Genomic DNA, 135,701 nt, shown 5'->3' with positions numbered 1-135,701 from the left:
CAGAGGGGCCAATGGGGCAGAAGCCCTGCACCCTCCTCTGCAGTCAGGCCCTCAGCACCTGGGAACACCCAGGGGCACTGCGAGGGGAGAGGAGGAGGGGTCCAGGGGTCCTGAGCTTTGCCCTAAGTGTCTCAGCCTGGCTCCTGAATAGGGCTGTCTCTCCAGCAACTGGATGGGACTGACGCTGACCTATGTAGCCTGGACTCATCCCTGGGCCCAGGTCCAGGATGACAGAAGTGGGGTTCGCAGGTGCAAGGATGGGGCGCCAGCCCTGGGTGGGGCTCCAGGGAGGTCCCTGAGGCTGGACAAGTGCCCTGGGCAGTCAGGACAGGGGGAAGGAAGGGGAGAAGCTGGGGCTTCCCTGGGGTGGGGGGCGGTGCCTCAGCCCAGGCCGGTACACCACTGAGCCCTGGGGGAGGTCTGAGGAGCCCACCAAGGCCAGGACCTCCTCTCCCCGGCTGTCCCCGTCCCCACAATCGCCCTGGCGCGCGTTGAGCCGGCCCCATACCCGCCGTGGCGCGCGTTGAGCCGCTCCATGTACTGAGCCGCCACGTCCACGGCCTCCGCCTCCGGCAGCTGAAGGTTCCCCGAAACGTTGCACCGCAGGTCGTTCCAGTCCGAGCGCAGCAGCTCGAAGTCCACGGCGCCCACGCTGAACGTGCGCTGCCAGTCGATGGCGTCCTCACGCCAGCGTCCGAGCGCCGGGCCCGCGGCCTCCTCGCTGTCCTCGGACGCAGCCTCGTCGCCCGGGGCCCCATCGTCCTCCCCTTCCTCCTCCTCTTCGCCCTCCCCGGGCAGCTGCGGCCCGGACACCTGGGACAAGCTCAGGAAGGAGGTCACGGGCCGCGCTTCGGAGGACAAGTTTGAGTCCACTGTGGGCACCGCAGGTCCCAGCGTGCGCGCCTGGCCCTCCTGGCCCCCTTGGGTGGTCTGCGCCCTGGCTGGGGGCTTCGGCTGTGTGGCCTGGGGGCCGCCGGTCCTGCGGCCCTGGGGCCGGGGTGGGCGTGGGGGCGCCCGCAGCTGCACTCTGGGCAGAGGCCTGGGGTGCAGGAAGACGCCGGGAAAGGGCGGCCAGGGCGTGCGCGGCGCTGGGGCCCGGGGGGATGCCCGCTGTCCGGGCCGCACCCTGGTCACGTACACCTTTGGGGGCTGCTGCTCCGCTGCAGGGCGCGGGGGCGGAGCTCGGCCCAAGAAGAGCGGCAAGGGGCGGGCGGCCCGGGAGGCCCAGCTCAGGGCCCGGGAGTGCCTGGGGGTCCCCTCGTCCCGGGGGCGGGGAGGGGTTGGCGGAGCAGGGGTGGCTCCGGGCTCCGCGTGGGCCGCTGGGGCGGGGGACGGGGGGCTGCTCCTGGACGGAGCCGCCTCTGTGGGCTCCAGGCTGTCGAGCAGCTCCCCCTCGTCCTCGTCGTCCAGGAAGTCTGCGGGAAACGCGGGTCAGAAGCTCCCTGCGCAGGTGGGTAAGGGCTGGGGGCGCTGCGGACACTCACCGTCCGGGTTGAGGAAGAGGAAGGCTCGGCGCTGCACCTCCTCTTCTTCATCCTCGTCCCCCTCCTCCTTGTCCATCTTCATGTACTTATAGAACCCAAACCTGGGGCGGAGCGGAAGCATCAGAGCCAAGTCCCGCCCTGCCCGCCCCGCCCCGCATTTTCCAGCCGGGCTGCGAGCCCACCTCTCCAGGTACAGCGGAGACTCGCGGTAGAAGCACTTGTTGTCCGTCTCCATGTGGGTGAGGCGGGTGTAGTCGTTGGGATAAACGAAGGACAGGTACACCTGGGGGGCGGGGAGTAGGCGGGCTCAGGGCTCAGGGCGGGGACCTCCCGGGGTGGCCTCCCAAGGGGCTGGAGAAGGCTCCGCGGAGTCCCCGACGGGAGACAGGGTAACAGCCGCACTCACAAATTGCAGTCCCTGGTATCTGGCGATGGGGAAGTCCTTGACCACGTAGGTGGGGGCGTAGGCACAGGGCTCCAGCACGTTCTCCAGGCTCGAGGATTCCATGCGCGGAGCTGCAGGAGGGGCGGTCATAGGGCGGCTGGGGCAGGCACCCCCGCCCTCGCCCCCGCGCGGGCCCCCTCTCACTGAGGAAAAAGGTATCCCTGGGATCTGGCCGCAGCATGTCTGCGCTGGTGTCCTCCTGCGGCAGACGCCCCCCCACGTGGCTGGCTGGAGACTGGGGGACGTGGGCCACGTGGTCCATCTTCAGGGCTGACTCATCTGGGGGAAGAGGGGTTCCAGGGAGTGCTCAGACTCCTCCATTCTTCCCGCTCACACCCAGAGCCCATCCCAAGGAGCCCCACATCCCCAGAGGCGCCCGCGCACCTGTGTACAGGGAGATGTGAGCAGAGCTGATGACCTCGAACTTCAGGCCGGGCAGGAAAGCTCGCCACTGCGGGGCAGAGAGGGTGGGTGTCAGGGGCAGGGCCATGGCTGCGTCCAGGGAAGAAAGGGTCTACCCTGGCTCAGGGTGGGGGGCACTAGGAGGACCAATCCCTGAAAGGATGCAGGAGGGGAGATGGTAGAGGGGTCCGGGAGTTCCAAGAAGGGGCAGCAGGGAAGCTGGCGAAGGAAGCCCAGAAAGCTGAGGGGCCCTAGGAGCAGGGCCAGACCTCCCCATGCTCTCTTCCTCATCTTTCCTACTCCCTCCCTTCCTCCCTCCCTCCCTGAGGCCCCCCTCCTTTCGTCCTTCCCTCCCTCCCTCCCTCCCTGAGGGCCCCCTCCCCTCCTCCCTCCCTCCCTGAGGCCCGCCTCAGGTTATGACTTCCAACCCTGCCCATTCCCAGTGAGGTCACTGCTGGCCCCCTAAGGGCCAGGCTGGATGCCCCTCCACTCTACCCCCAGCACCAAGTTGGGGTTCCAGGGGTTGTCTCAGGCCCTTCTGTTCCCACCTCATCCTGGGGCCTCCACAGACCACTTCAAACCCCTGTCTCCAGCCTGGGCCCTCTGCCCAGCTGAGCTGGGGTGAAACGCAGCCTCCACACACCAGACACAGGCACCATGGAGCAGCCCGCAACACCCACCAGGCTCCAGGCCCTCTGCCTTGCTGTGTAACCCCTTTCCGCTTCCCCCATCCATCCCCACAGCCACCTCCCTAGGTTCAAGGACCAAAGGCCACAGTAAAACCCTTCCCCCAGGCTCTCTCCACTCTGTGGCCAGGGGTTTTTTCCTGGAATGCAAATCCCATGGCCTCATTCTCAGGACAAAGCCCTATCTGTCCAGAGTGGTGCTCAGGCTCCGCCTGATCTGGCCACCAGACCCTTCCTAGTCTCGAAGACCCGCTTCCTCTGCTGGGTCTGTTCCTTCGCTGCAGTCGTGGTCTAGAATTCACCCACCATACGCCCCACCCCAAATTATCTGCCCCCCATATCTCCCTACTGAATGTCTCCATTCTCTCAAGACTCTACTCAAAGGCGACTCCTAGTGAAGCCTCACCGAGCCCCGCAGGAGGGCAGAGCAGACCCTCCTGACCTCAGGCTCATGGCCCTGACCAACTGCTTTGTCAGCTTTGGGACGGGGACCCCACTGCAGTTGTCCTGAAGGGAGGCAGTGGAAGTGGAGTCTCCAGAAACCCCCCGGGGGCGGGGGGCACTCACACCCACTTCCACGTGGTCCGAGCCGCGGTCGTCCTGCTTGTGCAGCAACTCAAAATAGTACCTCCGGGAGGCCATGAGCCTGGGGACACGAGGAGCAAGGGTTGGGCCCCGCCATGCGCAGTGGAGCCAGGGAAGGGGGCAGGTGGTGTCCACACCCCTCAGGGCTGGCCCTCAGGAGGATGGCAGCTGGGCTGGGCGGGTGCTTGTGCAGAGTGTGTGCAAGTGTGCACAGGGTAAGGAAACAGCACGTAGCCCCCTCCCACGAATACACAAGTGCATGCACATGCACCCCACAGTCACTCACCGCCTGGGCTTGGACACCTGGGAGCTGAACTTAGTGAATTCTCCAGGCGCTGTCCACTCGGAGCCAGTCTGGGGGGTGATAGAGCAGGGGCAGTGGGGGGGGGGGGTCACTGTCTCCCTGGGGACACCAAAGCCATTGGGTCCTCATTCCCAAGAGGCTGGTGGGGACAGGTGACTGAGCTGCAGGAGGCCTGGGAAGACACCAGGGCTGGGGTGGGGGGTACCTTGCCCACGAAGGCCACAAGCTGAGCAGCAGCGGGGCTCTCGTCCAGACTCAGCCAGAACTCCGAGTTGTCGTCTGAGGCCACAGAAAACTGGACGTCTCCTAGTCCACAAGACTAGGCTCAGGGGAGTGGAGCCTCACGACACCCCTCCCCCAGGGCACCCTCACCCCCGTACCGTCCCTCGCTGGGTGGATGAAACCAAAAATACGGAGTCCATAGTTCTTCCACTTGGGGGACACAGCCAACTTCTTCACGGTGGTGCGAGTCTGAGGGGGCAGTGACTGTTGCTGTCGAAGCCCCCTGCGTGCCCTGCCCGCCCTGCACCCCCCAACCCTGGCACTCACATGAGGGAACAGCGGGAAGTGCAGGTTCCTCCTCAGGTGGCCCACGGCGCCCCCACACCAGTCCTCAAACACGTGCAGGTTCACCTGCCCCTTGTACTGGGGATGGGGGGGTCTTACCTTCTGCACGGCCTGCCGTCCCCCCAGCCCCGCCCTGCCTCCCAGCCCGTTACAGGCCGAGCCAGCTCACCTCCTCCCGCCATGGGGGTGTCTGATGGGTGAAGTTCAGTGGCAGCTTCCCAGCCCCCACAGGAAACAACATATCTAGATCCCGACCTTCAGGCTGCAGGAGAGAAAAGGCAGCGGGGTCAGGGCTGGAAGGGCAGGGAGGAGGTCACACACACCTAGACAGACCTTCACAAAGACCCCTTCCAACATGTAGCCACGCAGCCCTAAATGTCTGCGAGCCCACAGCCACGCAAACCCTGACCCATGGCCTCGGCACATACACTCAGACCCTCTGGTCACTCTCGCCCAAGCAGATGCCCGGCCACCCCACATACTGACCGGCTGGTGCATACATGCACCTGCTGCAGCCCCCAGACAGAGCTCCAGACAGGATGCCTGGTGCTGCAGCTCACACTGACAAGCCATGCCGTGCTCCCCACCCACATGTCCTGTGTCTCATGCCCCCCTGCTGTGTCCTCCAGAAGGGACAGATTCTCAAGACACCAACGCACAAGTGGCTTCGGGGCTTTGGGGTCTCGTCTTGTGCACACGCATTCTCCCCAAGGCCCTGCTCACCGCCTGCTCCTCTTCACGGCTCTCACTGGAGTCCTCAGCCCTCTGTGTGGATGGCGCAGCATGGACCCCCCGGCCGTCGGTCACACTGGTCAGCTTCTCACCATCTGCAGGTGGCACGTGAGGCCTGTCTCGGGCCCAGGCTGTCTCCAAGGCCATTCTGCCTGCTGCTGGGGTCAGCTGGGCTAGGGACCCACACGGCCAGAGCAGGGCAAGGAGGCTGTGGTGTCTCTTGCTAAAGCCAAAACTCTCCTTCTCATCTGCTTCTTCTACCACCAGATGCCCCACCCCACAGCGAGGCAACTTCTTCCACACTCCACCTCTGGTGGGGCAGCCCAGGCTGAGCCTTCCAGCAGGCTATTCCCAACCTCCAGCAGGTGTGAGGGAGGAAAGCCAGGTGTGCCAGCTGGTGTGTGTAGGCACCCACATGCACCCCCATCTAGGCATTCTTGTTAAGTGGCTCTGCCTCCAGGAAGACCCCAGGACTGCCCTGTGCCCTCAGCACTTTCTCTGTGTGCTGGTGTGTTCCATGTCTGCCTCCCTTACCAGAACTGAGAACTCAGGGTTAGTGCCAGGGACTGTAGTCAGGAAAGCCGGCACTGCCTCTCCTGAAGGATTTGAGCCCTCAAAGTCTGGACTGAGGGACAGGCATGGATGCTGAAGCCCAGGTGTGGCCCTGGAGCAGAGGGTGGCCCTGGATTGAGTGTCCCTGGGTAGGAGGACCAGGAGGGGCAGAACTGGGGTGAAGTGAAGCATCCCTTCAGATGCCCAGGTCCCAGGGTGTGGAACCCCCTGGGGCTGCAGTGAAGATGTCTAGGTCCTCAGCTTAGGGAGGTCCAGGAAGTGGAGAGGGCTGGGGCGCAGAGCTGGCCTGCCCAGGCTTGTGGGGAGGCAGTAGAGATGTCCACAGGCAGACCTGGGAAGGCTCCCCCGACGGAACAGTCTGCTCACTCCCCATCTCCCTGGGCAGCTGTTGAGCTCCTCTTGTCCTGGCCCTGGCCTCAAAGGTAGCAAGTGGTACAGGTGCCCTGGGGCGGAGCTCGCTTAGCCTCAAGGGGTCCTTGGAAGGGGATTCTTATGCCTCCGCCCGCTCCAGGTTGGGCTTAGATCCCTCCGCTGCTCAGAAAACTACAGAGGCTCCTGCGGAGGGGGCTGGTTTTGTTCTGTGTCATTGGGTCCCTGTGGATCCTGCCCTGTCTGCTAGGAGCTGGGGTGGAGCTTCTTTTAGGGATTCAGCAGTATCAGGGGTCTCCTGAGGGTGTGGCAGCTGCGAGGTATGTGGGTTGGGACAAGCCCCAGACCGTTGGCCTGTGTGGGTCCCGGCCTCCCAGCGCACGAAGAGAAGACAGAGGAGCTTTGGCAGGTGGAGTGGCCCAGGTGTCCCCCGCCAGTATCATTGTTCTGTCTCCTCGGGACACCCGGCTCCCTGCAGAAGGCTCAGAGGCAGCCAGCTGGGGTCTCTCCTGGTCTGGGCATGGCACTAACCTCCCTCCTCCTCAGGAGGGGGCATTTTGCCCCTCCTTCTCCCCCCACCTCCCCAGGCTTTCATCTGCACCTTCCTGTCTGGAATGCTCTTTGCACAAAAGGTGTGTGTCAAAGATCACCATCTCCAGGAGGCCCTACCCCGGCTGGCTCACCGTGACCCGATCTGCTTTGTTTGTGGGTTGGGAGAGTTTACGCCAGGCTTCCCAAGCTGGGCCCCATCCCCACGCATGGACCCCCACAACACTGGCACAGTTCACCGAGGGCGCCCCCGCTGGGAAGCGTCCCAGCTGCACCGGCCACTTCGCCAAGCCCGGGCCCGGGTCCCCAGCACACGGGGAAACTGAGGCCCTGCTAAGCGGGCAGGGGATGGAGGCGAGGCCTGACAAGGCCTCTTGGAAGGCTCAGCAGGGTCTGGGGCGGAGAATTCCCCGGGAGCCCACCGTCAGCCTCTCACTACCAGATCCAGGCCAGATCCCAGAGTCAGGGACCCTCCCAGAGAGGGTCGCGCGTCACTGCCGACGTCATCGAGCGTCTGGGCCGAGCCGAACCGCGCCCCCTCCTCACAAATCGCAGAGCGGGGAACAGCGGGCGGGGTCTCCGGGCGGGTCGGGCCCAGCCGAGACCCCTGTGTGGTGGGAGGCTCCGCCCGCGCCCCAGGGCCCCCGCCGCCCGCGCCCCTCGCGCCGTACCTCGCCCGTAGCCCAGGCGCTGGCGCAGCGCTCGGCCCTGGCGCACCAGGCCCAGGTGCACGTAGGTGAGCCACGCGGCGCAGCTCAGCAGCAGCAGCAGCAGCAGCAGCTTCATCTGCTTGCGGATCTTCTTCACCGGGAGCCGCGGCATCGCGGCCGCCGCGCCCGCCCCAGGCCACGCTCAGCGGCGCCGCTGCAGCCCCCGGCCCCCGCCCGCCCCGCGCCGCATCCCCGGCCCGCCCCGCCGCGCTCAGCGCCCGCGGCCCCGCATGGTCCTTTGTCCGCCGCGTGCGGCCACCGGGTGCGGCCGCGACCCCCCCAGGCCGCCCTCGGCCGCGGGCCCGGGGTGGGCGGCGGGGGCGGCTCCTCGCGGTGCCCCCCGCCCGGCCGCTCCCGGCTCCGCGCTCCTGGGGCGGCGGCGGGACCGAGCAGCATCCACGCCGCGGAGCTGCCACCGCGGATCAGGCCCCGGCCGCGCGCGGAGCCAATCGGGCCGAGCCAGGCCGCGGGGAGCCAATGGCGGCGAGCGGGCGGGGTAGGGGCGCGGGGAGGCGGGGCGCGGGGTGCGGGGCGCGGGGTGTGGGGTGGGCAGGGATGCGGGGCAGGGGGCGCGGGGTGCGGGGCTGGCAGGGGTGCGGGGCGGGGGTGCGGGGTGCGGGGCTGGCAGGGGTGCGGGGCGCACGTCCACCTGGGCCACGGAGCGCGGCTCGGGGACCGTGGAGGGCGGCGGGGGATGGGCACAGCCCGACCAGGAGCCGGGGCAGCCTCCTGAGAACAGTGACCCGAAGGACTGGAGCCCGACAACGAGGAGGGAAGGGAGGGACCCGGGGAGCTGGGGGGCGGGGAATGAGGGTGGGGATGGGGGCGGGCGAGAGAGGCGGGAGGAGGGTGGGCAAGCACCGACTTCAGCCCAGGGGTGGTAGTCGCTGCGGGATCTCGCCTGTCTGGGAAGCAGGAGCGGCCCCAGCTGGTGGCCCTCGCCCCATCTAGCGCGGCCTGAGGCGGGTGACCATGCCGGGCCTCTCACCGGGACCTTGTCCCCCTTTGTGCCTTTCTCGCCTGGTCTGCACCAACCCCGCCAATTCCTTTGTCCCCCAAGTACTTCCCTTATCCAGCTGGCAGCTTGACCCTACTCTTCTCCGTCTGTTCAGCTGTCTCTGGGTGTGTAACAAACCACCCAACCTCAGTGCTGTCCAACAACAGCGTTCATGTGTTCCGCAGAGGAGCAGACCTGTTTGGGACACTTGATGGGTCCACAGCCGGATGGTGTCCTCCTTGGATCAGGAACTCAGGGCACTGGGGAACGGCTCTTCTCTGCTTCTCTAGGTGCTGGCCTCCGGTGGGAAGACGTGAGTGGTGGAGCCAGCTCTGCGGGACAGGCTGGAGCCATCCAGAGGCTTCTGCCCTGAGCCAGTGCACCCTCCGCGTGAATGGCTGGGCTCACCCTGGGTGGTTGGCCAGAGCACCTGTACACCCAGCTCCCAGAGGCGGCCTGCCGATCCAGCACACAGAGTGAAGCCTGTTGGGATCACCTGCCAGGTTTGCCACACACCGCCATGGCCACCCAAGTTTGTGGGTTGTGGGGATGTGGACCCCACCTCACAATGGAAGATTGCCCAGAAGTTGCCTCCATCCCTCCTTCCCCTCTCTCCTCCCCTAACTTCCAAGTAAGAAGCAAGCGGGTTGCATCCTGCTGTTCATACCAGCCCTTAAACAACACCGGATCTCTCAAACCTCCCCCACCCCATCAGCTCCTCCTCTCCTACCTCCTGCAGTCCACTTTCCATATTTCTGTTATCTGCATATTCATTAAAATATAGTGCCCCACCCCTTTTTGAGACAGAGTCTAACTGTGTCTCTGAGGCTAGAGTGCAGTGGTGCAATCTTAGCTCACAGCAGCCTTGACCTCCTGGGCTCAAGGGATCCTCCCACTTCAGCTTCTTGAGGAACTGGGACTACAGGCAGGCGTCACCATGCCAGGCTAATTTTTTGTATTTTTTTTTAATAGACTCAGGGTCTCACCATGTGGCCCAGACTGGCGTCAAACTCCTGGGTTCAAGTGATCCTCCCGCCTTGGCCTCCCAAAGTGCTGGGATTCTAGGCATGAGCCACTGTACCCGGCCAATAGTGCTCTCTTTTGTGTGTCATTCTGTTTCTCCAAGGCCTCCATAATTTTTATGTGTATCTGTCTTGCTGTGCATCTAATGCTTTCCATCTTTTCACGGCATGGCACCCCATCCTCAGCACATTCGTCCAGCCAGTGCACGTTGCCTAATGTTCTAGTGTCCTGACGAGCTGGGGACTTACGGGACACAGCAGTGAGCAAGACAGAAAAGGGCCCCCTTTCATGGAGTTTGCATGTTACTAGGCAGGGACAGGGACAAACCAGTGACCACATAGTAACTTTGCTGATGGTGAGTGACGTGAAGGAGATGAGATGGGGGAAGGAGGGAGGCTGGCTTCAGCTCCACAGTCTCTCTCTGGGGAGGCAACAGCTGGCCTGATCCAGAAACAGGGTTCTTAGAAGGCAAGTGTTGGCAATGTTGGGAGAGACGCGTTTGGGACACTTGATGGGTTCACAGCCAGATGGTGTCCTCTGTGGATCCAATTGAGGGACCGGCTCAATTGTGCAATTGAGGCGCAGGCTGGGATCTGCCAGACGCAGATGCTCCATATGCTACCACATCCATCTCGGCCCCTTCCAGAGAAGAATAGCCACTGCCTCACTTCTGTGTGACCCAACCACAGAGGCAAAGGTTCTGGGAAACGGGTCTCCAGCTTAGAATAAGGGAACAACCTGGCAGGGCACTCCTCTGGACAACTCAGCACACACGCACACGTCTTTTAAAAACCACATTTAACTTCCCAATAAAGCAAAAAACAAAATCATGCTTCTACGTAATATGATGCAAATATTCCAACCAGAAGGGAGTGAACAAAAGGTTCGTGTCATTTTATCCACATTTCAGAAGATGATCCTCGTTCTTCCACTGAGTTTCTCTAAGAGCATTTAACACTTGACACTCCAAAGAGCATGTTTTGGGGTTGGATGACACAAATACTGAGATGAAATGTGAAGTTAACTATCGTTAACACATTTTATGCAGATAGCAGGGCAATGGAAGAGGGGAAAAGCAGGAAGAATGATTGGATAATGTGAGTACAAATATGACTTGTGTGAGGATAAGAGGTACTCATTTCTACAGTCACATGGTCGTGGCTGGTGCCATCTTTACGGCCACGCTCTTCCGTCACTCCTGTGTGGGCCCTTTGCCCTCTGCAAGCACCACTGCTGGCCATGGTTCATTGCCTGGTGGGGTGACCCAAACGTTCCTTCCCAAAAGGCCTATGCCGTTAGCACTTCTGCCTTATGGGGTGGTTCTGGTTTTCCAATGGCGTTTTATACAAGGCTTAGGGGAGCTACACGATATTACAGATGATCTCCTGTCCCCCAAATTTCTCCTCCTTAGCCCTGTTCTGTAATCGAGTTCCAGGTTCCCCTTGTTGGGCTTAGTCAGCCCGGCCAGCACAGAGACCCTCTTCTTTGTCAACCCCCTGGTGTGAGGAACCCGCGTCCAGGTGGGCAGTCTCAACTTCCTGCGTAACGTGTCCCCTGGTGGAAGCACTCCAGGGCTTTCCCAGGACCAGGGGATTCCTAGGACATGGGACTTTCCGTTTTAAACCTGGCAAAGTCTTTTTTTTTTTTTTTTTTTTTTTTGAGACGGAGTCTCGCTCTGTCGCCCGGGCTGGAGCGCAGTGGCCGGATCTCAGCTCACTGCAAGCTCCGCCTCCCGGGTTCACGCCATTCTCCTGCCTCAGCCTCTGGAGTAGCTGGGACTACAGGCGCCCGCCACCTCGCCCGGCTAGATTTTTGTATTTTTTTAGTAGAGACGGGGTTTCACCGTGTTAGCCAGGATGGTCTCGATCTCCTGACCTTGTGATCCGCCCATCTCGGCCTCCCAAAGTGCTGGGATTACAGGCTTGAGCCACCGCGCCCGGCCGAACCTGGCAAAGTCTTAAGCCAATCAGGATGAGTTGGTCCCTGGGAATCTGAGGCCTCTAGACCAACAGCGTGCAACATTGCGGGGGACAGAACTTTCACACGTGGCTCGCTGGGGATGAACGACAATGGGAAAAGGTTGCGGTTTCCACTCCTCCACACCTGGACCAGTGAGCCCCAGCTTTGGGAAAAGCCAGAGATCAGGTGCTGATTCAGTGCCTGATTCGGGGTCCGCTGCATCCGGAGGACCCCGAATCCACAGCATTGTCACTCAGCTGGTGCCAAAACTGAGCCTCCCAAAGGCCAATTCCATTAGGAACATGGCGAGATCCGTGGGTTCCAGGAGCACCGGCCCATTGCTGTCCCCAGGACAATGGCAGTGCCGCCGTGTGGAGCACCCCTGGGTGGGTGAGGTGCTCCGAATGTGCAGGGTGGTGGTTTGGGCAGAGGCATTGAGGGCACTGAGCATTCCACAGCCGGGGTGGGAGCCCATCCTGCTGGGACAAGTGTCCTCCATGGTGGAGGAAGGGGCCAGTGTTGGTCTCTGCTGTTGGCTGCGGGGCACCCAGGGTAATCCGCTGCCCACTGCCACAGCCACTTGGCCCTGACTCAGGACAAGGGGAGCTGGGGAAAGAGGCTGGCTTATGTGCACGAATGGGTAATTTTTTCCATCTGACTATTAGGGTCCTCCTCTGCTGAGGCAGGTCTTTGCACACAAATTCTTCACACTCTGCCCACCCCAAGAGGTCTGTCTACACACTGTCACCCAGACCTTTTCATCTCTAACTTTGTAGTAGTACCCAAGTGCCTGGCCGGAAGCTAGACGGTCGGCCATGGCGGGGCGTCCACGGAGCTCTGCCTCCTCCTTCATCCTGCTTGCTGCTCTACCCGGCGAGGACCTGCCTTTGCGTCTGTCGTGCAGGCCTGGCCCCACACCCAGGTGGCGCTGCCATGCTGGGGTGCCCACTTCGGGGTGGTGCCAGCTTATCATGCAGAGCCATCTGTGACCAGGGCTGCATTTGTGCTTTCTTAGTCATCGGGTCCCAGGGAACTCCTCACGACCCAGTGGTGTATTTCAGAGAGACGAGGCAGAGTGAGGGGAGCTGCCTGTTCATGCCTGTTCAGGACCCCGGGGCCCCCAGGACCTTTTTGAGCTGATCAGGCATAGACCACTTCTGTCAGTGGCATCTGCTGTGCACACCCAGCCCTGAGGCTGGTGGGTCCGACCACACCCAGGGCACTACGGCAGCCCAGGCGTTAGAATGTGGCCCTTGGGGCTGGGCACGGCAGCTTATGCCTGTAATCTCAACACTTTGGGAGGTGGAGGTGGGAGGATCACTTGAGCACGGGCGTTTGAGACCAGCCTTGGCAACACAGGGAGACCCTATCTCTACAAAACATACAAACATTTGCCAGGTGTGGTCAAACCTGTAGTCTCAGCTACTTGAGAGGCTGGGGTGGAAGGATTGCTGAGGCCTGGGAGATCGAGGCTGCAGACCTGTGATTATACCACTGCACTCCAGACTGAGCGACAAAGCAAGACCCTATCCAAAAAAAAAGAATGTGGCCCTTGTCCCTGCTCGGTATCTGGAGCGTGGTTGAAGCCAGACAGCTCTCCCCAGATGGTGGGGGCCGGGATACCTCTCTCCGGATGGTGGGTCTGGCTTAGCTATCTCTAGATGGTGGGAACCAGGACACTTGTCTTCAGATGGTGGGTGCCAGGACACCTATCTCCAGATGACATGGGCTGCACCAGCTATGTCCAGATGGTGGACCCTGGGACACCTATCTCCAGATGGTGGCAATGCTTTGCTGAAGGTCAGTGCAGGGGCCAACTAGAGGTCCAGCCAGAAGCTCCACACAGTTCAAGCACCATTGTGTCTGCTCGGCCATGGGGTCCAAGTGGCAGAGCAGCCCACATGGTGTGTGGCCCCTAGCAGGCCACCTCCTGTCTTGGGTTAAGGCGTTGGAGCAGCACTTCCAAATAAGGCAAAAGTTGCTTCCCAAATAACATGAGACCTACAGCACTAGGCATCGTGCCTCTTTCTTCGTGGTGGAAGGGACTGAGGTAGCCACTTGCCTTGTGCTTGGAAAGGGATGGACCACTGGGTCCCTAGACGTGCTGGAGGTGTGGGCCCCAGGCATGTGGCTCGCAGATGCTCTAGGGCGGTGTTGAGGGCAGCGGCTACTTTCTGCTCACCGAGTCCAGTCCACACGATGGCCTCCCTGGAAGGGGCAGTGTGTGATTCCCTGCAAGCGAGGGCAGCGAGGGCGATGTGGGTTCCCGTCACCAGAGGACGACTCCGAGCTGGGCACTGGCGTCCCTGGAGGGAGGGAAGTGAAGATGAACTGCTGGCCTTGCCTGTTGAAAGCAAAGTCTTACGATGGTCTTCACCCACAGGCGCGGAGACAAAGGCCTTCCCTGATGAATACGCTGCCCATGAGGCCGCAAGGGATGTGTAGATTTGCTTTATCGATGAACGCATGTCAGCAACCGTAGTTACACTAATCACCATCTGATTATTTGTACAGCAATTCCCTGTCCTTCTTCAAGATCCACCTGCCTTCTGCACAGGCCAAATAAGGGAGGCAAACTGGGCTGTGGTGGAATCTCCAGCCCTGCATCTTCAGGTCCTCGATGGTGGCACTGTTCTCTGCTGTTCCTCCCGGAGGCAGGACTGACTTCGATGAACTATTTTCCTGGGTAGAGGCAGCTCTATGGCCTCCTTCTGGCCTTTTCCAACACGAGACACCTCATCCCATGGTCCAGGGACCAATGTAGGATTCTGAGGATGTCTGTGCCAATGATGCATTCCGAAACCAGAGAGCGGGTCACTGCCCTCGCCGAGAGACAGATCTCAGCTAGAACTCATGGATCACCAGATGGCCACAAGCCCCTGCTGTGCTGAGCAGACCACTGTGGAATCAACGTCCATGCATAGCCAGGTCCCTGAAAAGACTGTATTTCTCTCCTTCCCTTCATAGCCATCTGGCACGTGGTTCTTAGGGGCCTATGGGAAGTCCAGGAAGGAAATTTACAGTAAAATCCTTGGCAGTGTCGGCCAGGCGCAGTGACTCACGCCTGTAATCCCAGCACTCTGGGAGGCTGAGGCGGGCGGATCACAAGGTCAGGAGATTGAGACCATCCTGGCTAATGCGGTGAAACCCCGTCTCTACTAAAAATATAAACAATTAGCTGGGTGAGGTGGCGGGCGCCTGTAGTGCCAGCTACTTGGGAGGCTGAGGCAGGAGAATGGCATGAACCCGGGAGGAGGAGCTTGCAGTGAGCTGAGATCGTGCCCCTGCACTCCAGCCTGGGCGACAGAGTGAGACTGTCTCAAAAAAAAAAAAAAAAAAAAAACCCTCGGCAGTGTCATTAGGTCCTTCCTCAGGGCCTGGCTCTGTGGACTGGCTTGGAATGGAAGTTGGCAGAGGGGCCACAGCTCTGTTGTGAGGAACCCAGGCTTCTTGCTGTGGACTGAACAAATCCATATGTTGAAGCCCTAAGCCTATGTGACGGCATTTGGAGGGGGCCCTTGGGAGGTGATTAGGGTCAGATGAAGTCTTGAGTCTGGGCTCACAGGACAGGGTTGGTGCCCTGTTAACAGGGGAAGCCCAGAGCTCATGCACTCTCTCCCCGCAAATTCTCTCTGTCTCCATGTCTCTCTCTCCCTCTCTCCTCCATCTATCTCCCTGTCTCTGTCTCTCCCCATCTGTCTCTCCTCTGTCTCTCCCCATCTCTCTCTGTCTCTCTCTCTCTCCCTCATCTCTCTCTCCCTCTCTGTCTTTGTCTCTCCCTTTCTGCTGTCTCTCCCCCACCTCTCTCTCCCTCTCTGTCTCTCCCCCACCTCTCTCTCCTCTCTGTCTCTCCCCCACCTCTCTCTCCCTCTCTGTCTCTCCCCCACCTCTCTCTCCCTCTCTGTCTCTCCCCCACCTCTCTCTCCCTCTCTGTCTCTCCCCTCCCCTCGACATGCATATGCTGAGGAAAGGCCCTGGAGGACACAGAGATGGAGCCAGAGCCTCTGAACCTGACTGCGCTGGCACCCTGATCTCAGGCTTCCAGCAGCCAGAAAGGGCAGAAAATACATTTCTGTTCTGCGGTATTTTGTAACGGCAGACTGAGCTGACTGACACACTTCTATCCACCACACCAAGAGTTTTTCTGATTACACAAACCAAGTGAGGCTTCAGCGGGCAGCCCCAAGCCAAGGGGTGCCAAGATGGGTCAGCCAGCTCCGAGGGCTTCTGCAGGTGGAGCCATGGTGACCCTGCTTGGGCCGCACTGCCCATTTCTGTGGCCACATCCTCCTGTCTGTAGACATGAGGTACCATCCCCGTCCTACCGTGCTGGGGCCGGCAGAGACCCCATTTCCAGGGCCCACTGCAACACCTAATTGTGCCTTTCATAATTAGGGAGGAGCGGGGCTGACAACATAGTCAGTTTTGCTTTTTTTTTTTGAGACAGAATCTCGCTCTGTCGCCAAGGCTGGAGTGCAGTGGTGTGATCTTGGCTCACTGCAACCTCCGCCTCCCGGGTTCAAGCGATTCTCCTGCCTCAGCCTCCCTAGTAGCTGGGACTACAGGCATCCCCCACCATGCCTGGCTAATTGGTGTGTTTTTAGTACAGACAGGATTTCGCCACATTGGTCAGGATGGTCTCAAACTCTTTTTTTTTTTTTTTTTTTTTTTTTTTTTTTTGAGGCGGAGTCTCACTCTGTCGCCCGGACCGGAGTGCAGTGGCCAGATCTCAGCTCACTGCAAGCTCCGCCTCCCAGGTTCACGCCATTCTCCTGCCTCAGCCTCCGGAGTAGCTGGGACTACAGGCGCCCGCCACCTCGCCCGGCTAGTTTTTGTATTTTTAGTAGAGACGGGGTTTCACTGTGTTAGCCAGGATGGTCTCGATCTCCTGACCTCGTGATCCGCCCGTCTCGGCCTCCCAAAGTGCTGGGATGACAGGCTTGAGCCACCGCGCCCGGCTAGGTCTCAAACTCTTGACTTCAGATGATCCACCCGCCTTGGCCTCCCAAAGTGCTGGGATTACAGGCATGAGCCACTGTGCCTGGCCCCAGTTTAGCATTTTTAAAAAACGAATGGACTTTATTTTTCGGAAGGGTTTGAGATTTACAGAAATCATACAGAGAGCTTCCCTGCCCCCCAACCCCACCCACAGTTCGCCTCGTTATTCCCGTCTTGCCTTAGTTTGGTATATTTGTTATAATGAATGAACCAGTATCAATGCATCATTGACCAAATAAAGTCACGGTTCAGATTCCCTCATTTGTTTTCCCTGACATCCTTTCTGCGTTCCAGGACCACATTCCTCAGCGTCTGTCTCCCAGGGCCCCTGGGCTGGGCCATTTCTCAGACTCCTTGTTTTTGACGACCTGGACAGCTCCAAAGAGGCCGGGTGGGTGGCGGGATGTCCCTGCTAAGATTCGCCTGCTCTTGTTCTCATGATGAGCTGGAGTTACAGGTTTTTTGGAAGAAGATGCCAGAGGTGGAGCAGCGTCTTCATCCATCCTATCAGGGGCAACTGCATCGGTGGACTCATGACTTGGCGCCGGCCTTGTCGTCTGCAGAGGCAGAGCCCTCAGGCTCCTCTGCTAGCCACGACGGGTCAGCCAGCTCCGAGGGTTTCTGCAGGTGGAGCCGCACCCTTCCCACCCGGCACTCTCCGGAAGGGCGGCACTGTACCAGCCCATGTTGCGGGGCTGGGTGGGGGGCTTTGCTCCTCCTTAGGGGCAATGTCTACGTCATTGGTTTAGAATTCTTCTGCAGAGGACATTGGTCTCTTCTCCCCCATTTATGAATTTATTTGATCACTTATTTATATCGCGATGGACTTGTGGATATTTACAGCACACTTTGGGTTAGGGATGTACCATTCCTAATGAATGAGGTGCTATTCATTCATTGTGTTGCTCAAACTCTGGGAGTTCACTCCGTTGGACCCTGGGTCCACTCGCATATTTACATCGAGTGTGTGTGTGTATCTTTGTGTTTGGTGTGTATGTGTGTGCATGTGTATGTGTATCCATGTGTATGTGCACATGTGTGCATGTGTATGTGTGTGTGGTGTGTGCGTATGTATGTGTTTAGTGTATGTGTGTATGTGCGTGTGTATGTGTATGTGGTGTATATGTGGGTATATGTGTATATGCATGGTGTGTGTATGTGCATGGTGCCTGTGTGTATGTTGTGTGTGTATTTGTGGGCATGGTGCATATTTGTGGTGTGTATGTGTATGTTGTGTGTATGTGTGTGCATAGTGCATGCGTATGTGTGTAGTGTATGTGTATATGTGTGGTGTGTGTATGTATGTGTGCATGGGGTGTGTATGTGTTTGTGGTGTGTGTATGTTGTATGTGTGTGGTGTGTGTGCATGTATGTATGGTGTGTGTGTAAAAGTGTATGTATGTATGCCTGTTTGTGGTGTGTGCATGGTGTGTGTGTGAGTTTGGGTGTGTATGTGTGTGACTGTATGTGTGTATGTATGTGGTGTGTATGTGCATGGTGCCTGTGTGTGTGGTATGTGTGTATATGTGTGTGCATGGTGCGTGTGTGTGAGTGTATGTGTGTGTGCTGTGTATGTGTGTGATGTGTGTGTGGTGTGTTTGTATGTGTGTGTGGTGTATGTGTGTATGACATATGTATGCAGGTGGTGTGGATATATGTGTGTGCATGGTGTGTGTGTGTGGTGTGTATGTGCATGGTGCATGTGTGTATGCTTGTGGGGTGTGTCTGTGCATGGTGCATGTATGTGTCTGGTGTGTGTATATGTGTGCATTGTGCATGTGTGTGAGTGTATGTATGTTTGTGGTGTGTACGTGTGTGTGCATGGTGTGTGTGTTTGTGGTGTGTGTATGTGCATGGTGCATGTATGTCTATGTGTGTTTGTGGTGTGTGCGTGTGTGCATGGTGTGTGTGGTGTGTGTGTGCATGGTCTGTGTGTGTTTGTGGTATGTGTATGTATGCGTGTTTGTGGTGTGTGTGTGTGCATGGTGTGTGTGTGTGAGTGTATGTGTGTATGTATGTTTGTGGAGTGTGTGTGTGTGCATGGTGCCTGGTGTGTGTGTGCATGGTGCCTTTGTGTGTATGTATGTGTGTGTGTTTGTGGTGTATGTGTGTTTGTAGTGTGTGTGTGCATGGTGCGTGTGTGTGAGTGTATGTGTGTATGTATGTGTGTGTGTTTGTGGTGTGTATGTGTGTGTGTGCACAGTGCCTGTGTGTGAGTGCATGGTGTGTGTGTGTGAGTGTATGTGTGTATGTATGTTTGTGGAGTGTGTGTGTGTGCATGGTGCCTGGTGTGTGTGTGCATGGTGCCTTTGTGTGTATGTATGTGTGTGTGTTTGTGGTGTATGTGTGTTTGTAGTGTGTGTGTGCATGGTGCGTGTGTGTGAGTGTATGTGTGTATGTATGTTTGTGGTGTGTATGTGTGTGTGTGCACAGTGCCTGTGTGTGAGTGCATGGTGTGTGTGATGTGTGTGTATATGTGTGTGCATAGTGCATGTGTATGTGTTTGTAGTGTGTGTATGTGTGTTTGTGGTGTGTGTGTGCATGGTGTGTGTGAGTGTATGTTTGTGGTGTGTATGTGTGTGTGTGCATGGTGCCTTTGTGTATGTGTGTGTGTGTGTGCATGGTGCATATGTGTGTTTGTGAAGTGTGTGTGAGTGTATGTGTGTATGTTTGTGGTGTGTATGTGTTTGTGGTGTGTATGTGTGTGCATGGTGCCTTTGTATGTGTGTGTGTGTCCATTGTGCATGTGTATGTGTTTGTGGTGTGTGTATGTGAGTTTGTGGTGTGTGTGTGTGCATGGTGTGTGTGTGTGCGTGTGTGTGGTCTGTAGTTGTTTGTTTTTCTGAGCACTTCCTTCCTTTCTGGCACTGCAGGATGCTCCAGACCCACCTTGTATTTTTCCTGTCCCAGTCCTAGAATCAGCCACTTCCCCATGGAGCGCTGGTTCCTTTCGGGCAGAACGGGACTAGGAAACCAAGATCCAGGTGCCAGGTGTGCTCACTGCTGCTGGAGTGTTATTTCCTTTATGTTCTCTTGCAGACAGAAGCAATAAATATGTGTGTGTGCTAACATGTATGTGCACTCACCTGTACATAGTTTTGTCTGTAGCCATCTGTGCCTATGTTAAGTTAAACCGGAACCCTCGCAGATGCTTCCGGTCCCGCCTGTCACCACCAGGATCATTCAGCTGCCTCCCCTTCATGATCTTTAAACTCGCCTCTGTGAGCGAGGGACGGAGCTCCACCATCTGCTCTCTACTTATTTAGCTGCTCAACCCCAGTACGGATGTGCCCTGATATCAGAATTGCCAACCTGTATCCCTGTGGGAAGCAACTGTACCAGCAAAAGCACACTGCAGATGCGAGTCCCTTTTGCCTTTAGTCTTACAGACCCCACTCATTTCCAGAGCCACTTAGGTCAGCTCCTCTCCCCTGCCCGCTGCAGCGAGGTCCTTCATACCTTTGTAACACAATCGCATTCTTCTGTCACATTCTACATCTTTCTTGGGATCCTCTGCCCTCCTAAATTATTATTTAAATATTTTGAGGCTGGGTATGTAATCCCAGCACTTTGGGAGGTGAGGCTGGAGAATCGCTTGAGCCGGGAGTTCAAGACCAGCCTGGGCATCATGATGAGATCCTACAAAAATTAGCCAGGTGTGGTGGCACACACCTGCAGTCTCTGCTACTGGGGAGTCTGAGGTGGGGGATCGCTTGAGCCCAGGAGGTTAAGGCTGCAGTGAGCCGTGATCATACCTCCACACTCCAGCCCGGGAGAGAGAGCAAGACCTTGTCTCGGCCGGGCGCGGTGGCTCAAGCCTGTAATCCCAGCACTTTGGGAGGCCGAGACGGGCGGATCACGAGGTCAGGAGATCGAGACCATCCTGGCTAACACGGTGAAACCCCGTCTCTACTAAAAATACAAAAAACTAGCCGGGCGAGGTGGCGGGCGCCTGTAGTCCCAGCTACTCCGGAGGCTGAGGCAGGAGAATGGCGTAAAACCCGGGAGGCGGAGCTTGCAGTGAGCTGAGATCCGGCCACTGCACTCCAGCCCGGGCGAAAGAGCAAGACTCCGTCTCAAAAAAAAAAAAAAAAAAAAAAAAAAAAAAAAAAAAAAAGACCTTGTCTCAAAAATAAAACAAATTTTCATTCATGAAGCTTCACTCTGTGTTGTCCAGTTTTTTGTTTTTTGTTATTTTTTTTTTGAGACGGAGTCTCGCTCTGTCACCCAGGCTGGAGTGCAGTGGCCGGATCTCAGCTCACTGCAAGCTCCGCCTCCCGGGTTCCCGCCATTCTCCTGCCTCAGCCTCCTGAGTAGCTGGGACTACAGGCGCCCGCCACCTCGCCCGGCTAGTTTTTTGTATTTTTTAGTAGAGACGGGGTTTCATTGTGTTCGCCAGGATGGTCTCAATCTCCTGACCTCGTGATCCGCCCGTCTCGGCCTCCCAAAGTGCTGGGATGACAGGCTTGAGCCACCGCGCCCGGCCTTGTGTTGTCCAGTTTTAAGGTTTTGATTGTCATGTATCAACCATTACAGTATCATACACAATAGTTTTACCATTCTAAGAAATTCCTCTGCCCTTCCCCTATTCATTTCATCCCCAGGCCCCTGTGCCTCTGGTCTCTGTAGTTTTACTTTCTCCAGAATGTGATACTATTGGAATTGTAGAGCGTGCAGGCTCTTCAGACTAGCTTCTTTCTCTTAGCCGTATGCACATATGGGTCAGCCATGTTTCTCTGTAACTTGATAGCTCTTATTTATTGCTGAGCAATATTTCATTATATGAATGTACTAAACAGTTTATCCATTCACTGTTTCTTTTTCTTTTTTCTTTTCTTTCCTTTTCTTTTTGACAGAGTTTCGCGCTTGTTGCCCAGGCTGGAGCGTAGTGGTGTGATCTCGGCTCACTGCCTCCTGGGTTCAAGCGATTCTCCTGCCTCAGCCTCCCAAGTAGCTGGGATTACAGGCATGTGCCACCATACCCGACTAATTTTGTATTTTTAGTAGAGACGGGGTTTCTCCATGTTGGGCAGACTGGTCTCGAACTCCTGACCTCAGGCAATCCGCCCACCTTGGCCTCCCAAAGTGCTGAGATTACAGGCGTGAGCCACTGCACCCGGCCCCATTCACTATTGAAGGCCATCTTGATTGCTTCCAATTTTGGCAATTACAAATAAAACCATTATAGGGCCGGGGCGCGGTGGCTCAAGCCTGTAATCCCAGCACTTTGGGAGGCCGAGACGGGCGGATCACGAGGTCAGGAGATCGAGACCATCCTGGCTAACACAGTGAAACCCCGTCTCTACTAAAAAATGCAAAAAAACTAGCCGGGCGAGGTGGCGGGCGCCTGTAGTCCCAGCTACTCCGGAGGCTGAGGCAGGAGAATGGCGTAAAACCGGGAGGCGGAGCTTGCAGTGAGCTGAGATCCGGCCACTGCACTCCAGCCCGGGCGAAAGAGCAAGACTCCGTCTCAAAAAAAAAAAAAAAAAAAAAAAAAAAAAAAAAAAAAAAAAAAAAGACCTTGTCTCAAAAATAAAACAAATTTTCATTCATGAAGCTTCACTCTGTGTTGTCCAGTTTTTGTTTTTTGTTATTTTTTTTTGAGACGGAGTCTCGCTCTGTCACCCAGGCTGGAGTGCAGTGGCGGATCTCAGCTCACTGCAAGCTCCGCCTCCCGGGTTCCCGCCATTCTCCTGCCTCAGCCTCCTGAGTAGCTGGGACTACAGGCGCCCGCCACCTCGCCCGGCTAGTTTTTTGTATTTTTAGTAGAGACGGGGTTTCATTGTGTTCGCCAGGATGGTCTCAATCTCCTGACCTCGTGATCCGCCGTCTCGGCCTCCCAAAGTGCTGGGATGACAGGCTTGAGCCACCGCGCCCGGCCTTGTGTTGTCCAGTTTTAAGGTTTTGATTGTCATGTATCAACCATTACAGTATCATACACAATAGTTTTACCATTCTAAGAAATTCCTCTGCCCTTCCCCTATTCATTTCATCCCCAGGCCCCTGTGCCTCTGGTCTCTGTAGTTTTACTTTCTCCAGAATGTGATACTATTGGAATTGTAGAGCGTGCAGGCTCTTCAGACTAGCTTCTTTCTCTTAGCCGTATGCACATATGGGTCAGCCATGTTTCTCTGTAACTTGATAGCTCTTATTTATTGCTGAGCAATATTTCATTATATGAATGTACTAAACAGTTTATCCATTCACTGTTTCTTTTTCTTTTTTCTTTTCTTTCCTTTTCTTTTTGACAGAGTTCGCGCTTGTTGCCCAGGCTGGAGCGTAGTGGTGTGATCTCGGCTCACTGCCTCCTGGGTTCAAGCGATTCTCCTGCCTCAGCCTCCCAAGTAGCTGGGATTACAGGCATGTGCCACCATACCCGACTAATTTTGTATTTTTAGTAGAGACGGGGTTTCTCCATGTTGGGCAGACTGGTCTCGAACTCCTGACCTCAGGCAATCGCCCACCTTGGCCTCCCAAAGTGCTGAGATTACAGGCGTGAGCCACTGCACCCGGCCCCATTCACTATTGAAGGCCATCTTGATTGCTTCCAATTTTGGCAATTACAAATAAAACCATTATAGGGCCGGGGCGCGGTGGCTCAAGCCTGTAATCCCAGCACTTTGGGAGGCCGAGACGGGCGGATCACGAGGTCAGGAGATCGAGACCATCCTGGCTAACACAGTGAAACCCCGTCTCTACTAAAAAATGCAAAAAAACTAGCCGGGCGACGAGGCGGGCGCCTGTAGTCCCAGCTACTCGGGAGGTTGAGACAGGAGAATGGCGTGAACCGGGAGGCGGAGCTTGCAGTGAGCTGAGAGCCAGCCACTGCACTCCAGCCTGGGCGGCAGAGCAAGACTCCGTCTCAAAAAAAAAAAAAAAAAAAAAAAAAAAAAAAAATAAAACCATTATAAACGTGCGTGCAGGCTTTTGTGTGGACGTAGATTTTCAACTCAATTGAATAAACGCCTGGGAGTTGAATTGTTGGATTACATGGTGAACCTATGTTTAGTTGTGTAAGGAACTGCCAAATGTCTTCCAAAGTGACTGTGTCATTTTGCATTTCCGTTGGCCATAAATGCAAATAAATGAGTTCTTGCTGTTTCATGTCCTTGTCGGCATTTGGGATTGTCAGTTTTTTACTTACAGGGTTTTGTTAAAAAATATTTATTTATTTATTTTTGAGACAGAGTCTCTCACTCACTGTGTTGCCCAGGCTGGAGCACCTCACTGCAACCTCCGCCTCCCAGGTTCCAGCGATTCTCTTGCCTCAGACTCCTGAATAGCTGGGATTACAGGCATGTACCACCTTGCCTGGCCAACTTTTGTACTTTTAGTAGAGACGAGGCTTCACCACGTTGGTCAGACTGGTCCTGAACTCCTGACCTCAAGTGATCCGCCTGCCCTGGCCTCCCAAAATGCTGGGATTATAGGCGTGAGCCACCACACCCGGCCTGCCCATTTTAAAATTAGGTGGTTTGTTTCCTTATTGTTGAGTTTTAGGCATTCTTTCTGTATTTTTCATGCAATCCTGTATCAAATATGTGTTTTGCAAATATTTTCTCCCAGTGTATGGCTTATCTTTTTATTGTCTTTCCCCGCTCCCCCCTCGGATCTGTCACCCAGGCTGGAGTGCAGTGATTCAGTCTTGGCTACTGCCACCTCTGCCTCCCAGGCTCAAGCCATCCTCCTGCCTCACCTCCTGAGTAGCTGGGACTACAGACACGTGCCACCATGCCTGGCTAATTTTTTAAATTATCATTATTTGTAGAGATGAGGTCTCCCCATGTTGCCCAGGCTGGTCTCGAACTCCTGGGCTTGAGTGATCTGCCTGCCTCAGCCTCCAAAAGTGCTGGGATTACAGGCATGAGTCACCATGCCCGGCCATCTTTTTATGGTCTTAACAGTGTGCTTCACAGAACCAATTTTTTAATTTTTTTTTTGAGATGGAGTTTTGCTCTTGTTGCCCAGGCTGGAATGCCATGGCAGGATCTCGGCTCACCACAACCTCTGCCTCCCGGGTTCAAGCGATTCTCCTGCCTCAGCCTACCGAGTAGCTGGGATTACAGGCATGCACCACCATGCCTGGCTAATTTTGTATTTTTAGTAGAGATGGGGTTTTTCCATGTTGGTTAGGCTGGTCTCGAACTCCTGAACTCAGGTGATCCACCTACCTCGGCCTCCCAAAGTGCTGGGGTTACAGGCGTGAGCCCCTGCGCCCAGCCCAGAACCAAATTTTTAATTTTAATAAAGTCCAACTAATTTTCTTTCATGGATGCTCATGATATATCTAAAAAACTCATTGCTAAATCCAAGCTCACCTAAATTATCTCCTATGTTATCATCTAGTTTTATAGTTTTGCATTTTACATTTAGATCTGTGATCCATTTTGAGTTAATTTTTGTGATAAGTGTAAGGTCTGTGTCTAGATTCATCTTTCTGTATATGGATGTCCAATTGTTCCACCACAATTTGTTGAAAAGATTATCATTCTTTATTGAATTTCCTTTGTTCCTTTCTCAAAAATCAGTTGACTATATTTGTATGGACCTATTTCTGGGCTCCCAATTCTGTTCCATTGATCTATTTGTCTGTTCTTTTGCTGATACCAGGCTGTTTTGATGACTATAGCTTTACAGTAAGTCATGCAGTGTCAGTTCTCTAACTTTATTTTTTTTTTAGTATGGTATTGGCTATTCTGAGTGTTTGAGTTTCCATAGAAACTTTGGAATCAGTTTGTCAGTAGCCGCAAAACAACTTGCTGGAATTTTGATTGGGATTGTATTGAATCTATGATCGAATTGGGAAGAACTGATATCCCAACAATATTAAATTCCTATCAATCAACACAAACTATCTCACCATTTATTTAGATCTTAGATTTCTTTCATCAAAGTTTTGTAGCTGTTCTCATGTGGTTCCTGTACATATTTTGTTACATTTATACCTAGATATTTCATTTTTGTGGTGCTAACGTAACTGTATTGAGTTTTAAATGCTGAATCCCCATTGTTCGTTGCTAGTAAGTAGGAAGCAACTGACTCTTGTGTATTACTTTGTATCCTACAGTCTTGCTATAATCACTTATCAGTTCCAGGAGTTTTATAGTTAATTATTTGGGAGTTCCTACACAGATAGTCATGTCATCTGTGAACAAAGACAGTTTTACTTCTTCCTTCCCAACCTATACACATTGTATTCCTTTTCCTGTATTATTTCATCAACCTGGGTTTCCAGTGCAATGCTGAACAGTAACGGTGAGAGCAGATGGCCTAGTCTTGCTCTTTCTCCTAGGGCACAGTATCTACAGTCTCACCAGTAAGTGTGATGTTAGTTGCACATTTTTGGGTAGATGAATTTTATCAAGTTGAAGTAATTTTCTTGTCTTCTCTTTCTTTTTTTTCCTTTTTCTTTTTCTTTCTTTTTTTTTTTTTTTTGAGACGGAGTCTCGCTGTGTCGCCCAGGCTGGAGTGCAGTGGTGCGATTTTGGCTCACTGCAAGCTCCGCCTCCCAGGTTCACGCCGTTCTCCTGCCTCAACCTCCCGAGTAGCTGGGACTACAGGTGCCCACCACCACACCCGGCTAATTTTTTGTATTTTTAGTAGAGACGGGGTTTCACCGTGTTAGCCAGGATGGTCTCGATCTCCTGACCTCATGATCCACCCACCTCGGCCTCCCAAAGTGCTGGGATTACAGGCGTGAGCCACCGCGCCCAGCCTACCAGCGCCATCTTGTCTGCTCCTTACTGTACACATGGCTGCCAAAGGGAAGAGAAGATGGAACTGCCATTTTGATCATGCCTAGTCCCAGGCAGCCTTTTCCTATTGGCATAGCTGTTAGTATTCACCTGTTCAAACTTCCAGCTTGCTTGTCTATGTCTGCAGCTGGATTTTACCAGCTGCTCTTTGTTAGAAAAGAAAACGATTTGGGGGCTGCTTTTCATTAAAAGGAAAACCTTACCGAGGACTTCTTTACCCTCACTACCTGCCTAAATAATTTCTTTTTAACTCCTATATCATCACTCGGTCACCCAGGCTGGAGTGCAGTGGTGCCAACACAGCTCACTGCAGCCTCGACCTCCTGAGTTCAAGCAATTCTCCCATCTCAGCCTCCTGAGTAGCTGGGACTAGAGGCACATGCCACCAGCCCCTACCACACCCAGCTAATTGTTGTATTTTTCACTGAGACAGGGTCTCCCTATGTTGATCAGGCTGGTCTCTAACTCTGGTCTCAAACGATCCTCCCACCTTGGCCTCCCACAGAGCTGGGATTACAGGTGCACACCACGGCTCCAGCAACGGAGGCCGCACATGCTCAGCGTGTGAGGCTGCCCTGTGGCTTGGGTCAAACCAATGCACTGGGTCCCAAATAAGTTCAACCACAAATCCCCACTGGAGCGGCTGTGCCCTGGGGAGGGCGGCCTTTCCATGCCTCTCCATTGGGGATGGGGGTGCCTTCTGGCCACACTGCCTATAATAATTGCCCCTGAACCTCCTCCGTGTCCTCCGTTGGGCTCCCAGGGTGGGGCCGACTCATGGCTCCAGGCAGCAGGGTGAGGGCTGTTCCCTGGCAGCGGGACAACGGCCAGGACCCCAGCCCCAGGTCAGCAGGCCTGGGAGGCCCCCATGCATAACGGGCCGGGTTGGGGAACCGCCTGAGTCTCTTCCTGGCCGAGTTAGGAGGAGCACCTCCTGCTGTGTCTGGGTTAATGCCACCGTGGGGACCTGGGAAAGGAGGCCGAGGATCACTGGAGATGCAACCTGGGTGCCCCTCTGTGACTCACAGGGCGGCAGAGTCGGCTCCTGCGCAGGACAAATGCGCGGGGGGAGGGGCTCCCAGCCGGCCAGAGTGGGTGACCTGCAGTCGGGGGGCCCGGCGGCCTCGCCGAGGAGTGGGTTCAGCCCAGGGTAGAGCTGCTGGGAGAGGCCTCGCTGTGGGCCCTGAGTCCCGAGTGGCCGGGCCACAAGGCCAGCCCTCCCAAGGTGGAGCGGTTTCTGTGGCCCCCATGCAGGCAGCCGAGCGGGTCAGGGTGACCCAGGGGTGATCGCGCCCACCGCGGGCTCCCGGAGCGGCGCCTGTGAGTTTGCTGCGCCCTGAGCCCCTGGACACCCGCGCGGTGGCGGGAGGTTTTTATCTGCGCCTCCTCCAGACGCGGTGGCTCCCGGCACGGACATTCCCCTGGGCCAGGCCCGCTCCTGGGTCCCCACAGCGCCCCCCAGGCCTGGCTCTGACCCTCCTCTGGTCCCTCCCTGGGGGGCACACCAGCCCCTCCTTCTCCCTCGGCGCCCCCCGGGGCCTCCCCCGCTCCCCCGGGTGCCCCTGTCCCGCCCGGCCTAGCCCGGTGCTTCCAGGCCTTTCCATTCCGAGTCCTGTTGGCTTGTTTAGGGTTTGCGTTTTCCCTGAGGAACCTGAGGCTCCGCCAGGTCATTCCTGCCCTGCGTGCCCTCCCAGCCTCCTTTTCCAGGGGTGGGTGGGCTCAGGGGCTCCGGGGTCCACGACGCCTTCGTGGCTCCAGCGCCCTGGGCACCGCCCTGCGCTCTGTTGGAAGAACGAGGCGGGGGCCCTGGGCCCCGGGCTGCTGGGGTCCGACCCTGCGTCTCCGCGGGGTCTCCTCCATCCGCCCCCGGCGAACCAGGACAGCGCAGCGGAAGCAGAAACTCCCGCTCGGGCCTGATGTGGGCTTCGTTCGGTTTGACCAGAAATGCTCGGGGGACCATCAGGACCGGAGTCAGTCGAAATCTGGGTTCAGCGTCCCGGCCCCCGGCGTCCCGGGTGGCTAACGGGTTGGGGGGCGAAGGCCGCGGCGCCTCCACTGGAGCGACCCTCGCCCCGCAGGCCCCGTTTCGCCCCTCCCTGAGGGCGCGTTTTGCCGGCAAGGCCACCAGGTGGCGCCGCAGGGCCTCGAACGGCCGAGGAGGCGCGCGCAGGGCCGGGCTCGGGTCCTCTCGCCGGAGGGGCGGGGCCGGGGGCGGACCGGCTCCGAGCATCTGGGGGGCGGGTCTGCTGGGGGCCGCGCTTGCGGGGTGGGAAGGTCCGGGGCGTGCCAGAGGTCCCAGGAAGGGGGGGACGGGGAGGGGATGCGGCGCCCTGGCAGCATCCGAACCCGCCCCCCGCCCCCCAGGCGCTTTCTCCGTTTCCCCGAAGTGACGACCGCGCCTGGGCCGGAAGCGGGGAGGGGCCGCCTCGTGGGAGCGCGGACGGGCAGAGCCCTTTGTGTTCGGGACGGGGCGGGACGGGCTGGGTGCGGGGAGACCCCCTGCGCCCTGGCCCTGCTGAGGAGGAGGGGGCTCTAGACGGGCGGGACGCTCCTCCGAGCGCTGCGTGTCTGGGGCCTCGAAACGCAGACCCGCCCCCACCTTTGGAACGTCCTCCCCCCATCCCTGGGGAGCCGCTGGGAACGCCCCACACCCATCCGTCCCGGGCCGCGCTTTCAGGGTTGTTTTCCTCGGTCTGGGAAACGCCCCGCCCCGCTCGGTTCCGGGCCGTCGGTTCGGGGACGTTTTCCTGGCACAGCCGTGGGAGGCCTCCCCGGCGCCGAGGGCAGCCAGTGTCTCGGGGCAGAGTCCTTGTCCGGGAAGATGCGGCCCCGGGCTCGGCTTCTGCCTACACCACTGCGTGGCGCGGGTCCCCCGGTCCTCCAGGCTTCCTGTGGGAGCTGGGGCTTGGGAAGCCGCCGCAGAAGCGGTTCCCTTGGCCACCTCCCTACCTGAGAAGTCAGCCGTCCTTGCCTCTGACCCAGGGGCTCTGTCTTCTGATGGCCTCCGGGGAACTGTGGCCGGTTCACCCCCTAGGTGGTGAAGCTAGTCGTTTGAACCAGAGCAACTCCATCTTGATTAGGAGCTGGGTAAAATGAGGCTGAAATCCACTGGGCTGCATTCCTAGACGGTGGAAGTTCAGATCCTGCCCGTTTGTGTACGGGAAGACCCCACCAGACTCCTGAAGTCCACCTCAGCTCCCTTCCCCGAGCTCCAGGCCCGGCCTGCAGTTCCCTCCACCTCTTAGACCGCAGGCCTGGACCGCAGTTAAACTAACTCCCTGTGTTTTGAGGCCCCTGTGCCCTTCCTACCCTGTTTGCCACCCAAATTGTTCTTAACTCCGATATTTAGGGCATGCGATAGTGTGGGTGGAGGATTACCCAGGTGCCGAGGCAAGAGATTGAAGGCACAAACTGTTTCAGTATAATAAAGAAAATAGAATAAGAACAGTCAGAATACAGATTAGATATAGAGATGATCATGAACATTATCAATAGTATAAACATTATTAATCAGCTTTTATCATGGATATTATCAATCAGCATGAGCATTATTAATCATTAACTTTAATAGTACTCTTTCTTGCATTACTAATATAACCAAGGAATAACTGGCGGGTATAGGGTCAGGTGCTGAAGGGACATCATGAGAAGCGACCGAGAAGGCAAGAGATGAGCCCTCTGTCACGCCCGCATAAAGGCCGCGGGAGGGCTCCTTGGTCAAGCGGTAACGCCAGTACCTGGAAAGGCACCCATTACTTAGCAGACCACGAAAGGGAGTCTCCGTTCCTTAGAGGAGTCAGGGAGCACTCTGCTCCACCAGCTTCTTGTGGGAGGCTGGATATTATCCAGGCCTGGCTGCAGTCACCCGGAGACCTAAACCCCTCCCTGTGGTGCTGTGCTTCAGTGGTCACTCTCCTTGTCCACTTTCATGTTCCTCCCGTACTCCTGGTTCCTCTTTGAAGTTCGTAGAAGGTAACAATAGAAGAAATAAAGTCTTTGATCTTTCTTTTTTTTTTTTTTGAGATGGAGGCTCACTGTGTTGCCCAGGCTGGAGTACAGTGGCACGATCTTGGCTCATTGCAAGCTTCGCCCCCTGGATTCACGCCATTCTCCTGCCTCAGCCTCCCAAGTAGCTGGGACTACAGACGCTCACCACCATGCCTGGCTAATTGTTTGTATTTTTAGTAGAGACGGCGTTTTACCGTGTTAGCCAGGACGGTCTCGATCTCCTGACCTCATGATCCACCCACCTCGGCCTCCCAAAGTGCTGGGATTACAGGCGTGAGCCATCACGCCTGGCTGTCTTGGTCTTTCTTATAAGTGCATAGAAGAAAACGCTGACGTATGCTGCCTTCCCGCTCTGCTTCAGCTGCCTATAAGGGAAGGGCCCCCTGTCCTATGATCATGTGACTTGTCTGACCTTATCAATGACTTGGATGACTCACCCTCCTTACCCTAACCCCTTGTCTTGTATGCAGTAAATATCAGCGCGCCCAGCCATTTGGGGCCATTACCGGGTCTCCCCATCTTGGTGGTAGTGGTCCCCTGGGCCCAGCCGTTTTCTCTTTATCTCTTTGTCTTGTGTATTTATTTCTTACGATCTCTCCACACATGGTGAGAACACCCGCCAAGCCCGTAGGGCTGGACCCTACATGGTAGAAGTCACGCTTTTAATCAAACGCAAGCAATTCAGAATGCCAAATCAAGATATATACCCTTTCCCAAATCCAGTATCGCAGGAGAAATTACAGTACAATAATTAATCCCCCTCCTCCCGCCAAGCTAAACCTCAGAGAAGTTGAAGTTCTAAAGTTCAAGTCCAGAAATACTGGGAAGGGAAAAACAAAACAAAAAAAACCCCAGGAAACAAACATCAGGGAAAAACCCAGAATCTCATCATGAAAAGAGTGTCCTGTTGCTCCGTTTCCGATTGGCAGCTCACAGCTTGTGTTTCACCCCGGCCTCTGGGGCCGGCTCTGTGCCTGGCCTGAGGCCGACTCCCTGGCACAGTCCACACAGTTGGGCCAGGCTTCCTACCCTGGAAACCAGTCGGGGCTTCTCCACAGGAACGTGCCTGGGCAGACACAGGGCTTTGCTGGTTCTCCCGCAGGAAGTCTGAGATGAAACTTGGGTGTTTTGCTTTAACAACAACAACAACAAAAAAAACAAAAGCCAAAAAACAAAAACAAAACTGGGTTTTGATGTGTTTAGAAAGAGACCTTTCTGAGCATCTTCTGCTCTGTGGCCTGGGTGCGGGGTGCCGCCCACCAATAGCAGCTGGGCTGGGTCTTCTGCTCCCAGCCTGGGGGGGCTTTTCAGCCTCTGTAGAGGTAAAGTAACACCCAAAGTCTCTCTTCTTTAAAAAGGGCAGAGCCGCTGGGGGAATATGAATTTCATGTCGTTACCCGTGGAGGGTGTCCAGGTTCTTGGTGTCTTGAACAAAGAACTGGACCAAACATATGAAGTAAGGAAGGAATGAGGAGATTTACTGGAAATGAAAGCACACACCACAGCGTGGGAGCGGTCAGAGCGTGGGGCTCAAGGGCCCCGTTCCAGACATAGGGCATACACCAATGGAATCTTCTATAAGGTATTTAAACTCCCCAAAATTCTGGAACGGGGCCCTTGAGCCCCACGCTCTGACCGCTCCCACGCTGTGGTGTGTGCTTTCATTTCCAGTAAATCTCCTCATTCGTTCCTTACTTCATATGTTTGGTCCAGTTCTTTGTTCAAGACACCAAGAACCTGGACACCCTCCACGGGTAACGACATGAAATTCATATTCCCCCAGCGGCTCTGCCCTTTTTAAAGAAGAGAGACTTTGGGTGTTACTTTACCTCTACAGAGGCTGAAAAGCCCCCCCAGGAGCTTTTTCCTTCCTGAAAAGGGAAACTAGAGAGCTGATGGGACTGCGGGAAATAGTCCCTTCCCAACAGCAGCCACCTGAACTCCTCAGTGTCCTGCAGTGGGCGTCTTTCTCTGGCCTCCCTGAGCCTTTTGCCTTCCCCACCCTGCCACAGGCAATGCTTTTCTCTCTCTCCGTTCCCTTGTTTATCTTTTCTATCCCTCAGGGCCGCTGTCTTGCCCAGAGAACGCATGTTGAAACTCCTGGTTGGAGGTTGGATTAGTGACTACGGGGCAAGTTTGAGCCTTGCCAGTGTTGAAACTCCTGGTTGGAGGTTGGATTAGTGACTACGGGGCAAGTTTGAGCCTTGCCAGTGTTGAAACTCCTGGTTGGAGGTTGGATTAGTGACTACGGGGCAAGTTTGAGCCTTGCCAGTGTGATACTGGGTGCCAAGCAGAGTGGCTGTTGTCTACGTTTTCTCACACGGATTTTGCTCTGGCCAGAACAGAAAGAGGAACTTTCCTTTGTGTTGCGGCTTGGCCCGCAGGCCTGTGGTGCAGCCAGTTGTAAGGGAGGAGACCACCCCTCATATTGTCTTATGCCCAATTTCTGCCTCCAAAGAAAGAAGTAAAAACTAAAAGGCAGAAATGAAATCCACAGGCAGACAGCCTGGCACCGCACCCTGGGCCTGGTAGTTACAGATCGACCCCTGACCTAACCAGTTATGTTATCTATAGATTCCAGGCATTGTGTGGAAAAGCACTGTGAAAATCCCTGTCCTGTTCTGTTCCGTTCTAATTACCGGTGCATGCAGCTCCTAGTCACGTACCCTCTGCTTGCAATCAATCACGACCCTCTCACACGCACCCCCTTAAAGTTGTGAGCCCTTAAAAGGCACAGGAATTGCCCACTCGAGGAGCTCGGTTGTTGGAGACGTGGGTCTTGCCAAAGCTCCCGGCCGAATAAAGCCCTTCCTTCTTTAACTCGGTGTCTGAGGGTTTTGTCTGCGGCTTGTCCTGCTACAGTTGAGTCACTTGGTCCCCCGGGGGAAGGGAACCCAGAAGCCTGTCATGCTGGCAAAAGTGTAAGAATTACTAGGCCGGGCGCGGTGGCTCAAGCCTGTAATCCCAGCACTTTGGGAGGCCGAGACGGGCGGATCACGAGGTCAGGAGATCGAGACCATCCTGGCTAACACGGTGAAACCCCGTCTCTACTAAAAATACAAAAACTAGCCGGGCGAGGTGGCGGCGCCTGTAGTCCCAGCTACTGGGGAGGCTGAGGCAGGAGAATGGCGTAAACCCGGGAGGCGGAGCTTGCAGTGAGCTGAGATCCGGCCACTGCACTCCAGTCTGGGCGACAGAGCGAGACTCCGCCTCAAAAAAAAAAAAAAAAAAAATACAAAAACTAGCCGGGTGAGGTGGCAGGCGCCTGTAGTCCCAACTACTCAGGAGGCTGAGGCGGGAGAATGGCGTAAACCCGGGAGACGGAGCTTGCAGTGAGCTGAGATCCGGCCACTGCACTCCAGCCTGGGCGGTAGAGCGAGACTCCGTCTCAAAAAAAAAAAAAAAAAAAAGAATTACTCACCAGTCAGACTCCTGGCCTCTGTGTGTGTGTGTGCGTGTGTGTGGTGTGTGGTGTGTGGTGGTGTGTGTGTGTGGTGTGGTGTGTGCGTGTGGTGTGTGTGTATGTGGGTGTGCGGTGTGTGTGTGGTATGTGTCTGATGTGTGGTCTGTGTGTGGTGTGTGTGTGGTGTCTGGGTGTGGTGTGTAGTGTATGTGTGTGGTGTGTATGGTGTGTGTGTGTGTGTGGTGTGTGTGGTGTGTGTGTGGTGTCTGGGTGTGGTGTGTAGTGTATGTGTGTGGTGTGTATGGTGTGTGTGTGTGTGTGGTGTGTGTGTTGTGTGTGTGGCGTGTGTGTGTGGTGGTGTGTGTTGTGTATGGTGTGTGTGTGGTGTGTGTGTGTGGTGTGTGGTGGTGTGTGGTGTGTGGTGTGTGTTGTGTGTGTGGTGTGTATTGTGTGTGTGGTGTGTATGGTGTGTGTGTGGTGTGTGGTGTGTGGTGTGTGTTGTGTGTGTGGTGTGTATTGTGTGTGTGTGGTGTGTGTGTGGTGTGTGGTGGTGTGTGGTGGTGTGTGGTGTGGTGTGTGGTGGTGTGTGTTGTGGTATGTGGTGGTGTGTGTTGTGGTGTGTGGTGGTGTGTGGTGTGGTGTGTGGTGGTGTGTGTTGTGGTATGTGTGTGGTGTGTGTGTAAACTGGACGAGGCTTCCCTCTGGCCCCTCTTGTCCTTGGGAGCTTGGCCTTGTAACCATGTGGCCATACTTTCTCTCGGTCTCTGCCATCGCACTGGCTGCCCAGGTTGAGGGTTCAATTCTCAGGGTAGGAGATGGATCTTTATCTTCTGTTTGTCCGTGTTTTTATACATGTTGTGTGTGTAATATAAAAGAGCTTTAATTAATTGGTTTAATAATAAGAGCTTAAATCAAAAATTGTGTCAGAAAAGTTAAAAGTGCAATGCCTTTGAGTTCACGTGACTTTTAAAGCAGATAGAAAACACTGTTTCTTTTTTTTTTTTTTTTTTTTTTTTTTTGAGACGGAGTCTGGCTCTCTCGCCCAGGCTGGAGTGCAGTGGCCGGATCTCAGCTCACTGCAAGCTCCGCCTTCCGGGTTTACGCCATTCTCCTGCCTCCGCCTCCCAAGTAGCTGGGACTACAGGCGCCCGCCTCGTCGCCCGGCTAGTTTTTTGTATTCTTTAGTAGAGACGGGGTTTCACCGTATTAGCCAGGATGGTCTCGATCTCCTGACCTTGTGATCCACCCGTCTCGGCCTCCCAAAGTGCTGGGATTACAGGCTTGAGCCACCGCGCCCGGCCAGAAAACACTGTTTCTGTGGTTATTTTCTACGTTGACTTTCAGTAAAACCTGAGAACACAACACGAACGATTTCTTGAGGCCAGGCATGGTGGCTCACGCCTGAATCCCAGCATTTTGGGAGGCTGAAGCAGGTAGATCACCTGAGATTAGGAGTTTGAGATCATCCTGGTCAACTTGGCAAAACCCCATCTCTGCTAAAAATACAAAAATAAGCCAGGCATGGTGGCGGGCGCTTGTAGTCCCAGCTGCTCCAGAAGCTGAGACATGAGAATTGCTTGAACCTGAGAGGCGGAGGTTGCAGTGAGCCGAGATCACGCCACTGCACTCCAGCCTGGGCGACAGAGCAAGACTCTGACTCAAAGAAACGAACAAACAAAAAAGATTTCTTGATATATTCAGGATACTAGCCTTTTGTCTGTGGCAAAACATTTTAAATATTTTATCCCTATTTGTCAGTTGCCTTTTTGCTTTGTTTATGGGTTTCTGTCATGCAAATTATTTAAAGAATGTTTTTATGTAGTCAAATATACTCATCTCTTCCCTGTTTGCATCAGGGTTTTGGATCTTAATGAGAAAGCTTTTCCTTCCAAGGAGGTTAAAGGGAATTCTGCTCCTGTTTTCTTGTTTCTTGGGTGGTCTCTGCTCTTACACTCAGATTCCTGACCTGCTGTGGTCCATCCTGTAGGCCAAGTTCCCTCTTGGTTGGGGTTCAGTTCTGCACTTTCTATTCCCTTCCCCTGGCCTGCATCTATTCACGTCCCCGTGTCAGAGGCGTGTGAACCAGAGCAGCTCCATCTTGAATAGGATCTGGGTAAAATGAGGCTGAAACCTACTGTGCTGCATTCCCAGATGGATAACGCATTCTAAGTCACAGGATGAGGTAAGAGGTCAGCACAAGATACAGGTCATAAAGACCTTGCTGATTAAACCGTCTGCAGTAAAGAAGCTGGCCAAATCCACCAAAACCAAGAGGGCATCAAGAGTGACCTCTGGCCATCCTTGTCCAGACTGCTACACTCCCACCAGTGCCACGACAGTTTACAAATGCCATGACCGCAGGGTGGGGGCGGTGGTTCACACCTGTAATCCCAACACTTTGGGAGGCCGAGGTGGACAGGTCACTTCAGGTCAGGAGCTCAAGACTAACATGGTGAAACTCTGTCTCAACTAAAAATACGAAAAATTAGCAGGGCGTGGTGGTGCACGCCTGTAATCCCAGCTACGTGGGAGGCTGAGGCAGGAGAATTGCATGAACCCGGGAGGTGGAGCTTGCAGTGAGCCGAGATCATGCCACTGCACTCCAGCCTGGGCAACAGAGCGAGACTCTGTCTCAAACAACAACAACAAAAACCAGCAACCAAACAAGCAGAATACCACAGCAACGTCAGGAGGTTACTCTACACGGTCTAAAGGAGGAGGCAAGAATTATCCACCCCTTGTTTAGCGTATCATCAAGAAATAACCGTAAACGTGGGTGGCCAGCAGCTCTCGGGGCCCCTCTGTCTACGGAGTAGTCAATCTTTATTACTTTACTTTCCTAATAAACTTGCTTTCACTTTAGGGACTCGCCCTGATTTCTTTCTTGCACGAGATCCGGGAACCCTCTCTTGGGGTCTGGATCGGGACCCCTTTCTTGTAACATGTTTCTGGCGACCACAGAAGAAAAACCCCAGACCCGAAGGCTAACTTTGGGTAGGCGGTGGGGCCCAGTGAGGTATTTCTGGTGACCACAGGAGGGGCTCCGGTGTGGAAACCCAAGACCTAGAGGCTAACTTTGGGTAAGTGGGGGGGTCCAGGCACATCTTTCTGGCGAACCCTGAAGGGACAATACTGAGGAGGATCCCCCAACCCAGAGGAAACAGACTCAGCCCTGATTGGACGACTCTGGGTAAGTGGTGGGGTAGCCGGGAAAGGATGAGATTGGGTGAGAGGCCCATTTAGGGGAGTTAGAGTCTCTCCTAAGACAGACAGCGTGAAAGGCCAGTCTTAATAAGAGGCCAGGATGCTTGGCCCACCTTGGGTTAGAGGCCCCGCCTAGGAGGGTTGGTCGTGGTCTGTTCCAAGATTTAGGGGCTTGAGAAGCAGTGAGTGAAATCGGACTCAGAGACTCTCACTGTGGCTTCTAAGTCTTTTCTTTTTCTTTTTCTTTTTCTTTTTTTTTTTTTTTTGAGACGGAGTCTTGCTCTGCCACCCAGGCTGGAGTGCAGTGGCCGGATCTCAGCTCACTGCAAGCTCCGCCTCCCGGGTTCACGCCATTCTCCTGTCTCAGCCTCCCGAGTAGCTGGGACTACAGGCACCCGCCTCGTCGCCCGGCTAGTTTTTTGTATTTTTTAGTAGAGACGGGGTTTCACCGTATTAGCCAGGATGGTCTCGATCTCCTGACCTCGTGATCCGCCCGTCTCGGCCTCCCAAAGTGCTGGGATTACAGGCTTGAGCCACCGCGCCCGGCCTTCTTTTTTTTTTTTTTGAGACGGAGTCTGGCTCTGTCTCCCAGGCTGGAGTGCAGTGGCGCGATCTCGGCTCACTGCAAGCTCCGCCTCCCAGGTTCACGCCATTCTCCTGCCTCAACCTCCCGAGTAGCTGGGACTACAGGCACCCGCCACCTCGCCTGGCTAATTTTTTGTATTTTTTAGTAGAGACGGGGTTTCTCCTTGTTAGCCAGGATGGTCTTGAACTCCTGACCTCATGATCTACCTGCCTCGACCTCCCAAAGTGCTGGGATTACAAGCGTGAGCCACTGCACCTGGCCTTTTTTTTTTTTTTCCAGTACATTGTTCCAGGACATCTCAGGGATCTTAAATGCATGTTCAAAGCCATCAGTGGTACACCAGATGGTCTTACTGTGATTAGAACAACTGAAAAGGGAGAAGAAAAATTTTCCCAATGAGCCTGATATTGTGACTTACAAGTTCCATGCGGAAACAGACAAACCAGCCACAATGGTGACAGAGGGTTCCTGAATCTGACTTTTGGTCAATCTCTGATAAATGAGAGGATGGCTAATGGGGGAGTTTTTAGAAGACTCCATCAGGACGCCATCAGACTGAGGAGGCCCCAGTGCCCTGAAACCCAACTGAGTTTGAAAGGTCGTATCCTAGGAAAACACAACTTAAGCTTCATCAGTCCACCAACCTCAAAGTAGGGACTTCAAGGCCATGGCTCCAACTTTGCCAATTAAGGATTTGCCTGGCCGGGCGCGGTGGCTCAAGCCTGTAATCCCAGCACTTTGGGAGGCCGAGACGGGCAGATCACGAGGTCAGGAGATCGAGACCATCCTGGCTAACACGGTGAAACCCCGTCTCTACTAAAAATACAAAAACTAGCCGGGCGAGATGGCGGGCGCCTGTAGTCCCAGCTACTGGGGAGGCTGAGGCAGGAGAATGGCGTAAACCCGGGAGGCGGAGCTTGCAGTGAGCTGAGATCCGGCCACTGCACTCCAGCCTGGGCGACAGAGCGAGACTCCGCCTCAAAAAAAAAAAAAAAAAGGATTTGCCTTCCTTACACCCCTGGTAAAGTTCCCTTTGACGGAGCCTGAGCTGCTTGCAGTTTAGCGCTGCCCAGTTCATCAATTGCTGCTGGTTCGAATAAACTTTAAAAAAATTTCCTGGGCTTTTGTTTATATTTTAACACAAGTAAGAAGATTATAGGGTGATATTTTACAGAATTGAAAGAAAAAAACCTAGAATTTTATATGCAGCCAAATTGTTACTCAAAGCTCAGAGGATAATAAAGCTATTTCCAGAAAGCCTCAGAATGTGTCTCTCCCTCACGTCTACGTTGAAAATATTCTTGAAGAAGGACGTCAAAAAACAAAAAAATAGAAAAAACAGAAATCCAGGAAATGCTGCAGGCCACAGGAGAAGTCTGGTGACCCAATGTGTTTGTGAAATCTGTTATTAGCAACAAATCACTGCCAATAAAAAGGTAACGCAAAGGGCAAAGATGAGGGAAAATACAGTTGTGCGAAACCTGACGATCTAGACAATGCCATCAGGAAGGGAGTGAGAGAGCCAAGGGATGTGGGAAGTTTGCCAAAGGGTGCATGGTGCTGGGAGTTCCAGGTGTGGCAGGTCCAGGAAGCGAACAGGGGCAGCTGCAGAGTGTGGGTCTTAAGACCACCATCACAGGAACTCACTCGCACACTGTGTGCCCACTGCTGTAGGGGAGAAGAGACAACGTCTTTCTTTCCTTCATAGGTTCTTAGTTGAGACAGTCTCCTGAAAATAAAAGTGAGATTAACACAAGAAAAAACAACAGCAGCTTATGGATGCCTGCCGTACCTGCCTCGCGGGAGAGGCCTCAGGTTAAAGGTATTTCTCTCTCTCTGCAATGGCTTAGGAGCCTTACTTCAGTAGTATTTTAACATGAGTCATCAATCCTATGGGAGAAGACAAAGGCAGTAAAATATGGGGAGGAACATTTACGGGAAGGGCCTGGATTCTCCCTGTCTCTGAGGGTTTGTGCAAGTGTCTTCAGGTGCGAAAGGCAGAGAGGAGGCCAGGAAGACCTTAGTCTTTGTACCTCGCTGTCCTGCCACCAGGCAAGCAGAGAGGGGCCGAGCATTGCCCTGTGTTTTAAGTTTCGTCACCTCAGCAACGCCCAGTATTTTAGGGTGTTTTGGTTTGTTTCATCACGTGCAGCAATTCTTGGCACTGCAGGAGCAGAGAGCTGTGAGGCCTTTCTTCCCTCACAGGGCCACAGCGACACTCTTATGACTACACACAGCTAACAAGGGAAAAGCAGAACACATTTACTGAGCCAAAGTTTTACATGACACAGAAGACCCAGAGACCCAGGGAAACCCTTTTTATGTTTAGATTAGATGAAGCATGGGCAGCTGTGTAGAAATGGGAACAATCCAGTGGGAAGGCGGAGGGACAGACCCAGCAAGGCTGCCCAGAGCCTTCTCAGCACCCGCTGCAAAGCTCCTTCCTCCCTCCCACGCATGGGGGCAGGACCCTTGGAAGGAAGGCCTCCCAGGGAAAAGGGACAGAGTGATCTTCTAGGTTCTACGGCCTGCTCTGGGAGACACGAGTTCTATTTTCTATGACTCACCATGGGGAAAAGGAATTCTGGTTTCTGTGATTCACACTGGGGAGAAAATGGGGCAGGAAATAGGAGGGAAGGAGAAGGCCAGAGAGGCTTTGCTTCTGAGGCCCTTAATGGCCCCAGACCCAAGTACTCAGCAGGCCAAGGTCACGTTTGGAGCCCCAGCAACAAGAAGGAGGCACTCAGTAAGTTTCGTTGTGCCAGGCGTGGTGGGAGGAGAGCCTGAGGCCAGGAGTTTGAGAGCAGCCTCGGCAACAGCAAAACTCCATCTTAAAAAAAAATGTGTGTGTGTGTGTGTGTGTGTGTATATACGTGTGTGTGTGTATGTATTTGTTGAATGAATCAATATACACTTTTAGAAAAGTTATAAAAGAAAAAATCTCTCATGAAAATCACCAAAAGAAAAAAACCCCCAAAAGTAGGTCAAATAGAAAATATAAAAACTGTGGCAGGAATATGTCCTTGTCGAAGAATTATTATAATAAATATGAATTAAAAGACAGAGATTTAATTAGAGATACATTTTAAGAAAAGACCCAGAAATATGGAAATGTTTTTTGAAACTGAATTTGGGTGATTCTAGGCGATTCCTGACGGAATCGATAGGCAATCCTCCCCCAACGGAGATAACACCCCAGGCCTGAAAGCAGCTCCGTGTCCAGCCATGAAACGTAAACAGGCAACATGGAGGGAGAAGACAGCGAGGGTGAGGGTCAGCAGGAGCCACAGGCAGCAGAAACTCCGGGTGCTGGAATTCCCAGGCGATAAACCAGCTGTGCTCGCTATGTTTTTGGAAACGAAAGGTAAACATGAGGATTTTTTCCAAGGAATGAGAAATGGATACGGTGATGCAATAAGAAGAACCGGTTTGGTCTTCAGTCCTGGTTCTGCAGAGCCCCTAACACTCTTGTGACTCCGAGGCAATGGGGAGTAAAGGCAGAGCCTCTCTCAACCACACCTGGGTTTTCACTGAAGAAGAGGCCTTTGGGAAGGGGCTCTGGTTGCCAGGTGATTCGGGGGCTGGAACTTTCAGCCCCACCCTCAGCCCGTGGACTGAGTCAGTCTCTAGGGGAATGATTTAAGCAGTCGTCCCTACATAATGAGGCCTCCATAGAAAACCCTAATCAGCAGAGTTCCAAGAACTTAGATGTTGGAAGCTCTAACTCATCGTGTTTAGGTGTAGCCGACACTCGATTTGGTTTGGTTTAACCCCCACGTGGGTGTTAAAATCCTGACAAAAAGCAAGAATGTGTTCACCCTAGAAGTCCGGAGTGGTGGTCTTCTTGGGAAGGGAGGGGTCATGACTGGGCAGGAACAGGCAGGCACCTTCTGGGGGATGGGCAATGCACCATTTTGACTCGGGTGGTAGTTTTTTACTTTTATGTTTTATACATTTTGCTGTAAATTTATTAAATTTCACAATAGGGAAACGTTAAAAGTATATGCACCCAGCAACACGGATTTTATACACACCAGGCAACCACAAATAGAAATGCTGGGAGACGTGGGGTCAGCAGTAATCATATTTCTGAAATCACCAAAATTCTGCCAGGAAAAGATATGGAGAGCCTGTGAGGCCAAGGCTAAGATCTCCAGTGAGGGTGAGACTAAGCTGAGGACCTGCAGATGACCACTGCAATGGCCATCTGCGTCAGCCAGGACAGGCTGCATTAGGCTGCATAACAAATAGCCCCACATAATGACATCCCGTGCACACTCCACCCCACCAGGGAGGACTCTGCTCCCCACCCCCATGCAGAGGCCCAGGTGAAATCGCACCTCGACACGTGTCTCCATGGCCACTAAGGCGAAAGAAGGAGCTCCACGGGAAGACGCAGCCCTGCCGTCTGCCCAGAGGAGAGCCGAAGGTATCTAGTGAACAGAACTGATGCACACCACATCCAGACACCTGCGAGGTACTTGGAAGACTGCCCTTCCTGCAAGCAAAACGCACCCGCTTCCTCCAAGGCAACCATCCCGGTGTCCTCCAGCTACATGAAGGTCAAACGTACACAAGTTGCTGCATTCAGCCTAGCTGTGTCTCCTCCCAAGCCGGAGGGCTCTGAGTTAAAAAGATGAAGGTTTGGCCGGGCGCGGTGGCTCAAGCCTGTAATCCCAGCACTTTGGGAGGCCGAGACGGGTGGATCACGAGGTCAGGAGATCGAGACCATCCTGGCTAACAGGGTGAAACCCCGTCTCTACTAAAAATACAAAAAAACTAGCCGGGCGAGGTGGCGGGCGCCTGTAGTCCCAGCTACTCGGGAGGCTGAGGCAGGAGAATGGCGTGAACCCGGGAGGCGGAGCTTGCAGTGAGCTGAGATCCGGCCACTGCACTCCAGTCCGGGCGACAGAGCGAGACTCCGCCTCAAAAAAAAAAAAAAAAAAAAAAAAAAAAAAAGATGAAGGTTTGCTGCCCACGCCTCCCGTATTCAACCAAGGAGCAGGGACAGGGGCTTCCAGGGTCTGGTTTGGAAGGGGAAGAAGGCAGACCCCAGCAGTCAGGCTCTGCAGTGGCTCCAAGGTCCCAGCAGGTGGCTGGGGGAGGACCCCAATCCCGGGGAGCAACTTCCTGGAAGAGATGTGGGCTGTGGTCAGTGGAGGGGACACCTCCCATCCCCACAGTCCTCTGTGGCCCCACCAGGGTGGGTGCTGGAGAGCTGAGTGGCTTCCTCAGCTCCCTTCTTGCCTGTAGCGACCTGGGGGGCCCAAGGGCTACTTTGAATCTCAGGCTGTCACAGCCTTTGGATCCAGCCTGCGTTTTTAGGACAGTGCAACTCTTTCAGATCTTTGATCAACTATTTTTTTCTTTTTCTTTTTTTTTTTGAGGCAGGTGTCGCACGCGTCCGTGTGAGGAGACCACCAGCCGGCTTTGTGTGATCAATGAAGCTTTTTAATCACCTGGGTGCAGGCGGGCCGAGTTCGAAAAATGAGTCAGCAAGGGGAGATGGGGTGGGGCACTTTTGTAGGATTTGGGTGGGTTGTGGAAGAGTACAGTCAAAGGGCGTTCGTTGTTCTCCCGCGGGCAGGGGCAGGGGCCACAAGGTGCTCGGTGGGGAGCTTCCGAGACTCCCTGTCCAGGAGAAGGAATGGCACAAGGTAGTGTCAGCAGTTAAGGCAGGAACCAACCATTTTCACTTCTTCTGTGGTTCTTCAGTTGCCTCAGGCCATCTGGATGTATAGTCCAGGCTTGGGCTCAGAGGCCTGACCGCAGGGGCCTGCCCAGGCGGGACGTGACTGATCGCCACTCAGTGCAGCCTCAACCTCCTGGGCTCAAGCCATCCTCCCACCTCAGTCTCCCAAGTGGGTGGGACCACAGGCATGCACCACCGCCACTGGCTATGTTTTCATACTTTCTGTAGAGACCGGGTCTCACCATGTTGCCCAGGCTGGTCATGAACTCCTGGGCTCAAGTGATCCGTCCGCCTCAGCTTCCCAAAGTGCTGGGATTACAGGCGTGAGCCACGGCACCCGGCATAAATCAGCTCTTTAAACTTCCGTCTGATTTGGTCAGGTCCCTGTGCCGAGTCACACCCGCTCCTCCTGCCTGCTCTTGGCTTCGCTGCATTTCTTTCCTTGGTCGTCCTCAGCTCCCACTGCCCCCCTCCCTCTAAAATCTCTCCCCACAAAATGCGGCATCAGGTCAGGCTGAAGAGCCTGAGTCACAGCCTTAGTCTTTTTTTCTTAGAGCATTTGGTGCAATAAAAGCGCTTTCCTGGGCCATTCCCTTGGCCAGACCCTACCTGGAGACGTTGCGAGCTCCTCGGGGTTTTCAGCAGTGGGAGCGGTGGCATGCTCTTGATTCCATCCTAGCCGCAAATGCTGAAATTTTCACTCAAGGGTCTCTGCAATCTTCCCTTCTATGGTCAGGATGGAAAGGCAGTTGCCTCTTTTAACCCACAAAGTTCCCCTTGGGTTTTCTTGGTTTCCTTTCACTCCTGCTCACCCACCAACCAGTTCTCTCCTGAACTCATGATGTCAAAACCCGCATCCGGCCGCAGGCAGCACCCACAGAACATTCACTGCCCAGCCTCAAAGTCCGGGACTCACATTGATTAGGTTCTTGCTCTCCTTCCAAACACCTCAGGGGTCACTGCCCCCACCATATCCTCCCTGCTCTGCCTGGCCCGGGCAGCACTGCTCCCAGTTAGCCAGGATGAGCCAGGCTGTGCAGTGGTTATGAACAGCCCCACCCTCAGCCGCTGACTCCCTCCAGTGTGGGCCGGTGGCAGGTGTGGGGTCTGTGGTCTGTGCATCGTCCTTGCCCAGCCACCCAGGTTGGGGAGCCCCTAGCATGTGCTGCCAGGCCTCTGAGGTGGGAATGGGAGGTGGAGTCACGCCTGATCTCTTGGTGCCACCTCTTATGCCCACAACATCGCACTGGCCACCTCAAGTGACAAGTTCATGCCAAGCTGCAAGGGGGTGGGGAAGAAAGATTCCAGGAAGAAAGAATCCAGGAAGAAAAATTCCAGGAAGAAAAATTCCAGGAAGAAAGCCGAGGCTTGGGGAACAGCACTGATGGGCCTCCCAGTGCACCTGAGGCACTGCTGTGGGGTGTGTGCCTGTGAAGAGGGCGGGGCTGCACTTGGGAGCCAGGGCAGGGGAGTCGCTGCCCTGGGGAGCAGCAGCTGCATTAGAGCAAGAAGGTCAGGGCACCCCTCACGGGGCTGTTCAAACGGAGGCGCAAGGAAGGGGCCTTTCACCCTCGTTCTGACCCAGGGCTTCTCTGAATCCGTCCTGACCATCGGCAGGCATTGGGAAGCTGGCCCAGCAGCTCCCGGAAGGCACCCTCTAACTGCAGCTCCAAAGGGGTTTTTCTGCTGCAGCTCCCACCACAGCTGCTGAAGAAAGGGCTTGGGAAGGAAGGAGCTGTGGCCATCCTGAGATGCAACCTCATTCTCCACACTGAGCCTCCAGAAAGACAGAGCGTCCACTTACTGAGACGACTTCAGATTGCTTTTGTGGAAGATAAATGCTCAAATATGTTGTGGGAAGTCAGGGACCCCAAAGGGAGGGACCGGCTGAAGCCGCGGCCGAAGAACGTAAATTGTGAAGATTCCATGGACATTTATTAGTTCCCAAAATTAATACTTTTATAATTTCTTACGCCTGTCTTTACTGCAATCTCTGAACATAAATTGTGAAGATTTCATGGACACTTATCACTTCCCCAGTCAATAGCCTTGTGATTTCCTATGCCTGTCTTTACTTTAATCTCTTAATCCCGTCATCTTCTTTGTAAACTGAGGAGGATGCATGTCGCCTCAGGACCCTGTGACGATTGCGTTAAATGCACAAATTGTTTGTAGAGCATGTGTGTTTGAACAATATGAAATCTGGGCATCTTGAAAAAAGAACAGGATAACAGCAATCTTCAGGGAACACCAGAGATAAAGACTTCTGGCCGCTGGTGAGCCGGATGGAACAGAGTCGCATTTCTCCTCTTTCAAAAGCAAATAGGAGAAATATCGCTGATTCTTTTTCTCAGCAAGGAACATCCCTGAGAAAGAGAGTGCGCCCCTGAGGGCAGGCCTATAAACTGCCCCCTTGGAAGCCTGTCGCGCTGTCTTTTATGGTTGAAGCCGAAGGGATGAAATAAGCCCCGGTCTCCTGTAGCGCTCCCAGGCTTATTAGGACGAGGAAATTCCTGCCTAATAAATTGTGGTCAGACAGGCTGTCTGCTCTCAAACCCTGTCTCCTGATAAGATGTTATCAATGACAATGCGTGTCCGAAACTTCATTAGCAATTTTAATTTCGCCCCGTCCTGTGGTCCTGTGATCTCGCCCTGCCTCCACTTGCTCTGTGATATTTTATTACCTTGTGAAGTGTGTGATCTCTGTGACCCACACCCTATTCGTGCACTGCCTCCCCTTTTGAAAATCGCTAATAAAAACTTGCTGGTTTTACGTCACGGATCCTGCCGACATGTGATGTCTGCCCTGGACACCCAGCTTTAAATTTCTCTCTCTTGTGCTCTTTCCCTTTATTTCTCAAACCAGCCAAGACACCTAGGAAATAGAAAAGAACCCATGTAACCATCGCGAGTGGGTTCTCCCGACACAAATAATCTTTATTTCTCTGTGAATTAAAACTCCAATTTAAGCATTAGCTGGGCATGCTGGTGTGTTACTTGGGAGTTCTAGCTACTCAGGAGGCTGAGGCGGGAGGATGGCTTGAGCCCAGGAGGTGGAGGCTGCAGTGATCTGTGATGGTGCCACTGCACTTCAGCCTGGGTGACAGAGTGAGACCCTGTTTCAAACAAAGAAACAAAATCCACAAAACAAAACAAGAAACCCCTCTATTCCTTACTCCATTTTTTGGCAGTGAAGAGACCCCATGGAGACTTGCTTTTTCCTTAAAATGCTAAGTCACAAAATTCTAGAGCCTGACTGTGAGAAACAAACTCACTTGTCCAAACCCAAGAATGGGTTTAGAAACCTGGAAAACAGCAAAAGTGAGACTTTTAACAATGGTCTTGCGAGATCAGGCATCGGATGGGCAGGCCCATGCAGTACAGAACAAGCCATTTATCTCCCAGTGCGCAGGCTCCTCCCCCGGTTCCTCATAGGCCGAGTCCTGTGGGGTCACTGTCTTCCTATTGGTTGTTGGGCAGGAGCTTTAGGTGTTTCCTTTAGGGTCATCCTGCTGCATTTTGTTGCAGCCCACAATGCATTGCAATCCCAGTCAGCTCAGGGGCTCCTTGTGTATTTGACTTATGACCTAAGCAGCTGGGCAGGCGGATACGGACACACGAACCGAGCTATTTTGCAAGCTAGTAAACTTTCATCTTAGACTAAACTTCCTTGATTTGCGTGAGGGCAACTAAGTGGAGGGAGAAGGGGAGGGACAGGGAGACTGACAAGAAGGAATCAGCTATCCAAGCAGGGGCCTAGTATATCCTGTTTCTTCTGTAGTTTGCTGACCTAAGCTGATTTAAGGCACTTTGTCTTGGAAATGGACCACTGTATACATTATTTCCTTCACTTACTTAGAAAGGAAGAAGATAGGCCAGGCGTGCTGGCTCACGCCTGTAATCCCAGCACTTTGGGAGGCTGAGGTGGGTGGATCACGAGGTCAGGAGATCGAGACCATCCTGGCTAACACAGTAAAACCTCATCTCTACTAAAAATACAAAAAATTAGCCAGGCGTGGTGGTGGGCGCCTGTCGTCCCAGTTACTTGGGAGGCTGAGGCAGGAGAATGGTGTGAACTCAGAAGGCAGAGGTTGCAGTGAGCTGAGATCACGCCACTGCACTCCAGCCCGGGTGACAGAGCGAGACTCCGTCTCAAAAAAAAAAAAAAGTTTTATTGATTTAATTTTAATTACTTGTTTTTAGAGGCAGGATCTCTGTCATCCACGCTGGAGTGCAGTGGCACCATCACAGCTCATGGCAGCCTCAACCACTGGCCTCAAGCGATCCTCCTGCCTTGGCCTCCCAGTGCTAGGATTACAGGAGTGAGCCACCATGCCTGGCCAGCAATCTACTTAAACAAATATATCCAAAATACTACCTCACCATATCGTCAACAAAATATACTACTGATGAAATAGTGACATTTTACAGGCCGGGCGCGGTGGCTCAAGCCTGTAATCCCAGCACTTTGGGAGGCCGAGACGGGCGGATCACGAGGTCAGGAGATCGAGACCATCCTGGCTAACATGGTGAAACCCCATCTCTACTAAAAAATACAAAAAAACTAGCCGGGCGACATGGCGGGCGCCTGTAGTCCCAGCTGCTTGGGAGGCTGAGGCAGGAGAATGGCGTAAACCCAGGAGGCGGAGCTTGCAGTGAGCTGAGACCCGGCCACTGCACTCCAGCCTGGGCGGCAGAGCGAGACTCCGTCTCAAAAAAAAAAAAAAAAAAAAAAAAGAAATAGTGACATTTTACAAAGAAATTTTTTTCTCACCAAATCTTCAAAATCCAGCATGAGCTTTGTACTCGCAGCAGTTTGAGAATGGAACTGGCCACTTTCCAAGGGTGGCCACAGGGAGCTCCCCAGAGTGTAGCAGCCAGGCCGGAGGCTGCACAGAGGTGCAGGAGCGGAGGAGGCACAGGCAACCCCAGAGTCCGGTCTGAGATGGCACAGGGAGCAGGTCTCTGGTGGCCTTGACAAGACGACAGAATCCAGGATAGGGTGGGGAGGGGACGGACCCTGGGCACTTCAGAGAGCAGAGCAGGGGAAACAGGAGCCCCCACCTAGGGAGAGCTGGAGAGGGGGGCTCCTCTCCGGGAACCCCAATCAAGACAGGCCCCACGTGACTCCCACTTCCTCCTGGAGGGTGCGGGGGCCTCTTCTGAGGTGAGTTTGGTTTCTGATTTTTTCAAGGGAAACTTTTCAGCACGTTGTCCTTGGCCAGATGCCACAGGAGCCGCTGACCCAGTGACCTCACCTTGCTCTGCTCAGACTGCACTCCTGTCCACGGGGCGCTGAGGCAGGAGGAGGAAAGTGCTGTAATCTCAGTAAGTTCTTGGCCAATGGGGCCCTAGAGCCCTGCCCTGGCCCCATGGGGTGTGGCCCTGAGTCCAGGAACCCCCCACCCCTCATGTCCCCTCAACCTCTGTGATGTTTTATAAAGCAAAGGGGCCCCGGAAGGAGGAAGGAGGGGGTCACGCATGTCAGCCCTGAGCACTGAAGCTGCCCCCACAGGTCCTGGAATCCTCCCTGTATCCCAAGACAGCCTCCTCTTCAGTCAGTGCTTCCCGCAGTCCCCGGTCCTGGGCCTGGAGGGCTGCTTGGGGCAGGCAGCAATGGCCACTGGGTCTCTGACCTGCAGCAGGAGACACAGGGAGGCTTGGGCCTCTGAACCCACATGGAGCAGAACTGTAGCCCCAAGAAAGGGAAGATTTCAGCAGAGGAGGCCTGTGACAAGAGAGGTGAGGGCTTGAGGGGCCCCCTGTGGGGCCTGGAGTGTGGAGGCCCATCGGGGGCCTGGCAGGGACCCTGAACCAATACAGTGAGGTCCTGCAACTGCTGGCTAAGGTGAGGAGGCTCCCAGGTCTAGTAAAGTTCACAGGGGCCTCTGACACCCCTACAAGAGGAAGCTGGAGCTACATGACGCTGTCCTGCTGGGGTCCTGGAGAGAAGGCTCCTTATCCGACAGTGCATCCGCCTGCCCTGAATGCATAACTTCACGTTCAGAAATTTGTTACCCCCCTCCTCAGACCTCACACAATTCACAAATTTCCAAGCAGGAAACAAACTTCTAAGAAAGCAGAACCCCTGAGTCCAGCGGGTCAAGGAGCCTGAGAAGACAGCGAAGACCTGTCAGAGACAGTACCCCAGCGTCCAGACGTCACTCCACAAATGGTCATGTAAGAGAGCAGGAACCTCACTTCCCAAGCCTTCTTCACCACCAAAAACATCGGCTTCCCGGAAACCTGAGACATGATCAAGGAGGAGCACTGTGTGAAGTCAGCCATGACCCACATCCGCAGCGAGACCTCCGTGCCCGACCATGTCGTCTGGTCCCTGTTCAACACCCTCTTCATGAACCCCTGCTGCCTGGGCTTCATAGCGTTCGCCTACTCCGTGAAGGTGCGTGTGGCCCCAGGGGATGCTCAGAGGGTCAGTGAGCCTGGGGCTCCACCTGCCCAGATGCTGCCTGGGGTGGGGACTTGTGTGTCCTTGTGAGTGTGAGTTTGTGTGCACCTCTGTCCCGTGTGTGCCCACGTCAGTAGCTTTGTCTGTGTGATCTGTGTGTGGGTGGCTTGGGGAATCTGCCTGGTGCAGGTCTAGGAGGAGGCTCCAGGAGGCTGGCTGGCTCAGAGTTTGTCCCCAGCGATCTACTAGCCCAGAGCAATTCTCCCTACAGCCCAATACCAGAAATGACACCCTCACCTTCCAGACTGGCACCCAGCTCTCCCAGAAAGTGAGAAGGGAACTCACAGGCGACTTCACCCCATGGTGGGGAGAACAGCCTGTGCTGGGGCCAAGGCAGAAGGAGGATGAGCCCCGAGGCCCCTGGAGAGTCAGCCTGAGTGAGGAAGGGGAGGGGGTGGTCCCTGATCTCAGAGTGGGGAGGAGCCAGGGGGGAGTGGGAGCCACAGCACATGGCTCTCAGCTGAGGGATCCTGGTCCCCTCACCATCTCTTCTCCTCCAGTCTAGGGACAGGAAGATGGTTGGCGACCTGACTGGAGCCCAGGCCTGTGCCTCCACCGCCAAGTGCCTGAACATCTGGGCCCTGACTGTGGGCATCCTTGTGACGACTGCACTCACCATCCTTTCACCAGTAGTTCTGTGATAATATTCCAAGCAATTTCTCAGATGACAAAGAATCTCCAAGGCCAGTAGTAGCGCCCAGGTACTCGCCATCCACTGCTGGTCCTGCCCCTGGAGCCGAGTCCTGTATCAGCCCTTTATCCTCACACACTTTTCCACAGTGGCATTCAATGAAGTGGAGGTGTTTCTGGTGCTGTGGAAGGCAGGATATAGTGTCAGGAAAAAAGGCTCAGATCTGCCTGAAAGTGTCCAGTGTTTAAGCTTCTATATAAGCCAAGAGGAAAGATGCCTTAGCAGTGAACGGAAAGCAGTGGACAGAAAGCAGCTGTTTGTTCCCTTCCTCCTCCAACCACCCGGCGTCAGAGATAAGAGAGCTCCTGGAGGCAGCAAGGTTCTGCTGCGTTTGAATCCCAAATCTCTTGCTCATACCTAAGCCGTTATATGAAGCCACAAAGAGGAGGAAAGAAGGAGACCCTCCTCTAGGAGGCTGACCAGGAGAAGGCTTTCTTTTTTTTTTTTCTTGACACGGAGTCTCGCTCTGTCGCCCAGGCTGGAGTGCAGTGACTCCATCTCGGCTCACTGCAAGCTCCGCCTCCCAGGTTTACGCCATTCTCCTGCCTCAGCCTCCCGAGTAGCTGGGACTACAGGCGCCCGCCACCTCGCCCGGCTAATTTTTTGTATTTTTTAGTAGAGACGCGGTTTCACCGTGTTAGCCAGGATGGTCTCGATCTCCTGACCTCGTGATCCGCCTGCCTCGGCCTCCGTAGTGCTGGGATTCCAGGCGTGAGCTGTTGCGCCCGGCCAGGAGAAAGCTTTTAAAGAAATCAAAGAAACCTTAACTCAGCCCCAGCTTTAGGGCTGCCTGATCTAACTAACCAAGCTTTGCTTCTTGTTTGTCCACGAGTGAAAGGGAGGCCACAGGGCTTCTAACTCAAGCCATAAGGTCACGGCATCGCCTGGCGGCGTACTTACCCAGGTTATTAGATTCTGTGGCACTTGGATGACCTCCTTGTTTTAAACAGTAGCTGCCGCTGCCCTACTGGTGCAGGAAGCCGATCAACTGACTTTAGAGACTGTGAATACCCTAAACACAGCTGCCTTGCTCCTCATCGCGTCAGTGCCGGGAATGTGGGCGGAGGATTACCTGGGGGTCGAGGCAAGAGACTGAAGGCACAGACTGTTTCAGTATAATAAAGAAAATAGAACAAGAACAGTTGTAATACAAATTAGATATAGAGATGATCATGAACATTATCAATCATAAGTATAAACATTATAATCATTGGCTTTTAATATTACTCTTTGTTGCATTACTAATATAACCAAGGAATAACGGGGGTTATAGGGTCAGGTGCTGAAGGGACATCATGAGAAGTGACCAAGAAGGCAAGAGATGAGCCCTCTGTCACGCCCGCATAAGGGCCGCGTGAGGGCTCCTTGGTCGAGCAGTAACGCCAGTGTCTGGGAAGACACCCGTTACTTAGCAGACTGTGAAAGGGAGTCTCCTTTGCTTGGAGGAGTCAGGGAACGCTCTGCTCCACCAGCTTCTTGTGGGAGGCTGGATATTACCAAGGCCTGCCCGCAGTCACCCGGAGGCCGAAACCCCTCCCTATGGTGCTGTGCTTCAACGGTCACGCTCCTTGTCCACTTTCATGTTCCTCCCGTACTCCTGGTTCCTCTTTGGAGTTCGTAGAAGATAGCGGTAGAAGACATAGTGAAAGTCTTAAAGTCTTTGATCTTTTTGATAAATGCATAGAAGAAAACGCTGACGTATGCTGCCTTCCCGCTCTGCTTCGGCTGCCTATAAGGGAAGGGCCCCCTGTCCCATGATCATGTGACTTGTCTGACCTTATCAATGACTTGGACGACTCACCCTCCTTACCCTAACTCCTTGTCTTGTATGCAGTAAATATCAGCGCCCAGCCATTCGGGGCCATTACTGGGTCTCCACATCTGGGTGTAGTGGTTCCCGGGCCCAGCTGTTTTCTCTTTATCTTTTTGTCTTGTGTCTTTATTTCTAACGATCTCTCATCTCCGCACACGGAGAGAACACCCGCCAAGCCCGTAGGGCTGGACCCTACACAGGACGTCCCTTTCATTGCTGTGAGGATGTGGTAAAGTGCTCTCAAGCCGGAAAGATTGAACAGATCGGCCCCTCGAGGACCCGGACATTGAATGTTTTACTGATGGAAGCAGTTTCGTACTAAAGGGAGTCTGCCGAGCTGGGTGTGCACTGCTGACTTTGGACTCAGTAGAAGAGGTGCAGTCTTTGCCTGCAGAAACCTCTGCTTAGAAGGCAGAGCTAATAGCTCTGACAAGAGCTCTCCCGCTAGCAAAAGACCAGAAGGCGAATGTTTACACAGATTCCAAATATGCTTCTGCCACTTTGCATGTTCATGAGGCTACTTACAAAGAATAAAAGACTTTTAACCACTGAAAGTAAAAAAATAAAGTATCAGGAAGAAATTAAAGTATAAGAAATAAGGTATAAACAATGACAACTCCACCTTCTAAAGAGGAAGCCTTAGCTGCACCTCTCCTCCCGGAGATCCCAAACTCCACTCCACATGAAAAGGCTTGGTTTGCCCAGAAAAATAAGAACTACATTGAAGGAAGATGGTTAAAATTCTCCAATGGGAGGCTAGCCATTCCTGAAGTGGTGGCCCCCAGATTTGTAAAACAGCTCCACCAAGGAACTCATTAAAAAATAAAAAAAAAAATAAAAAATTAAAGACATTATTAAGGCATCATTTCTTTTTTTTTTTTTTTTTGAGACGGAGTCTCGCTCTGTCGCCCGGGCTGGAGTGCAGTGACCGGATCTCAGCTCACTGCAAGCTCCGCCTCCCGGGTTCACGCCATTCTCCTGCCTCAGCCTCCTGAGTAGCTGGAACTACAGGCGCCCGCCACCTCGCCCGGCTAGTTTTTTGTATTTTTTTAGTAGAGACGAGGTTTCACTGTGTTAGCCAGGATGGTCTCGATCTCCTGACCTTGTGATCCGCCCGCCTCGGCCTCCCAAAGTGCTGGGATTACAGGCTTGAGCCACCGCGCCCGGCCAAGGCATCATTTCTATGTGCCATGGCTCACTGTTATTCTTCGAGCCATTTGTAAACAAATGGTGTTTAATTTGTGCTCAGAACAATCCACCACGAGGGCCTCTTTGGCCTCCGGGATTTCAGGAAACAGGAGCCAGGGGGCCATGCCCTGTGAAAAACTGCTTATGGACTTCCCCGAATTGCCTGAGAGGGGCTGTCAGTGCATGTTACGGTTCATTTACACCTTTCAGGATAGGTCAAAGCCTTCCCCACCTGGACAAAAAAGCCACTGGAAGTAACCAAGGTGTTGTTAAGAGACATTATTCCCAGATTTGGACTGCCTCTAACTCTAAGATCAGATAATGGACCAACATTTGTGGCTGAAATAGTTCAGGACTTAACCTGACTACTAAAAATAAAGTGGCAATTACATACCGCCTGCAGGCTGCAGAGCTCAGGCAAAGTGGAGGCATGAACCAGACACTCAAGCAGCTGCCGAAGAAATTCTGTCAAGATCCGGGCGCGGTGGCTCACACCTGTAATCCCAGCACTTTGGGAGGCCAAGACGGGTGGATCACAAGGTCAGGAGATCAAGACCATCCTGGCTAACACGGTGAAACCCTATCTCTACTAAAAAATACAAAAATTAGCTGGGCATTGTAGTGGGCGCCTGTAGTCCCAGCTACTAGGGAGCCTGAGGCAAGAGAATGGTGTCAACCTGGGAGGCGGAGGTTGCAGTGAGCAGAGGTTGCAGTGAGCGGAGGTTGCAGCGAGTGGACGTTGCAGTGAGCCAAGATCGCACCACTACACTCCGGCCTGGGCAACAGAGCGAGACTCTGTCTCAAAAAAAAAAAAAAAAAAAAAAAAAACAGAAGGAAAACGAGAAAATGGGTTGCGGTCTGGCAACCTGGTTATATCTTTACTCGGCTTATTTTTCCCTTGCCACAAAGTTTTCTTTACTGTCTTATTGGAAGATTGTTGTCCTAGATAGACTAATTCCCCTACTGGGCTTGTGAAGGCTTTTCCTCAGCAGGCTTAACCGCATCATAAAGTTGCAGGCAGTACTTCAAATCGTCACTAATAAGACAGCAAATATTGGCTGGGCGCGGTGGCTCAAGCCTGTAATCCCAGCACTTTGGGAGGCCGAGACGGGCGGATCACGAGGTCAGGAGATCGAGACCATCCTGGCTAACACAGTGAAACCCCGTCTCTACTAAAAATACAAAAACTAGCCGGGCGAGGTGGCGGGTGCCTGTAGTCCCAGCTACTCGGGAGGCTGAGGCAGGAGAATGGTGTAAACCCGGGAGGCGGAGCTTGCAGTGAGCTGAGATCTGGCCACTGCACTCCAGTCCGGGCGACAGAGCGAGACTCCGCCTCAAAAAAAAAAAAAAAAAAAAAAAAAAAAAAAAAGACAGCAAATACATCTGTGGACATGTATATTGTTGTGGACAAATACATTGCTGTGCCAGCAAGCTACAAAAATGAGAAATGCCATTTACCAAAATAGACTACCTCCTAGCCCAGGAAAAAGGAATATGTGGAAAGTGAAACCTGACAAATTGCTGCCTAGATATTGATGATAATAGAAAGGCCGTTATGGAAATAGCTGCAAGAATTAAATCAATAGCCCATCTTCCAGTTCAAACTTAGAAAAAGCAGTCTCCAGATTCTCTCTTTAGAGGCTAGTTTTCATTTTACGGAAAGTTCAAGACTTCAATAGGCGTTGTTCTGGCCATACTAGGAAGTTGCCTAACATCCCCTTGTCTCTTACCTCTCCTTGTCAGAAGCATTCAAGCAACTACAGAGGCAATAGCAGCTAGGCAAACTACCACTCAGCTAATGGCTTTGCATAAATATCAACCATTGCCCAAAGAAGAAAACCTGTCTCTTCATTCAGAATTAAGTAATATTGAGGCCTTCTAGTAAACTTCTTTTATAAAAGGCCTCAAAGGAGGGCGGATCATGAGGTCAGGAGATCGAGACCATCCTGGCTAACACGGTGAAACCTCGTCTCTACTAAAAATACAAAAACTAGCCGGGCGAGGTGGTGGCACCTGTAGTCCCAGCTACTCAGGAGACTGAGGCAGGAGAATGGCGTGAACCCGGGAGGCGGAGCTTGCAGTGAGCAGAGATCCGGCCACCGCACTCCAGCCTGGGCGACAGAGCGAGACTCTGTCTCAAATAATAATAATAGTAATAATGATAATAAAAGGCCTCAAAGAGGGGAAGGGAATGAGGCAGGAAATTAAATAAAAATAAAATGAAAAAGAAAGAGAAATAGGTTTTCCTATATTAGGCTGACCTGTCCCAGAGGCAGCAACAGACACAGGTCAGACCCAGGCAGAGTCTTTTTTTTTTTTTTTTTTTGAGACGGAGTCTCGCTCTGCCGCCCAGGCTGGAGTGCAGTGGCCGGATCTCAGCTCACTGCAAGCTTCGCCTCCCGGGTTCACGCCATTCTCCTGCCTCAGCCTCCCGAGTAGCTGGGACTACAGGCGCCCGCCACGTCGCCCGGCTAGTTTTTTTTTTTTTGTATTTTTAGTAGAGACGGGGTTTCACCATGTTAGCCAGGATGGTCTTGATCTTCTGACCTCGTGATCCGCCCGTCTCGGCCTCCCAAAGTGCTGGGATTACAGGCTTGAGCCACCGCGCCCGGCCGGCAGAGTCTTGATATTTTCTGCTGTACTCTGGAGACTCTCCCAGCACTCCCTCAACACAGGGAGAAGAAAAAAACAAATTTTCCTTAGTTTTGTGGAATGAGTTTATAGATTCCTGTTCTCTGTAACTAGTGACTTTAAGTATTCTGTTTTATCTAAGAAGTGTAACGATGGTCATGTGAAGCCTGAGCAGGCCTGAACTCCAGCTGCCTGGGCACCACAGTGAGGGTTACAGGATAAGCCCGTGCCCAGACAAGCCTAGATACGGACATCTGGGTTGCTTGGCAGCGGTCACGTGCAATCCTGTCTTTGTCCTGCCTCTGTATCCCGGCTTTCACACCACTGGAAGCTAGCCCTGCCCTTTTGTGAAGTGTGTATAAAAGTCAGATGCTGTCTTTGTTCTGGGCCCAGTCTTTGTACATAAGTCTGCTGGGCCTGAGTGTACTTAATAAAAGATTCTCCTGTTTTAACCTGAGGTCTCTCTCTCCTCCTCCTGAATCCCACAACAGTGCTGCTGCCACTTCACCTGGGGAGGGTCCTGTTGAGGGTCCAGAGTGTGGTTCTGAGACTGAGCAGAGTGGTCAGTCCCTGCCGTGCCCCTTCCGGCCTCTGTGCAGCTCTTACGGACGGGCGCGTGCTCATGTGCAGCTCCTGGGGCACTGTGGGTTGGCGGGACGCGGACCCTGAGAACTGCAGCACCTGGCGAGGACGGGAACCCCTCTCCTCCCCCTCGGGCACGCCCCTCACGGAGGCTTCCTGCCCTCCTCTGCCGCTCCCACCTCCTCTTCACCCACGAGGGGTCCCGATTTCTGCGTCTCCTGGGCCCCTCCCTGGGCAGGGGTTCAGCCTGAATCCAGGATGCTGTCTCTGAGGCTGGGAAACCTACCAGCAGGCCAGGGAGGGCCAGGGCACCCCATGCACCAAGGTCGCAGCTGGGAGTGTGCCAGCCACACTCAGGACAATTCTTCCTTGGAGGCCTCCCTGCCCCGACTGGGACTTAACCTCCTTCGGAAGAGGGGCCTGATGGCTCAGAGACGAAAAGATCCCAGGTGGAGAGTAGTTCCCTCCTAATGCAAGTGAGAGCAGCCCCCACAACGTTTGCCAGCAGAGTCCTCCAGATGTCTGGAAAGATGCTGTCCCCACAGGGAAAGAAGAGGAGGCCGACAGGGCTGCTCCCCAGCTCCCACCAGCCCAGGAGTCCACAGCAGAGCAGGCCACAGGTGACACCTCCATCACCACTCAGGACCTGGTCCCTCCAGACGCCAGCGAGTCTTCCGCCCCGGCCCATCCACTCAGTGAGGCTGGAGGCCCCAGGATCCTCACATCCCTCAGTCCTTCCCGAGGAGCTTGTGGCCGTGCACTTGGATCATGGGCCCTGAGGAAAGGGGCATCCCAGACATCTCAGGCCACGCTGGACACAGGGGACAGGCCAGGACCCTGACACAGAAAACATCACCCTGGCCACTGGCCCACGAGGGACACAGGGGGGCCAAGGGATCAGTGGGGCCCTGGTCTAGGGACCCCCCCAGGCATTTCCCATTCCCAAAATGTGTAGTTGGGAGAGATGGGGGTGGGCATAGCCCCTCGTGCCGTCAGTGGCCAGGTGGGCAGCAGCTATTGCATGGGAGATAGGCAGGTGGAGTCTCTGAAACTGCTTCCCCTCCCGCCCCAGCTGGGAGAGTCAACCGAAAACAACATCTCATCTGGGAAGGGACAGAAGTAAGTGGCACCCTCGGAGCCTGGTGGGTGCAGGGCCCTGGTCCCCGGTTGTCCTCCCTTTCCTTAGCAGTCTAGCCCCACAGGACCCACGGCCCCCGGCGGGTGGAGGGGATTGGTGCAGACCAACCCAGTGTAGCCCAGTGGCAGCTGACTCCACCGCCGGGTGGAGATCAAGTCGACCTGGAGCCTGGGAGGTGTGGACACTGATCTGGCAAATGCAGTCTTTTCTATTCTGTTGCCAAAGATGGACAGGGAACACCACGTGAGCCTGCGGCAGAACTGTGCACCACCAGCAGGGCCCTGTCAGACCCACTGAGTACGGGCAGGTGGTGGACCAGCAACAATGCCTCCTCCCAGCATGGAATCAGAGCACTCGGATGGAACAGGCAGGCTGCCCTGACCCGGGTCCTGCACCACTTTTTCCCAAGGCCTGTCCCTCTGTTCATGTCCAGGGCTGCAGTGAGAATCCCAGGGGACCAGAAGATGGAGGAGGCAGAATTCAGAGCCTGGTGCTCCATGCGTCAGCCGTGGGTGAGGGAGCAAGTAGGATCTCGATGGCACTGAACTCCAGCCGTTGAGGGGAGCTTCAGACCATGGTGTCCCCATGGCAGAGCCAGACGCAGAGGCCAGGCCATCCTGTGTTGCAGGGAGACAAGGCCCAGGACAGAATGCGAGTGGAGGCCTGGACATGGCTCCTTAGAACAAACTCTGTCCGGCAGAAGGCAGAGCACTTAGGCAGCTGGGCCTGAGGACTGACTCCTGCAAGTCGGCAGTTAGTATGAGACGTTAATATTTTACTACATGGTGGCCGGGCATGGTGGCTCATGCCTGAAATCCCAACACTTTGGGAGGTCGAGGCAGGCAGATCCCAAGGTCAGGAGTTCGAGACAAGCCTGGCCAATATGGTGAAACTCCATCTCTACCAAAAATACAAAAATAAGCCATGGTGGCAGCGCCTGGCGTCCCAGTTACTTGGGAGGCTGAGGCAGGAGAATCACTTGAACATGGGAGGTGGAGGTTGCAGTGAGCCGAGATCGCACCACTGCACTCCAGCTTGGGCAACAAGAGTGAAACTCCATCTCAAAAATAAAAAAAAAATTATACTATGTGGGCTGGGCATGGTGGCTCACGCCTGTAATCCCAGCACTTTGGGAGGCCAAGGTGGGTGGATCACGAGGTCAGGAGGTCGAGACCTTTCTGGCTAACCCAGTGAAACCCCTTCTCCACTAAAAATACAAAAAATTAGCCGGGCATGGTGGTGGGCACCTGTAGTCCCAGCTACTTGGGAGGCTGGGGCAGGAGAATGGCATGAACCTGGGAGGCGGAGCTTGCAGTGAGCTGGATCCGGCCACTGCATTCCAGCCTGGGCGACAGAGCAAGACTCCAACTCAGTTAAAAAAAAAAAATTATACTATGTGGATACAATCCCTGCTGCGTGGCCTGGAAAACATCCCGTAGCAAAGGTGTTCAACATCGAGAAGCACTGTGAGTTGTTGGTTATCACAGCCATTGTTAAAGTTAAATCTTATAAATCTTATAAATTATCAATACAATGTATCCTATAGAGCCAAAGTCATCATTACTCAAACACATCACTCTGCAATTACACGGCTGCACGCTACTGTTCTGTGAGCTCCGGAGGTCACTGATGTGGACCTGACCACCCGCTGAGGTGAAAGGCTACGCCAGGGTGAGCAGCTGCCCATCTCTGTAAGTTCCACCTTCAGCGATGTCCTCCGGGGAGTCTGGCCTGGTGGGCAAATAAGCCCAGGAAAATGGGCCCATGTAGCACATCAGGAATTAAACAGGTCGTGCCGCACACAGGCCTGCAGGCCTCGTTCCTGCCCGTGACCCCTCCCCTGCCAGCCCTGCCCACACTGCCCCCTCTGACAAGCCAAGCGCACAGCATCAGCTCGGTTTGCCGCAATAGCCTCTGCCAAGGAGGGTCCAGGAAGAAACCCAGAGGCCACACAAGGTGTTTCCACAGGGAGGACGTAACCTCCGGAACTGCTCAGGGGCACAAACCGGTTCGTGGGAAAAACAGGCGGCAACTGCAGGAAGCGGCCGGCACCCCTGTGAGGACCCAGGGAAGAGGCAGAGATGATCAGAACCTGGAAATCTGGAGGGCGCCCCAGGGACCAGACACCCAGAGCTCTGGGCAGCGTGGGTGCTGCTGGGCCACGTGGAGCGGGTCTGGGAGCCTTCACCCAGGTGGTAAAAGGCCATGGCTCTTAACTCCACCGTCCAGGCCTCTGCCACTGGCATCCCACAGCCCCCTCTTCCGTCAGTGCTCCCCAGAGTCCCCGTTCCTGGGCCTGGAGGGCTCCTTTGGGACAGGCGGCACTGGCCGCCGGGCCTCTGACCTGCACCAGGAGACACGGGGACCTTTAGCCCCCACACCCGCACGGAGCAGGACTGCAACCCCAGGAAACGACGAGGCATTTCAGCAGATGAGGCCTGTGACAAGTGAGGCGAGGGCTTTGGGGGAACTGCTGTGGGACCCGGCGTGTGGAGGCACCAGCACAGGCCTGGCAGGAGCCCTGAACCGGGACAGTGAGGTCCTGCAGCTGCTGGCCTGCGGTGTGGAGACTCCCAACGTAGGGGAAGTCTCCAGGACCCCCACACCCCTAACAAGATGAGAAATGTGCTCACTTGGGCTCTAGAGAGGAAGCCCCTGTTAGCCCTCAGCCCCTCCTTCCTCCCCGTCCCAAAGTAATTTGATCTTCAGGAATTTGTTCCGCCCTCATCTGGCCCCGGCCAAATCCCGATTTGACAAATGCCAGGAAAAGGAAATGGTTGAGAAATCGAAACTACTGGGGAAAGGGAGGGCCCACTAAGAACCATCCCACTAACCCGACCACCGCTGGCCTTCGCAGGACACCATGAACCACACGGTCCAAACCGTCTTCTCTCCTGTCAATAGCGGTCAGCCTCCCAACTATGAGTTGCTCAAGGAGGAGCAGGAGGTGGCTGTGCTGGGGGCGCCCCACAACCCTGCTCCCCTGACGTCCACCGTGATCCACATCCGCAGCGAGACCTCCGTGCCCGACCATGTCGTCTGGTCCCTGTTCAACACCCTCTTCATGAACCCCTGCTGCCTGGGCTTCATAGCATTCGCCTACTCCGTGAAGGTGCGTGTGGCCCCAGGGGATGCTCAGAGGGTCAGTGAGCCTGGGGTTCCACCTGCCCAGATGCTGCCTGGGGTGGGGACTTGTGTGTCCTTGTGAGTGTGAGTTTGTGTGCACCTCTGTCCCGTGTGTGCCCACGTCAGTAGCTTTGTCTGTGTGATCTGTGTGTGGGTGGCTTGGGGAATCTGCCCAGTGCAGGTCTAGGAGGAGGCTCCAGGAGGCTGGCTGGCTCAGAGTTTGTCCCCAGCGATCTACTAGCCCAGAGCAATTCTCCCTACAGCCCAATACCAGAAATGACACCCTCACCTTCCAGACTGGCACCTAGGCTCTCCCAGAAAGTGAGAAGGGAACTCACAGGCGACTTCACCCCATGGTGGGAGAACAGCCTGTGTTGGGGCCAAGGTAGAAGGAGGATGAGCCCCAAGGCCCCTGGAGAGTCGGTCTGAGTGAGGAAGGGGAGGGGGTGGTCCCTGATCTCAGAGTGGGGAGGAGCCAGGGGGGAGTGGGAGCCACAGCACATGGCTCTCAGCTGAGGGATCCTGGTCCCCTCACCATCTCTTCTCCTCCAGTCTAGGGACAGGAAGATGGTTGGCGACCTGACTGGGGCCCAGGCCTATGCCTCCACCGCCAAGTGCCTGAACATCTGGGCCCTGATTTTGGGCATCCTCATGACCATTCTGCTCATTGTCATCCCAGTATTGATCTACCAAGCCCATCGATAGATCAGGAGACATCATTCAGGCCAGCAGCTCCGCCCATAACCTGTGTCCCACGTGCTCCACCTTCCTTCCATTCCTCGCCTTGCCCCCGGAGCCGAGTCCTGTATCAGCCCTTTATCCTCACACTTTTCTACAATGGCATTCAATAAAGTGTACATGTTTCTGGTGCTGCTGAGACTTCACCTGGGGAGGAGTCCTGTTTTGGGTCCTGAGCGTGGATCTGAGACCTAGCAGTGTGGCCAGCCCCTGCACCGCTCCTTCTGGCCTCTGCAGCTCTTGGGGACGGGGCAAGTGCTTAGGCCTTCTGGTTTCGGGCCTCCTGCTGTGGGCAGCAGCTGGACCCAGGACCCTGGGAGGAGTTCCTGTGTCCTGGAAGTCTCAGCTCCGACTCAAGGTGGGCTGTTTCCGGGAACGTCAGTGCTGAGTCCGGGACATCCTGGGCCCAAGGATACGCTCTTGGCCTGTCAGCAATCCAGGCTGTCGGCTCAGGACAGAGGGAAGGGCTGGAGCCCCCAGCAGGGCCAGGAAGGGGCAAGGTGGCACCGGCTCCCCAGCTGCTCCCAGGCCCTGCTCTGTGGTGCTGGGGACCTGGCTTTAGTTCCTCGGGGTGGAGGGAGCACCGAGCTGTCTGGAGCAGCCAGTGCTGCAGATGTGGGCAGCTCGGGCCCTGTGGGAGGGAGGGGGCTTTGTGCCCAGGGCAGCAGCTGAAGGAGCCCCGGGCCTCGTAGCCCCTCCTGGGTGACCCAGGTGCTGCTTCGTGGCAACTGCCGCCTCCAGTCCAGCGGGTATCGTCCCTGCTCCCCCGCGGTGGGGGCAGCACAGGAGGAGTGGAGCTGCCCTCATGGAAGTTACCTCCACCCGGGTCTGACCCCTGGACAGACACCCCGCCCCGACCTGGTTACAGCTCCCTTCCCCGGTTCGGTCTCCGGTGTGGGCGTCTGGGGTGCCCCGTGGGCAGCCGCGGGAGGAGCTGGGGTGACCACGCGCGCCCCCGCCCCGCCGTCCACCCCCGACTCCAGGTCTGGATCTACTCCCCTCCCCACCCTCACCCGCCCCCAGACCCGGAGCCGCGCTCTCGGCCCAGGGGTCCAGGCGCCGCATGGGCGATGCACGCAGAGGAAGCGCCCTCTCCCCCTCGGGGGTCTCCCGGAGGTGAGTTCCAAAGGGGGCGAACTCGGAAGTGGGTCCCGGGCGGGAGGCGCGCGGCCCCGCCGGGCGGGGAGGGAGAAGCGGCGGAGGCGGGAGCTCAGCGGCGCCCCTGGCGGCGGCCGGCGCAGGTGCAGGTCCCGGAGGAGGCTCCGCCCGCAGCCCGGACCCCGTGGGGTGGGCGGGACGCGGACCCCGAGACCCGCAGCGCCCGACGAGCACGGGAGTTCCTCTCCTCCCCCTCGGGCGCGCCCTCGGCCGGGCCTTCCGGCCCTGCTGGGGCTCCCACCTCCCCTTCACCCGCGGGGGGCCGGATTTCCGCGTCTCCGGGGCCCCTCCCTGGGCAGGGGTTCCAGCCTGAATCCAGGAGTGACCTGTGGGAGGACTTGGTGGTCCGGGAATCACCCTGGGAGCCCGGTCCTGTGACGCCATAATGGGTTCTCTTTGCGCTCCGGGACAGAGCCCACTGGTCGCATCGAGGCAGGGGACAGCGCAGAGCCGGCTGCCGGGGAGACCGGAGTTTTGTGATTACTCAAATCCGTCTCCCCCAAAACGTGGGGATCCGAGTTTTGAAGGACGATTTGGTGGGTAGGCGGCCAGTGAGTCAGGAGTGCTGACCGGGCCGGTTGGAGATGAAGCCCTGGGGAGTCGAAGGTGTCTTCCTAACCCTAACCCAGTTCCTGGGTAGGGGCCACAGGACCAGAGGAGCTCCAGATTGTGGGTCTGGGTGGTGCCAGCTGATCCATTGAGTGCAGGGTCTGTAAAGTATCTCAAACTCTGATCCTAGGTTCTACAGTCGTGCTGTGATCCTCGGGAGCAACTTGGGGGCTGGCGGGGTCAGAATCTTCCATCCTCCAGCTGCGTGACTCCTAAACCATCATTTCTAATCTTGCGGCTAATGTGTTAGTCCTGCAAAGGCAAACTAGTCCCCAGGCAGGAAGGGGGGTTGTTCAGCCTTCATCGATAAACGTTTCTCCCCAGATCAGTTTAGGCGAAGCCCAGGGATGAGCAAGGACAGCTTGGAGGTTAGGAGCCAGACGGAGTCGGTTAGGTCAGACCTCCTTCACTGTCGTCATACTCTGAGTGATGACTTTGGCAAAGGTGGTTTCATTTCCATGCCTGCCCCTCAGAATCCTGCCTCCCTCTTGTGCCCTGCAGTTTCTTCCTCCCTAAACAGCAAAACACCTTCCACAGGAAATTGAAGCCCCACCCTGCAGGGAAAAGAAAGAAAGATCAGACTGTTACTGTGTCTATATAGAAAGAAGTAGACATAAGAGACTCCATTTTTTTCTGTATTTGAGATGCTGTTCATCTGTGACCCTACCCCCAACTTTGTCCTTGCAAGAGAGGTGTGCTGCGGTGACTCAAGGTTTAAAGGATTTTGGGCTGTGCAGGGTGTACTTTGTTAAACAAGTGCCTGAAGGCAGCTTGCTGGTGAAAAGTCATCACCATTCTCTTAATCTCAAGTACCCAGGGATACGCACACTGCCAAAGGTCGCAGGGACCTCTGCCTAGGAAAGCTAGGTATTGTCCAAAGTTTCTCCCCACGTGAGAGTCTGAAATATGGCCTCGTGGGAAGGGAAAGACCTGATCGTCCCCCAGCCTGACACCCGTGAAGGGTCTGTGCTGAGGAAGACTAGTACAAGAGGAAAGAAGGCCTCTTGGCGGTTGTTGGCAGTTGAGATAGAGAAAAGCATCTGTCTCCTGCCTGTCCCTGGGCAATGGAACATCTTGGTGTAAAACCCGATTGTATGCTCTGTTTACTGAGAAAGGAGAACACCGCCTTAGGGCGAAAGGTGGGACTTGCTAGTGCAATGCTGCTCTTTATGCACTAAAAAGGTTTATGGAGATGTTTACATATGCGTATCAAGGCACAGCACTTTTCCTTAAACTTATTCATGTCACAGAGAACTTGATTCATATGTCTTACTGCTGACTTTCTCCCTTTAATGATCCTATTATCCTGCCACTTCCTTCTCTTTTTTTTTTTTTTTTTTTTTGAGCCGGAGTCTTGCTCTGTCGCCCAGGCTGGAATGCAGTGGCCGGATCTCAGCTCACTGCAAGCTCCACTTCCCGGGTTTACGCCATTCTCCTGCCTCAGCCTCCCAGTAGCTGGGACTACAGGCGCCCGCCACCTCGCCCGGCTAGTTTTTTGTATTTTTTAGTAGAGATGGGGTTTCACCGTGTTAGCCAGGATGGTCTCGATCTCCTGACCTCGTGATCCGCCCGTCTCGGCCTCCCAAAGTGCTGGGATTACAGGCTTGAGCCACCGCGCCCGGCTGCCACTTCCTTTTCTTTAAGATGGTAAAGATAATTATCAATAAATACTAGGGAACTCAGAGACCGGTGCTGGTGTGGGTCCTCTGTATGCTGAGCTCTGGTCCCCTGGGCCCACTTTTTCTCTATACTTTGTCTCTCTGTCTCATTTCTTTTCTCAAGTCTCTCGTTCCACCTAACGAGAAACGGCCACAGGTGTGGAGGGGCAGGCCACCCCTTCACACCCCCCTCTGCAGTCACCTGTGGCCTTTGATAGGAGGTCACAAAGCCTTGCAGGGAGTTTGTTTAGCCAGCCCTCGATGTCTCAGAGCAGGCTCCATCCACATCCATCCCTCGCTTGCCGGGACCCGGCCACAGTTTGGTCTAAGTGGCCTGGGATGTGGTTGGGGCTGGCAGTGGCCTGTTGGGGATTGGGTGGAGGGTGGCGGGGTTGGTGTGTGATTTGGGGAGGCCCAGTAGTGACTCCCAGCAAGGGCGATGGCTAGCTCTTAATAGGAAATGTCGATGCTTCTGCAGGCTCAGGGGTCTGGCGACCTGGATGCAGATTCCAGATGATCAGGCCAGATAGCCATGTGTCTGCCCCAAGGTATTCTCTAGCAGCCCTGACTCTGGCAGCATAGATATGCCTAGGATGGGAGTTTAACCTTCACATTCGTTTGTTTTCACACTAGTATAAAGAACTGCTTGAGATTGGGTAATTCATACATTAAAGAAATTTAATTGACTCACATGGCTGTGAGGTGTCAGGAAACTTACAGTCATGGCAGAAGTTGAAGGGGAAACAAGGCACGTTTTCCACAATGCGGCTGGAAGGAGAATGAATGAAGGATGAACTCCCCAACGCTCTTAAAACCATCAGATCTCTAGAAAACTCACTGAGGAGAACAGTATGGGGAAACCACCCCGTGACCCAGCTCCCTCCACCTCCTCTCTTGGGTGACATATTGGGGTTACGAGCATAACGAGGATTATAAGTGAAGATGAGATTTGGGTGGGAACACAAAGCGTAACCATAGCACCTTCTTTGGAGCTCATCTATTTTTGGGTGTTTGTGTACCTGTGTTTTGGGAAAAATAACAAATGGAGACTAAAATCAATAACCCCTCCGTGCCCATTACCAGCATCCACAATGCTCACCTTCTGCCACTTTCTCATCTATGCCCCCATCTGAGATTAGATGATAGCTCATTGTTTTTTAGATTTTTAGGTAAAACTTACGTTAATAGGGGCAAATCCCATCTGTCCAGTTTTGAAAATGTAAAACCACCTTGGGAAAAACTATGTTGTTAGCAGCGGAATGTATCTGAGTCACAGGGCATGAAAATGTTAATGGTGGCAAATCCATATGGCTCTGCAGCAACCTCAGTTCTTGCCCCCTCAGAAGAAAGAATTTGACTGACGGGCATAAGGCAGAAGGAGAGACCAAGGCAAGGAGCAGGAGTGGAAGCTCTGGAGCAGGAATGAAAGGAAGGAACTACACTGGGAAGAGGGCCAAGTGGGCGACTTGAGACATGAAGTAAGCAGGTAGATCTTCGACGTGGGTTTTATGTGGTGGCTTCTGCGTCTTCCGCCCCTTCTCTTGATGGGGGCTATCTGCAAACATGGTGGTCTGCCAGCACTTGGGAGTGGCTGCATGCAGGGTGTTTGGTGGAGCTCTGCGCATGCTCACTTGAGGCCTTCTTCCCCTACCAGCTGAAAGCTCGCGAAAGGTCATGCGTCAGTTAAACCAGCCATTTGGCCTCCTCATGCGCATGCTGGAGCCCACTCACCCAACTCCTGAGGTCTTACTGGGAAGCTGCTGACCACGTTTCGGGTTTTTTCTATCTACTGGGAGACTGCCTTTGCTTGGCGCCGGTCGCTACCAATTATTATTTTAGAGAAACGGTGTAACAACCATCTGACCATCACCTGAGGGGTCGCCTGACATTCCTGGTTGGGGGTGGGAAGCGCTCTCCTGTCCTGCTCAAGCCGCAGGAGCTACCTACTGTAACAATGTCAGTGAGAAGAATTATTGAAACTGTGAGCTGAGCTAACCCACCCCCCATCTTGACTTTCCCTCAATTATTCCTGGTTTTTGGGGCCAAACTGACTTTCAGAGACATACAGGCTATTGTTTCAATGACAATGGGCCTTGTCCAAAACTCAGCGGCTCATCATGATTGAGGACTAAACTCTGATTTTTTATCTTGCCCAAATTCCTATCTAAGGGGCTTAGGAAGCCATGCCCTACAAACCATAAATTCTCATCAGATGGGTTTTATTTAACCATGTATATCATGACTTACTTTCCAACCTGACCCTGGCATAACATTACAATATGAGGAAGAAAATTAAAAAAAAATTTACCCCAAAACATGTTTCTTTGCCCTATTTTGAAATGGCCCTGCAAAGCTGTTCTTTGTGGGGGGAAATTTGCATCTGTAAAGAATCTCTATTGGCCGGGCGCGGTGGCTCAAGTCTGTAATCCCAGCACTTTGGGAGGCCGAGACGGGCGGATCACTAGGTCAGGAGACCATCCTGGCTAACACGGTGAAACCCCGTCTCTACTAAAAAATACAGAAAACTAGCCGGGCGAGGTGGCGGGCACCTATGGCCCCAGCTACTGGGGAGGCTGAGACAGGAGAATGGCGTGAACCCGGGAGGCGGAGCTTGCAGTGAGCTCAGATCCAGTCACTGCACTCCAGCATGGGCGACAGAGCGAGACTCCATCTCAAAAAAAAAAAAAAAGAAGAAGAAGAATCTCCATTAACATAGCTAAATCTTTTTCTTCCTGACCCTTGCAGTCCTGAGGAGATTAACAGTTGAGCACCTTTTAAAGATCCAAAAAGGGAACATTTGTCATCTATTGTCTCCTAAGGACAGCCACTATAAGACTTCAAAAGAACTTCGGCCTCCACAATCTTTATTTTAACCTGTACACCCCCTTTCTACCAATCTCAGCTCTTTAGACAAACTCAGTGACTCAATCATCAACGAGAGGATTAAATTCACCTGCAGGTTGGAGCACTGCCACCACCCCCTCGCCCCACACCCCCCCAGCTTTGTGTTGTCCTGCCTTTCTGGACCAAACCAATGCATTTATTTTTTTTCAATGTATTTCTTAAATGTATTTGATTGATGCCTCATGTCTCCCTAAAATGTATAAAACCAAGCTGGGCCCCGACCACTTTGGGCCTATGTTCTCAGGACTTCCTGAGGGCGGCATCACGAGCCATATTTGGCTCAGAATAAATCTCTTCAAATATTTCACAGAGTTCGACCCTTTTCGTCGTCGTAATTTAGAGCTTAAGACTGGACTTAAGACCCCCTCCACCCCCGGCTTTTTTTGCGTGTCTGACACCCATGGCTCCCCCTGGACCTAACAGCTCCTGTGGTCCCACCCGGGACGGGCGACTCAGCTCAAGAGGACAGAAAGGGTCTATTAAACCTTTTTTTTTTTTTTCCCCGCAGAGTGCTCTGCCGCCCAGGCTAGGGTAGGGTGCGGTGGCGCGATCTCGGCTCACTGCAGCCTCCGCCTCCCAAACCCTTTCTTTACTGCAATGCCCTCGCGGGCAGGAAGGCCCCTCCAGCGATTGCAAATGGATGCCCGCCGCACCCAGTGTCCGCCCTCGCTTCCCCTCTCAATCTCCGCCCTCTGGGAGGCAAACCTGTCCACGACGGGGTCAGCCTGGCCGGTCCCACGGCACCCCGTGCGGGGCAGGTGTGTCCTCCGGCGCCTGCCGCCTTGGGCTCAGCGTCCGCCCCGTCCCTCCCAGGAGGGTTTCTCCCGCTGTGAACGCGCCCCGTGTGGCCGCGGTCTCCCGACCGAGAGCACCTGCGCCGTGCCTGGTCTTGCCCTTCTCCAGAGCCGGCGGCCCGAGTCTCCCCTGCAGAGGAGGAGAGGCCCAAGGCCGCTGGGGCCTGGCAGGGGATGCTGTCCACGGGGACCCGAGTCCACGGCGAGGATCGGCCGGGCCGACCAGCTCTGCTCCCGCGAGTGCTGTTTGGGAAACTTCTCGGCTCGGGCCTCTCACCTCCCCGCGGTCCGCGCACACCCAACGCCCGTGGGGACCGGGATCTGGCCGCGCTACTGGGCCGTGGCGAGCTGGCGTTCGGCACCCAGGACCCACCACGCGCGCTGCGTCTCCGCCTTCGTGATGCCTCAGTCTTCCCGTCACATTTCAAGACTGCGGGATCCCGGGGCCCTCGCTGGGTGCACCAGTGGGGTTCCCCCCTGGAGGGACCCTCTTCCCGAGCTCACGCGGGGGTCCCGGTCGAAGCTGCCCTCCCGGGCCCTCGCGAGCGCTGCCCGCCTCGGGAAAGTCCCCGCACCCGCGCACCCCGCACCTGGGCCTGGGCACCTGGCTGCGCCGCCTCCCCGGACCCTGCTGCTGCTCCCGCCGGCCTCCCTGCCTCGGAGCAAGTGCCTTTCCCTGACCCGGCGGCGCCGGGCCCTCCCCTCAATGCCCAGGACCTCCGAGCCGGCCTCGCTCCCTGGTCACGCTGGCAAAAGTGGAACCTTCGGCGAGAGGGCGCGCTCTGATGCGCGTCCATGGCCCCCCTCCCGGGGACCCCCACAGTTTGGGCGCCGCAGGTGAGCGGCGAGGGAAGTGGGGGACAGTTAGGGCGGTCGGTCCCCAGCTAGGTCCCGGGAGAGCCCTGCAGTACCGCCGCCCGAGGTAGAAGGCAGGCGGGACTTGTCATCGCGGTCCCACTGCTGGCAGGCTGAGAGCCAGAATCCCCCAAGGGGCAAGGCACCTGTGGGAGGACCCCCACCGCCACAGTGAGGACCTGCTTTGGCCCCAGGAACTCCTCTACCCAGGAGGCCCAGCCAGTTTTGGGTTCAGACTTCAGAGTTTCCGTCCGACTTGGTGGAGAAGTCACTGGGTCTGACTGGCTTCTGCAGTCAGCCCACAGTCGGGGGGCTTCGCCTCACCCCAGGGGAGCAGGGAAGACCCCGGCTGGACTGGAGGAGGCAGGTGCCAGGACCCAGCACACCTGGATCACCCAGGAGGGGCTGCAGCCCTGAGGCTCCTTCAGCTGCTACCCTAGGCACCAAGCCCCTGCCCCTCCCACAGGGCCTAAGCCGCACACATCTGCAAGATGAGCTGCTCCACCCAGCTCAGAGGCAGGCAGGGTGGTCCTGGCCCAGAGGTATTCTGGACACAGTGTGTTCTTACCTTGGTGTCAGAGAAACACTCACCCCACAGTCCTGGTCCAGCTGCTGCCCACGGCAGGAGGCCGAAACCAGCGAATTCTGAGCACATCCCTGCTCCCCGCTAGAGCTTCACAGAGGAGGGATGCGAATGTGCAGGGGCTAACACTGGGCTGTCTCAGGACTAGGCTGGGACCGTGCAGCAGGGCCCCCACTCCAGGTGAAGTCACAGCATCATCACAAGCACGTGCACTTTATTGAATGTCATTGTGGACAGGTGTGTGGGGATAAAATGCTGTATCTAGGGGCAGGACCAAGGGGACAGGGCCAACAGCCCCAGCGTGAGGGCCAGCATTGCAAAGTGGAGTACAAGGGTCGCAGGCTATGGGCAGCTACTAGTAACGCTGTTTTTCCTGTATGATCTGTAACATAATATGGTAGATTGCCACAGAGCCAAACACCAGTAACAGGATGAATCCGATGGTCATGAAGATGCCCACAATCAGGGCCGAGATGTTCAGGCACTTGGCAGTGGAGGCATAGGCCTGGGCCCCGGTCACGTCGCCAACCATCTTCCTGTCCCTAGACTGGGGGAGAGGAGACAGCTGAGGGCTCTGAGAGCCACGTGCTATGGCTCCAGCTTCCCCCTGGCTCTTTCCTGCCCTGAGATGAGGGACCACCTCCTCCCCTTCCTCACCCAGGCTCAGACTCTCCAGGTGCCTCGGGACTCATCCTCCCTCTGGCTTGACCCCAGCATAGGCTATTCTCCCCACCATGGGGTGAAGTCACCTGTGAGTTCCCTTCTCACTTTCTGGGAGAGCCTGGGTGCCAGTCTGGAAGGTGAGGGTGTCATTTCTTACGGGGCTGTAGGGGGAACTGCTCTGGGCTAGTGGACAGCCAGGGACAAACTGAGCCAGCCAGCTTCCTGGAGCCTCCTTCTAGACCTGCACCGGGCAGATTCCCCAAGCCACCCACACACAGATCACACAGACAAAGCTACTGACGTGGGCACACACGGGAGAGAGGTGCACACAAACTCACACTCACAAGGACACACAAGTCCCCACCCCAGGCAGCATCTGGGGAGGTGGAGCCCCAGGCTCACTGACACCCTCTGAGCGTTCCCTGGGGCCACACGCACCTTCACGGAGTAGGCGAATGCTATGAAGCCCAGGCAGCACCAGTTCAAGAAGATGGTGTTGAACAGGGACCAGACAATATGGTCGGGCACGGAGGTCTCGCTTTGGATGTTGATCATGGTGGACCTTGGGAGGATGGTGCTATGGGGTGCCCCCAGCACAGACACCTCGTGCTCCTCCTTGTGCATCTTCTGGCTTTGGGGAAAGAAGTGTTGAGTGAAGGTTTGAGAAGTGTGGTTTTCAGCGTGGAGGGAAGGGGATCTGTGGTGTCCGGATGCTGTGACGGTGCTCAGTGAGCCCTGCTTTCCCCTCTAGTTTCAGTTTCTCTGAAGTGTGTATTTCTCTTAAGTTTCTATTTCCTGTTGTTTATAAATTGGTGAATTAGCCGGGGACCAATGAGGTGTGGAATAAATTCTTGAGGATCAAATTACTTTATGGCAGGGTGGGAGGAAAGGCTGAAGCTTAAAAGGGAGGAGCTTCCTCATCAGAAACTCAAGTCAGGATTAGTGACTTCCTAAGTCTTCGATTTAGGGGACCCTGGGGATTTTACCCAGGCTTGGATTCTCTCCACCCCAGGTCAGCAAGTAGAGGACCTCACTGTCCTAGTTCAGGGCCCCTGCCAGGCCCCCACTGGCGCCTTCACACTCCAGGCGCCAGGACAATCCCCCCCAAAGCCCTCACCTCATTTGTCACAGGACTCGTGTCCTGAAATCCTTGCTCTTTTCCTGGGGCTGCAGTCCTGCTCTGTGCGGGTTTGGGGCCTAAACCTCCCAGGTCAGAGGCCTGGTGGCCAAAGTTTCCTGCCCTAAAGCAGCCCTCCAGGCCCAGGAATGGGGACTCTGGGGAGCCCTGACTGAAGAGGGGGCTGTGCTGAGACACAAGGAGGATTCCAGGGCCTGTGGGGGGAGCTTTGGAGCACAGGGCACACATGTGCCACCCCTACCTCCTGGGTCCCAGCATTTCCCATGGCTTTGGTTGGGTGGGTGCTAGGCGTTGGGTCGCAACCATGCAGGAGAGACCTGGAGGGTTGACAAAACCAAGTCTGGGGTTGTCAGGCCTGGGGGCCCCTTCACAGGGACATGGAATTGTCAACTGAGTAGCAGGAGGGAGTCCTCAGGCACAAGGATCATGAATTACAATTGCAAATGACATAAAGTAAAAACCAAAGCCCAAATGTGGACCTATAATTATTAATATAATGTTCTTTTTTTTTTTTTTTTTGAGACGGAGTCTCGCTCTGTCACCCAGGCTGGAGTGCAGTGGCCGGATCTCAGCTCACTGCAAGCTCCGCCTCCCGGGTTTATGCCATTCTCCTGCCTCAGCCTCCCGAGGGGCTGGAACTACAGGCGCCGGCCACCTCGCCCGGCTAGTGTTTTGTATTTTTTAGTAGAGACGGGGTTTCACCGGGTTAGCCAGGATGGTCTCGATCTCCTGACCTCGTGATCCGCCTGTCTTGGCCTCCCAAAGTGCTGGGATTACAGGCTTGAGCCACCGCGCCCGGCCAATATAATGTTCTTAAGTTTTCCTGCTTTCTTTTCTGCCTGCTTTAAGTCTGCTGTTACTTTTCTACAGACATAAAATCCACTGTTTGCATTCAACCATTTCTTTTTATTGTTTGTGTAAACCAATGAATTTGTATGACTATCTCAGGGCTGGAGTTCTGAAGTAAAAGCCATACTTTTGCTTGAGTGTGTATGTGTGTTTATGTGTGCATACACATGTTTCGTTACATGTTTTTGGCCACAAGTTACGAAATTTAGCTTAAACTTAAAGAGTACTCATAAATTAAATAGAAAGCCTAAATACTTTTCACAATCATGTGACTTAAGTAAAATCTTTAATAAGCTAGCTTTAAAATTACTGGTAATGTTAGAAATTGTAGCAGGACGAGTCACAGACAAAAGCCTCAGACACCGAGTGGAGGAAGGAAAGGGCTTTCTTTGGCCTTTATTCAGACGGGAGCATTAGCAGACTTCCATCTCAAAAACTGAGCTCCAAAACCATCAGCCCCTCCCTACCCATTGCAGCCAAAAAAAAAAAAGAACTAGCCCTGGCCCTTGCTGGGAGTCACTGCTGGGCCTCCCCAAATCGCACACCAACCCCACCACCCTCCACCCAATCCCCAACAGGCCACTGCCAGCCCCAACCACATCCCAGGCCACTTAGACCAAACTGTGGCCGGGTCCCGGCAAGCCAGGGGTGGATGTGGATGGAGCCTGCTCTGAGACATCGAGGGCTGCCTAAACAAACTCCCTGCAAGGCTTTGTGACCTCCTATCAAAGGCCACACATGACTGCAGAGGGGGGTGGGGCTCCAATTTCCTGTGGAAGGTGTTTTGCTGTTTAGGGAGGAAGAAACTGCAGGGCACAAGAGGGAGGCAGGATTCTGAGGGGCAGGCATGGAAATGAAACCACCTTTGCCAAAGTCATCACTCAGAGTATGACGACAGTGAAGGAGGTCTGACCTAACCGACTCCGTCTGGCTCCTAACCTCCAAGCTGTCCTTGCTCATCCCTGGGCTTCGCCTAAACTGATCTGGGGAGAAACGTTTATCGATGAAGGCTGAACAACCCCCCTTCCTGCCTGGGGACTAGTTTGCCTTTGCAGGACTACACATTAGCCGCAAGATTAGAAATGATGGTTTAGGAGTCACGCAGCTGGAGGATGGAAGATTCTGACCCCGCCAGCCCCCAAGTTGCTCCCGAGGATCACAGCACGACTGTAGAACCTAGGATCAGAGTTTGAGATACTTTACAGACCCTGCACTCAATGGATCAGCTGGCACCACCCAGACCCACAATCTGGAGCTCCTCTGGTCCTGTGGCCCCTACCCAGGAACTGGGTTAGGGTTAGGAAGACACCTTCGACTCCCCAGGGCTTCATCTCCAACCGGCCCGGTCAGCACTCCTGACTCACTGGCCGCCTACCCACCAAATCGTCCTTCAAACTCGGATCCCCCGTTTTGGGGGAGACGGATTTGAGTAATCACAAAACTCCGGTCTCCCCGGCAGCCGGCTCTGCGCTGTCCCCTGCCTCGATGCGACCAGTGGGCTCTGTCCCGGAGCGCAAAGAGAACCCATTATGGCGTCACAGGACCGGGCTCCCAGGGTGATTCCCGGACCACCAAGTCCTCCCACAGGTCACTCCTGGATTCAGGCTGGAACCCCTGCCCAGGGGGGGCCCCGGAGACGCGGAAATCCGGCCCCCCGCGGGTGAAGGGGAGGTGGGAGCCCCAGCAGGGCCGGAAGGCCCGGCCGAGGGCGCGCCCGAGGGGGAGGAGAGGAACTCCCGTGCTCGTCGGGCGCTGCGGGTCTCGGGGTCCGCGTCCCGCCCACCCCACGGGGTCCGGGCTGCGGGCGGAGCCTCCTCCGGGACCTGCACCTGCGCCGGCCGCCGCCAGGGGCGCCGCTGAGCTCCCGCCTCCGCCGCTTCTCTCCCTCCCCGCCCGGCGGGGCCGCGCGCCTCCCGCCGGGACCCCTTCCGAGTTCGCCCCCTTTGGAACTCACCTCCGGGAGACCCCCGAGGGGGAGAGGGCGCTTCCTCTGCGTGCATCGCCCATGCGGCGCCTGGACCCCTGGGCCGAGAGCGCGGCTCCGGGTCTGGGGGCGGGTGAGGGTGGGGAGGGAGTAGATCCAGACCTGGAGTCGGGGGTGGACGGCGGGGCGGGGCGCGCGTGGTCACCCCAGCTCCTCCCGCGGCTGCCCACGGGGCACCCCAGACGCCCACACCGGAGACCGAACCGGGGAAGGGAGCTGTAACCAGGTCGGGGCGGGGTGTCTGTCCAGGGGTCAGACCCGGGGAGGTAACTTCCATGAGGGCAGCTCCACTCCTCCTGTGCTGCCCCCACCGCGGGGGAGCAGGGACGATACCCGCTGGACTGGAGGCGGCAGTTGCCACGAAGCAGCACCTGGGTCACCCAGGAGGGGCTACGAGGCCCGGGGCTCCTTCAGCTGCTGCCCTGGGCACAAAGCCCCCTCCCTCCACAGGGCCCGAGCTGCCCACATCTGCAGCACTGGCTGCTCCAGACAGCTCGGTGCTCCCTCCACCCCGAGAACTAAAGCCAGGTCCCCAGCACCACAGAGCAGGGCCTGGGAGCAGCTGGGGAGCCGGTGCCACCTTGCCCCTTCCTGGCCCTGCTGGGGGCTCCAGCCCTTCCCTCTGTCCTGAGCCGACAGCCTGGATTGCTGACAGGCCAAGAGCGTATCCTTGGGCCCAGGATGTCCCGGACTCAGCACTGACGTTCCGGAAAGAGCCCACCTTGAGTCGGAGCTGAGACTTCCAGGACACAGGAACTCCTCCCAGGGTCCTGGGTCCAGCTGCTGCCCACAGCAGGAGGCCCGAAACCAGAAGGCCTAAGCACTTGCCCCGTCCCCAAGAGCTGCAGAGGCCAGAAGGAGCGGTGCAGGGGCTGGCCACACTGCTCATGAAAGGAGGGGCCAGGGGGGCGTCCTGGGTCGAGTAGGGGCTCAGAAAGCTGTGAAACCCCCATCTCCTGCATCGGCTCTTCCTTAGGTCCTAGATGAACAGTATTGAAGATATATGCCTAAAGTATTCCTAACACCAGGATTTGTTTATGTGTTTTCTTCCCCAAGAAAGCTGTAAACAGCTAAAATTCTGCTGTAAGCTTCCTTCTGTTATCTCTCACTCTTCCTTCCCCCCCCAAAACTAAAAGAAATGTTCAAAACCCCTTTTTCTGTGACCAGCAGACCCAGACCTTATCTATGCTCCCAATTCCAATTCCTTGTGAACATACTTTGTAAAGTCCTGTGAGATCCTGTCTCCTTTGCTATGCGCTGCAAGGTCATAAAATAGATACAATTAGATAAAACGTAAGTAGCAATTCCGGTTTTCCTCAAAATCTAAGACACGTCACAAAATAATTTACTGCCTTTGTTTGTTGCTCTGGTAATATCTTCCCGCCCCATGTATTTCCCGCCTTAAAGAGTTTAAAAGGCAATCACCCAAAACCAGCAGTGGCTACCCGCTTGGGACCCCTTCCACGCTGTGGAATCTTTGTACTGTCATTCTGCTCAATAAAGCCTACAGTTTCTTTTTCTCTTGGTCCGTGTCTTCATCACTTGTCGCGGGCAGCCGACACACCAGTTCTTTCCGGTGGGGTGGCTAAGGCAAGAACCTTTGGCATTACATTTAATCTTAGAACCAGCAGGACGCCTCCCCAGGTGAAGTCTCAGCAGCACCAGAAACATGTACACTTTATTGAATGCCATTGTAGAAAAGTGTGTGAGGATAAAGGGCTGATACAGGACTCGGTTCCGGGGGCAGGACCAGGAATGGAAGGTGGAGCACATGGGACACAGGTTATAGGCGGAGCTCCTGGCCTGAATGATGTCTCCTGATCTATCGATGGGCTTGGTAGATCAATACTGGGATGACAATGAGCAGAATGGTCATGAGGATGCCCAAAATCAGGGCCCAGATGTTCAGGCACTTGGCGGTGGAGGCATAGGCCTGGGCCCCAGTCAGGTCGCCAACCATCTTCCTGTCCCTAGACTGGAGGAGAAGAGATGGTGAGGGGACCAGGATCCCTCAGCTGAGAGCCATGTGCTGTGGCTCCCACTCCCCCCGGCTCCTCCCCACTCTGAGATCAGGGACCACCCCCTCCCCTTCCTCACTCAGGCTGACTCTCCAGGGGCCTCGGGCCTCATCCTCCTTCTGCCTTGGCCCCAGCACAGGCTGTTCTCCCCACCATGGGGTGAAGTCGCCTGTGAGTTCCCTTCTCACTTTCTGGGAGAGCCTAGGTGCCAGTCTGGAAGGTGAGGGTGTCATTTCTGGTATTGGGCTGTAGGGAGAATTGCTCTGGGCTAGTGGATCGCTGGGGACAAACTCTGAGCCAGCCAGCCTCCTGGAGCCTCCTCCTAGACCTGCACCGGGCAGATTCCCCAAGCCACCCACACACAGATCACACAGACAAAGCTACTGACGTGGGCACACACAGGACAGAGGTGCACACAAACTCACACTCACGAGGACACACAAGTCCCCACCCCAGGCAGCATCTGGGCAGGTGGAGCCCCAGGCTCACTGACCCTTTGAGCATCCCCTGGGGCCACACGCACCTTCACGGAGTAGGCGAATGCTATGAAGCCCAGGCAGCAGGGGTTCATGAAGAGGGTGTTGAACAGGGACCAGACGACATGGTCGGGCACGGAGGTCTCGCTGCGGATGTGGATCACGGTGGACATCGGGGGAGCAGGGTTGTGGGGCGCCCCCAGCACAGCCACCTCGTGCTCTTCCTTCAGCATCTCATAGCTAGGGGGCTGGCCGCTATTGACAGGAGAGAAGACGGTTTGGACCGTGTGGTTCATGGTGTCCTGCGAAGGCCAGCGGTGGTTGCGTTAGTGGGATGGTTCTCAGTGGGCCCTCCCTTTCCCTCGTAGTTTCGATTTCTCAGCAGTTTCCTCTTCCTGGCATTTGTCAAATGCAGAGTTGGCCGGGGCCAGATGAGGGCGGAACAAATTCCTGAAGATCAAATTACTTTGGGACGGGGAGGAAGGAGGGGCTGAGGGCTAACAGGGGCTTCCTCTCTAGAGCCCAAGTGAGCACATTTCTCATCTTGTTAGGGGTGTGGGGGTCCTGGAGACTTCCCCTACGTTGGGAGTCTCCACACCGCAGGCCAGCAGCTGCAGGACCTCATTGTCCCGGTTCAGGGCTCCTGCCAGGCCTGTGCTGGTGCCTCCACACGCCGGGTCCCACAGCAGTTCCCCCAAAGCCCTCGCCTCACTTGTCACAGGCCTCATCTGCTGAAATGCCTCGTCGTTTCCGGGGTTGCAGTCCTGCTCCGTGCGGGTGTGGGGGCTAAAGGTCCCCGTGTCTCCTGGTGCAGGTCAGAGGCCCGGCGGCCAGTGCCGCCTGTCCCAAAGGAGCCCTCCAGGCCCAGGAACGGGGACTCTGGGGAGCACTGACGGAAGAGGGGGCTGTGGGATGCCAGTGGCAGAGGCCTGGACGGTGGAGTTAAGAGCCATGGCCTTTTACCACCTGGTGAAGGCTCCCAGACCCGCTCCACGTGGCCCAGCAGCACCCACGCTGCCCAGAGCTCTGGGTGTCTGGTCCCTGGGGCGCCCTCCAGATTTCCAGGTTCTGATCATCTCTGCCTCTTCCCTGGGTCCTCACAGGGGTGCCGGCCGCTTCCTGCAGTTGCCACTGAGCTGATGCTGTGCGCTTGGCTTGTCAGAGGGGGCAGTGTGGGCAGGGCTGGCAGGGGAGGGGTCACGGGCAGGAACGAGGCCTGCAGGCCTGTGTGCGGCGTGACCTGTTTAATTCCTGATGTGCTACATGGGCCCATTTTCCTGGGCTTATTTGCCCACCAGGCCAGACTCCCCGGAGGACATCGCTGAAGGTGGAACTTACAGAGATGGGCAGCTGCTCACCCTGGCGTAGCCTTTCACCTCAGCGGGTGGTCAGGTCCACATCTGGGACCTCCGGAGCTCACAGAACAGTAGCGTGCAGCCGTGTAATTGCAGAGTGATGTGCTTGAGTAATGATGACTTTGGCTCTATAGGATAAATTGTATTGATAATTTATAAGATTTAAAAGAGACTGTGTCTACCGTCGAATCACAGTGCTTCTCGACATTAAACACCTTTGCTACGGGATGTTTTCCTGGCCATGCATCAAGGATTGCGTGATTGGTAGCAGGTGTCCAGGCTCTTGGCATTTTGAACAAAGAATTTTACAGAATGCACAAAAGCAAGGAAAGAACGAAGCAACAAAAGCAGAGATTTTTATCAAAATGAAATTATTTTTGGAAAGAAAAAATGATTTTTTTAAATGAAAATGAAATGGTTGCAGAAAGCCACCAGTCAGAAGCTAAAGTGAAGTTACAAAGTTGCACTTCTATGCAAAGGCTTGTCCTCCTATCAGAAGCTTCAGTTCAGTTACAAGGGTACAGTCCTATGCAAACGTGTGATTGATTAGAAAACGCCAATCAGAGGCTTTTCAATTTCCCACCTGCCATGCAGAAGTGGGGCTTGCAAAGGGAGTAAGACTTCCTCATTCCAGGAAGACAGTGTGAAATGGCCTCCAGACCCTATTCTCCTGCCTCAATTGTATCCCGAAAGTAAAGTTTTTTTTCTTTTTGTTTTTTAATTTAATTTAATTTTTTTTTTTTTTTTTTCCGAGAGGGAGTCTCGCTCTGTCACTCGGGCTGGAGTGCAGTGGCCAGATCTCAGCTCACTGCAAGCTCCGCCTCCCAGGTTTACGCCATTCTCCTGCCTCAGCCTCCCGAGTAGCTGGGACTACAGGCGTCTGCCACCTCGCCCGGCTAGTTTTTTGTATTTTTTAGTAGAGACGGGGTTTCACCGTGTTAGCCAGGATTGTCTCGATCTCCTGACCTCGTGATCCGCCCGTCTCGGCCTCCCAAAGTGCTGGGATTACAGGCTTGAGCCACTGCGCCTGGCAGTTTTTTTTCTTTTTGAAATGGTGTCTCGCTATGGTGCCGAGGCTGGAGTGCAGTGGAGCAATCTCTGCTCATTGCAGCCTCTGCCACCTGGGTTCCAGTGATTTCCTGCCTCAGCCTCCCAGGTAGCTGGGATTACAGGTAATCTGCCACCCTGCCCATCTAATTTTTGACTTCTAGTAGAGACGAGATTTCACCATGTTGGCCAGGCTGGTCTCGAACTCTCGACCTCAGGTGATCTGCCAGCCTCGGCCTCCCAAAGTGCTAGGATTATAGGTGTGAGCCACCATTGCCGGCCCTGAAAGTAAGATATTAATGTCTTATATTAATGCCCACTTGCAGGAGTCCGTCGTCAGGCCTGAGTCCTTAAGTCCTCTTCCTTCTGCTGGCTGGGGTGAGCGCTAAGGACTTAGCCACGTCCAGGCCTCCACACGCCTTCTATCCTGGGCCGTGTCTCCTCCACACACAGGATGTCCTGGCATCTGTGTCTGGCTCTGCCATGGGGACACCTCCCCTCTTCATGGTCTGAAGCCCCCGACTGGACTGGAGTGCTGACTGAAAACCAAAAATAAAAATCTAAGCCCCCTTCCCCTCATGACTGAATGGAGCTCCCTTGGCCAATGGAGTCCCAAACAAACCTGAAAAACTGAATTCACAGCCTCGAAGGGAAAGGACGTTGGACAGGCCTACTGATATCCCCTCCCTGTAGAGTTTAGGTACAACCGACCAGCAGTAACACTGAGATAAAGCTCATAGTAGTGACAAAACAGACTCTTCGAGGCAATAAGGTACCAAATTCCAACCTGACTGTGGTACAGCGTCACATGACAGTGTAAACCCTAAATATCTAAGAAAGTTTTCGGTCAATTGTGGGGAAAAGAAAGAGAGATCAGCCTGTTACTGTGTCTATATAGAAAGAGGTAGACATAAGAGACTCCATTTTTTTCTGTATTTGAGATGCTGTCAATCTGTGACCCTAACCCCCAACCTTGTCCTTGCAAGAGACATGTGCTATGGTGACTCAAGGTTTAAAGGATTTTGGGCTGTGCAGGCTGTGCCTTTGTTAAACAAGTGCCTGAAGGCAGCTTGCTGCTTAAAAGTCATCACCATTCTCTTAATCTCAAGTACCCAGGGATATGCACACTGCCAAAGGTCGCAGGGACCTCTGCCTAGGAAAAGCTAGGTATTGTCCAAAGTTTCTCCCCACGTGAGAGTCTGAAATATGACCTCGTGGGAAGGGAAAGACCTGATCGTCCCCCAGCCTGACACCGGTGAAGGGTCTGTGCTGAGGAAGACTAGTACAAGAGGAAAGAAGGCCTCTTGGCAGTTGTTGGCAGTTGAGATAGAGAAAAGTATGTCTCCTGCCGGTCCCTGGGCAATGGAACATCTTGGTGTAAAACCCGATTGTATGCTCTGTTTACTGAGATAGGAGAAAACAGCCTTAGGGCAAAAGGTGGGACTTGCTGGCGCAATGCTGCTAAAAGGTTTTTGGAGATGTTTGCACATGCATATCAAGGCACAGCATTTTCTTTTAAACTTATTCATGTCACAGAGATCTTTATTCATATGTCTTACTGCTGATTTTCTCCCTACAATGATCCTATTATCCTGCCACTCCCTTATCTTTAAGATGGTAAAGATGGCCGGCTCGGTGGCTCAAGCCTGTAATCCCAGCACTTTGGGAGGCCGAGACGGGCGGATCACGAGGTCAGGAGATCGAGACCATCCTGGGTAACACGGTGAAACCCCGTGTCTACTAAAAAATACAAAAAACTAGCCGGGTGAGGTGGCGGGTGCCTGTAGTCCCAGCTACTCGGGATGCTGAGGCAGGAGAATGGCGTGAACCCGGGAGGCGGAGCTTGCAGTGAGCTGAGATCCGGCCACTGCACTCCAGCCCGAGCGACAGAGCGAGACTCCGTCTCAAAAAAAAAAAAAAAAAGATGGTAAAGATAATTATCAATAAATACTAGGGAACTCAGAGACAGGTGCTGGCGAGGGTCCTCTGTATGCTGAGCACCGGTCCCCTGGGCCCACTGTTCCTTTCTCTATACTTTGTGTCTCATTTCTTTTCTCAAGTCTCTCGTTCCACCTAAGGAGAAACGCCCACAGGTGTGGAGGGGTAGGCCACCCCTTCAGTCAATTTAAGAGCAAGGTTAAGGATGCATGGGTAGCAGAGCCTCAGGAGGCCCTGACAGGGTGCCCAAGGTGGTCAGGGCACAGTTGGTTTTATGGGAAGACGTGGACATCAATATATGTGCGATGTACATTAGTTCCATCTGGAAAGACGGGACAACTAGAAGTGGGGGGGGCTTCCAGGTCACAGGTCGAGAAGAGACAAAGGATCACATTGGTCTGAGTTTTTGATGAGCTTTTCCAAAGGAGGCGATCAGATATGCATTACCTCAGCTAGAAAGATAACTTTGAGTTCTATTTGTCTTTTGTCCACAAGGAATTTCCCTGTGGACAAATTGTGAGGCAGGTATGTAGCTTTTTTGTTTTGGCAGTCGGCGTTTTTAAGAACAGAATGGGAGGCAGTTTTGCCCTAAGCAGTTCCCAGCGTGATGTCTCCTTTTGGTTCAGTGATTTTGGGATCCCAATATTTATTTTCCTTTCACAACAAATAGCAGGCTCTGAAGGAAATAAAAATTATTTACCCCCAAAATAAACTTATTTTTATTTTTGAGACGGGGCCTTGCTATGTTGCCCAGACTGGTCTCCAGCTCCTGGGCTCAAGAGATCCTTCTGCCTCATTCTCCCAAAGTGCTGGTGTGGGCCACCATGCCCAGCCTCAAAATAGATTTCTTTAGCATATTTTGAAACGGCCTTGCATAACTGTCTCTCATTAGGGAAATTTGCATTCTGTAAAGAATCTCCTTCCCTTTCTAGGTTTTTTCCTAACAGAACAGATATTTAACTAAGAGCCCTTTTTAAGGGTGGAAAAGAGATATTTATCATCCTTCTCTCCAGCCTGCTGCCTGGAGGCTCATCTGGGTAACAAGCACCTCGTCTTCCACAGTCTCTGTTATCTAAACTCAAGAATTTCTTTCGACCAACCAACTCTTTAGGCAAAGCTGAACTTTTTTCTTTTTTTTTTTTTTGAGACGGAGGCTCGCTCTGTCGCCCAGGCTGGAGTGAGTGGCGCGATCTCGGCTCACTGCAAACTCCGCCTCCCGGGTTCCCGCCATTCTCCTGCCTCAGCCTCCCGAGTAGCTTCGACTACAGGCGCCGCCACCACGCCCAGCTCATTTTTGCATTTTTAGTAGAGACGGGGTTTTGCCATGTTGGCCGGGCTGGTGTCGAACTCCTGACCTCAGTTGATCCGCCCGCCTCGGCCTCCCAAAGTGCTGGGATTACAGGCACGAGCCACCGCGCCTGGCCTTCACTTTTGAACGAATCTCCCTGCTTTCACTATTTTCTGACTCATCCTTGAATTTCCTTCTTGTGCCAAGAGCCTGGACACCCATGGGGGTTCAGGTCCCACTGGCAATTGGGAATCTCCCCAAGCCCACTGGTATCACTATGACCTGTGACCACATCCCTTTGAGATGTCCTGCCTTTCCTGGCAGAAGCAACACACCTTACTTCTGAGAACTAAACTCTGACTTTTTTATCTTGTCCAAATTCCTGCCAAAGGGGCCTGGGGAGTCATGCCCTACAAATGGTAACTTCTCATCAGATGAGTTTTTGTTTGTTGGTTTTGTTTTGTTTTTGTATTTTTAGTAGAGACAGGTTTCATCACGTTGGCCAGGCTGGTCTTGAACTCTTGACCTCAGGTGATCTGCCCGCCTCGGCCTCCCAAAGTGCTGGGATTACAGGCACGAGCCACCATGCCCGGCCAACCAGATGAGTTTTATTTAACCCTATATATCGTGACTTACTTTCCAACCGGACTCTGGCATAACATTAGGAAACAAGGGCTGGGCACGGTGGCTCACGCCTGTAATCCCAGCACTTTGGGAGACTGAGGCGGGCGGATCACCTGAAGTCAGGAGTTCGAGACCAGCTTCAACATGGAGAAACTCCGTCTCTACTAAAAATACAAAATTAGCTGGGGCGTGATGGTGCATCCCTGTAATCCCAGCTACTCGGGAGGCTGAGGCAGGAGAATTGCTTGAACCTGGGAGGCGGAGGTTGTGGTGAGCTGAGATTGCACCATTGCACTCCAGCTTGGGCAACATGAGCGAGACTCAGTCTCAAAAAAAAAAAAAGAAGGAAGAAAATCAAAATTCCCCCAAAACAAGTTTCTTTGCCAAGTTTTGAAATGGCCCTGCAAAGCTGTTCCTTGTTGGGGGGAAATCTGCATCTGTAAATAATCTTAATTAACATAGCTAGGTGTTTTTCTTCCAGACCCTCCCAATCCTGAAGCGATTAACTAAGATCTGAATAGGAAACATTTGTCACCTATTGTCTCTAAGGGCAGCCACTGAAAGACTTCAAAATAACTTTGGTCTCCACATCTTTATTTTTTATTTATTTTTTGAGACAGAGTCTCTCACTCTGTCACCCAGGCTGGAGTGCAGTGGCACGATCTCAGCTCACCGCCACCTCCGCCTCCCGGTTTCAAGCGATTCTCCTGCCTCAGCCTCCTGAGTAGCTGGGATCACAGGCGCCATCATAAGGGAGGAGACCACCCCTCATATCGTCTTATGCCCAATTTCTGCCTCCAAAGAAAGAAGTAGTAAAAACTAAAAGGCAGAAATGAAATCCACAGGCAGACAACCCGGTGCCGCACCCTGGGCCTGGTAGTTAAAGATCGACCCAACGTAATTGGTTATCTATAGATTACAGATATTGTATAGGAATGCACTGTGAAAATCCCTATCTTGTTTTGTTCCAATCTAATTACCGGTGCATGCAGCCCCCAGTCATGTGCCCCCTGCTTGCTCAATCACGACCCTCTCACGCGCACTCCCTTAGAGTTGTGAGCCCTTAAAAGGGACAGGAATTGCTCACTCGGGGGGCTCGGCTCTTGAGACAGAAGTCTGGCTGACGCCCCGGCCGAATAAACCCCTTCCTTCTTAAACTTGGTGTCTGAGGAGTTTTGTCTGCCGCTCGTCCTGCTACAATCACGCCCGGCTAATTTTGTATTTTTAGTAGAGATAGGGCTTCTCCATGTTGATCAGGCTGGTCTCGAACTCCTGACTTCATGATCTGCCCGCCTCGGCTTCCCATAGGGCTGGGATTACAGGCATGAGCCACCACGCCCAGCCACAATCTTGATTTTAACCTGAACACTCCTTTTCTACCAATCCCAGGTCTTTAGACAAACTCAATTGTCAACAAGAAAATGTTTAAAGTCACCTATAGCCTGGAACACCGCTGCCTCACCCTGCCCACCGCCTCACAAGCTTTGTGTTGTCTTGCCTTTCTGGACCAAACCAATGTATTTCTTTTTTTTTTTTTTTTTTTGAGACAGAGTCTCACTCTACCGCCCAGGCTGGAGTGCAGTGGCCGGATCTCAGCTCACTGCAAGCTCCACCTCCCAGGTTTACGCCATTCTCCTGCCTCAGCCTCCCGAGTAGCTGGGACTACAGGCGCCCGCCACCTCGCCCGGCTAGTTTTTTGTATTTTTTTTTTTAGTAGAGACGGGGTTTCACCGTGTTAGCCAGGATGGTCTCGATCTCCTGACCTCGTGATCTGCCCGTCTCGGCCTCCCAAAGTGCTGGGATTACAGGCTTGAGCCACCGCGCCCGGCCACCAATGTATTTCTTAAATGGACTTGATTGATGCCTCATGTCTCCCTAAAATGTATAAAACCAAGCTGCGCCCCGACCACCTTAGGCCTATGCTCTCAGGACCTCCCGAGGGCCACATCACACGCCATGGCCACTCATATTTAGCTCAGAATAAATCTCTTCAAATATTTCACAGAGTTGGACTCTTTTCGTTGACACTTGCATTGATCTATGTCTTTGCCTGTAACTTCTGTCTTCCTACGATGTGTAAAACCAAGCTGTAGCCCAGCCACCTCTGGTACATTTGCAGGAACTCCGGAGGCTGTGTCATGAGCCGTGGTCAGTCATATTTGGCTCAGAACAAACCTCTTCAAATACTTTACACAGTTAGCTTTTTTCATCCTGACCAACATGGTGAAACCCCGTCTCGACTAAAAATACAAAAACTAGCCGGGCGTGGTGGCGGGTGCCTGTAGTCCCAGCTACTCGGGAGGCTGAGGCAGGAGAATCGCTTGAACCCGGGAGGCAGAGGTTGCGGTGAGCTGAGATAGCGCCACTGCACTCCACCCTGGGCGACAGAGTAAGACTCCGTCTCACCAAAAAAAAGTAAGAAAGAAAAGAAAAAAAGTCACCGCTCTGCTCACTGAGGTAAATGCATATCTGATTTCCTCCTTTGGAGAAGCGAGTCAGAAACTCAAAAGAATGCAAAATGCAACCTTTGTCTCTTACGTACCTGCGACCGGGAAGCGCCCCCTACTTCGAGTCTTTCCCGCCTTGCTTTGCATTTGTCCTGCCTTTCCAGGCTGAACCAATGTTCATCTTACACATGTTGACAGATGTCTCCTGTCTCCCTAGAATGTATAAAACCAAACTGTGCTCCGGCCACCTTGGGCACATATCCTCGGGACCTCCTGAGCCTGAGTCATGGGCACGTCCTCAACCTTGGCAAAACAAACTTTCTAAATTAACGGAGACCTGTCTCAGATAGTTGGGGTTCACAGGTTCAAGCACAGCAGCAAGGAACCCCCTACCCAACCATCCCCTGCCGGTGGCGAGTGCGGGTCCTGGAGGAGGGAGGGCAGCTCAGTCCCGGGCGCTCGGGAGTGTGGCCGACTGGGAGACTGGGAAGCTGAGCCTTCTGGCCGGGTGCAGTTGGACACAGGAGGTTTGGAGGGAGGGTCCGGGGTCTATTGTTGGGAAGTGGGTGGAAGTCCACAGAGCAGGAGGTCCACAGAGCAGTGTGTGTGAGTCCAGAGCTGGGGACCAAACCATTGTCTTTGGGGGGCAGTCTGGGCTGAAGACATAAATGTGAGTTGTCACCACGCAGAGGCATCTGCAGCCACAGAGACAAGACTGGGGCGGACCTTGAGCCCTAAGCAGGACCACTCACCACAGACATTCTGGGATCAAGGAGGGCAGCCGAGGAGGCTGAGGTGGGGTGTGTCCACCACAGGCGCCCACAGGCTCCCTGCATCCCGCCACCAGTGTTAACAGCTGCTGCTGGCCCCTGGGGGTCCCCTGCAGGTTCTTAACAGGCTGCACCCCCTGGCTTTCTCCTCATGCGGTTCTCTCCTCTCACGCGCGCCCTTTCCCCCTCCCAGGGACGCCAGCGCTCCTAGGGCCCGGCGCTGGTGCTTCTGCTCCGAGAGTGTTGGGGCAGAGTTGAGTTCTGAGTTCTGGGAATGGAGGGGCTGCGGTGTCAGCAGCTCTGGCTCTGAAGACGGGGCTCCTGTACATCCCTGAACTGTGAGACCCGTGGCCCTGAGGCAGCACCTCCCACTCCTCTTGGCCTGGAGGGAGGGGGCTCTGGCCAATGATCTGCCCACTGCGTTTGATGGGGGTGGGGGGGATGAGGTGTGTGGGTGGGGGTCTCTGCCACCGCCTGGCAGTCGCCTTCCAAGCCGGGGATGTCTGGCAGGAGGGCCCTGCTGGGTGGTCCAAGGCAGCCTCGGACAGGGGCTCCCTGGGGTGGGGGCTAAGGGGCGGGCCGCACCCTCGGCCTGCAGGCTGTAATTTGTGTTATATATAGCATGGAGGGGCTGGGCCGGGAGGGCGGCAGGGCTATAAGTGAGTGGGAGCCCACCCTCCCAGCACCAGTCTAAGTGTGGAAGAGACGGCGCTGGAACCCATGGACACCGCGTATCCCCGCGAGGACCCCCGGGCCCCCACGCCCAGCAAGGCCGGTGCCCACACAGCCCTCACACTGGGGGGCCCGCACCCCCCACCTCGAGACCACCTGATCTGGTCAGTGTTCAGCACCCTCTACCTGAACCTGTGCTGCCTTGGTTTCCTGGCGCTGGCCTACTCCATCAAGGTGGGCGGGGGCCCTACCAAGGTGTGGGGGGACGGGTGGGGAGCTCTGTGGGGGGTCCTCGCCGTGCTGGGGGCGGCGGGGGGATCCGCTTGTCTGAGGGGCTCTGTGGGTACCGCTTGTGAAGGGGACACCATCAGGATGGCCTGGAAGGAGCTCCTCAGGAAGGCAAGGCCGTGGGCTTCTCCATTAAACACGGGGCTTCTTCTTAAGGGGGTCTGGCGCATCCAAGAGCACAGAGGCCATTGGGAGGCACCCACAGAGGTCTCTGCAGTCAAGGGGGGTTCCCATGCTGGGGGCTCCTGGAACAGAGGTCCCTTTGACTTCAGCTCCTGGGTGGCAGGGTTGGGGGTGTCTCCGCGCCCTGGAGGACCCTGCCCCGTAGAGAACTCTGATAGGCTGACCCTGGCCTGGGATGGCCCCTGGGTCCATAGCTGGGGCCCTGGGGAGCATCTCCTCAGGCCACAACCCTCCATCCGGATTTTGGGTCCAGTAGGGGCCTTCTAGGTGCCCTGGGTGGGGGTGGGGAAGGGCCCCCAGGCCCCGAGGACACAAAGCCATCTGGCCCTGCGGTCTCTCTGCAGGCCCGAGATCAGAAGGTGGTTGGTGACCTGGAAGCGGCCCGGCGTTTTGGCTCCAAGGCCAAGTGCTACAACATCCTGGCCGCAATGTGGACGCTGGTGCCGCCCCTGCTGCTCCTGGGGCTGGTGGTGACTGGTGCCCTGCACCTGGCCCGGCTGGCCAAGGACTCTGCCGCCTTCTTCAGCACCAAATTTGACGATGGGGACTATGACTGACAGGCTGGGTCCTGATCTGGGGCCCCCAGCCCCAGGACACTGACCCCAGGCTGCTGCGCCTGGGGCTCAATACTGACTCCCCCGAGCTTGGCCCTCCTTCTGTGGGGCCTCCATCCCTGCCCCATCCTGAGCCTGGGGCCCTCCAGCCCCAACATGGGCACCTAACGCTGACCCAGTCAGACCCCAGGGTCCTCACCCTAACCTGAGGGTTCCCGGGCCCTAACTCTGCCCCCAGCCCTGCCCCTCCCTCCTCACACTCCAGGCCCCTCGGTTCCACGATTAAAAGTTCCTGGTTCCAGAAAGTGCCTCCTGGGCCTCTTTCCTGCCTAGTGTGGGGGAAGGAGCTGCCCTAGAGTCCAGCAAAGCCAAATGCCACGGCCGACCCCGAGTCAACGGTGGGAGTGTCCCCGGCAGCGCAGCAGCCCTGCCCTTCCCCCACTGTCCCCTTCTCTCAGCCACTGGCGGCCTGTGGCTTATGGGGTGGAGGCCCAGAGTATTTTAAACTAAGTTTGAAGCCCAGGCCTTTGATCTCTGCTGCTCTGTGGTTTAGTGGCCTGTGCCCCAGAACATCATGGGTGCGTCCCAACTCCACGTGTGCCCGCCCCATCTCTCTGTGCACATGTGTGTGCGTGCTCGAAGTCTGCGTGAGAGTCCGTGCCTGTGTGTGGGCCCCATCTGGGGTCTGGTGTACGCCTCCTTCCTTCTGGGTCATTCTGTCTGTCCCCATGACCCTGCGCGCCCCCTTAATTCTGAGAAATCCCAGTCCCCACGGTGGTTTCCCTCCCTCCTGGGCCAGTGAGGGTGACTGGGAAGGCAGGGTGGGGACCATCCCATGAGTGGGGCTGGATAGCAGCTTCCCTATCTCTCTCTCTCACACACACCAACCAAACTGTATCCAGAAAGACAGAAAATGGGTGTGTGTGCGACATTTTCTGAGTCCCCTGGTGCTGGATGCTTGTTCTCACATTATTTTACCTGCATCGAGTCCCTTGGTGTATGGGTGCATGCACCATGGGGCGCATGTTCTCATATTATTTTACCTGCATTGTGCACCACTGCCTCCCCACACACCCCCACCACAGCCTGGTGATGGGAGAGTGCCAGGGACATGCACACCGTGGGCTGCAGGGAGGCCCTGGGGCCTCGTTGAGGCCAACCATTGCCGGGAGGTGGTGCCCTGAGGTCAGCCATTGCCGGTGGGTGGTACTTATGGTGCTTAACTGCAGAGTGGCCCGGGATTCTGAGCACCCCACCCCGGGGCCCTTCCCTCACCCTTGCCTGCCGGATCTTCCTGGGCTGTGGGTGGGAATCTTTATCTAGTTGGTCTACTTGGAGCCCTGGGCAGCGCTCCCTATCTGTGATATGCCTGCAGCTGGCCGCAGGTGTGGCCGGGACTCTGAGTGCAGGCCCAGCCAGCCTGGGCCAGTCCCACAGTGGACCAAGGACAAGGGCAGTGTGCCCACCCGTGCTTGCCTTGGGATAGAGACAGTGTGCCAGCCCTGAGCCCCAGGATGGCCTGAGAAGGGACCAAACCGTGTTGGGTGCTGAGGCTGGGGGGGGTCAGCCCATGTGTGGCTGGATACATGTCCCCAGGGGTGAGACGGTCTGCCAGTCCCCATGCTTACTGAGGGGCAGGGACGACCTGGCCCATGCCCAGTGCTGTGGGTGAGCCACCTTGGGGGAACAGTGACCAGCACCTCCCTGCCTCAGACTCAGGCTCCTGGGCAGGCAGATGAACCCTGACCAGCCAGGCCGGCACACATGCACTGACCATCACAACCCCCCAGAAAGGTCACCTCAGGATGTGCAGAGGTGACCACACATGTGTGTGGCCTGCACATGCAGCAGGTTTCAGGCCACATCTCTCCTGCGGGCACAGGGCTACCGACCACCCTGACCTGACACCTGTGCCAACATCACCCTGGCTCTGGGACTGCAAAGATGAACTCCTGCTGGGACAACCCTGGTGGGAGAAGGGGCCCATGCTTCCCTCGGGGAACCTGCCTCTGCCTCTCGCTGCCCAGCGACAGCGTTGGATGGGACCCAGCTCTGCAGCTGAGGGAGTCTGTAGGGGACTGGGGAGCCACATGGAGGCGTCAGGCTGCATTCCCCAAGGCTCGCACCCGGCACTGGACCGCACCCTGGGCTGCACCCTGACCCGCAGCCCCTCTCCACTGTGGCCTTGAGCCCCAGCAAGCAAGCTGCTGTAAGACACGCAGTGTCCACAGTCTCAGCCATCTGCACTCTACGCAGCTCCTGTCAGGGCAGCCGAGAGAACTCCTGGCCAACCTCTGAGTGCTGGTCTCGGCCGTGGGGGCACTGCACTGGAGACATGCATCCCCCACACACTGCTTCTGGCAGCCACTGAGGGTGGCAGAGACAGGCCTTGGGAGATCCAGGCATCCTGATCCCCAGACCCCAGAGCTGCCTGAAAGAGGTTTCCACAGGCATCCTTGCCTCCTTCCCTCCCTCCCTGAGTCTCCATCTGAAGCTCCGCTGTCCTCTGACGACAGGGTGCAGCGGCAGCACCAGTGCAGGAGGGAGGTGCAGACGCGAGGGGACCCACGTTTCTCAGCGTGAGCCTCAAAGTTGCGCTTCCAGACCCAAGTGGAAGGAGAAATGGGACCCAGGGCACGGCCCTTACCTCAGAAGGAAGGAAGCACAATTCCTCAGAGGAATAATGCTCTTCCCAGCACCAAAGCTTTAATTCCTCAGGCTGACAGCAGAGCAGGGGGCTGGTCCTCATCAGGGTTTCAGCGGCAGATGCCATCACATCTTGTTTTTGGGAAACTGGAACTGAGGCCCCGAGACAGAAGCTGGGCAGGGCCAGGGCCTTGAACCCATGTACGTCTGGCTCCAGCCCCTCTGGCTGGTCTGTGGAGAGCGCTGGGGTCTCGCTCTCAAATCCCTCTCCTGTTCTCTGGTGACTTCCCACTTCCCACTCCCCCACCCTGTCCTCACAAGCTGCGTGGTTGAGGAAAGACAGCCGTCCCACCCCACGCTGTGGCAGAGGCCGCCCCACCTGATTACAGCTGCCCAGAGTCAAGAGGAGCCTGGGACTGGGACTAAGTCCCACAGCCGCATGGCGTGAAAAGTTCCTTTTTGGCAAAGCTGCACCTGAGAGTCCGGAGCAATTCTGAAGGGGGCCGAGTCCCCTTCCTTCGTGCCCTTATCCCTGCTGTCCCCCCTGAGGCCTGCACCTGCCTCTCTGCCTTCTCAGCAGGGCAGCCGGCCGCTGCGACCACGGCTCTCAGGAGAGTAGGGGATGAGAGGCCGGAGGTGATATCGGCTCAGACCCTGGCTTCAGGCGCTCGGGGCGGTGCCATGGGACGGTGCGTGACAGCATCAGTCCACAGGGGCAGGCAGAGGCGGCGTGGGGATGCCACGGGGAGGCTATCTGCCCACGGGGGTCCACGGGGTCCAGGCCACAGGCAGAAAGCCTTGAACTCACGCCAAGCAGCATGGACCTTCCCTGAGAGCCTGGCTGCAGGTGAGGGGTGGCAGGCTAGGAGGGTGCCCTGGAGGAGTGGGTGCAGGAGTGGCCAGAGGGAAGGAAGAGACATCTCTGAAGCCAACGTTCCTGATTGTTCAGGGGCAGGGTCCACGGTGAGTGACTCAGTGGGGCTGGAGGGACCAAGGGTGACCCAGAGGGGGCCCTGCGGCTCTGGAGCAGGTACCCAACGTCTTCAAAAAGTCCTCCCAGGGAACTCGGAGCTGCAAGTCCCAGGCAGACTCGCGGGTGACCTTTGTATCTGGCCAGCCGAGCGGGGAAAGGAGACCTTGTGTCCTGCAGGGAGAGAGGCAGCCTGGGGCTGAGGGGGACAGCCTGTGGTCACAGGTGCCTGGGCTTTTCTCTTGGGGGCTGGGGTGGTCTCCTACCTGGCAACAGGGAGAGGCGGGCCTGGGACGGCCACAGCTCAGCCTCCAGGTGGGGAGCCCAGGGCCCTGCTCGGGCTGTGACCTCCACGGTCACGGAGTCCTCGGAGAAAGAGAAGTTGAGCTTGTTCCCCTGGTAGACGATGCCAGAGACGCTCACTCTGGAGATCCCCGACAGACACACAGGGTCAAAGGTCACACCTGCTCGGGTGACCCTGTGGGAGGAGAGGGTTGTGAGGCGGCAGGTGGGGGTATGGGCTGCCCTCTGCCGGCCTCTGCACTTACCTGAACCCCGTGCAGCCGAAGAGCACCGCCTGCAGGAAGCCCCCCATGCCTGTCAGGAAGTTCACAGCACCTGACCCGTCTGCATTCTCTGTCCACACCTGCAGGGGCAAGGGCAGCTGACACCAGGACCCCCCGGACACTGTCCTCTCTGGGCTGCTGTCCCAAGATCCGGCAGGAAGCTCCAGGGGTGCACCCTGCTGTGCCTGCTCTGAGGCCAGTCTCCACTCCCACCACGAGGGGCCCAGTGGGAGGCAGGCGTGGCCAGGCTGACCTTGAAGGGTTCAGCCATGCTGGCAAAGCTCCTGTCCAGGAGGCCCCGGGCCCGTGCTGTGTCCTTCAGCTCCATCCAGCCCACAGCAAACATGCTCTGCGGTCACAGGTAAGAGGACACACAGGGGTGAGGCCCACTGCATGGGCAGAGAAGACTGAAGCCACTGAGGCAGGAACCCCCCAGCCCCAAGGTGCTCACCCAGGTCATGGCGGGGCCCTGGGACGATGTCACAGCCTCGTAAATCTCCAGGTTTTTCCTGCGAACATCAGGACTCAGGGAGAAGGGGACGGGGTATCCCAGGAGCACGACATCTGCCTGCTTCACCACCTCTCCTACGGGGAGGTGCTGCTGATTGGGGGGTGTTCCAGGACAGACGCGAGGGTCTTGACGGCAGGGGAGGAGGCCTTGAAGGGGTCACTCACCAGGCTCATACCCATCGAACTCCGGGTGGAAGTTCTGCTCCACATCGAAGGGTACCTTGATCTTGTCAGCCACTGCCAGCCACTGGCTGGGGACGGGCAGACCCAGGTCCTGGGCCAGGGCAGCAGCAAAGCGCAGGCTGGAGGTGGAGGTAGGTGGGGGAGGCTGCAACCCCTGCGCTTCCAGCTGCTGCCTGCCGAGCGGGGGCACTGGGGCAGGTCTCCAGCTGGGGCGGGGGCGGGGTGAGGTGAGGGGACCTTGTGTCTGACCTGTTCTGGACCAGGACGTTGGTGTACACAGAGTTGTTGACCCCTGAATGGTACTCGTCGGGGGACATGACTCCTGGACACACAAGTCCAAGACGGTGCTCAGTGCAGGGTCTCAGAGGCCTTCCCTCCACGCCGGCGGTCAGCGTGGGGCTGGCACACCTGAGGCGTCGAGTCTGGGAGCATCCACCCTTCCTCCCTGAGCCCCTCCCCACCATGGCCCTCACCCCTCAGGTGGTACTTCTCCTCCCTGGGGCTCCACTCCACACGACTGCACCAAAACTCGGCCACAGCCCTGACCACGTCCCAGCCACCAGCCTCTCGAAAGAGCTGCAGGTCCTGGGGAGCAGGAGGCGGCACAGAGGCCAGGGCCCCAGTCACTCTCATTCTCAGTGGCCTGTCTGTGCCCAGAAGCAAGGCCTGGCACTGAGACACCCGTCCTCAGCCAGCTTCCCAGGACCGGCCCCAAACAGGGCCTGGCACTGAGACACCTGTCCTCAGCCAGCTTCCCAGGACCGGCCCCAAATAGGGAGCCACGCGGAGTCGGGTGCCTGGTCCCCCTTGCAGGAATGGTGGGCAGGCACACCTCACCTGGGTGGTATGGTAGTACAGCTCGAAGGCCAACACCACGGCCCCGTTGACATGGACCTCCTGGGCTCCGTAAATGTCCTCAGGGCAAACCTCCAGGCCGGAGCCTGTACTCTCCCAGGCAAACTTGGCTCCCTGAGGGGTTGGGAGGGGGCACACTTGGCCTTGTTGGAGGCGAGGGGTGGCCCATCAACTTTCCCATGCCCTCGCCCTGGAGGAGGGGGGCACGGCCTGCGCCAGGTACCCTGGTGGATGCTACTGCGAGAAGTGCCCACTGTACGTCCTCACTGGGGGCCACGTAGTTTCTGCCCAGTTCTCACCCAGTCCTGGCGCAGGGCAGCAGGGGCACCCCAGGGGGTCCTGGGCCAAAGTGGGGTCCCAGCCCTGCTGTGGTTCCCACCTCGTCTCTCTCTCAGGTGCAGGCTGGGGGGCACTGCTGAGGCGCCACAAGCCTCAGGGTGGGGAATTTAGGACATCCCAGCTCTGTCCAGAGAGGGGGCCTGGGGAGAGGGATACAGGCCTGGGAGGGGTGTGGGGTCTGCAGGCCCTGCAAGGCCCTGTGGCCAGTGCCCAGGTCCCCTCACCTGGTAGCCCAGGTTCTGGGCATTCCCCAGGGCCCCGCCCAGCGTGCGGATGCGGTACTCCAGGATGGCCCTAGCGGCTTCGGGGTGGAACATCAGGATATTCGGGAACATCCAGAGGTCCTGAGAGCACAGTCCCTCGTTCTAGCACCGGACAGGCCCTCACTGCTCCTGCCCCTGCTGGTCACGTTCCGCCCCGGCAGAGCTCCATTGCTGGCGCCTTCTGGGTTCCTCCTCTGCTGCCCACTCAGATCTGCAGACCTTCCCCACCTGCCCACCCAGTTCTGTCTCCAGCCCGGAGGCTCCCGGAGTTCTGGTCCTCAACCCCACACTTCGCCTCCCCAGCCAGAGTTTGTGTGGCCTCCGAGGCTCGGCCGGAATATGGGCATGGGCGGCCTCAGGCCGGCCGGCCCGCCGTGAACGCCTCTGGGAGCCTCATCAAAGAAACGCCACAGCAGCAGCACAGGGAGGCTCAGACGATGGGGCAGACCCAGCGCCGTCACTCTCGACACCTGCATGCCCAGCAGCCATCACGCCCCTCCACTCTGTGCCCTCAGTGTCCCCGTCACCCTTGCCGGCCTCCAGCACCGGGCTCCACGCAGCAGCCACACAGCTCCCCGTCCTGATAGGTCTCTGCAGCTCACTGGCCCTCAGGTAAACGCCAAGCACCACACCGCTGCCTATAAACCCTGGTGACCTGGGCATGCAGCCCTTCTCGCCTTGGTGGGGGCCCCTCCCCACGCCCTGGCAGGTGCCTCAGGCCCTCTCAGTTCTGGTCTCTGCACCTTCCATTCCCCTCACCTAGATCACTCCTCTGCCACCCTCCTGCTGAGATGCCACCTTTTCCAGGCCCCTTCCCTTTTGCCACAGTCCCTGTGCTTCCCCAGCCACAGCCCTGATCCCAGGGAGGGCAGAGACCGTGGACCTCCATGTGTCGCCTGCTGTGTGGCTGGTGCTGGGTGTACAATGCTCACCTGGTCCCAGAAGACGTGGCCCCAGTAGCATTCCTCACGGCTCCCATTGGAGAGGCCCCCAGGACTGAGGCCATGGCAGATGTATCCTGGGGCCTTGGGCTGGGGTAGGGCACTGAGCAGGTAGTAGAGGGAGCCACGCAGGGCCTGGCGCAGCGGCAGGGGCCCCACCATGTCCAAGCCACATTCTGCCCAGAGTTGGGCCCAGGCCTGTGCGTGAGCCGTGTACAGAGCTCCCCTGGCCTGCAGCTGCAGGGCCTCAGTGAGGCAGGCCTGAGCCTCAGCCTGGCTGCCGCCCACCACCGTCAGGAAGTCCCATGTCCTATCCTCCTCACCTTCCCCAAGGGTCAGGTCTGGGGGTGCTGGTGTCCACAGCATGTGTACCTCCTGCTGTGGCCCCCCGGGCTGCTCAGGCGTGAGGGTGTGGCCATACAGGTACCTGTGAGAGTGCGGCCATCCCTCAGGAATGAGCTCCCTCCTGAACTCCCTGGCTGCAAATCCAGCCCCCTCCTTACCGGGCTCCTTGGAAGTCAGGACCCTGGTGCAGGTCCAGGTCTGGGCTTTCCGGGGAGAAGGCTGAGGGCAGCAGCAGCGGGATGGGCCCACTCCCCCGGGACAGGCGGGCGATGGACACACGGAAAGCCAGGACGTGGAGCAGTGTGCGGTGCGCATAGATACACTGCGAGGCCCGAAAGTGGGGGCCCTCCAGAGTGTGAAGAAAGGAGCCTGGGGAGGCAGAAGGGAAGGCAGGACCACTCCAGGTGGGTTGCCAAGCTGCGGCATCCCTGGGGCAGGAGTGGACCCCCCCACCGTCGCCTCTCCCCACAATGAGGCGGATCCCTCCGGACCCTGGGCTGCTCTTTCTTGCTACAGCTGCACAGGAGGCCTCCAGAGGGAGAGAAAGGGGGACCCTGTGCGCCTCTCGGGCCTCCTGTGTAAACTCAGAAGGTGCTGGTGGGATTTCCCCCACCGACTTGGAACAATGCCTGGGGCAGGGGTGAGGCAGGCCAGGCGGCGCTACCTGTGTTGGTGTCTAGGGCAAAGGTCTCGGTCAGCCGCTCCCGCATCCCTGCAGGGGCCTCCAGCCAGACGTTGAGGGGGCTGGGCAGCACAGCCCGGTGGGTGTCCCCGCCAGCCCCATTGTACACGCCGCTCACGTGCAGCGTGTCATGAAACACTCGTGTGCCCAGGTATGCGTTGGTCACAGTGGCCAAGAGACGGGGGTCACTGGGCAGAGAGTGTGCAGCAAACGTGGTGGGGTCCTCGCCGGCGTTCTCCATGGAAATGCCGCTGGCCCTGAGCGGCCTGATGGGGATTCAGGGGCCCCGGGACTGGCTGGGCCTCCCTCTTGAGACCGTCTCTAATCCCCTGAAGCCTCCCTCAGAACTGGGGGGAGCTGCGGACCCAGCTGGGCAACCCCGATTTTCCTGAGGCCCCTCCTAGGAGGAAAACACCCAGGAAAAGAGCTCAGACCCCTGAGGCTGATCTCCAGGAGCCCAGCTGAGTCCCTAAGTTTGTCTCTCCCACCTGGCACCTGAGAATTCAAGTCCTAACCTTGCTTTCCCAACGCACCGCCCCCAGAACCCCGGTCTTGCCCCCACCCTCTGAGGTCGGGACCTGCGTCTGTCGGTGGGGAGTGGAAGTGGGGACGAGGGCGGGGTGTGTGTGGTGAGGGGGGAGCGCTGGGCGGGATGGGGGAGGGAGTCTGGGGCTGCCAGGGGCCCTGGGGGGATGGGGCACTGGGCGGGGGGGGGTCTTGGGGGTGTGGGCGACTGGGGCAGGCGGCTGGAGTCGCTGGACGGGGGCGCCTGGAGGCTGGGAGGGCGGCGGGCGGGGGGCAGCGGGGAGGAAGGCTGGAGCCGCGGGGCCGGGGCCTCTGGGACTCACCGCAGCCCCACCCGGTCTCCGGGCGCCAGCGTGGAAACCTGTGTCCCTCTGCTCCACGCCAGGGCCGGGGGAAGGAGGAGCCGCCCGGCTGCCGCGCCACCAGGAAGGTCCGTGGTCCCCGCCCCCGAGGGCCCGGGCGGTCGCTGGGCGGCGGGGGCGGTCGCTGGGCCCGGGGGCGGGACGTGGACTCGCGGCTGCAGCCCCGGCTCCCCTGGGTCGCGTCCGGGGCCTTCCCTGCACGCAGCGCCCTGAGTGCGCAGAGCTCGAGCCGGGACCCGGAGCTGTGTCCGGGGGGCTGTGGGTGGGGCCCGCGGGGCGGGGCCAGGGCTTCCCTCCCGCGCCTCGTCCCTCCCCCTGCGCCCTCCCGGCCGCCTCCACCCGGGTCTTCGCCTCGCTGCTGCCGGGGGGCTCGGGGGGCTCCGATGCCAGTGAGACCCCAGCCCCAGCCGGCGCCCGGGTTCTCGACGCCGTCCGGAGAAAGAACTCGGGGGGGTCAGAGGAAACGAGAGGCAGGAGCCGAGGCGAAGGCGCAGACCCGCCGCGCTCCGCGGAGCTTGGGTCTCCTCCTTAGGGGGCGGAATAACCTTTAGGGATTCCGGAAAAGAAGCGGATTTCAGGGACACCCCGGGCCCTGCCGTGGTTGCCTCCTTTCTCCCTCATCTGGGTTTTTTGCCGGGAGGGTCATGGACGTGTCCCTCGCACGGGGTTTTGGCCATTTTCTCGCCCTCATTTTGGGTTTTCTGTTATCCTTCGGTTCCTTTGCCTCGGTCCTGTTCTAGCTGTTGTTTGGGTTTTTCCATCCTCCTGCAACCACCCGTGCAGTTCCCAATTCCCATCTCAACGCCACCGCCCACCTGGACACTGCTGAGCTCAGCCCTGGGCCCGCTTGTCCCTGTTATCTCACGCTCCCTGACCCGGCCCACATGTCCCTGTCCTGACCACTGGGTGCAGCCAGAGACGCCGGAGTCCAACACGTGCTCGGAAGCCTGCTGCTCCCACAGCCTCCCCAGCACAGGTGAGGATAACTCCACCCGTCCTGCTGCCCAGGCCAAGAACCCTGGTTTACCTCTGCCCGTCTGTCACCCACACTCCATTCAACCCATGGACAGGTCCTGTGGCTCCACCTCCATCCGCCCACACCTCCTCCTGGAGTGGCTCAGTCGCTCCCAACTTCTGCTTTTGTTGTGAACAGACCACCCCCACCCCCAACATTTAAGGCAGACCCTGCACTCTGCCCAGAAGGCAGTCAGGGCACCCAACTCACTGAGGATGGGCCAAAAGCACTCCTCATACAAGCTCCACCTGCAAACCCTCTCCTGCACCTGCCTTGGTTCCCCGACCTCATCTCCCCGAGGCCGCCTTCCCCTACTCCACTGCGGCTACCTGGCTTCCTTGCTGCTTCTAGAACTTTCCAAGCACACTCCCCTGCCTGGCTTGCTCTGGCAGCATCATTGTCTGAAGCACTTTTTCTCAAGACCTCTTCGGGGCTTGCCCCTCACTCCTTTGGGGTTTCCAATGCCCAGTCCTCAATAAGACTTCCTCAGACCCCCCTTTCATGCAACAGGAAACCCTGGCTCCATTCCCACCAGTCCCAGGCTCTGCCATACTTTCCTCTGCAGCATTTATCAGCCCTAGCTGTACATCTTTATTACATTGTTACTTGTTTAGGCATCATAGGCCTATTGATTGTGGTGTGTATTTATGTATCAGATACACATTTATTTACTTGTTAGAGATGGGATCTCTTTCTGTGGCCCATGCCAGAGTGCGGTGGCAAAATCATATTAGGTTGTTGCAGAAGTGATTGCGGTTTTTGCTTACTTTCCAACCAACCTAATAGCTCACTGCATCCTCGAACTCCTGCCTCAGCCTCCTGAGTATCCGGGACGACAGGCACGTGCCACCACACCTGGCACACGTATACGTATAATATACGTATTTGTGCTGTTGTGTTGTGTATCACATACATATGTGTTGGGTATGTAGCATATATATATATATAAAATATTATACGATGTATCATGTAGATGTTTGTCTTCCTACCTAGAATGTCAGCTCTAGGAGGACAGGGATTTTTTGTGTTTTGTGATATGAAGAAATGGAGTTTGAAAGTGGATTATAGGCCAGGCGCGGTGGCTCAAGCCTGTAATCACAGCACTTTGGGAGGCCGAGACGGGCAGATCACGAGGTCAGGAGATCGAGACCATCCTGGCGAACACGGTGAAACCCCGTCTCTACTAAAAAATACAAAAGGCCGGGTGCGGTGGCTCAAGCCTGTAATCCCAGCACTTTGGGAGGCCGAGACGGGCAGATCACGAGGTCAGGAGATCGAGACCATCCTGGCGAACGCGGTGAAACCCCGTCTCTACTAAAAAATACAAAAGGCCGGGTGCGGTGGCTCAAGCCTGTAATCCCAGCACTTTGGGAGGCCGAGACAGGTGGATCACGAGGTCAGGAGATGGAGGCAATCCTGGCTAACACAGTGAAACCCCGTCTCTACTAAAAATACAAAAACTAGCCGGGTGAGGTGGCGGGCGCCTGTAGTCCCAGCTACTGGGGAGGCTGAGGCAGGAGAATGGCGGGAACCCAGGAGGCGGAGCTTGCAGTGAGCTGAGATCCGGCCACTGCACTCCAGCCCGGGCGACAGAGCGAGACTCCATCTCAAAAAAAAAAGAAAAAAAAAAAAAAGAAAGTGGATTATAGTAGGGGATTTCCCCTGGGAAGTGATGGGGCTGAATCTAGAGTTTCCCCCACCTCCCCACTCAGACTGGAGTCTCAGCAGCCCAGCAGGGTTGAGCAGAGAAGACTCCAGGATTCAAGGACCATCCGCTGCCTGTCCTGTCCATCAAGGCCCTTGTCGCAGCGCTTTCTGCAGTCAGCCTGCCCCGTGAGACTCACTTTCCTCATTGAGGAACTGGGGGCCACCATCCTGCCCTGTCAAAGTGGGATGCTGGAAAGACTGTGAGCACCGACCTGGATTGTACCATGCCCAGCCAGGTGTAATAGAAGCCAACAGAAGTGAGTGCACAGGAGAATTTACCATCAGTGCATGGGGCTGCTCACCCACCACGTGGTCATGCCTCCCACCCAGCACGGGGGTTCTGCTCTGTCTCTCCCCTGCCCTAGTCTCCCTTCCCAAAGATCTCAGACACTGGACACCTCTGGGCCTGGGCCACAGCCTCAGAGATGGTTTCATTCCTAACAGGGAGGGACGGTGACCTGCCTACCTTCAGTCTACAGGGGCACAGTCCTGGGGGCTGCTGGGCCACACTGCAGATGGGGGTCGGGCAGAGAAGGGTCATTGTGCCCCAGGTAGGAGCTCTCACCATCATTATTGTGGCTTGGGTTGGTTGTGGGGTGTCTTCAAGGGGAATGGCTGGAGGGGACCAGGAGAGGAAGGTGGGTGCAGTAGTGGTGGGGCTGGGGGAGAAGGGGTCCCCCAGAGTATGGAGAGAGGGGCAGATCCTGGACCTGTCCTGGACGGGGCAGGGTGCCATGTCTGGGCCTCCCACATGCCTGTCCGGGGCCTCTCAGCTCAGAAGTTTCCCAGAGGCTGAGAGCAATGTCCTCCCACCCTTGGAACGGGCCGTTCCCTCCATAGGGACTTTGACTAGCGTCTTCCATCCTGCTCTGGCCACCAGTGCCTCAGAAGGTTGAGGTGAATTCCTTGGGAGGTTCTGGGTGGCCGTCCAGCGCTGGGTGTGCGATGACCAGATCTGGCTTTACTCTCTTCACAGCCTGAAGCTCCTGTAGTGACTGCTCACTCAGCTCCACAGAGGTCAGACTGCAGCCACACACACAGAGCAGAAGCAGGGTCAGCGGTGGGGGAAAGCAGCCAGGGCTTTCAGGCAGGGCTGTGGGAGCAGCCAGGGCTTGCGGGCAGTGCTGTGGGAGCAGCCGGGCTGCGGGCAGGGCTGTGGGAGCAGCCCGGCTGCGGTCAGTGACGGGGCTGTCGGCTTAGCTGTGCCACAGACACTCAGGGACAGGCGGTGTCAGCTGAGAGATTTGTCAGAGGCTGGGGGAGGGGCAGAGGCTGGGCCTTGGGGGTGGCAAAAGGGTATCGGGGCCACTGGCCCAGGGTGCGGCCATGGGCACCAGACAACAGATGAACATTTGGTCAGGCAAAGTGGTCAAGGCCCGGAGCTGTGGCCAGGGTCAGAGGGCAGGCCTGTCAGGGCCGGGCTCCCAGGTGGGTGTTTGAGTTCTGTCACGTGGGAGGTCTCTGGGAGGGGCTCCTCTTCAGGGTTCAGGGGAAGCCCCCAGGCACCCACCCCCACCTGGGTTGACAGGCTGTGTCCCCAGCACCCTTCCCACCCCTGCCTCCACCTGAGGGTCTGCAGGCCGCATCCCTGGTGCTGTAGGATCGCACACAGGTAGGTCACCATGGGGGCAGGCAGTTGGCAGCCGCTGAGATCCAAGGTGGTCAGGGTGGGGCTCTGCCGAAGCATACCCACCAGGTACTGGAGCCCTTGCTGGGAGCTGGGCAGCTGTACCCTGTGGGAGGGCAGACCTCAGGAGCTGCTGGGGTGGTGGGGGCATCCCATGGTCCCTCCCAAACCAGGCCTCACCTGACCGTCTGCACCCTGCACTGGGGCCAGGCTAGGCCCTCACTCAGCATACGCAGTCCTGCCTCACTGAGCCTGTTGTGGAGGAGGCCCAGCTCTGTCAGTGCCGGAGCTGCCCTCAGGGCCTCAGAGAGGTCTCGGCAGACTGCGTCAGGGACTTTGCAGTGGGACAGCCTGTGGTCAAGAAGCACCTAGATTTACCTGCGGGCGCCTCAGCCACCACACCAACTCCAACTGGACAAACTGCCCGCTCCCCAGTGGCCCAAGGTTCAGCTGAGAGATGTGTTGGCACCACATCCCTCCCTGGACCCCGCAGAGCCTGCCCTGCCCTTTGTCACCACGCACCCCCGGGAGCTGTGTCCATTTCTCCCTACAACACTCTGCGAGCTCTTCGGTGAGCTGAGACGTGTTCCAACATGTTTGCTGCACAGTGGTCCACCAAGCTGAGGAGGTGGCCGACTCAGTGTATTTCCTCAGCCAGTCCCGATGGTTGGGGAGTTGTGTTTCTCCTTTTTTTTTTTTCTTGCCAGTATAAATAATGGTGTGCTGAACATCTTAGTTTACCAGCAGAATTGCTGGGCCAAATGCAATCACCTTTTTGGCTCTTACGTTTATGCCCAGATTGCCACACCCCAACCCCCGTACCAAGCTAATCTGAGTCGCCATCCATGTAGGATGTACCTGTTGCATCATCAGTACTAGTTCCTAGATTTTCTCTTCCTTTCTGCTCACTTGGTGGTAGCTAAGAGTGACTGGAAAGTTATTGCCATGTAAGAACTGCACATGTGTGGCCACATAAATCTCACCGCAGCTCTCTAGATCTACTGGCTCCATTTCACAAGGGAGGAAATGGAAGCTTGGACAGATGGACTTGCCACTGGGCACACAGAAGCAGGCTGGGATTTGCAGACAGCCTGACTTCGGAGCCTGGGCTTGAACACCTTCCTCCACTGCTTCTAAGAACCCAGCAGTTTCCAACGGCAGCCTTCCTTCAGAAGGAAAATACACTCTTGCCTTCTCTAATCCCTCCCTCAGTACACTTCTCTGCTTTCCACTCACACCAGGACCAACCTTTTCCTACCAGTACCTAATCTGGTAATGAAGCTCCAGACCCCCACCCCCTCCTCCCTCCACTCTGTGTGAGGAGAGCCTGCCAGTCCCAGCAACCACAGGCCTCAGGCTCTGGCCTGACCCCTCAGCCTTCTTTCCTAGGCCACACTTCTGTCTCTGCCCAGGGCATCCTGCTCTCAGTCTGCTCCACAGGAAGGACTGGGGGCATGGCCACTCACGTGAGGCTGGTCAGACGGCACAGCGGGTCAGTCATTGCCTGAAAGAGTGGATGAAGAAGGGAGGCTGGCAGTTGTTTTGTGGTGCCTCGAGAACTGCTGGGAGAGAGAGGAAGGTGAAGCCCACCCTGCCCCTCACAGTGCCCCCCAGAAAGGACTCCTGCCTATCTCTAGTCCTGGGGTCTCAGAGCTGCCCCTCCTCCTCACCTCCATGCTGAGCCACTCCCTTCACACTGCCCCCGCCAAACCCAGAGCACAACCACTCATCTGTGGCCCAGGTACCATCTCCCTGGGGTGTCTGAGTATCACTCACATCCCCCACATGGGTCTTTGGGTCCCCAGGCCCAGTCCCTGCCAACATCATGACATTCATCCTCTCAACAGATGCCAAGCACCTGGGCAGGGGCTGAATTGGAGCTAAATTCAAGGGAACTCTGGCAAAAGCCTTGCCCGGGAGGAGCTGAGGGTCTGGTGGAGGTGTGGGGCAGATGTCATAGCAGGATGGTCAAAAGGGCACTTCTGGAGCCAGTTGGGTCCCCAGCCAGCTGGGGGAGCCAGGGCAGACTTGTAGGACAGGCAGCAAACTGAGAATATTCTAGGTGGAGGGAAGGGCAAGTGCAGAGGCTCAGGACAGAGGGCATCGTGTGTTCCAGAACTTATTGTCAGAACATATAATGGGAAGAAGGGTTGGGCCAGAGCTGTAGGGCCATACGAGGAAGTTTTCATAGGTTGTGGGTGGCTGAGGGTGGGCATGGTGAGGACACCCTGGGGAAGAAGATAGGAACTCAGTGGTTGCCTTGCAAGGGGGTGGTCAAAGTCTCCCCTTTTGGGGAGCCAAAGTCTGGTCTGGACGTGCTCCCCATGCCAGATGGACACTGAGGTGCACAGGTTTGCACCGGCACACACACCTCACACACAAGAGAGCATCTCTGCCCTGGAGACGCACCTGCTGCCACCCAGGCTGGCCTGCAGCCGCTTCCCCAGGCTCTTCTTCTTCTTCTCTTGCGCAGTGACCAGTCTGCAGCTGATCAGCCGCAGTGCCTGTCCAGCAGGGCAGCACCTCACGCAATAGCTCAGAACAGCCACGTCCATGCGGCAGAAGCGCACTCCCTGCAGCGCCAGCTCCGGGAGCCGGCACAGGGCTTGGCGCACAAACGCGTCCTCCTGCGTCTCGTAGAGGCAGTACAGCAACTCCAGCGGGTAGTTGGGCTCCTCTCCCTCCTCCTCCTCCTCCTCTGGCTCTTCCGTGTCCTCGAGCCCTTTGGTCCCCTCGGTCACCTCTGGTGCCACTCCGGGGCAGCCCTGCCCCTGTCCCTGCACCCACTGCAGGGCCTCCTGCTTCACACGCTCTGAGACCACGCAGCCGAAGTGGCGCTCGATGTCGCGCATCCGCTCCGCGCTCAGCAGTCCGAAGAGGAAGCGCGTGGTGAGCACCAAGTGGCTATGCGGCTGGGCGTCCCCACGCAGGAGTGTCCCAACGCCGCCAGCCGCGGTCCTGGGCACCCCCTCGTCCTCCAGCAGGTAGGACAGTGCCGCGAGGAACTCCTGGAAGCTCTGGTCGATGAACTGGTAGGTGACCTCCGTCTCCAGCACGCCAGGCAGCTCTTTTTTGCTGAGAAACAGCGTCTGGACTTTGGAGCCACGAAGCTCCAGTTGCTCCAGTTGCTTCTCGGCAAACCGCGCCCTGCGTCCGAGGACGCCCTCGCGGGCCAGGCGGCACAGATTGCGCAGGTCGCCCTGCACCCGGGGCCCGTCGGCTACCGGAGTCGAGCTCAGCACGCTGGCGATGAAAAGCAGGTACACGGACGTGGTGGTCTTGGACGTGCGCGACAGGTCCCGGCCGAGCTCCAGCTGCTGGCGCAGCACGGTGCACACGATCCAGCACACGAAGGGCACGAAGCACAGCGCGAACAGCGTTTCGTTCTCCTTCACGAAGCGGTAGGCGCGCTCGGCCCTCCTCTCGTCCTGGAAGAACTTGTAGAAATACTTCTTCTTGTCCTTGTCAGAGAAGCCGCGCACCTCGGCGCACTGCGGGGAACTCAGGCGGCCCTGCAGCCTCCCGGGGGCCGCGGCGCGCGTGGTCACGAGCAGGAGGGCCGTGGGCAGCAGCGCCTTACCCAGCAGCCCGCCCAGCACCCGCGCACCACTCGCCGCCTCGAAGGGGTCTGTGCAGGGCGCGGCCTCGGGGCCCTCCAGCGCCGGCAGCTCGTCCGCGCCGTCCAGGATGAAGAGCAGCCGCTGGGGTTGTGCCAGCATCTGCGGCACCGGCGCGCCGCGGTCGGGGCACTGGTCCAGGATCAGGTCAGCTAGGCTGCGCGTGCCCGGCCGCTCCAGCAGCTCGCCGCAGGGCATGAAGAAGGCGAAGTCCACCTGGCCCTGGTACAGCTTGCCCGCCGCCCAGTCGTACAGGATCTTTTTGGCCGCCATGGTCTTGCCGATGCCCGCCGGGCCCTGCAGCACCACGGTCAGCGGCTGCGGGCCCTCCTCGTCGCCGCGGAAGAGGCGGTTGAAAGTGTGCGTGTCCGAGCGCCGCGCGCGCCCCGGCTCGGGCTCCTCCGCAGGCCCCAGCGCCTCCTCCTCCGGGGCGACGCTCTCGGGCGCGATGAGCAGCTTGGTGAAGCGCTTGGTGATCTTCACGGAGCGGGCGTTCCTCTCCTTCACTCGGGCGTGCAGCTGCAGCACGTGCTCCCGATACTTCTTCTTGTACTCTGGGCGCAGCGGGAGACAGCGCGTGGACAGGGGTCGGCGGTGGGGCAGGCTGCGCCCTCGGGGAGCCCACGCCCTCCCCGGCTCTGCTCAGGCCTCAGTTTCCTCTACTGGACCACGGCCCACGCCCCTGGCGGCCCTCCCACCCCGGTCCTCCCCCAGACCCTCCAAGTGGGGTTGGGACACGCGTGCCCCCCGGCAAGAGACCCACCGGACACGGAGAGCAGCGCCACGGAGCCGAGCCCGAGCCCTGGAAGGGAAACTGGGGTGAGGTTCCGCCGAGGGCAGGGAACAGGGGGAAGGCGCCACTGGGGTCCGAGTCACCCTGAGGAGCACGCAGGGTCCTACCCCCGGGGCCCGCGAATTTGTGGATAAAACGCGCGGGGGTCGGGGGCCGCGCCGGGGCTTCTCGGGGAAGCCGAGAGGAAGGCGGCCCGGCCTCTGTCCAGACAGGAGGGACCTCCCGCCCGGAACTCACGCCTCAGCCGCTGCTCCTGGAGCTGCGCCGCCACGTCGCGCGCGTCCGCCCTCTTGAGGGTCTTGCGGGCCACCTCCAGCGCAGGCTCCGGGCCATAGAACTGGGCCAGCTGCTCCGCGAGGTCCACGGCGTCCGCGCGCTCCAGCCGCCCCCATGGGATGCTGCGTCCGTCCGGGCCCACGTCGCGCAGCTTGTGGCGGAAGCGCTTCAGCTGCTCTTGGCTCAGTTCCTCCAGTGCAGCCAGGAGCAGCTCGCGGGCCACCGCGGGGCGCAGCCCCGTGCTGGAGACGGGAGGGCGTGGGTCATCTGGGAGCGGCCCTCAGGTGACCCCCGCCCACCCCCGACTCTGGCGTTCGAGAACCCGCCGCGCGCAGGGCCTCAGGGAGCCCCGGGCCAAGCTGGATCCATGGGGTGGGGGAAGGGGGCAATGGGGAGTGACCCCAGACTTTGCCCTCCTCCGTCCCCGGACCCGGGTCGGGGCATCTTGGTGTTCTTCGCCCTCTGAGGGTGAAGTGGGCACTGGCCACCGCCGACCTGAGCTCTGGGGGGCACCTTCCTCCCCTGCACCTCCCTTTCTGCTTCTGGTCTTCCATACCCCAGGCCAGGTCACGTGCCCTGAGGAAAGTATTTCCAAGAGACCCTGAACAATCTTTCCTCCCTTTCCTTCTTTTCCCTCTCTTCCCGAGCCCGAAGCAGAACTGGCCTTTATGGCAGCAGACACTGCCAGGCCCAGGCTGTATTCCTGGGGTCCCCACCTGGCTGCCTTTTGGTGAGGCCCAGCTTGGGGGCCTTGCACCAGGGCCTGAGTCTGAGCCTCTGGTGGGGAACAGACTCCACAAATGCCCTCTGTGAGGAAGCAGTCCTTAGACTCCTGAGCCTGGGGGTGAGGGTGGGGAAGGATGTGGACAAGGGTGGTCAGCGGGTAAGGTGGAGGCCCCAGAGGGCTGAGACCAGCTGATTCCCAGTGACCACCCTGGGGCCAGCACTCACCTGGAGCAGGGGGCCTCTGGCTGGTCCATGGGGTCTCTTCCTCCCTGGCTCTAACACTCCTGGGCAGAGGTGGGGGTCAGAGAGGTGATTCCTTCACAGGCTGAGATGGAGCCAAGCCTTAGAGGTTGTCCAGCCCGGTCCATTCCCCGGGTCCACACACCCCAGCTCAGCTGGCACGAGATGCCATGGGGCCCCGTGGCACACACATCATTGCCCTTTAAGGGCTCGGCTTGGTGACCTTTGATTTTCTTACTCCTTCATTCCATTAATGTTCCCCAAGAACCCCTGGGTGTGGCATCGGGGCATGGCTGTGAGCAGGCAGCTGCAGAGCAAGGTGGGTTGTGTGAAGGAGGTGACTGGCTCAGAGCCTCCGCGAGGCCTCCCTCCTCATCTTCAGAGGCAGCAGCTTCGGTGCCACCCTGTGCCATGTTGGCATCTAGTCACCCTCTGCTTCAACTTATGGCATTCGGGGAGACATTTAGGCCCACCTGGAAAATGAAGGATCTTGTTCCTTTACTTTCTCAATAAACTTGCTTTCACTTTATGGATTTGCCTCATATTCTTTCATGTGCAAGATCCAAGAACCCTCTTTTGGGGTCAGATTGGGACTCCTTTCTGGTAACATCGTTCTGTCAAACCACAGAAGGGATGATACTGAGGAGACCCCTGACCCAAAGGAAATAGACTGCAGCACAAATTGGCCAACTTTGGATAAGTGGTGGGTACCCGAGTAAAGGATGGGATTGCGTTAGAGGCCCAGCTTAGGGGAGTTAGAGTCTCTCCTAAGACCAAGAGGGTTAAAGGCCTCTGTTTTTGTTTTTGTTTTTCTTTTTTTCCGATACGGAGTTTCGCTCTTGTTGCCCAGGTTGGAGTGCAGTGGCGTGATCTCGGCTCGCTGCAACCTCTGCCTCCTGGGTTCAAGAAGTTCTCTTGCCTCAGCCTCCCGAGTAGCTGGGACTATAGGCACGCACCATGATGCCTGGCTGATTTGTGTATTTTTAGTAGATACAGGGTTTTACCATGTTGGCCAGTCTGGTCTCGAACTCCTGACCTCAGGTGATCCGCCCGCGTTGGCCTTTCAAAATGCTGAGATTACAGGCATGAGCCACTGTGCTCAGCAAGGCCCCTCTTAATAAAAGGCAAGGATGCTTGACCAAACCTGGGTTTGAGGCCCAACTTAGGATGGTTAGAGTCCCTTCTAAGATTTAGGGGTTTAGAAGCCCCACTCGGTAAAGTTCCTCTTGGCTAAGAATGGATTTGGTACTACGGGATGTTAACTGCTGTCCTCTTTGGAGTAATCTGCCTTGCAGTCTTTGCTGATGGCTGTGGGTGACAGAATTAGGCATGTGCAGGATCATGGGACATGTGGAGCTTTTTCCTTTCCAAAGTGAGACACTTAAGAGCTAATGGGACCGGACGTGATGGCTCACTCCTGTAATCCCAGCCCTTTGGGAGGCCAAGGTGGGCGGATCACCTGAGGTCAGGAGTTCGAGAGCAGTCTGACCAACGTGGTGAAACCCCGTCTCTACTAAAAATACAAAAATTAGCCGGGCATGGTGGCAGGTGCCTGTAGTCCCAGCTACTTGGGAGGCTGAGGCAGGAGAATGGCGAGAACCCGGGAGGCAGAAGTTGCAGTGAGCCAAGATCGCACCACTGCACTCCAGCCTGGGCGACAGAGCGAGACTCCGTTTCAAAAAAAAAAAAAGAGCTGCTGGGACTACTGGGAAAGATCCCTTCCTGACTGACAGGGGTCTTCTGAGCTTTTGATTCAGTGTCACTGGGAAGGGTGGGTCTTTCTCTGGCCTCCCTGAGCCGCTCGCCTTCCCCACCCTGCCTCAGGCAATGCTTTTCTCCCTTTTTGATCTTTCCCTTTCTTAACTTTTAGTTAGAGAGACCATCTTGCCCAGAGACTACATGTTGGAGGTTGGATTAACAATGACGGGGGCAAATTTGAACCTTGCCAGTTTGATATTGGGTGCTCAGCAGAGTGGCTAATGTCTATGTTTTGTCACACGTATTTTACTATGGCCAGAACAGAAAAAGATAATTTTCCTTTGTGTTGCAGCTTGGCCCCAGTGCAGCAAGCTGGGTCACTAGGGCCGCTTAGGGAGAGGGAACCCAGAAGCCTGACATACCAGCAAAAGGGTAAGAATTTCTTACCAGTCAGAATTCTGGCCTCTTTCTTTCTCTCTGTGCAAACTGGTTGAATGAATGATAAAAATCACTGTTTATCTCCTGTAAAGTTCGGACTAATGGGAAAAAGGATTCATGACCCTAGTCTTTCTTTCCTTTCCTTTTTTTGAGACAGAGTCTTGCTCTGTCACCCAGGCTGGAATGCAGTGGTGTGATCCCGGCTCACTGCAACCTCCACCTTCCTGGTTCAAGAGATTCTCCTGCCTCAGCCTCCTGAGTAGCTGGGATTACAGCCGTGCGCCACGATGCCTGGTTAATGTGTGTGTGTGTGTGTATGTGTGGGTGGGTGTGTGTGTGTTTAGTAGAGATAGGGCTTCTCCATGTTGGCCAGGCTGGTGTCAAACTCCTGACCTCAGGTGATCCACCCGCCTCAGCCCCCCAAAGTGCTGGGATTACAGGCATGAGCCACCATGACTGGCCAAGGCTAGTCTTAAACTGCAGCGAATCTGAGGCGCTTTGTGTGTCTTCCTGTATTGTTCTGTCATAAAGGGGGGTATAGAATGCAGGCCTAGGCACCTGCTGTTCGAGATGGCTCAGCAAACCGCTCAGTTATAAACTGTGCTGCAGGTTTCTGGGAAACAAAAGGATGAATTCTCCCTTTCGTTTTGTTTTATGTCCTTGGGACTCTGACCTGGTAACCATGTGGTGGTTCTTTCTCTTGGCTTCCACCATCCAGTGGACAGGAGTTTGGGGGTTCATGTCATAGTCCTAAAAATTAGTCTTGAGCAGTTAGAAGCCTTTGCAAGCTCAAAATTGGCTGCGTTAGGCTCCTTCTGGAAAGGGCAATGGAGACTGCTCTGTGGTGTAGCTCAGTAGCTGAGGCTCTGTCTTTCCAGGATAGTGGCCTGGGTTCAGGGTTCAATTCCTGTCTTAGGGAATGAGTTGTTCCTGGTTTGATATTTGAGTGACCTTTACCATTTATTAATTATCTTCCCTTCCAGGAACTGTCTTGACTTTTTCTTTCTCTGAACACCTGTGAGGTTACCTTTGGTAAAGTTCAAAAGGCAGAAATGTTGGCTGTTTGGCCTGGCTAAAGCTGGGTAGTAAGAGATTTAAAAGGAGTTTTTTTTTTTTTTTTTTTAAGAGCACTATGGTTAACAGTAAGCTTAGTTAAAAGTGGATATTCATGCTCTAACAGCCTGGACAAAAAAAGAGGAGGCGCCACAAGACCCTGTTCTGGAAAAAAAAAACACTGTTTTCCTCATGGAACCCCAGGAATTAAAAGTGGATAGATCTTTCTCAAAATCTAAGGCTCTGTTCTGTTTTACATTGCATTATCTGACGTTTTTGACTTTTGGGGGTACTAGAAATTACCTCGCATTATGCGAGAGCTTTGATGTGTAATAGCTTTTAGGAGGGGCTCATGGCAGTGAAGGGTGAATACTTGCTCTTTGCATGTTTGGATTAGAGAAGCTCCTGGCCACCTAGAAGGTGTGGAAACGCGCCCAGCCCCCCCAGAGATGACCCCCATGGGAGATGGCTAATTACAAAATGGACTGATTGGCTTTGGATTGCTGTGCAGTGAAATGCACTGTAAGATCATTGCATTGTCTGGTTCTGTAGTGTTTCTCTTTTAGGATCATTTAGGATCCAGTGTAAAAATGGGACCCTTCGTTTCTGGGGTTTGTTTTGCTTCCAGCTGTGCTTGTTTATTAGGCTTTAGAAGCTGCATGCTTTCCTGGCCCTGTGCCTCCAGGGGCTCCACTTTGAAGCCAGTAATCCAATTTAAGAAACTGGTAAATGAAAAATCTTACAACTACTGGATCTTCTTCTGTCTGTGTATTTATACGTGTTGTGTGTGTGAAATAAAAGAGCTTTGATTAGTTGGTTTAAAAATAATAGATGCTTAAACCAAATGTTTTGTCAGAAAAACTGGCCGGGTGCAGTAACTCATGCCTGTAATCCCAGCATTTTGGAAGGCCAAGGTGGGTGGATCACTTGAGGCCAGGAATTCGAGACCAGCCTGGTCAATATGGCAAAACCCCATCTCTACTAAAAATACAAAAATTAGCCGGATGTCGTGACTCACGCCTGTAGTCCCAGCTACTTGGGAGGCTGAGGCAGCAGAATCACTTGAACATGGAAGGGAGAGGTTACAGTGAGCCCAGATCGTGCCACTGCACTCCAACCTGGACAATTCAGTGAAACTCTGTCTCAGAAAAAAAAGGAAAACTATAATGTCTTTTGGTTCATGTGACTTTAGTAAGCTTTGGGAAATAAAGGCAATTTTAAATATTTTTGGTAAAACAAAAATTTCTTTGCCAGGCGCGGTGACTCACGCCTGTAATACCAGCAGTTTGGGAGGCAGAGGCCAGTGGATCACGAGGTCAGGAGTTCAAGACCAGCCTGGCCAAGATGGTGAAACCTCATCTCTAATAAAAATATAAAAAGTAGCTGGGTGTCATGGCAGATGCCTGTAGTCCCAGCTACTTGGGAGACTGAGGCAGGCAATTGTTTGAACCCGGAGGTGGAGGTTGCAGTGAGCCGAGATCATGCCATTGTATTCCAGCCTGGGCGACAGAACGAGACTACGTCTCAAAAAAAAAAAAAAAAAGCTTCCAAATTTAGACAATTTATTTTGTCTAAATTTAGACAAATATAGACAAATTTAGATAAATATTTAGACAATTTATCTTGGTAAAATAAAAATGTCTTCAAAATTTGGTGTAAATTGGGCAGGTCAGTCAGGGAGATATTAGGTTTGCTAGTTGCTTTAAGGTCACAAACAGATTCTTTGACTTTTAAAAATTCTTCATTTTACCTACTGTTTTGTTGTTGCTGTTGGTAGAGTCTTGCTCTGTCGCCCAGGCTGGAGTGCAGTGGTGTGATTTCAGCTTACTGCAACCTCTGCCTCTTGGATTCAAGCAATTCTCCTGCCTCAGATTCCTAAGTAGCTGGGATTCCAGGCATACACCACCATGCTGGGCTAATTTTTGTATTTTTAGTAGAGATGGGGTTTCACCATGTTGGCCAGGCTGGTCTCGAACTCCTGACCTTGTGACCTGCCCGCCTCAGCCTCCCAAAGGGCTGGGATTACAGGCGTGAGCCACTGTACCTGGCCTCATTTTACCTACTTTGGAGCATTGGACTCTAGATAAGGCCTGGGGAACATGTGGAGAGCCACACCTCCTAGCTATGTTGGAAATAACCCTTATCTGCACTTCTCTCTGATGTCCTAGGCTGCACACCTGGTACATAATTACAATCACTTACTAACCAGATTTTTCACCGAAAGTAAAAGTTGCTAAGAGTTAACAATATAACATGTGTTTGAGGCTACTAAAGAAACAGTTCTACTCATAAGGAAAGTAGAGTATGCTTTTGGTAAAAGATTATAAGACAGCATGGGAATGTGGATTTCTTGAGTTTAGAGTGTTAAAGAATTGTTTAAGTGAGATGGAAAAAACTTAAAGGTTTGAACAAGTTGTGGAAGGTTTATAAAAAATTAATTATAAAAGAGATTCTGCAAGCATATTAGGTAAAGCTAAAGGGGTATTCAATTTTTCTCTAAATTAAACATTAAAATAAAAGCACAACAGGTTTTTCTTAGAGTACTGATCGCTGTTTAACAAAAATTGTAAGGGGTTACAAAAGGCTTATGATAATCTTACATTATGGTTAAACTGATTAAGATTGAATAGATTTTTCTATAAGGTTTTACTAAGAATTGGGGTTGACATTAATAGTATACTAATACAAAGGGTAAAATTTGATTATTTGGCATAAAAATCATACAGGAAGCATTGTCAAATGTCAAATAGTGTTTGGTTATTTTTGGGCTGTATTTGTATGTCACTGGTATGTGTTCCAAAAAAATGGGAAACTCCTATAATTCTGATATAATTTAGTGTATGTTATCATTAATAATTATAATTGTCACTTAAAATCATTGTATAGTGACCGGGTGCAGTGGCTCATTCCTGTAATCCTAGCACTTTGGGAGGTCAAGGTGGGCAGATCAGCTGACATCAGGCGTTTGAGATCAGCCCGGCCAATATGGTGAAACCCCATGTCTACTGAAAAGACAAAAATTAGCTAGGCATGGTGGTGCACACCTATAATCCCAGCTACTTGGGAAACTGAGGTGGGAGAATTGCTTGAATTTGGGAGATGAAGATTGCAGTGAGCCAAGATTGCACCACTGTACTCCAGCTCAGGTGACAGAGTGAAACTGTTTCAAAAAAAAAAAAAAATCATTGTATGCCACAGAGGTAACCAAATTTGTCAATCATGTTTTTGACTGAGACTGCCCTCAAACTTTTTGTCATCCACAGACAATTGTTGTCTTGTTTTGGTCCTCTTTAGAAGGTGGTTTTTTTTTTTTTTTTTTTTTTTTTTTTTTTTTTTTTTTTGAGACGGAGTCTTGCTCTGCCACCCAGGCTGGAGTGCAGTGGCCGGATCTCAGCTCACTGCAAGCTCCGCCTCCCGGGTTTACGCCATTCTCCTGCCTCAGCCTCCCGAGTAGCTGGACTACAGGCGCCCGCCTCGTCGCCCGGCTAGTTTTTTGTATTTTTAAGTAGAGACGGGGTTTCACCGTATTAGCCAGGATGGTATCGATCCCTGACCTCGTGATCCGCCCGTCTCGGCCTCCCAAAGTGCTGGGATTACAGGCTTGAGCCACCGCGCCCGGCCTAGAAGGTGGTTTTATAATCAACATTAGAACTCTAAAGATGTCCTTAAATTCAGCGTTCTTATAACTTTTGAGATTCTGACATTAGAATAGAGGAAAAAACTTTTGGGACTCTCGTGGAGAGATGGACTACTCAAGAATATCAAACAGAATGAGAGTTAACTGCATGGACTGAAGTAATAAAAGACTGAAGTAATTTTTTTTTTTTTTTTTTTTTTTTTACTTTTTGCTTGAAACATTACTGATCCTTTGTTTTATTTTTCAGAGCTGAGAAAACTTTTATTTGAGCGATTGATAGCTTTTCACAATTGAGTAAAGTATACTCCTTTGGACAAAATTTGGAACATATTTATTTCTTTCTACCTGATTTCTCCCAAAATTGGAAACTAGTTGTGAGTATTCTTAATTTATGACAATATAGTTATTCACATAAGTGCAATAAGAATCTGTTTTTTTTTTTTTTTTTTTTTTTTTGCAACAGGACACAATTGGATAACCTCGTTATTTTACCAAGGCGTTGACTGGAATGGTGTGCTTTCCTTTTAGGAATGAAACTTGACTTGTAAAGCCAATAAAAGCCTCTTGGGAAAATTGGTCTCATGCCTTGCCTACACAGTCCCTGGACAGGGTTCTTGACCTGTGAAAAGTAAAGCATGTCACTTTCTGACAGGCCCAGGAACCCCAAGTTATCTTGGGACCTCAAGAGGAGAGGAATTTACCCAACTCATAGGTATCTGATGGCACCAACTCCATGGCTGGGCTCAGCTTTAAAAAGTCTTATCTGAGATTCCTACTACGGAACAAAATTCCATCAAAGCCATTTTTAAAAATCATATGTAAAAAAAATTATTCTGGCCGGGCGTGGTGGCTCACGCCTGTAATCCCAGCACTTTGGGAGGCCGAGATGGGCGGATCACGAGGTCAGGAGATCGAGACCATCTTGGCTAACACGGCGAAACCCCGTGTCTACTAAAAATACAAAAAACTAGCCAGGCGAGGTGGCGGGCACCTGTAGTCCCAGCTACTCAGGAGGCTGAGGCAGGAGAATGGCGTGAACCCAGGAGGTGGAGCTTGCAGTGAGCTGAGATCCGGCCACTGCACTCCAGCCCGGGCGACAGAGCCAGACTCCGTCTCAAAAAAAAAAAAAAAAAAAATTATTATTGCTGCACTTTATACAAATAATCAGGTCAAGTATATAAAGCAAATCAGTCTTACCATGATTCGTCTTTAGTAAAAATGGAGGACTGAAAAGAGAAAAATTGTGTTTTGAAAACTGGTGACTTGTTTATTAGATTCTCCTCTCATCTGTTGTTTTTTAGTTTTTTTTCTGCAGTTTAGACTAACCTTGCCTATTCCTGTGAACCAACCAGTGATCTCTGGTTGCAGCTCAGAAAAAACACAAGGGATGGGTAATGTAAAAATTTGGATCAATATTCTAATTCTGGGCACATTTTGGAATCAGCTAGTGACCCCATATCATTTTGGTTCCAACAGTTGCCCAGTTCATGGAAAGCCTTCTTATTTAGTTTACTTAGGATAATTTTACTTATTTTACTTTGCTGTTGTGAAATATATTGCGGTTGTACTCTTTGTGTAGAATAAGGTTACTGGATGTTTTCTTTTCATTCTTTTTTTTTCTTTTGGAGACAGAGTCTCACTGTGTCATCCAGGCTGGAGTGCAGTGGCATGGTATCAGTGCATCGCAACCTCCGCCTCCCAGGATCAAGCAATTCTCCTGCCACAGCCTCCAGAGTAGCTGGGATTAGAGGCGCCTGCCACCATGTCTGGCTATTTTTTGTACTTTTAGTAGAGATGAGGTTTCACCATGTTGGTCAGGCTGGTATCAAACCCCTGACCTCAAGCAATCTACCTGCCTTGGCCTCCCAAAGTGCTGGGATTACAGTCGTGAGTCACCATGCCCAACCTGAATGTTTTCTTACATTGAACACTTATTAATCTTCCAATTATCACCTTTTCTTGGAGTTATGAATGGCCCTCATCATACCTACGTTTTCTGACTGAACTCTTCACTACTCTGAATGCAAGAGACCCTAATAGTTAGGCAGGAATATCATCCCCCCATTCAGCCTGAGGAAGTCACAGAAGATGGATCTTCGTCCCTTTACAATCCTTAGGATTACGGGTTCCCTTGTAAAAGGGAGAGAGGAGATGTCAGAGGCGTTTGAACCAGAGCAACTCATTTTGAACTGGGACTGGGTAAAATAAGGCTGAGACCTACTGGGCTGCATTCCCAGGAGGTTAGACATTCTAGTCACAGGATGAGATCGGAGGTTGACACAAGATACAGGTCATAAAGACCTTGCTGATATAAGAGGTGGTGTAAAGAAGCTGGCCAAAACCACCAAAACCAAGATGGCAATGAGAGTGACCTCTGGTTATCCTCACAGCTCATTACTCTAGTTACAGTACATTAGCATGCTAAAAGACACTCCCCCAGCACGGTGACAGTTTATAAATGCCATGGCAAAGTCAGGAAATTACCCTATATGGTCTAAAAGAGGAGGAACCGGCCGGGCGCGGTGGCTCAAGCCTGTAATCCCAGCACTTTGGGAGGCCAAGACGGGCGGATCACGAGGTCAGGAGATCGAGACCATCCTGGCTAACACAGTGAAACCCCGTCTCTACTAAAAAATACAAAAAACTAGCCGGGCGAGGTGGCGGGCGCCTGTAGTCCCAGCTACTCCGGAGGCTGAGGCAGGAGAATGGCGTAAACCCGGGAGGCGGAGCTTGCAGTGAGCTGAGATCCGGCCACTGCACTCCAGCCCGGGCTAGAGTGAGACTCCGTCTCAAAAAAAAAAAAAATAAATAAATAAATAAAAATAAAAAATAAAATAAAAAAAAATAAAAGAGGAGGAACCCTCAATTCTGAGAATTGCCCACCACTTTCCTGGAAAATTCATGAATAATCCACTCCTCATTTAGCATATAATCAAGAAATAACCATAAAAATGGGCAACCAGCAGCCTTTGGGGCTGTTCTGCCTGTGGAGTAGCCATTCTTTTATTCCTTTACTTTCTCAATAAACTTGCTCTCACTTTACTCTTTTTTTTCTTTCCCACAGAGTCTCGCTCTGTCGCCAGGCTGGAGTGCAGTGGCACAATCTCAGCTCACTTCAACCTCCGCCTCCTGGGTTCAGCAATCCTCCTGCCTCAGCTCCCTGAGTAGCTGGAATTAACAGGTGCATACCACCATGCCTGGCTAATTTTTGTATTTTTAGTAGAGATGTGGTTTTATCATGTTGGTCAGGCTGGCTTTGAACTCTTGACCTTGTGATCTGCCTGCCTTGGCCTCCCAAAGTGCTGGGATTACTGGTGTGAGCCACCACACCTGGCACTTTACTCTTTAGGGATTTTACTCAAATTCTTTCTTGCATGAGATCCAAGAACCATGATGTCTGGATCAGGACCTCTTTCTGATGACAGTTTGGCTCTGTGTCCCCACCCAAATCTCATGTTGAATTGTAGTTCCCAGTGTTGGGGGAGGGACCTGGTGGCAGGTGATTGGATCATGGAGATGGATTTCCTCCTTGCTGTTCATATAATAGTGAGTAAGTTTTCATGAGATCTGGTTGTTAGAAAGTGTGTGGCATGTCCCACTTTGCTCTCTCTGTCCTGCTGGCCAGTGAATATGTGCCTGCTTCCCCTTTGCTTTCTGCCATGATTGTAAGTTTCCTGAGGCCTCCCCAGAAGCAGAAGTCTGTACAGCCCACAAAACCATGAGCCAGTTAAACCTCTTTTCTTTATAAATTACCTGGTCTCAGGTATGTCTTTACCGCAGTGTGAGAATAGACTAAGACAAATTATAACAAGTAAAGAGATTGAATTACTAATTACAGGAAGAAAAACTTCCCACAAAGAAAAGCCCTCAGGGGAATGCTTCCCAACTCGTTCTCTGAGGCCTATGACACTGATACCAAAACCAGGCAAACTCATCACAAGAAAACTGTAAACCAATATCCTTCATGAATGGAGATATGAAAAATCCTCAACAAACTACTTAAGAAACAGAATCGGCCGGGCGCGGTGGCTCAAACCTGTAATCCCAGCACTTTGGGAGGCCGAGACGGGTGGATCACGAGGTCAGGAGATCGAGACCATCCTGGCTAACACAGTGAAACCCCGTCTCTACTAAAAAATACAAAAAAAAAACTAGCCGGGCGAGGTGGTGGGCGCCTGTAGTCCCAGCTACTCGGGAGGCTGAGGCAGGAGAATGGCGTAAACCCGGGAGGCGGAGCTTGCAATGAGCTGAGGTCCGGCCACTGTACTCCAGCCTAGGCGAGAGAGCGAGACTCTGTCTCAAAAAAAAAAAAAAGAAACATAATCTATTAGCATATAAAAAGAATTACAAACCATGACTAAGTGTGTTTTCTCTAAGGAGTGCAAGGTTGGTTTCACATCCAAAAATCAATTAATGTAACATATCATAGTAATATTTAAGAGGACAAAAACTGCTTGATCATCTCAATAGAGACAGAAAGAATAGTCTACATTTCCCAACATCTCTTCATGATTAAAAACACTAAGCAAACTGGGAAGAATGGAAGGGAGCTTCCCGATCAGAAAATCCCCCAATATTTGGGATAAACAGTACACTTGCAAATAACACATGGGTCAAAAAACAAGTCAGAGGAATTAAAAATACATTTAACCAAACTAGGCGTAGTCCTAGCTACAAGACAGGTTTAAGTGGGAGGATTGCGGGAGTTCAAGACCATCTTGGGCCGGGTAATAAGACTTCTGTCTTTTAAAAGATAAAAAAGGCCAGGAAAGAGAGTGGGGGAAAGGAGATGAAGGAGAAAACAATATATGTGTAAATACTAGCACCGAGCTATATACTTAAAATGGTAAAGATGACAAATAAAATTATATATATATTTTTATATAAATTAATATTTTTATTAAAAAATAGAGACTGGGTCTTTCTATGTTGCCCAGGCTGTTCTCAAACTTTTTGCCTCCAGCCAATGCCCTCACACCTGTAATCCAAGCAGTTTAGGAGGCTGAGGCAGGAGGATTGCTTGAGCTCAGGAGTTCAAGCTGCAGTGAGCTATGATAATGCCACTGCACTCCAACCCAGGCAACAGAGCCAGATCCCAACTGAAAACAAAAACAAAAACAAGACATTGAATCCACAATTAATGACCTTCCAAAACAAAGCATTAGGCCTAGATGGTTTTACTGGTGAATTCTATTGAAAACATAATGAAGAAATGATAACAATTTCCTATAATCTTTTCCAGAAAATAGAGGCAGTGGGAACACTTCCTAACTCATTCAATGAAGGTTGTAATACCTTAATACCAAAACTATACAAAGACATTACAAGCAAGGAAAATAACACACTGATATTTCTAAGGAATGTAGATATAAAAATCCTCTACAAAAAGTTAGCAAACCGAACCCAATATGTGTAAAATGAACGATACATTACAACCAAGTGGGATTTACTCCGGACATTCAAGGCTGGTTTAACACTTAAATATAAATTAATGTAATCCATTACATCAATGGGCTAAGGAAGAAAAAACATGATCATATCAATAGATAAATAAAAAGCATTTGACAAAACTCAACACCTATTTATGATAACAACTCTAGCAAGGCAGGAATAGAGTGGAACTTCCTCAACCCTTTTTTTTTTTTTGGAGACAGAGTTTTGCTCTGTAGCCCAGGCTAGACTGTGGTGGTGCGATCTCGGCTCACTGCAAGCTCTGCCTCCCAGGTTCACGCCATTCTCCTGCCTCAGCCTCCCGAGTAGCTGGGACTACAGGCGCCCACCACCGTGCCTGACTAATTTTTTGTATTTTTAGTAGAGACGGGGTTTCACCGTGTTAGCCAGGATGGTCTCGATCTCCTGACCTCGTGATCCACCTGCTTCAGCCTCCCAAAGTGCTGGGATTACAGGCGTGAGCCACTGCGCCCGGCCGGAACTTCCTCAACTTGATAGAGAACATCTACAGAGAAACCTACAGCTAATATCACACTTAATGTTGAGAAGCTGGATGCTTTCTCTTTAAGACTGGGAACAGGACAAGGGTGCCCCCCTCACCACTCCTATTCAGCATTGTGCTGGAAGTCTTAGCCTTCACAATAAGATCAGAAAAGGAGAAGAGGGTATGCAAATTGAGAAGGAAGAAATGAACTATTTTTGCTTGCACATGACATGATTGTCTGTATAGAAAATGCCAAAGAACAAAACATTCCTGGAACTAATAAGTGATTATAGCAAGGTTGCAGGTTGCAAGGGTAATAAGCAAAAGTCACTTGCTTGCCTAGCAATGAACAGTTGGAATTTGAAAATTAAAACATAATATCATTTATATTAGCATCAAAAACCTGACTTAGGTATAAATCTCACAAAATGTGTACATGATAAACTGCAAATATCTGATGAAAGAAATCAAAGCTCTAAATAAATATTCCTTGTTCATGGATGGGAAGGCTCAATATTATTAGGATGCCAATTCTTCCCAAATTGATCTACAGACTCAATGTAATAAAAATCAAAATCATAGCAAATTATTCTGTAGATATCAAAAAACTGATTGTATGGTGGCTCACATCTGTAATCTCAGCACTTTGAGAGGCTGAGGTAGGAGGATGGCTTGAGGCCAAGAGTTTGAGACCAGCCTGGACAACATAATGAGACCCCATCTCTACAAAAATATAAAAATTTAGCTGGGTGTGCCAGTGCATGCCTGTAACCCCAGCTACTTGGGAGGCTGAGGTGGGATAATTGCTTGAGCCCGGGAAATTGAGGCTATTGTAGGCCAAGGTCATGCTGTTGCACTCCAGCCTGGGTGACAGTATGACCCTTCCTCTAAAAACAAAACAAACAAAACAAAACCAAAAAAACAATAAGGTTTATATGGAAAGAGAAAAGACTCAGAATAACCAACAAGATACCGAAGAAGAACAAAGTCAGAGGACTGACGCTACTTGGTTCAAGAGTTACTGTAAAGCGACAGCAATCAGCACAGTGATATTGGCAAAAGACTGTACAGATAAATCAATGGAACAGAATACAGAGCCCGGAATTGGCACACACAAATATAGTCAACTAGTCTGTGAAAAAGGAGCAAAGGCAAATCAAAGGAAAAGGATAGTCTTTTCAACAAATGATGCTGGAACAATTGGATAGTCTCATAAAAAAAAAATCTAAACACAGACTTTAAATATTTCACAAAATTTGACTCAAATTGTATCACAGACCTAAATGTTAAGTGTAAAACAACAAAACTTTTAGAAGATAGTATGAGACAAAAATCTAGGTGACCTTGGGTTTGGTGATGACTTTTTAGATACAATCATGGTGCATAAAAGAAAAAGTTGATAAGTAGGCTTCATTAAAATGTACAACTTCTGCCCTGGAAAAGACAGTATTAAGAGAGTGAGGAGACAAGCCACACACTGGGATAAAATATTTGCAAAACACATATCTGATAATGGACTGTTATCCAAAATATACAAAGAATTATCTTTTTTCTTTTTCTTTTTTTTTTTTTTGAGACAAGGTCTTACTCTGTCGCCCATGCTAGAGTGCAGTGGTGCGAGCTTCCCTCACTGCAACCTCAAACTTCTAAGCTCAAGGGATCCTTCCCACTCAGCCTTCCAAGTAGCTAGAACTATAGGCATGCATCAACACATCTGGTTAATTTTTATTTATTTATTTAGAGACAAGGTCTCCCTATGGTGCCCAGGCTAGGGATGCTGTCCTTCTGCTCAACGGTTGGATGATATTTCAGTTCAAGGTGCAACAGTTGCCAAATTTAGGTCCAAAATCCCTGAGAGTCCTCAATGGAACCCGTATAAATCTAGACAGCCTCATGACCCGCGGGCCACAGCTGCTTCCAGAAATCCTCAGTTCGGTTCAAAAGGCAATGGCGATCTATGTTCAGCTTCTGCAAAGGGGCAGTACCAGGGTCTACCCACATCACAGAGCACAGTTTTCCTCAAAGAAGCTCTTTAGGCTTATACCCTTTCTGCACAGAGTCCTACACTCTGGACAGTGGCCGAAAATTCCCCCTCCGTTTCTGTCACTCATCGACAGCGCTTTGGTATCACACTCTCATCCACTTCCTCCGTCCTTCTCCCCTGGGCCCCCAACATTCTGACCCCCCCACACCTCTCTCCTCGATGCTAGCCCTCTCTCTCCCATGCACTCCTCTTGGGGACAGCGCCAAAGCCCCCACCTCATCAACTCATCAACCCCCAGCTCTCCTTCTAGGACAATTCACCCCCAGAGCCTTCAGGGGTCCCAAATGGAACCAGAAGTGGCAGCACCTGTTTGCTGCCAACCCAAGGTCCATCTTCCCCTCTTCTTACCAACAGAACCCTTTTTGTGTGGATCAGCAAAGTGCTTTCCCATAAAGCTTTGCAGAAGGTGACCTTGGGACATAGTCTGGGCAGTTAGTGGAGAGGGAGCCTGCTGGGTGGGCTTGGGGAAACCACGGCTCCTGAAGGTGGTGGGTGGAGCTGCCATGGCGGTTGGTATTGAGGATCTGGCCAGCAGCCCGCAATGCAATGGGCCTCTGTTTCCAGGTTAGTGAAAGAGGTCTCCCTACACGTTGGCTCTTGGCCTTCCTCCACCTTTGTCCTGTCGGACATGGACACAAAGCTCGGAGGTCCATAAGCGATGCCCAGGCCCAGGAGCCTGGGAGAGGAGATGACCCTGGCAGCTGGGAGGCCACCTCGGGGCTTTGTTCTGGGATAACGACTCCCCTGTGGGTTTCGGTTTTGTGCAGATCAAGGCCAGCTTAACACGTGCACCTTGGACCTGTCTCCGAGGCTGCAGGTGGAAAGGCAACGTGCACTTGGCCCCACTTCTGATATCTCCTTCCGCAGCAATGCTCTCTGTGGCCCAATCTTCCATGAAAGCAAACTCTCCTCCAAGGCAGGTGCTTTGTGTCCAGTGCTCCTTAAGGAAGGTCTTTCCCTTCCCCTCACAGACCCAGAGAGAAAGCGCCTCCCCCATGAAGCTGCTGGTCAAATGCTTGCTCCATTGAGCACTCACTCTACCAAGAAACCTGGTGGAGCAGCTAAAGAAAGGTTCAAACTGGTCTCAAAAGTCAGACGGCCTCCACAAGGAAGGGAACCTGCACACAGCTGCAACATGGACAGCCCTGAAGACATCGAATAAGCCAGACACAGAAGGACAAATGCTGTGTGGTAGCCCTTACCTGAGGCCCCTAGCGCCTCCGGCTCATAGAGAAAGTAGAACAGCGGGTGCCAGCGCTGTGGGAAGGGGATGGGAAATGGGTGTTTAATGGGGAGAGAGTCTCAGTTTGGGCAGATGAGAAAGTTCTGGAGAGGGATGGCAGTGATGGGTGGACAATGTGAATGTACTTAATGCACACTTAGCAACGGTTAAAATGGTATATTTTATGTTATATAAATTTTACCACAATTAAAAAAATAAGATAAAAAAAGCCAGTGTAACCATAATCTGATTAATTATTAGCTCAAAGCCTCTGCTTGTTTCTTCAGGAAGGGCCCCTGGCAGGACCTTGAGAGCAGCAATTGATCTTCTCCACCCTGGAGAACAGGGGCCATAAAGTCTTATCAGGGTCATCATGCCACCAACCCTTGCCACCCTCGGAGAACAGGAACCTGCAAGGTGTCTATCCTCTATCCTGTTCCCTCAGAGCCAAGCTGCTCAGAACCAAAGCTGTCCCTCAAGTGTGAATTAATCGTGACCGCTGGTGGCTGTGGGGTGTCCTTCACCAGCTGGGGGCAGACTCCCTCCCTCCCTGGCCCCCAGGCCCTGGTGGTCTTTACTGGGGAGGCAGGGCCTTGCCCTTGGGACCTCCTGTTAGCGGGGCCTGGTGGAGGGGCATGAATGGGACTCTCTTTCCAGAGGGGGCTAGGCCCCGCAGCCTCAGGGGGCAGAACCCCCTCTTTTGCCTCATTAGGTGGATGAGAAGAGGTGCCCATCCTTGTGGAGTCCCAGATCAGTCCCCTTTCCTTCCAAGGACATAGCGGACAGGCAGCATGGGAAGAGCAAAGAGCCAGGTGGCCCCTGAGGCAGAGCTGCTTCCAGGGCATGTGAAGCTCTTCCTTGGGGCAGAAAATCCCTCTTGCCCTGCAGGGCAGGGGGCTCTCCCGGCTGTCAAGGCCGTCAGGGTGGTGACTGGGTACATGGAAGTGTGTCCGGAACTGGTGGGTTCTTGGTCTGACTCCAAGAATGAAGCCGCGGACCCGGGCGGTGGGTGTTACGGTTCTTAAAGATGGTGTGTCCGGAGTTTGTTCCCGCCAGCCCCGAGCCACGCCTGCCCGCCTCAGCCCTTGGGCTGTCGACGGGACCGAGCAGGGGGTGGTGCCCGTCGGGGAGGCACGCCCACCGCAGGGGGAGGAGCTCAGACATGGTGGGCGGCCCGTCCCGAGCCCCGCCCCGCGGGGAGGCAGCTAAGGCCCGGCGAGAGTCTGAGTGCCGTGCCGGTGGGCCAGCACTGCTGGGGGACCTGGCACAACCTCTGCAACTGCTGGCTGGGGTGCTAAGCCCCCCACTGCCCTGGGCTGGCGGTACCGGCCGGCGGCTCCGTGTGCGGCGCCCACCGAGCCTGCGCCCGTGCCCGCTGGAACTCACACTGGCCCTGGAGCCCAGCCCCGGTTCCCGCCCGTGCCTCTCCCTCCACACCTCCCTGCAAGCAGAGGGAGGAGACTCCGGTCTCAGCCATCCCAGAGAGGGGCTCCCACGGTGCCGGGGTGGACTGAAGGGCTCCTCAAGCGCCGCCAGTGTGGACGGAGGCTGGAGGTGGAGGAAGGGCTGAGAGTGAGGGCTGGTAGCAGATTGTCACCTCTCAGAAGCACCAGGGCCTTTTCTGCTGCACTTGGGGAGCCCACCAGGACCTGGGTCCTGCCTCCTCCTCATTACAGGCCTCCCCATCCCCTGTGCTACAGTGGCCCCAGCCCTTGCCCGAAGGGTCACACTGCTGCCTGCTGGGAAAGGCAGCTGGCTTTCCCTCGCCCAGTGTGCCCACCTGGGTAGTTCCTCCTCTCTCACCAGCACAGCTCTGGTGCACACACCCACAGCAGGTTCACACGACTGCCACACCACCTCCCTTCTCTGCTCAAATGTCTCCTCTCCCGAGGCCTCTGACCACCTGCCTAAGGTACTCCCCAAGTTCACTCTCTCCTGCATTGGTCTCCAGAGGCGGTGAAGCCTGGGGTTCTGGGGTCCCGTGCACCCTGTTGAGTGGGCAGCTGGTCCAGCTCCTGGCTCTGCCACTCACTGGTCACTCTGTGATCCTGGACACACTCTAGGTGAGTTTCTCTGTCTGTGGATGGACGGTTCCTGCTCCCTAAGCTGGTTGTGAGCTCAAAGGAGGTGATATTAAAACACTTAGAGCCGGGCCTGGGTGGAGCCAGGCTTCCTCCTACACATAAAGCAACTGGAAATGGACCAAAGGCCTACATTTAAGAACTAAGGCCGGGCGCGGTGGCTCAAGCCTGTAATCCCAGCACTTTGGGAGGCCGAGACGGGCGGATCACGAGGTCAGGAGATCGAGACCATCCTGGCTAACACGGTGAAACCCCGTCTCTACTAAAAATACAAAAAAAAAAAAACAACTAGCCGGGCGAGGTGGCGGGCGCCTGTAGTCCCAGCTACTCCAGAGGCTGAGGCAGGAGAATGGCATGAACCGGGGAGGCAGAGCTTGCAGTGAGCTGAGATCCGGCCACTGCACTCCAGCCCGGGGACAGAGCAAGACTCCGCCTCAAAAAAAAAAAAAAAAAAAAAAAAAAAAAGAACTAAAACTATAAAACACTTAGGAAAAAATGTAGGGAAATCTTCATGACCTTGGATGATGGTGATGATGATGATGATTATTATTTTTGTTTGGAGACGGAGTTTGCTCCATTACCTAGGCTGCATTGCAATGGTGTGATTCTGGCTCACTGCAACTTCTGCCTCCTGGGTTCAAGTGATTCTCCTGCCTCAACCTCCCTAGTAGCAGGGACTGCAGGCATGCGCCACCACTCCTGGCTAATTTTTGTATTTTTAGTAGAGACAGGGTTTTACTATGTTGGCCAGGCTGGTCCCAAACTCCTGACCTCAAGTGATCCACCCACCTTGGCCTCCCAAAGTGCTGGGATTACAGGTGTGAGCCACCGCACCCAGCCAACCTTGGATTCTTAGATATAACATCAAAAGCACAGACAATAACAAGAAAATAAAGATAAATTGTACTTCATCAAAATTAAAATTTTTTGTGCTTCAAAGGACACTATCAAGGGGCTAAAGAGATCACCACAGAATGGGAGAAAATATTTGCAAGTCATATATCAGGTAAGGATTCATATACGGAATATAAAAAGGACTCCTTCAAATCAACAACCAAAAACCAAACAGCCCAATTTCAAAATGAGCAAAGGACTTGAATAGACATTTCTAAAAACAAAACAAAACAAAACAAAAGACGAGAATGACTGACAAGCACATGAAAAGATGCCCAACCTTGTTAGTCATTATGAAAATGCAAATGAAGGGCCGGGCGCGGTGGCTCAAGCCTGTAATCCCAGCACTTTGGGAGGCCGAGACGGGCGGATCACGAGGTCAGGAGATCGAGACCATCCTGGCTAACACGGTGAAACCCCGTCTCTACTAAAATATACAAAAAATTAGCCGGGCGAGATGGCGGGCGCCTGTAGTCCCAGCTACTCGGGAGGCTGAGGCGAGAGAATGGCGTAAACCCGGGAGGCGGAGCTTGCAGTGAGCTGAGATCCGGCCACTGCACTCCAGCCTGGGCGACAGAGCGAGACTCCGTCTCAAAAAAAAAAAAAAAAAAAAGAAAATGCAAATGAAAATAACAGTGAGATACCATCTTACCTCCACTAGGGTGGCAATGATTACACAACTAAACAAAACAAATATGAAAAAAACAAGTGATGGGAAGCCCTCCCACGTTGCTGGTGGGACAGTAAAATGATGCAACTGTGTTGAAAGCGTTCCCAAAAGACTCGGAAGAATTGAAAACAGGAACTCAAATGACACATTGTTCGTAACCGTCAAAGTGTGGAAGCAACCTGAATGTTCCTACAAGGTGAACAGACGAACAAAACACAGTCTGTCCGTACAGAGAAACATGATTCAGGAATGAGGTCCCGACGCATGGATGAACCTTGAGCACATCACGCTAAGTGAAATGAACCTGACACAGAAGGACAGGCACTGTATGAATCTGCTTCTATGAAATAATTAGAACAGGCGAATCCACAGAGACAGAAAGTAGACCAGAGGCTGGGGGGACGGAGGAATGCAGAGTTGCTGTTTAATGGGGCGGGAGTGTCTGTCTGATGGATAAAAAGGATTTTGGAAATAGCGGTGATGGTTACACAATGTTGTGAATGTAACTAACGTCATTGAACTGTACACCTAAAAATGATTAAAACAAAGAATTCTGTTATGTGTGATCCTTTACCACAATTTGTAAATAGTGCCTGCCCTGTGGTCAGTGGCTCCTGTGTTGGCCACAATACCATGCTCCTCACAGCTGGCGCTGACCACTATTTCCTGCTCTAGGGCGGTAGGTGGCACCTGAGGGCATGAACAAAATGCCCTGCCCAGAAGGAGCTATTCCTTTGTTGGGAGACAGAAAATAAATAGGATAAATAAACAACACATGGATTAAACAGTGCCAAGGGCAGAGCATAGTGGCTCACATCTGTGATCCCAGCAGTTTGGGAGGCTGAGGTGGGTGGATCACTGGAGGTCAGGACTTAGAGACCAGCCTGGCCAACATGATGAAATCCCGTTTCTACTAAAAATACAAAAATTAGCCAGGTGTGGTGGCAGGGCCTGTAGTCCCAGCTACTCGGGAGGCTGAGGCAAGAAAATTGTCTGAACCGGGAGGCAGAGATTGCAATGAGCAGAGATCACGCCACTGCACTCCAGCTTGGGTGACAGCGAGACTCTGTCTCAAAAACAAAAACAAAAAACAAAAACAGTGTGAAGGACAGAGCAGAGCAGAGAGAGGAGAGAAGAAACGAGTGGGCAGGTCGGCCGTGGGGATACAGTCAGGTGCAGGGCAGGGCCATGGTCTGGCAGGAGCTGGCCCAGTCAGGACACAGGAGGCCTGGGTGGCTGGGAGAGCCAGGAGGGCCGAGGAGTGGCCAGGCTCCTTGGGCTGCTGAGGAGCTGGGGAGGGTGTGAGGGGAGGGAGACGTTAGGCTCTCCCGAGGGGAAGGGAATCAGGGAGGGAGCCACATTCTGCATATGCATAAAAACGGTGGATCAGATGTGGCATGTGAGATGAGAAAGGGGCTGAGGCAAGAGGAGGGATGGAGGTGGGGAACTAGAGCGAGGAACAGGGTTTGCAGGTAACTCCCAAGGCCCAGGTGTCCTAGTTTGAGAAGCCTGTTTACCAGGGAGCTGGGATGGCCGGGCCCACCCCAGGGCAGGAGCCATGCAGCCCCTCCTAGCCACCACCCCCAGCCCGAGAAGGGACAGGTGAGGACTTCAAAGGGCCAAGCCCTCCAGCGTCCTCATCAGAAGCTCAGGTGAGGGCACACAACGTGAACTCCAGCAAGTGAGGCTCAGCAGCGCCCTCGCAGAAGGAAGTGTTTTCCCCGAGCCTTGTCCCCACTGCGGTGATTCTCCTCAGGGCAAACAATGACTCCCCGGCGGCCCCGAGAGGATCCCACAGTCCCTCACACCCATTCACAGCCCCATCTCTCCAGGGTCCACCCCGCGATGCTTGATCCACTCTCCTCACCCTCCCGGCTCCCAAAACTGTCCAGGGGTCTGTGGAATTTCAGGGTCTAACAGCAGCAAAGCACCTTCTGCTCTCAAACTTCTCTGAAGTTCATTCCGCCCTCGGGCTGCCACGATGATGTCCTGTCCAGTTCCTTCCCCCCACCCCTCGCTCCTCCCTCCCTCCTCCTCACTCCTCCCCCTCCTCCTGGCTTCTCTCTCCCTCCTTGCTCCTATCCCTCCTCCTCGCTCCCCCCTCCTCCTCGCTCCTCCCCTTCATTCTCGCTCCTCCCCCTCCCCCTCGCTCCTCCCCCTCCTCCTCGCTCCTCCCCCTCACTCCTCCCTCCCTCCTTGCTCCTCCCCCTCCTCTCCTTGCCCCTCCCTGTGGGCTGGGGATTTGTCTGTTTTGCTCGCTGACACTTCCCAAGCACCTAGAACAGGGCCTGGCACCCAGTGGGAGCAGCTGATGTTTTCCAAGCGAGTGAGTCCAGTAACTTTCAAACAGGCAATGGAAAGACCTGAGGGCTTCCCCCACTGGCATTATTTTAAATTTTATAAGCAATGACTGAACATATTAATTTTAAGAAAATCTAATAGTATAAAAATATATGAAATAAAATGTGAAAATGACCTTTCCCTCCATGAAAGTCACTGTTCTTTCCGCAGAGAATCTCTGTGAATCATTTAGTGTGGTTCCACAGACCAATTTTGGAGCAATTACACAGATATTCTGTGACACTCATCTACTTGTGCCATTACTACACCATCTATGCTTATTACCATAGCTTGATAATAAGCCTGGGATGTCAGTTCCCCAACTTGATTCTAATTCATGTTCATGGCTGTCTTAGTTATTCTTGTCCTTCACATTTCTGCTTTCATCATAGAATTAGCCTTTGAATTCCCACTAATGGAAAAACCTGTTGGCATTTTGGTTGGAATTTTACTGAACCTATAGTTCCATTCTAGGAGAATAAAAATTGTCAAAGTAATGTATTTTAAAATTCATGAATATAATATAATTACAATTATTTAAGGCATTGAAAAAACATCTCTCTAGAATGTTTTACAGTTTTCTATGTAAATATTATGCCCATCTTACATTTGATATTTTTTATGTTTTTAAAAATATTATTTTTTGGGCCAGGCACAGTGGCTCATGCCTGTAATCCCAGCACTTTGGGAGGCCAAGGCAGGTGGATCATGAGGTCAGGAGTTCAAGACCAGCCTGGCCAATATGGCAAAACCCTGTCTCTACTGAAAATACAAAAATTAGCCAGGTTTGATGGCACATGCGTGTAATCCCAGCTACTCTGGAGGCTGAGGCAGGAGAATTGCTTGAACCTGGGAGGTGGAGGTTGTGGTGAGTTGAGATTATGCCACTGCCCTCCAGCCTGGGTGACAGGGCAAGACTCCATCTCAAGAACAAACAAACAAAAAAATCTTTTTTTTTTTTGTTTCATTGTCTAATTTTTTATTGATGGTACATGGAATTACAACCAATTTTGGCATATTGGCATTACAATAGGTGGCCCTGCCAAATACTTTATTAATTCGAACAGCTTATCTATAGATTATCCTAGATTCTTGACACCCTCAGCTATGTTATTTTAAAATAATTATAGTTTCATTTTCTTCTTCCTTCTAATCCTTACAACTTTTATTTCTTTTTCTTGCCTTATTGCACTGGCTTGCATCTCCAGTGCAATGTTGCCTTGAATTGGTGACAATAGACATTGTTGCTTCATTCTCATTCTAAGATGAAAGGCTTTCAATATTTCAGCTTTTACTGTGATGTTTGCTCCAGACTTTATTTATTTACTTTTATTATTTTTATTTTTTTGAGATGGAGTTTCACTCTTGTTGCCCAGGCTGGAGTGCAGTGGTGCGATCTTGGCTCACCGCAACCTCTGCCCCCTGGGTTCAAGCAATTCTCCTGCCTCAGCCTCCCAAGTAGCTGGAATTACAGGCATGCACCACCAGGCCCGGCTTATTTTGTATTTTTAGCAGAGACTGAGTTTCTCCATGTTGGTCAGGCTGGTCTCAAACTCCTGACCTCAGGGGATCTGACTGCCTCAGCCTCCCAAAGTGCTAGAATTACAGGCATGAGCCACTGCACCCAGCCCTGTTTGTTTATTAAAGACTAAGGAAATCTCTTCTATGCTTTGTTTGCTTCTTTCTTTTCTTCTCTTTTTATTTTATTTTATTTCATTTTTTAATTTTTATTTTTTGCCCTTATTGCCCAGGCTGGAGTGCAGTGGCACGATTTCAGTTCACTGAAACCTCTGCCTCCTGGGTTCAAGCGATTCTCTTGCCTCAACCTCCCAAGTAGCTGGGATTAGAGGCATGCACAACCAAGCCTGGCTAATTTTTGTATTTTTAGTAGAGATGAGGTTTCACCATGTTGGCCAGGTTGCTCTTGAACTCCTGACCTCAGATGATCCACCCACTTCGGCCTCCCAAAGTGCTGGGATTACAAGCATGAGCCTCAACCTCCTGAGTAGCTAGGACTACTGGCATGCACCACCATGCCCAGCAAATTTTTGTACTTTTAGTAGAGACGGGGTTTCGTCATGTTGTTCAGGATGGTCTCGAACTCCTGACCTCAGGTGATCTGCCCACCTTGGCCTCCCAAAGTGCTGAGATTACAGGCGGGAACCACCATGCCCAGCTGGTTCTCAAACTTGGCTGTGTATCAGAATCACCTGGGGAGTTGTTGTAACAGGTTGCTAGGCCCACCCCACTTTCCGATTCATTTCCAACAAGGCGGGTGATGCTGATGCTACTGGTCCAGGAACCACATTTTACGAACCACTATTTTACGTGAAGAAATAGATTTCTAATGCAATAAAAAAGGAGCCTGTAAATGTTTTCATGCATGTGTGCTGTTTCTGGGTCTCTGATTTTATTCTCTGAATAAAAAAGGAGCCTGTAAATGTTTTCATGCATGTGTGCTGTTTCTGGGTCTCTGATTCGAAGAGCTCCATGGAAGAGGGCTGTGCCCCCGTCTGTGCCTCCTCCAGCAGCTTCTGTGTTTCCAAGTCTGGACACAGGGTGGTGCCATGTGCCCACAGGTGTCCACCAGACCTTCCAGGTGGTCCTACAGGCCGAGGTGGCCTTGCAGCTTTGTGAGAGAGGGTGTGCATGGTGGTTGGTCTTCCTCCCGCCTTCCAGGGGCATTAGGGGTATGTCCAGGGCAAGCCTGACAGGTATGTGCTGAGTGGCTGAAGAGGGTGAGGGTGAAGATTCAGGTAACAGGACTACTTTTGTCCATCCACAGCCTTGAGCACACCTTCTGATGTTGCCCTGTCCAGGATGGGCCAGGATGGGCCAGGATGAGCCAGGATGGGCCGGGATGAGCCGGGATGGGCTGGGATGGGCCGGGATGGGCCGGGATGGGTCTGGAAGACCCTGAGCCTGGAACTCTGAATGCTCTCCAAGTCTCAGTTTCCCAGCTGTTACATGGGGCCTTAATCTCCATCCATCCTGCATCCCCACTTGGCCACCTTCTCTTTCTCTCTGGGTCACATCATTTTCCTTCTACTAAAGAGCAGACCTGGGGGTGGGGGGAAGAGGGTCTAGGCCTCAGGGTGATGACAGGAGAGGCCATTTTGGGCAGCCTTGCTGTGGGTGGGGGCCTCAGGATCTTTAACCACAGGGTTTGGTTTGAACAAGTGGTTCAAACTGGGGACTAAAAACGAGGCTAGGATAAAGACCAAAGCTCACTGCTGCAGGTGGGGCCCCACAAGCAGAAGCTGTGTGAGTGTGAAATGAGGACAGGTTTGTGCTTGGAAAGGTCAGAAAGGTCGGAAGACTAGTGAGGGGGCAGATGGGAAGAGGTTGAACGCCATGGCCGGCGTGGCCATCTGGGCTTGAGGGAGTGCTGCAAAATCTCTCTCTCCTGGAGGGCAGTGTCTCCTCCTGGCATCACTGCTCCCACCCCTGCCAGCTCCCTCCTCTCGGCCTTCATCGGGGCATCACCCACCCAAGGCTGGGCTGGCTGGGGGCTTCTTTGGAAGCCTAATGTCCTGCAGCACAGTGGGCCTCTCCAGTGCCCACCCACACACACCACCTGCACCCCCCACTCCAATTAAGCCCAAAAAGGGCAGAGGTGGAGGCCTCCCTCAGGGGCAAGCCTGGGTGGTGGTGCAGCTAGTTCTTATCTGTAAAAGACAAAGCACCATAGGCTGGGAGAGTGATCCTTTGAACAAGCACTCAGGTCCACAGCCTTATGCAGAACTGGACCCCAAAGCTATAATTAAAGGTTCAGGCGGAAGGGATTATTACAGAGGAGGGGCAGAGCCCCCCACGGCCTGAGGCTGGTATCAGGAGCCCAGCACTGCTGAAGATAACATTCAGGACACCCTCCTTCCTCTGGCCTCACAGGACTTGGCTCCTGCTTGAGAAACCACGTCAGGTGAAGACTGGCCAGGGACCTGGAAGGTGGGGTGGAAAGCCTAGAAAGTAGTCTCACATTTAGGACAAATGTGGTTTCTGGGGAAGAACAAAAGTAAAATCATGCTCCTAGTGAAATTTGCTCATATCACCAATTTACGATTTCAAAACAAATGGATAGGGGCATGATTGTCTATAGTGAGGGTGGTGACCACAGCCAAGCCTGGAGGTACAGACAATGACCATGAATAAATCTGGGGGCCTAGGTGGGGTCAGATGTCCTACTACTTCTACTGGTTCCTGGGCTTGGACTCAGCTGTGGCCTTTATCATGGTCAATGACAATACTGTGGGTCATTCTGATGGAGAAGTGTAATCCCCACAGTTGTCTCTCATGTCTGACTCGGCTTTGTATCCTCCAAATCCAGCCCAGTTCCCAGCATATAATGGAAACTCCATCCATCCTTATAACAACTCCTCCATTCACCCACTCATCTGTCCACCCATCCACCCACTCATCCATCCATCCACCCATCCACTCATCCACCCATTGACTCATCCATCCACCCACCCACCCATCTGTCCACCCATCCACCCACTCATCCATCCATCCACCCATCCACTCATCCACCCATTCACTCATCCATCCACTCACCCACTCATGTGTCCATCTATCCATCCACTCATCCATGCATCTATCCATCCACTTATCCACTCATCTATCCATCCATCCATCCACACATCCATCCACTCATCCCTGCATCCATCCACCCATTCACTCCTCCCACCCACCCGCCCATCCGTCCATCCAACCATCCATCCATCCATCCTCCATGCATCTATCCATCCACCTATCCATACACTCATCCATCAGCCCATCTAACTATCTGTACATCCATCCATCCATCCATGCATCCATTATCCATCCACTCACTCATCTGTCCGTCCATCCACTCACCCATCCACCCATCCATTCATCCACCCACCTATCCATACACTCATCCATCTGTCCACCTCACTATCTGTCCATTCATCCATCCATCCATCCATGCATCCATCCTTCCATGCATCCATCATCCATCCACTCACTCATCTGTTTGTCCATCCACTCACCCATCCACCCATCCATTCATGCATCCACCCATCCATTCATCCATCTACCTATCCATACACTCATCCATCTGCCCACTTAACTATCTGTGCCTTCATCCATCCATCCATGCATCCATCATCCATCCACTCACTCATCTGTCGTCCATCCACTCACCCATCCACCCATCCATTCATCCATCCACCTATCCATATATCCATATGCCCATCTGTCCATCCATCCATGCAACATTGACTGAAAAATCTGCTAAACCAGACACTGCTCCAGGCTCTAAAGATTCGGTGGTGAACACAACAGAGTCTCTGCCCTCATGGGACTTATATTCCAGCTTCAAAAGCAGACAGTAAACAAGATGTATCTGAGGAGATGTCATTTGAGCAAAGCCTAAATGATCTAAAGAAACAAGTAAAACCATGAGGGAAAGGCTGTCCAGACAAAGGCACCAGTGAAGGGTGGGAGTGCGCTGTGTCTGGGACGTGTCTGGAGTATAACCCTGAAAGACACACTCCTGAGTCTTGAAATCCTGAAAGATCAAAATCCCTGAAGTGTAAAATCTCTAATATTTAAAATTCCAAAAATCACAATCACAGGAATCACAGAAATGTTTAAAAAGCAGCGCCACCTAGAAAATGAATTTGAATGTATTCTCCAAGGAAAGCCATGTCCTAAAAGAAAAAAAAAGCAAAAAAAAAGCAGCTATTCATTGTGATGCAAGACTTCAGACTATAGTTAATGGGGTCATGGAAGCTTGCCAGCTCTTACAGAATAGCTCTGCATAGTTGCCCCTAATCTACTCCTGCAATATGGCTTATGTAGAAAATTCAACATATGGCCTTTTCAAATTGAATTTTCTGTATAGTTTTTTTTTTTAGCTTTTTTCATCATCATAAATTGTCAGCATTTTTTTTTTACAGTTCACGGTGCTGATTTTATCCTTGCATCATTTCAATACTGAAAATGTAAATTGTTTTAGTGACTCATACAGTGTTCTAATTTGTTTTAGGCATTTTTTACAAAACTGACTCCACAAAAGTGCATTACCACAATGTTGACTGTGTGTGTACATAAAAATGGGAAATTTCGGCCGGGCGCGGTGGTTCAAGCCTGTAATCCCAGCACTTTGGGAGGCCGAGACGGGCGGATCACGAGGTCAGGAGATCTAGACCATCCTGGCTAATACGGTGAAACCCCGTCTCTACTAAAAATACAAAACACTAGCCGGGCGAGGT

At 54.2% G+C, this 135,701-nt stretch overlaps 8 protein-coding genes, 2 long non-coding RNA genes and 3 pseudogenes across 28 annotated transcripts in view; 4 read left to right on the top strand and 9 right to left on the bottom strand.

The window, feature by feature from the left end:
• The window catches only part of B4GALNT4 (beta-1,4-N-acetyl-galactosaminyltransferase 4), a 12,070-nt gene extending 4,186 nt beyond the window's left edge, over window positions 1-7,884 (bottom strand). Inside the window, exons 1-14 of one of the 2 annotated variants that reach the window (XM_033205218.1) lie at window positions 7,368-7,884; window positions 5,197-5,300; window positions 4,643-4,735; window positions 4,456-4,551; window positions 4,287-4,377; window positions 4,112-4,212; window positions 3,889-3,956; window positions 3,585-3,663; window positions 2,314-2,380; window positions 2,074-2,208; window positions 1,891-2,000; window positions 1,667-1,767; window positions 1,485-1,585; window positions 509-1,415 (exon numbers count right to left, since the gene is read on the bottom strand). In XM_033205218.1, coding sequence (XP_033061109.1) covers window positions 509-1,415; window positions 1,485-1,585; window positions 1,667-1,767; window positions 1,891-2,000; window positions 2,074-2,208; window positions 2,314-2,380; window positions 3,585-3,663; window positions 3,889-3,956; window positions 4,112-4,212; window positions 4,287-4,377; window positions 4,456-4,551; window positions 4,643-4,735; window positions 5,197-5,300; window positions 7,368-7,518 — 2,204 coding nt within the window. In that variant the 5' untranslated portion in view covers window positions 7,519-7,884. The remainder of the gene's footprint in view (window positions 1-508; window positions 1,416-1,484; window positions 1,586-1,666; window positions 1,768-1,890; window positions 2,001-2,073; window positions 2,209-2,313; window positions 2,381-3,584; window positions 3,664-3,888; window positions 3,957-4,111; window positions 4,213-4,286; window positions 4,378-4,455; window positions 4,552-4,642; window positions 4,736-5,196; window positions 5,301-7,367) is intronic. The other variant, XM_033205219.1, reaches the window with a different exon arrangement.
• A 30,660-nt stretch (window positions 7,885-38,544) lies between these two features.
• LOC117080995 lies at window positions 38,545-58,450 on the bottom strand. Of its 5 annotated transcripts, none has more exons than XR_004436044.1 (7): window positions 56,808-58,450; window positions 56,332-56,464; window positions 53,587-53,701; window positions 51,092-51,296; window positions 50,117-50,312; window positions 47,806-49,277; window positions 45,931-46,127 (listed from the first exon to the last, which is right to left on the bottom strand). It is a non-coding gene; the product is annotated as an uncharacterized LOC117080995 (long non-coding RNA). The 5 variants fall into 5 exon arrangements; XR_004436045.1 differs by lacking the exon at window positions 53,587-53,701 and having other exon boundaries at window positions 47,806-48,667; window positions 49,178-49,277; XR_004436043.1 differs by lacking the exons at window positions 45,931-46,127; window positions 53,587-53,701 and adding an exon at window positions 38,545-39,068.
• Window positions 49,247-50,167, top strand: LOC117080993 (interferon-induced transmembrane protein 3-like). Its single transcript, XM_033206521.1, has 2 exons — window positions 49,247-49,434; window positions 50,001-50,167. The coding sequence occupies exons 1-2, from the start codon at window positions 49,285-49,287 to the stop codon at window positions 50,139-50,141; spliced, it is 291 nt and encodes a 96-aa protein (XP_033062412.1). The 5' UTR covers window positions 49,247-49,284; the 3' UTR covers window positions 50,142-50,167.
• Window positions 58,451-59,284: 834 nt separating the features above from the next.
• On the top strand, window positions 59,285-61,553 carry LOC117080990 (interferon-induced transmembrane protein 3-like). Of its 4 annotated transcripts, none has more exons than XM_033206517.1 (3): window positions 59,285-59,518; window positions 60,401-60,655; window positions 61,222-61,553. In XM_033206517.1, the coding sequence occupies exons 1-3, from the start codon at window positions 59,300-59,302 to the stop codon at window positions 61,372-61,374; spliced, it is 627 nt and encodes a 208-aa protein (XP_033062408.1). In that variant the 5' UTR covers window positions 59,285-59,299; the 3' UTR covers window positions 61,375-61,553. The 4 variants fall into 4 exon arrangements, with proteins under 4 accessions (XP_033062408.1, XP_033062407.1, XP_033062404.1 ...); XM_033206516.1 differs by having other exon boundaries at window positions 59,285-59,551; XM_033206513.1 differs by having other exon boundaries at window positions 59,285-59,599.
• Window positions 61,416-63,840, top strand: LOC117080994 (annotated as a pseudogene).
• Window positions 63,841-70,164: 6,324 nt separating this feature from the next.
• Window positions 70,165-71,569, bottom strand: IFITM1 (interferon induced transmembrane protein 1). The gene is made up of 2 exons (XM_033206520.1): window positions 71,070-71,569; window positions 70,165-70,515 (listed from the first exon to the last, which is right to left on the bottom strand). Exons 1-2 carry the CDS (start codon window positions 71,253-71,255, stop codon window positions 70,324-70,326), a joined length of 378 nt encoding a protein of 125 aa, XP_033062411.1. The 5' UTR covers window positions 71,256-71,569; the 3' UTR covers window positions 70,165-70,323.
• Window positions 71,570-72,985: 1,416 nt separating this feature from the next.
• LOC117080996 lies at window positions 72,986-74,858 on the bottom strand. The gene is made up of 2 exons (XR_004436046.1): window positions 74,573-74,858; window positions 72,986-73,794 (listed from the first exon to the last, which is right to left on the bottom strand). It is a non-coding gene; the product is annotated as an uncharacterized LOC117080996 (long non-coding RNA).
• Window positions 74,859-74,873: 15 nt separating this feature from the next.
• LOC117080526 lies at window positions 74,874-76,404 on the bottom strand (annotated as a pseudogene). Its single transcript, XR_004435883.1, has 2 exons — window positions 76,228-76,404; window positions 74,874-75,515 (listed from the first exon to the last, which is right to left on the bottom strand). The product of XR_004435883.1 is annotated as an uncharacterized LOC117080526 (transcript).
• Window positions 76,262-77,472, bottom strand: LOC117080991 (interferon-induced transmembrane protein 3). Its single transcript, XM_033206519.1, has 2 exons — window positions 77,144-77,472; window positions 76,262-76,577 (listed from the first exon to the last, which is right to left on the bottom strand). The coding sequence occupies exons 1-2, from the start codon at window positions 77,390-77,392 to the stop codon at window positions 76,425-76,427; spliced, it is 402 nt and encodes a 133-aa protein (XP_033062410.1). The 5' UTR covers window positions 77,393-77,472; the 3' UTR covers window positions 76,262-76,424.
• Window positions 77,473-87,049: 9,577 nt separating this feature from the next.
• On the top strand, window positions 87,050-88,271 carry IFITM5 (interferon induced transmembrane protein 5). The gene is made up of 2 exons (XM_033205295.1): window positions 87,050-87,471; window positions 88,053-88,271. The coding sequence occupies exons 1-2, from the start codon at window positions 87,286-87,288 to the stop codon at window positions 88,263-88,265; spliced, it is 399 nt and encodes a 132-aa protein (XP_033061186.1). The 5' UTR covers window positions 87,050-87,285; the 3' UTR covers window positions 88,266-88,271.
• Window positions 88,272-90,936: 2,665 nt separating this feature from the next.
• On the bottom strand, window positions 90,937-97,548 carry PGGHG (protein-glucosylgalactosylhydroxylysine glucosidase). Of its 3 annotated transcripts, none has more exons than XM_033207731.1 (14): window positions 97,411-97,548; window positions 96,545-96,962; window positions 96,039-96,249; window positions 95,527-95,962; window positions 94,556-94,675; window positions 93,975-94,106; window positions 93,611-93,722; window positions 93,387-93,459; window positions 93,120-93,343; window positions 92,896-93,029; window positions 92,698-92,793; window positions 92,427-92,524; window positions 92,145-92,356; window positions 90,937-92,052 (listed from the first exon to the last, which is right to left on the bottom strand). In XM_033207731.1, exons 2-14 carry the CDS (start codon window positions 96,801-96,803, stop codon window positions 91,952-91,954), a joined length of 2,208 nt encoding a protein of 735 aa, XP_033063622.1. In that variant the 5' UTR covers window positions 96,804-96,962; window positions 97,411-97,548; the 3' UTR covers window positions 90,937-91,951. The 3 variants fall into 3 exon arrangements, 2 of the variants coding, with proteins under 2 accessions (XP_033063622.1, XP_033063623.1); XM_033207732.1 differs by having other exon boundaries at window positions 93,120-93,256; XR_004436202.1 differs by having other exon boundaries at window positions 92,020-92,052; window positions 92,145-92,244.
• LOC117080524 lies at window positions 97,407-97,903 on the bottom strand (annotated as a pseudogene).
• A 2,526-nt stretch (window positions 97,904-100,429) lies between these two features.
• On the bottom strand, window positions 100,430-107,667 carry NLRP6 (NLR family pyrin domain containing 6). 8 transcript variants are annotated; one of them, XM_033207723.1, is made up of 8 exons: window positions 107,436-107,667; window positions 106,446-106,726; window positions 106,179-106,217; window positions 104,208-105,969; window positions 103,265-103,360; window positions 101,979-102,149; window positions 101,737-101,904; window positions 100,430-101,194 (listed from the first exon to the last, which is right to left on the bottom strand). In XM_033207723.1, the coding sequence occupies exons 1-8, from the start codon at window positions 107,462-107,464 to the stop codon at window positions 101,056-101,058; spliced, it is 2,685 nt and encodes an 894-aa protein (XP_033063614.1). In that variant the 5' UTR covers window positions 107,465-107,667; the 3' UTR covers window positions 100,430-101,055. The 8 variants fall into 8 exon arrangements, with proteins under 8 accessions (XP_033063614.1, XP_033063615.1, XP_033063616.1 ...); XM_033207724.1 differs by having other exon boundaries at window positions 103,265-103,357; XM_033207725.1 differs by having other exon boundaries at window positions 103,265-103,363; window positions 104,214-105,969.
• Window positions 107,668-135,701: the final 28,034 nt, after the last annotated feature.

The sequence above is a fragment of the Trachypithecus francoisi genome, unplaced genomic scaffold, assembly GCF_009764315.1.
Source record: "Trachypithecus francoisi isolate TF-2019V2 unplaced genomic scaffold, Tfra_2.0 Lachesis_group8, whole genome shotgun sequence".
Classification (NCBI taxonomy): Eukaryota; Metazoa; Chordata; class Mammalia; order Primates; family Cercopithecidae; genus Trachypithecus; species Trachypithecus francoisi.
The sequence above is the reverse complement of the archived record's forward strand: the minus strand, read 5'-3'. Positions and strand labels throughout refer to the sequence as shown.

Excerpts from the sequence above, each read along its gene's own strand:
- LOC117080993 (XM_033206521.1), top strand. The coding sequence starts at position 49,285 with ATGATCAAGGAGGAGCACTGTGTGAAGTCAGCCATGACCCACATCCGC. Across the intron at positions 49,435-50,000 it reads CGTTCGCCTACTCCGTGAAG|TCTAGGGACAGGAAGATGGT; the intron begins GTGCGTGTGGCC and ends CTTCTCCTCCAG.
- LOC117080990 (XM_033206513.1), top strand. The coding sequence starts at position 59,300 with ATGGGCCCATGTAGCACATCAGGAATTAAACAGGTCGTGCCGCACACA. Across the intron at positions 59,600-60,400 it reads AGGAAGCGGCCGGCACCCCT|GACACCATGAACCACACGGT; the intron begins GTGAGGACCCAG and ends TGGCCTTCGCAG. Across the intron at positions 60,656-61,221 it reads CATTCGCCTACTCCGTGAAG|TCTAGGGACAGGAAGATGGT; the intron begins GTGCGTGTGGCC and ends CTTCTCCTCCAG.
- IFITM1 (XM_033206520.1), bottom strand. The coding sequence starts at position 71,255 with ATGCACAAGGAGGAGCACGAGGTGTCTGTGCTGGGGGCACCCCATAGC. Across the intron at positions 70,516-71,069 it reads CATTCGCCTACTCCGTGAAG|TCTAGGGACAGGAAGATGGT; the intron begins GTGCGTGTGGCC and ends CCTCTCCCCCAG.
- LOC117080991 (XM_033206519.1), bottom strand. The coding sequence starts at position 77,392 with ATGAACCACACGGTCCAAACCGTCTTCTCTCCTGTCAATAGCGGCCAG. Across the intron at positions 76,578-77,143 it reads CATTCGCCTACTCCGTGAAG|TCTAGGGACAGGAAGATGGT; the intron begins GTGCGTGTGGCC and ends CTTCTCCTCCAG.
- IFITM5 (XM_033205295.1), top strand. The coding sequence starts at position 87,286 with ATGGACACCGCGTATCCCCGCGAGGACCCCCGGGCCCCCACGCCCAGC. Across the intron at positions 87,472-88,052 it reads CGCTGGCCTACTCCATCAAG|GCCCGAGATCAGAAGGTGGT; the intron begins GTGGGCGGGGGC and ends GTCTCTCTGCAG.
- PGGHG (XM_033207731.1), bottom strand. The coding sequence starts at position 96,803 with ATGGAGAACGCCGGCGAGGACCCCACCACGTTTGCTGCACACTCTCTG. Across the intron at positions 94,107-94,555 it reads CCCAGAACCTGGGCTACCAG|GGAGCCAAGTTTGCCTGGGA; the intron begins GTGAGGGGACCT and ends CCAACCCCTCAG. Across the intron at positions 93,344-93,386 it reads AACGTCCTGGTCCAGAACAG|CTGGAGACCTGCCCCAGTGC; the intron begins GTCAGACACAAG and ends CCCCCGCCCCAG.
- NLRP6 (XM_033207723.1), bottom strand. The coding sequence starts at position 107,464 with ATGGACCAGCCAGAGGCCCCCTGCTCCAG. Across the intron at positions 106,727-107,435 it reads CCAGAGGCCCCCTGCTCCAG|CACGGGGCTGCGCCCCGCGG; the intron begins GTGAGTGCTGGC and ends TCCCGTCTCCAG. Across the intron at positions 106,218-106,445 it reads CCAGGAGCAGCGGCTGAGGC|GGCTCGGGCTCGGCTCCGTG; the intron begins GTGAGTTCCGGG and ends TTTCCCTTCCAG.